At 40.0% G+C, this 136,428-nt stretch overlaps 3 protein-coding genes across 7 annotated transcripts; all 3 read left to right on the forward strand.

Moving 5' to 3' along the window:
• Positions 1 to 1,158: 1,158 nt before the first annotated feature.
• On the forward strand, positions 1,159 to 32,259 carry SRP72 (signal recognition particle 72). Its single transcript, XM_027599233.1, has 19 exons — positions 1,159 to 1,313; positions 3,239 to 3,359; positions 5,870 to 5,993; positions 7,240 to 7,383; positions 7,463 to 7,574; positions 9,626 to 9,657; positions 10,290 to 10,414; positions 10,504 to 10,561; positions 14,172 to 14,303; positions 15,528 to 15,656; positions 17,039 to 17,111; positions 18,643 to 18,707; positions 20,454 to 20,549; positions 21,381 to 21,484; positions 21,626 to 21,703; positions 22,494 to 22,631; positions 26,173 to 26,210; positions 29,448 to 29,607; positions 30,222 to 32,259. Exons 1-19 carry the CDS (start codon positions 1,205 to 1,207, stop codon positions 30,397 to 30,399), a joined length of 2,016 nt encoding a protein of 671 aa, XP_027455034.1. The 5' UTR covers positions 1,159 to 1,204; the 3' UTR covers positions 30,400 to 32,259.
• A 1,018-nt stretch (positions 32,260 to 33,277) lies between these two features.
• ARL9 (ADP ribosylation factor like GTPase 9) lies at positions 33,278 to 48,594 on the forward strand. Of its 4 annotated transcripts, none has more exons than XM_027599313.1 (4): positions 33,278 to 34,015; positions 37,581 to 37,743; positions 40,446 to 40,621; positions 48,077 to 48,594. In XM_027599313.1, exons 1-4 carry the CDS (start codon positions 33,716 to 33,718, stop codon positions 48,254 to 48,256), a joined length of 819 nt encoding a protein of 272 aa, XP_027455114.1. In that variant the 5' UTR covers positions 33,278 to 33,715; the 3' UTR covers positions 48,257 to 48,594. The 4 variants fall into 4 exon arrangements, with proteins under 4 accessions (XP_027455114.1, XP_027455116.1, XP_027455115.1 ...); XM_027599315.1 differs by lacking the exon at positions 33,278 to 34,015 and adding an exon at positions 34,076 to 34,165; XM_027599314.2 differs by lacking the exon at positions 33,278 to 34,015 and adding an exon at positions 34,468 to 34,592.
• Positions 48,595 to 55,236: 6,642 nt separating this feature from the next.
• On the forward strand, positions 55,237 to 109,022 carry THEGL (theg spermatid protein like). Of its 2 annotated transcripts, none has more exons than XM_027599587.1 (9): positions 55,237 to 56,148; positions 68,503 to 68,533; positions 80,273 to 80,338; positions 88,146 to 88,274; positions 90,872 to 91,009; positions 98,311 to 98,425; positions 104,771 to 104,902; positions 107,270 to 107,442; positions 108,658 to 109,022. In XM_027599587.1, exons 1-9 carry the CDS (start codon positions 55,629 to 55,631, stop codon positions 108,743 to 108,745), a joined length of 1,392 nt encoding a protein of 463 aa, XP_027455388.1. In that variant the 5' UTR covers positions 55,237 to 55,628; the 3' UTR covers positions 108,746 to 109,022. The 2 variants fall into 2 exon arrangements, with proteins under 2 accessions (XP_027455388.1, XP_027455387.1); XM_027599586.1 differs by having other exon boundaries at positions 55,240 to 56,148; positions 108,684 to 109,022.
• Positions 109,023 to 136,428: the final 27,406 nt, after the last annotated feature.

Here is a 136,428-nt window from a genome sequence, read left to right on the forward strand (position 1 = left end):
GCCTCATGGAAATGATAGTCCATATAAAGAGATAGCCTTCAAACGATGAGTGTTCAGAAGTACAGAGCTGTGTTAGAGAGTAATGGGGAATGTTGCCTAGTCTGCAAGGTCAAAGAAGTAATTTTTAAAATCTGGAACCAGGTACAGAAATATTGAAGGATAAAAATAATAGAATGCTGGGAGAGAGAGGGGAAATGGCAGGAATTAGTAGGATCTTGACAATATTTGGGTCTGCAGAGGCGTTCAATAAAATGCCCTGTCTTTTTTAAGAGCACTCAACAGGTACTTAGTTCTGACCTTCAAACGTATCTTGATATTTAAGCTCTTACAAAAATCCTAAACCTATGTCTTTGTATTGAGTGCCAGTAAATGCCAGGATGCACGAAATCTGTTATCCCCCGAACAATAATAATATTTTCCCTATTTTACAGTCGGATAAACTGGGACTCTGATAAATAACTTGCTCACAGTCAGACATGTAGAGTCGCAGAGCCAGAAACTGAGCCTGGGCATTCTCACCGCTTACACGTCCTTTGGCCTTACTGCCGACTGTTCGTTAACTGGAGCTCACAGTGTAGCCAAGAGGGTTTCATCAAACGTGCTTTGCACTTGGTTCTTTTTTCTTCTGTGCCTTTCCTCATATTCGCTTCTCTTCTAGAATTTTACTCAGACCCAACCTCAGGTTTTCCTAAATCATCTTTCAAGATGCTTTTCAAATACAATTCCTCTATGAAGTATTCTCCAGCAGCAAAGAGAAGCCGTCTCTCTCCCCACTCTCCTTCAAAGGGCTCCCTAAGGCTTCTAGTTGGTACTTTACCACCCTATAGACCTCTTATTCTCTTCCACAGATCGTCATTCAGCTCCGCCTCATAGGAAGAGGGTGCTGCTTCCCCAGCAGCGGTAGCCCCAGAAAAACAGGCTGCTTTGAGCCAAAACTATCTGGTGAACCCCTTCTCAACCCCCTCCCAGGGTCCCACACTTCGTTCCTTCAGACAAGTTTCAGGTAAGGTGTATCGATTCTATCTATCCACGCAAATTTCTAGCTAACATCGCTAAGATTACGATCTCCGACACAGACTCAGGGATAAGGGCGTTTCCGACTCCAAACCGCTTAGCAACCACCGGCTTCCTCCTCCGCTTGGCCACCTCCGAAATCCTCTTCCGGGACAGAGGTCGTCCCGCCCCTTCCCTTGTCGCCTCCAAGATGGCGAGTGGCGGCGGCGGGGGAGTTTCGGTGCCTGCGCTCTGGAGTGAAGTAAACCGTTATGGCCAGAACGGTGACTTCACGCGCGCTCTTAAGACCGTCAACAAGAGTAAGTGTCGGGGCGGGCGTTGGGGCGGGCCCAGGCCGCACGGAGGACGCGGCCTCCTTCCGGCGTGCGCGTCCACCTCCGAGTAGACGCGGGGATCGGAGATCGCCGCCCGCCGCACGGGGCCCCGAACGCCCGATGGGCGTGGGTTGCAGCCCTTCTACTCCACCTGATGAACCCAAGGTCCTGGGTTGCTTAGAGCCACGTGTACTTCCCTCTTTATCCACCGCGGGGTAGCGAGAGTGGAATTTAAAGAGACCGTAACTCCATGCGTCCCTTTCAAACTGTTTTCTTATCCGACTCCGTTTTTGCTCCTTAATTCGGAAATATCTCACATCACCACCTTTTCTCCTTCCCTTTAGAGGAGTGATCAATACAGTATTGCTGAGGGAGCTTTTTCTGCCGCATCGGAGGGAGGAATCTGCTAGGGACACGTAGTTTAGAAGCTGGTGCTGACAAGGTGGAAGCCGTACAGACTCCGGAGAGGGAAAAGGGCTGGATATGGATGTTAGGCCTGTCAGTCTCATAGATAAAATCTCTCTCCAGTGTCATTAGATCAGAAAATGTGTGTATGAGAGCACATTTGAAATAACATTTGAAATTACGTCGGAAGAAAAGTTTAGCCTGTTTTTTTTTTGTTTGTTTTTCGGTTTTGGGGGGCTTTTTGCCCCGTAACTGGTAAATCTTGAGTCAACTGCCTTTGGTGTGAGGTTTACTCATTATATTCATTTATCCTTTACTATGTAGCTGTAATAGGGTCTTGCTTTTTTGTTTGTTTGTTTTGTTTTGTTTTTTAATGCTCTCTGTCATGGTAAATTCTTCTTTACTGAAGATGCAGCCTGTACTTGGTAGATTCGAAAAAGTGATTACCAAGACAGGGTTTGGCAGTTTAAAGCAATAACATACAAAGTATGTCAGTAGCATACAGGATTATGTAATCTTCAATATCCTATTGTTAATGTAAAAAGAAGTGATTATGCCACAGTGCACTTTTGGTTATTTCAGACATTAAGGAAAATAGCTACTGATTAGAGTTAATTTTATTCTTAAACTTGTTTCGAATTAACTTTAGCTTTTGGCCGAACCTGCAACCATTGCTATTCAGTAGCAGTGTATTAAGTATTTGCAGGAATTATTTAATCACTTTTTTTCAGTTTGTTGAACAATACATATTTTCTTAATTGGTAAAAATTTATATGATTCTTACACAGAATTGGGTTCCTAATGTTACCCAGGGGCAAGGGGAGTGATTGTAGTCATTTTTACACTGAATAGCTGTTTAGCTTTGAAACTTTGCCACCTGAGCCTTTCCCTGTCCTCTTTTGCTTGGTCGTCTTAGGTGAAAAGGGAAATATTGAATGGTTTTTTGGAAATACTGCCAGCAAAATAAGTTGCGTTTGTATACTTTACAGCTTACAGATTTTTCTAAAGTATTCTCATTTAATCTTTTTTATAACTTTCATACTAGTTTTGCAGATCAGAAAACTGATATTTGGCAGTGAAATGATTTGCCCATGACCTAAAGACACTAACGACAAGCTTGTATTCAAACCTAAGTCATTTGCTTCCAAATTCTACATGAACTTTTTTCTTTCTTGGTGAACTAAGGAAATACGTAGGATGTAGCATGTGTCCTAAGGTGAAAAAGCTGGAGGAGATAGCTCCTTTCTTCTTTATTTCATTATTTAAAAAATTTATTTTTGCTACAAGCATCTTGGGAATCTCTCATTGGAAATCTTACTAAATTATAACTGTCCTTTTGCCACTTCTTAAGTTAAAAATGAAGATCGGTCTTTTTTTTTTTTTAAATGTTTCAACTGATTGTTGCTGCAATAAAATGTAGCTTCTTGAAGCAGGGGGTGGGAAAATTTAGTAAAAATGTGAGAAGGGAATGGATTTTAAAATTTTTCCCTAAAATCGTTCTCTAGTACTGCAGATCAACAAGGATGACGTAACTGCCCTACACTGTAAAGTGGTATGCCTTATCCAAAATGGAAGTTTCAAGGAAGCCTTGAATGTCATCAATACTCACACTAAAGTATTAGCCAAGTAAGTGATTCAGTTAGTTGTTTGTGCTGTTATTAGAAATAATGGTTACCATAGCTATAAACATTTCCATGGGTTTTTTTTTTCCTCACTATTCAGTGATTTTTTTACCTTTTTTGCTTGGCAGTAGTATTTCTGAAACTGGAAGGAGCAATAGCACCTTTTTTTTTTTTTAAGATTTTATTTATTTACTTGACAGAAAGAGAGCACAAGCAGGGGGAGCAGCAGGGCAGAGGGAGAAGCAGGCTCCCTGCTGAGCAAGGAGCCCCATATGGGCCTCTGTCCCAGGACCCTGAGATCATGACCTGAGCCGAAGGCAGACGCTTAACCAACTGAGCCACCCAGGCGCCCAGGAGTAATAGTATCTTTGTTTTTTTTCTGCCTTAGGGAGCATTTTTGTTTACCTCTGTCTTCCCTTTGAACCACTAAGAAGCAGGTAAACTGCTGAAGGATATGGGTCATAAATGTAATGAATTCTTGGAGGACATAAGGAGAACAACTCAGAAGTTTAAAGAAAAAAAAGGCAGAGAGGGAGGAACATGTAGGGTAGGGATGTATAAGTAGAGGCCTTCAGGATGGTGTGGCAGTCTTCGCTGACCTCCATGCCTACCTCCTTTGAGAATTGTTGAGGTGAGTATGATTTTAGGTCAAGATCATTCCGTGTCAGAGTTCTTTAGCAGTCTTTAGAATATCTAGCATTTGTTGTTGTTGTTAATCTTTTTCATTTATTTCATTTATCATTTCATGAAATGTGAATTTATATTCTAAATTTTTACTGTAATATGATTTTTCTTTACAGTTATGCCTAAGCCCCAAAAGAAATGTGTATTGAAATAAAGTTTTTTGCAGCATATTTACTCTTTAATGAAATACTGGCTTATAAAGTTAAAAACAGTGTACAGTGGACCCTTGAACATCTCGGGTTAGGGGCACCAACCCTCCACGTAGTCAAAAATCTGTGTATAACTTTAGACTCCTCAAAAACTGTACTCATAGCCTACTATTGACTGGAGGCCTAACAGATGACATAAATAGTTGATTAACATATTTTTACTTTATTTGTATTATACTATATTTTTAGAATAAGCTAGAGGAAGGAAAATGATATTAAAATCATAAGGAAGAGAAAATACATCTAAGATGGTATACTGTATTTATTCAAAAAAATCCACATGTAAGTGGGCTCATGCAGTTCAAACCCATGTTCAAAGGTCAACAACTATATAGTATACTTTTTGTATAAGAAAAGGAGGATATAAGAGTTTATATGTGTATTTTCCTGTATTTGCAAAAACAAACACTAGGTGAAGAAACAGTGAATAAAAGTCACTGTTTGGTGAGGTAAAGGAGAGCAGGATAGATGTGAATAGCACTGGGAATAAAACCTCTTAGCATATACCTTTTTGGTATTGGGGGGAGTTTGAGCCATATCTATACAGAAAGATTGAAAACTAATTTTAAAACTTTAGTAAAAATAAAAGAGAAGTAAAGGGGACACTACTTTCTAGTAAACATCTTTATACTAAAATTCAGTATCTTGAATTTTGGTTATTTTGTGACATAGGGAGATTTTCAAATAATTTTTTTTAGGCAGGTAAATAAAGGATATTGTCATTTGCTTGATAAACATTCTTCCTCATGGGTTATGGTTAAAACTCCAAAATGAGGGGCTCCTGAGTGGCTTAGTTGGTTAAGCATCTGCCTTCGGCTCAGGTCATGATCCCAGAGTCCTGGGATCGAGCCCCACATCGGGGAGCCTGCTTCACCCTCTCCGCCTGCCTGCCGCTCCCCCTCCTTGTGCTCTCTCCCCCTCTGTCAAATAAGTGAATAAAATCTTTAAAAATAAATAAACTCCAAAATGAGTTTCAAGTGTCACGTTAATGTGATGAGTTGTCAATGTAGATAGGTAATGTTTTTATTGTTGTGTGTTTATCAGTTGTTTGGTTACAAGTACTATGTTCTTTTAAGGTTTTAGTTACCTTTCCTTTGCTATTCATTTGTTTTTTGAACACATTTAAAGCAGCTTTATATGGCTTATTATTTGATTAGTAGATTTAAGAAACTTCTGTAATAACCCATTTAAAATACTGTTCAGGGGCACCTGGCTGGCTCAGTCGGTGGAGCACATGACTCTTGATCTCAGGGTTGTGAGTTTGAGTCCCATGTTGGGTGTGAAGATTACTGAAAAACAAAATCTTGAAAAAAATAAAATAGTGTTCAGATTGTTTTTTTATCTAAGACAATTAGTTATTTAGCTGATTCATGATTTCATTCTTAAATGTTTGTTTCAAAGAATATCCATGAAAGCAAGAGAGGCAAGGGAAATGGATGTAATATTTTCTGCCACTTGTGAACTGATTTTCAGGCATGGTACTACACTTTGTCAGTTTCCTCATCTGTTGTTAATGGAGATTAAATGACTTAATATAGATCAGGTGCTTACAGCAGTGTCTGGCATATAATGGATGCTCTGCAGTGTTAGCTAATAATTAGATTTTTTTTTTCTTTTTCAGTAACTCTCTTTCCTTTGAGAAGGCATATTGTGAGTATAGGCTGAACAGGATTGAGAATGCCTTGAAGACAATAGAAAGTGCCAATCAGCAGACAGACAAATTAAAGGAACTTTATGGACAAGTGGTAATTAATGCTTTAAAATTCATGTTGACAATCATCCTGAGTGGGCATGACTGTACCTGTAGTGAGGAGCAGGGATGAGGAACCTCAGCCCATCCTGATGCTCCACAAAACTTGCCACCAAACCAATTCATGAGGTTTGAACATATTCCCTTTTCTTGATCTTCACACAAACAGTTTGGTGAGGTAGTTGGAAAGATAAAGGCCAGTGGGATATACTTACACAGTTTTGAAATTGTATTTCTAGTTTTTAACACATTTTGTTTTAAGGTTAAAATAAAGTAAATTGTGATAAGTAAGAATTTGGATGAATTTAACTAGTTTATGAATTCCCTAAAACTCTTATTCTGAAAGGGTTTGAGACATTTAATTAAGCCTGATGTAAAAATAAAGCTATTAATGATGAGAGGACAAATGTTTTAGTAGAACTAACAAAACCCTTTTAAAGATTTTTAAAATGTCAGTAAGGGCAAATAATGTAATAAATGTATTGTCTCCAAGAGATAGTAAGAGTTTAATAATATGTACAGGTTGGAGAAAGATTTGGACAAGTTCATGGATTGTAGGTTTACAAAGAACTTTTAAGGTAAGCTGGGCAAATTTAGGGTAAATTCCAGCATTTTGAGTTTGATGAAGGGCATTAGTCTCTGTCATATAAAGTTGACTTGACTTAATTTACCCAGAGTGGCAGTTGTTATTGCCCTTTGAGAACAACTTGAATGAAATAAGCAGGGATTATGTTTTGTGTACTTGATTATTAACCCTATATTAGCTGGTTTCTGGGAAAAGGAAATAAAGATTTAATATAGTGAACTCTTAGGAAATATTAAGTCCTGTTGTTAATGTCTAATTTTGTTCCTGTTCACGGGGGCTTAACAATCATTTTGTGGGTGGGAAAATTTTTTCATTGTAAGTCAGATTTAGGTAGCAGGGTGATTTCTTTGGAAATGTTTTCTTTCAAAACCCACTTAGGCACTTCCCTAACCTCAGGAAGGAGGTAAATACAATGACTTCTATCTGAATCATGACTACAAATCTACAGTATAGTAGAGATTCATTCATTGCAAGTTTTTGAAAGTATTAGTAGCACACAGAACTAACTGAAAAATTGGAAAAATTGTTGACTGCCCGTATCATGCTGAATATGGTTTCCTACTTAGTGATTCAAAAAAGGGTTTGTATGATGTTTGAGACATAATACTATATATGTCTTCTCCTCTGATCTTTTACTTGGTGTTTGTCTCCCTAGTTATACCGGTTAGAACGCTATGATGAATGCTTAGCGGTGTATAGAGATCTTGTCCGAAACTCCCAAGATGATTATGATGAAGAGAGAAAAACAAACCTTTCAGCAGTTGTTGCAGCTCAAAGCAATTGGGAAAAAGTGGTTCCAGTGAGTATCTCTGTGTACCCACACAGCTTTGAAACAATATTCTTATCTAGTGTTTGACTGGTATTTTGCTCCATGACAGGAGAACTTGGGCCTCCAAGAAGGGACACACGAACTATGCTACAATGCTGCATGTGCTCTGATAGGACAAGGCCAGCTGAGCCAAGCAATGAAGATCCTACAAAAAGCTGAAGGTTGGAAGTTTATTGAAATTATGTGTAACTGTAATGTGCATATAACTGAAAACAGAATTTCCAAAAACTGAATTTGATTTTTGTGAGATTTATAATTGGAAATTACTGATGCAGTGGGAATTTCTCAAAATTTGTCTAGCTTTTCTCTTGGCATTTTAGCATGTCTCACCTATTTCTCTCTAATCCCTAAGCCAGAGTACATGTCCATTTTCATCCATACCAGGCCTTATTTTTGAGGAGGCTTTTTAATAAGTTACTGTGAGTATTAAATGTAAATTGAGTTAACATCAAGCATTTACAGCAGTACACGGCATATAACATAAGCATCCAATAAATATTGGTTATCATTATTAAACTAGGGTACTCAAGTTCAGTGATAATCAGTGTGCCTATGTGTGTATGTGCATGTGTGCACATACGCTACATTTATATTGGTAACACTATTCAAGCACAGTTTTGACTCCATTTAGTATGTTTTCATATATAACATTTACATGCTTTGAAGCTTTAATTAAGAAAAAAAGAGGGCACCTGGGTGGCTCAGTTGGTTAAGTGACTGCCTTCGGCTCAGATCATGATCCTGGAGTCCCGGGATCGAGTCCCACATCAGGCTCCCTGCTCAGCAGGGAGTCTGCTTCTCCCTCTGACCCTCTTCCCTCTCGTGCTCTCTATCTCTCATTCTGTCTCCCTCAAATAAATAAATAAAATCTTTAAAAAAATAAAAATAAAAAATAAATCTTTAAAAAAAAAAAAGAAAAATAGTCTTATTAGCTTATGTTTGGTTTCAACTCCAGAAAGATGTAGACTTTTCTTCTGCATACATATTTCCCTGGAAGCTATAAAAGTGATGCAGGGACTGCAGTGATGGGGAGGAAAAAAAGGTGAAGCAGGGTCAAGTTTTAATGTTGAAGGTTAAAATAAAAGCGGAAGTTGGAGCATCATGAGAAGAAAAGTATGTTTGAGAATTATAATTTCTTGATTATACCCAGTATTGACAGTGGTGTGGGAAAAGGACATTCTTATACATGGAAGTTTTGAGTGTAAAAGTAATACTGACTTTGCAGTGGGCAGTTCGGTGATGTGTGGTGGATTTAAAATTTGCATGATCCAAGGATTTCATTTTAAGGAAGTAATTAGATTAATTAATAATTAATAATTAGATAAATGAAAGGAAATAACTAGATAAATTCATATATGTATTTTTATGAGTGCTACTTGAAGGGATGGTCATAAGAAAAAAATTAGAAACATCATGAGGTTCTGTCCTATAAGAGGATTGCCTAAGTTTTACCATGACCACAAAATAGGTTACCATGCAGTCTTTAAAAATGTAGATCTAGGGGCACCTCGGTGGCTCAGTCCATTAAGGGTCCTACTCTGTTTTGGCTCAGGTCATGATCTCTTGGGTCCTGGGATCTAGCCCCACATCAGGCTCCATGCCCAGCGGGGAGTCTACTTCTCTCCTCGCTCCCTCACTCCCTCCCTCCCTCTCTAAAATAAATAAATTAATTAAAAAAAAAAAGCCTTGACTTCAAAAAAATAATGTAGATCTATATTTATTGTAATAGAAAGATGTCCACAATATATTAAATGGGGAAGGAAGGTTTCAAAATATAGTATGTAGAATATCATATATCACACTTCCATTTTAAAAGCAGCTGTGCATTTGCATTTAAAAAATAGTAATGACAATGCTAATAATGGTTGTCTCTTGGTGGTGGGGTTATTGTCTTTACTACTTTTTTGTCATTGATTTTTTGCAATCAACATTTGTTACATTATATTTTTTAAATGCCCTTAAAACTTTTTTTTAACCTAGAGATTACAAATGAAAGAAAAATGCCAGAGAGCTAGAATAGTCAGGGACTGATGGTATTTATGTAATGTTTATTATTATTTATGTTAATGCTAATAATAAATTTCCAAATTTGCTTGTTATTAAAATTATCTTGAAATCTTCTGCCCAAGAATTTAATTCTTGCTCTTCAGAATGGTGAAAGGAATGGGAGTTACCCTGCAATATTAATTTTAAAACCATTTTTTCCCCATAGATCTTTGCCGCCGTTCATTATCAGAAGATTCTGTAAGTATTCCACTGTTATTAAACCCAAATTTTATACTTCTGACTAATATAAATTTATAGGGCACTTCATTGTAGTATTTATTGACTTGTTGGAATAGGTGGTGATTTATTAAATAATCACAGTAAAAATCCTCTTGATAAATTATTTGATGGAGTCTTAGGCTGGGAAATTACAATACCAGAATTTTTATATGCCATATATATTTTATTTTAAATTTATATTAATATAAATTCATTCTCTTAGATGCAAGGCTCAGATCTTTGAATACGGGTCCTTTCATAGGAATCCCATGCATATTTCTTAAATGAACCACAAATAATCCAACAGTCATGATTTCCAATTGTCTTAAAGACAGTTAGTTATGAAGTAGTTTCATTACAGAATCCTTATAGTTGTTAGCCTTTTCACCAATCTTTTATTGTTTTCTGGTGCTCATCTATTTACACAGTAATTTGCTTTTGGAATCACTTTATCATATTCCTAAATTTTAACAAACTGATTCTAAGGGAAGTTTTCTGAAAATGATGTTGTCTTTAAGATTGTGTACCTTTTGAATGTTTGGAATACTTGGTAAATATGGAGATTGATTTGGAAAATTTACAAGGGAAAAAAAGTTTCTTTTTCTTCTTAGGATGGGACTGAGGAAGACCCACAGGCAGAACTGGCCATCATTCATGGGCAGATGGCCTATATTCTGCAGCTTCAGGGTCGTACAGAGGAGGCATTGCAACTTTACAATCAAATAATAAAACTAAAGTAAGTTTTTAAAATGAAATGCCTTTTATAGGGGGTGAAGTCTCTTTTTAAAGGTTTGTTTCTTTTTGACTGTTGCTTGTTGTTCACAGGCCAACAGATGTGGGATTGCTAGCTGTGATTGCAAACAACATCATTACTATTAACAAGGTATGGGATATCCATTGCTTTCTTATACTTATATTTTACATTGAAAACATTACCTTAGCTTCATCTTAGGTTAACTTCTTTTTTCCATGACACAGTCCAGTTGTAGCAAAATCACAATCACAGTTTAACTTTCATAATGATGATTCTGCAAGCTATATTCAGGTCATAAAACTTTTTTGCCAGTTACAGTCTCTGGACTGTCTTACCCTTTTCCCAGTTTATAATAATGTGGAGAATCTATATATTGAAAAATAAATTGTTTTGACTTTATACTAAGCATCTGCATGTTTTATGTGTCATTTTCATCTAGTGAGCCTGAGTACAAGTTTTCTATTTGTAATTCTTTTCTTTCTAGTGGTTTTTATTTTGGGGGAAGGGAGACATGCCCACCCTCAAAGCCACATGTAAAATATTACAAGTATGAATATAAACAATCCTAAAGAGTACTGTACTAGTAAAATTAACCACCATTTAGAACATTGTTTTAATAGAACTTTTCAGATTTGAAATTGAAATCAGTAGAAAATAAGAAAAGTAACATTTGATTTCTTTTGATAAACTGATTTTTCAAGTGCTATCGTATTTCATCTTCACAATCATATTTTTTTAATTAATTAATTTATTTTTTAATATTTTATTTGACAGAGGGAGACACAGCGAGAGAGGGAACACAAGCAGGGGGAGTGGGAGAGGGAGAAGCAGGCTTCCTGCGGAGCAGGGAGCCTGCTGCGGGGCTTGATCCCAGGACCCCAGGATCATGACCTAAGCCGAAGGCAGACGCTTAACGACTGAGCCACTGAGGCGCCCCCACAATTATATTTTTAGGTGGCAGTACTTGCCTCCGATTTGTAGGAATATAATCTGAGGCTGAAAGGAGTTAAGTAATTTGTATAAGGTCACAGCCTGTTAGAGGTAGAACTTGGATTCAGATTCCAGTCACTTGACTCCAGAGTCCTTCATGGTACTTCCCTCCTCCAATAGCAGAAATTCAGAGGGTCTCCAGAGCTGAGATAATAGCACTAGAGAGAGTAGTAGTTATAGGATGTTGCAGGCCTTTGGCATGGTTTAGGTTTTTAAAAATTGATTCTGGCATTTGAATCTTAGTAACATTATATACTTGCTTGTGTTTGTGAATTATTTGAAGTGCTGGTGAGGATAAATTCTTTTTATGTGATATGGCAAGGAGAATGTGTAAAATACTAGATATCTTTTTTTTTTAAGATTTTATTTATTTGACAGAGACAGTGAGAGAGAGAACACAAGCAGGGGGAGTGGGAGAGGGAGAAGCAGGCTTCCTGCGGAGCAGGGAGCCTGATGCAGGGCTCAATCCCCGGACCCTGGGATCAGGACCTGAGCCTAAGGCAGACGCTTAACAACTGAGCCACCCAGGTGCCCAACACTAGATATCTTAATCTTGTTGTCATTATATACCAAACTTTTTTTTTAAGATTTTTTTTTTTAATTTATTTATTTGAGAGAAATCAGAGGGAGGGGGAGAAGCAGACTCGACACTACTCAACGCTGAGCAGGGAGCCCGATGGGAGGCTCGATCCCAGGACCCTGAGATCATGACCTGAGCTGAAGGCAGATGTTTAACTACTGAGCCACCCAGGCACCTCTTTTTTTTTAAAGGATTTTTTTAAATGTATTTGAGAGAGAGTGAGAACAAGAGAGATCACAGAAGGAGAGGGATAGTCAACAGACTTTTTATTCAAAATAGTGCTGGATTCAATAGATAATGCAAAAGAAATATGAAACTCAGTCGTAATAATTACATCATTTAAAAGTCTCATTTTGGTATTGGAAAAAATTGTGCATGTTTAAATTTTTTACTTTTTAACTGCAGTATTGGTGAAAGAAAAGATCTCTGACCTGGCAAATTTATAGCTGACCCTTGAAAAAGAGGGTTACGGTTTGAGGGTTAAAAAACAGCATAAGCAGGTGAACATATGGAGAAATACTTATGGGAAGAAAGAGAAAACAGAAGTTAAGAGGATACATACATGCTAGTTAAAAATTTTTAAAAGTTTAGATTGAATGGTACCAAAAGGCCTTGAAAGCCAAGATTTTTTTTTTTTTAATTTTTACTTAGAGCACAAGAGGGGGTAGGGTCAGAGGGAGAAGCAGACTCCCCGCTGAGCAGGGAGCCCGATGCGGGATTCGATCCTGGGACTCTGGGATCATGACCTGAGCCGAAGGCAGTCACTTAACCAACTGAGCCACCCAGGCACCCGAAAATCAAATTTTTGAATAAGTGCCATGATAGCAAAGTTTAAGTGGCATGCAAGATGAATTGAAGTATTAAAATAGTACAGAGGAGAGCCAACTAGAAATCTGGTTTCTTAAGAATTGATTTATGTGAGGGGTGCCTAGGTGGCTCAGTTGGTTAAGTGTCTGCCATCGGCTCAGGTCATGGTCTTGGGGTCCCGGGATTGAGTCCTACATTGGGCTCCCTGCTCAGCGGGGAGTATGCTGCTCCCTCTCCCTCTGCCCTTCTCCATAGCTCGTGCTCTCTCTCTCTCTCTCAAGTAAATAAAATCTTAAAAAAAAAAAAAGGATTTATATGAAAGTTTTTTGCTGTACATTAAAATAATTTTACTTTGGTTTGAAGCTTCACACTCAGAAAAAGTATTTATTTTAGATTTATTCTTTTAATCTTCAAACTAGTAGAAGATCTGGTTTAAAAAACATTGGGTATTGGGGCGCCTGGGTGGCTCAGTTTTTAGCATCTGCCTTTGGCTCAGGTCATGATCCCAGGGTTCTGGGATCGAGCCCCGCATTGGGCTCCCTGCTCGGCGGGAAGCCTGCTTCTCCCTCTCCCACTCCCCCTGCTTGTGTTCCCTCTCTCGCTGTGTCTCTCTCTGTCAAGTAAATAGAATCTTTAAAAAAAAAAAATAGGGTATCACTTATTTGCAGTTATATTATTTACAAAGCTAGAATACTGTGCATGCAGTAGATATTCAGCTGCTCAGTTTGTCTTTCTCAAGATGCATGTAATTTAATTGTCTTCCTAGAACGGTATGTGACATTCTGTAATTCTTAACAGGACTTTTTTAAGGCAGATAACATTGTGTTTGCTGCACACAGAAGTTTGAGAATTTGAGCTTCTTTGAGCTACTGCCTAGGTGAGAAGGACCTTAAGGAAAAGAAAAACAGTAGCTATGTTACAGTAGCATTTTTTTGCTAAAAATGCTTTCAAAAGAGGTGTGAATCTATTTCTGAATTTTAATGATTTGCTTACATAATGACTGTTTCAAAGAGGAAAGAATTAACTTTCCTCATTTGTCATCTAAATTCTAAAGGGCATAGTGTGTAGATTCCAGATTTCTTTGTATCTTTGTAGTCCTCATTTGTTCTATCTGTAAGTACTTTTCTTCAAAAAGCTCAAAACAAGCAGTTAATAGTGGAAGGATAAATCAAAAGAAAACCAAGAACCCAGGACAAATTTATATGCATCTTAGAGGTTTAAACAACCTAACCAGGCAGATGTATTATCTTCCAAGCTCTCTTGTGTATAAAATAACTAAATGGAAGAGGAATAAAGCCTTGAAATGTTAAAAGAGTAAAGTCTGAGATTGCTGTTAATGGCAAATGAACTTTTCTTTTTCAGGACCAAAATGTCTTTGACTCCAAGAAGAAGGTGAAATTAACCAATGCAGAAGGAGTAGAGTTTAAGCTTTCTAAGAAACAGCTGCAAGCTATAGAATTTAACAAAGCTTTACTTGCTATGTACACAAACCAGGTAGGTAACAAATCTCTCATTGCTCTGGCTAAACCTTTTGGAGTATGGCATATGAGGCATAATGGGTGTAACAGTTCAATCTCTATATTTTTTGTCTTATACCAATGTATTTTTCAGAATGTCATATATCAGATTTTGTTAAGTAATTTGCTCAATTCTTTGTAAAGGTCTACAGCTGTCTTTTAAGAGGACGAGAACACTATTCACATTTGTAAATGAGATACTGTTCTCATTATCTTATTTCTAATCTCTCTGAATTAAAGTAGAAATCATCGAAGATGTCAACTGGGATTATAGGTTTAAGATCTGTCTTTCATTTTATTTTGTGCATAATTATAAATGCTAAGGAGGTCAATTCTAATTCTAATATGCATTAATTCTAAAGATTTCATACTCTTCCATAGCAGAGGTTTTCAGTGGGAGAGTAGGAGTTAGTAACATTTTTATTATTTAGAACTGAGCTAAGTTATTCTTGAATACTTTAGCAAGAAATACCTATACATTTTGTTGCTTTTAAGCAAAGGGTGATACTTGTATTTTCATTTTTTAAACAAAACTCTGGAATTTAAGCATCCAAATTAATATTTAGAACTAGTCCTTTCACGGGGCACCTGGGTGGCTCAGTGGGTTACACGTCCAACTCTTTTTTTTTTTTTAAGATTTTTATTTATTTTTTTATTTGACAGAGAGACAGCGAGAGAAGGAACACAAGCAGGGGGAGTGGGAGAGGGGTGAAGCAGGCTTCCCGCGGAGCAGGGAGCCTGATGCAGGGCTCGATCCCAGGACCCTGGGATCATGACCTGAGCTGAAGGCAGATGCTTAACAACTGAGCCACCCAGGCGCCTCTACACATCCAACTCTTGATTTCGGCTCAGGTCATAATCTCAGGGCTGTGAGATTGAGCCCATGTTGGGTATCGGGCTCTAAGCTAGGCATGGAGCCTGCTTAAGATTCTCTCTCTCCTTCTGCCCCCCCCACTGAAAGAACTAGTCCTTCCCTAAATGCTTTTGTAACTCATAGCTTAAATTCAGTAAATGGAAATCTTACAGGAGAAAATTGAAAATAGATACTGTAAACCAGTTCTTTTACCCTAGATAGTTCTTCACTATTGTCTTTCAGCTGAGTTCCTTCCCCTTCCACCCCTTCCTTTTCTTTTTGGTTATTCACTTAATGTTTAATTGCATTAACCAGCTTATTTTTGTGGGGGGAAATACTGTTTTTTAGGCAGAACAGTGCCGCAAAATATCTGCCAGTTTACAGTCCCAAAGTCCTGAGCATCTCCTGCCTATATTAATCCAAGCTGCCCAGCTCTGCCGTGAAAAGCAGCACACAAAAGCAATAGAACTGCTTCAGGTAAAGAAATTATTTGAGTTTTTAATGAGGTGTCATGTAGTTGCATCCTTGTTTCATTTTTATTAGAATAGCCTACACACTTGTAAATAAAGTGGGAAAACTAATAGGTAACATACCAGTAGACAAAATCCAGAGTGTCACTTTAGTTAATTCTTGAGCTACAGCTTTGTTTTATGTACATTTGTATTATGGGGCATCAGTGTGGCTCAGTCGGTTGAGTGTTGGACTCTGGATCTCAGCTCAGGTCTTGATAGCAGGGTGATGAGTTCAGGCCCCGTGTTGGGCTCCACGCTGGGCTGGGAGCCTACTTTATTTATTTATTTTTTTTAAGATTTTATTTATTTGACAGAGAGAGAGAGCCACAGAGGGAACACAAGCAGGGGGGAGTGGGAGAAGGAGAAGCAGGCCCCCCACGGAGCAGGGAGCCAGATGCAGGCTCCATCCCAGGACCTTGGGATCATGACCTGAGCCGAAGGCAGACGCTTAAGGACAGAGCCACCCAGGCACCCACTGGGAGCCTACTTTAAAAAAAAAAAAAAAAAAAAAAAGTTTGCATTAGTAAATGTTTACCATAAACCTGAAGAATGGTTTTCATTTGGAGATCAATTTAGGATGAGTTAAAGGTTTGTTTTAGGCTTATAATGCCAGAATATGCTTAACCTCTTTTTCCAATAATGTATTTTCCAATGAGTCCCAGTCCAAAACCTCAGACAATTACAAAGATACTAACTTGGTTTTTATCATCCTAAATCAGCTGTTAGATTACATGTTTTAAATTCCTGAGGGTACAATACCCTGAAAAGTTGAACAGGGTAAAGTTAGGACCATCCTGAAGGGCAAAATTGCCTAGCAGGGATCCTCAGTAAGGAGACAGCATCTATTTGAGTATCTTATTTAAACAAACAGAACTATGTAGTAATCTTAATTATTATTTCTCTGTTAGTGATTTCCTGGAACTTGATATCATTACACTTTCAGAGCATAACTTTATTTTATTTTTATTTTTATTTCTTTTTAAGATTTTATTTATTTGACAGAGAGAGACAGCCAGAGAGGGAACCCAAGCAGGGGGGAGTGGGAGGGGAGAAGCAGACTCCCTGCTGAGCAGCGAGTCCGATGCGGGCTCCATCCCAGGACCCTGGGATCATGACCTAAGCTGAAGGCAGATACTTAACCAACTGAGCCACCCAGATGCCCCTCAGAGCATAATTTTAAACAAAATGGGAAACAAAATTTTTCCAGAATTAAAATTTTGACCTGAAACCAGAACTTTAATATTTTAAAACTGGATTTTAAATTCTGTGTAGAAGTGATAATTGAACTGTGTGCAGTTAGTTGTGTGAATTGTGATTTTTTTTTTTCTCCAACTGAAAACATTTTAGGAGTTTTCAGATCAGCATCCAGAAAATGCAGCTGAAATTAAGCTGACCATGGCACAGCTGAAGATTTCCCAAGGTATTAATAATTATTTCATCATGATTAAAATATCATTTTAATGGAAACGTGGTTGAAATGTTTCTGAAGTAGTTGTGAACTATGTGGTTTTAAAAATTTTGCAAAAATTTTTTTTGCATAATGATGAAGCATAATTATTACTGTTTCAAACAGCCTTTTATCAGGTTATTCTTAAATTTTTAGAATAATTCTCAATCTATGCCTTGAAAGTGGGTAGAAGCAAAGGATTCCTATGTTTCAAAAGACCGTACTTAAATTTTCTGGGTATGTCATATGTAGAAATGCTTATATCTGTCACTTGCTAGTATTTGCATGAAAGAAGGGTTACTTTGCATTTAGCTTTCTTAAGTTAGCCATTTATCCTTTGTTTATAGTTTATGACCCACATCTTAGCGGGAAAAGAGGCAGGGAAATTTAATGAAAACTGACATTTTTGAATCTTACAGAAAACTGCTAGTGGTTTTTGGCCATGATTTGAACTAGCCTTGAGTGATTGTCTAGAGCTTTTGGTAACCATTATTTACATGTAGCTATTTTAACTTTAAAATGAAATTTGTTAAAATCAGTTCCTCCCTTGTGCTAGCCACATAGAAACTTCATAACCACATGAGGCTAGTTGAACAGCATAGATAAAGACATTTCCATCATGGGAAGTTGTATTTCTGGTGTAGACCATGCATTCTCAACATGGGGGTGGGGATCGTTTGTTTGGTGGGTGGCCAAAAAAAATTACAGATATGATGGCCAAAATGAAAATTTCATGGGTAATGATCAGGATACTTGACAATTAGAGAAAAAAAAAAAAGTCTTATGAGATTTCTTAGTGTTCAGTAATAAAAACAAGGTTGAGAAACATTATTGGTCTTGGGGTACCTGGTTGGCTTAGTTGGTAGAGCATGCGACTCTTGAGCCTCGGAGCTCCACATTGGGGGTAAAGATTACCTTAAAAAAAAAAAGCAACACTGTTGGTCTCCCATAATATTACCCATTCTCACATTTCCTTATCTTCCTCTCTTATTTCTTTTTCCTTTTCCCATCTTATTTTCTTTCCTTATCCAGTTTTCAGTTTATTTTTGGGAGGAGTATTTATCCTATTAAAATTACTAAGAAAGAGCTGTCATTGGTTTCTATTTTGCTTTTAAAGACTTTGGAAGGTTACATTATTGATGTTTACAATGAGTAGAAAATCGTATTTTGACACTAGGAAATTTTCCATTGCACTCATATCTGCAGTAACATGTTTTAAAGTCTTTAAGGGTAGGGGTGTCCTTTAAGTTACATTCTGAAAATGGAGAAAGAGAACTCAACAGACTGGGTGGGAGTTGGGAGACTTCTTTTCTGGTAGAATCTCTGCCATTAACTTTCTTTGTGGGTGTAAGCAAGGTATATTGTTTCTTGGGACCATTATCCCAAAGATCACAAAGCTTAAGTATTTGGAGATACTACAAAATAGGACTTAAATTTCTTGTTGTTGTTTTTTAATAATATGCTTTCTTCAGTGTGATGATGATAATGTTTTTAATCTCTCAAGGTAATATATCCAAAGCATGTCTGATATTGAGAAGCATAGAAGAGTTAAAGCATAAACCAGGCATGGTGAGTTTATAACTAAAATATTATAAGACTAAAAAAGTAGCAGAATTATAGTCTGTTGGTATGTTTGATGTTTCTTTGTATTTAATTTCTGTTTATTCATAATGTAGGAGTAGTAGTTAAAATAAGTTACTGGTCTGCATTTAATGTCATTTTGTGTTCTGCTGTGCATTGGTTTATTATTTAGGCAAATATGCCACGCACTATTTAAGCCTTACATTATCACTAAAAGCCAACCTTAAATAACCTAAAACCTGTATAGGGAATTTCTTAGTCTAATTTATTTTATCATGTCTTCAATGTGATATTTTGAGTTAAAAAAATTTAGTGATAGTGGCCAATAAATTTAGTTTTTACTTCTGTGATGATTTAGATCACCAATACAGCTGTGAAAGCATCTATTTCAAAGTAGAGACTAATGCTGTCGCTGGTGTGTACATTCACTGAACAAGGGCTTTTATTCGCGTCTGTATCCTCTAACACAGCTTGTTTACAGTTGGCACTCAATAAATATATATTGGTAATGTATTATGGTAATGCTTTCTCCTTTGAAGATTCATATTTTCATTTCTAAAATTTCATATCTGGCCTTCTATTACCTTTCAAGAAATTTGTCCACTTCATCATTGTTGAACTTACTGGCATAAAAGTTGTTCAGGTATTTCCTATTTATCCCTTTAATATCTGTAGACCCTCTCTCATTCCTGATACTGGTTATTCAGGTCTTCTTTTTTGTTTTCTGATCAATTTAGCCAGAGGAGCATCAGTTTTATTGATTTTCTTAAAGATCCAGTTTCTTGGGGTGCCTGGGTGGCTTAGTCGTTAGGCGTCTGCCTTCAGCTCAGGTCATGATCCCAGGGTCCTGGAATCGAGCCCTGCTTCGGGCTCCCTGCTTGGCGGGAAGCCTGCTTCTCCCTTTCCCACTCCCCCTGCTTGTGTTCCTGTTCTTGCTCTGTTTCTCTCTGTCAAATAAATAAATAAAATCTTTAAAAAAAAAAAAAAAAGATGCAGTTTCTTGTTTCTGTTTCCTTTCTGTCCTCATTTCATGTTGCTCCTCCTATTCTCACTCTACTCTAGCCACATGGGTCTCCTTGCTATCCCTCAAACACACTAGGCAAGCTTTTCACTGGCCTTTTGTAGCTCAGGCCAGACAGAACTTATCATGGGAGTTTAGCCACGCTGGTGTGTACCTCACTGATTACACATTAGGTGTCCCAGCAGTGTTTTATTATATAAACTAATTTTTAAGCACTTATTCTCAACTATTATGCTTGCTATGCACTAGTAACAAACTGTGAACTGGCACTGGTTTAAGAGGAAAGTGATATTTTATAGATAACTACCTTTGTATTTGGGAAACACTGTTGTGTATGGTATTTCTAGTTATTATGGTCTAGAAAGATAATTTTTTGTTTTAAAGATTTTATTTATTTGACAGAGACACAGTGAGAGGGGGAACACAAGCAGGGGCAGAGGGAGAGGGAGAAGCAGGCTTCCTGCTGAGCAGGGAGCCCGATGTGGGACTCGATCCCAGGACCCTGGGATCATGACCTCTGAGGCAAAGGCAGACGCTTAACGACTGAGCCACCCAGGCGCCCCAGAAAGATAATAATTTTTATGATGAATTTGGTACTGGCAGAGAGCCTAACAACTTTTATTTGCTGTTTTCTAATTTTTTCATTTTCAAAAAGCTTATTCTGGGAGAGAAGGGGGAATTTTATTCATTAATTTATACTTTTGGCTGGGTAGGTATCTGCATTAGTGACTATGTACAGCCATGAAGAGGATATTGATAGTGCCATTGAGGTCTTCACGCAAGCCATCCAGTGGTATCAAAACCATCAGGTACGTAAATGGAGTAAATTGTTACGAGGACAAGTTTTTATCTAAAAATAAAAAGCTGCAGTAGTGAACTCAAGTTATGAGAATTGAAGTATTCCAAGTCACTATTTAAAGAATGGAATACTGTTAGACTGTCAAATTAATTTTTTTAAGTATACCAGATCCAAATAAAGCTATTGGAAATAAGAATTATTTCAGAATGAAAAAAAAACAAAACTCAGTTATGGTTTTGAAGGCCTTTTTGGTTTGTTGTGTGTATTTATGTATAATCTCAAAAAATAATACGTGAGTGCATATGGGAGTGCTCATCTTTAGTGGCTAGAGAGCTCATGGTAGTAAGTGGTGAAATAATAAATATGTGCAATAATTGTATCTCATGTTTTCCTGGAAGAGGAACGTCTTCATTTTTTCCAGTGTAAGTCTCTGCATAGGCAGTATCCAACTGACAAATATACATGCACACGGGTGGCATATATACCGTCGGTACTAAAGGCAGTAGAGGGATAGTGGTGTTCTGGGAAATACTGTGTTAGTGTTTGAGAACTGTGGTAACATATCTTTAAGATTTGATTATGGGGAAATATTTCTAGTTGTAGACAATCTTAAAAAATACAGGTTGTGATCCAGATTCATAAATTGGTCATCACTTGTATAATTTGTCTGTCTCCCTCCCTGTATGTTTGTGTGGTTTTTGTTGTTGTTTCGTGTATTCAATAAAACTTTGAGGAATTTAATAGATAGGTCTATCTTAAAGGTCTAATGAATATAGTAACTTCACAAACTTGGTAGATATCTAGCTTAAGTTTTTTCTTCCTTTTTTTATTGAACCTGTAGCCCAAATCTTCTGCTCATTTATCCTTGATAAGAGAAGCTGCAAACTTCAAACTCAAATATGGGCGGAAGAAAGAGGCAATTAGTGACCTAGAACAGCTATGGAAGTAAGTTCTGAAAGCTGGATATGTAAAAATGCAAATTTTATTGCTGTTATTTGATACAAGAAGGTTATTTTGCTTTTTTATTCCATTTTCATAAACTGTACACTAACTGTTCACTAACTTTCTTTTTTTTTTTTTTTTTAGACAAAATCCAAAAGATATTCACACCCTGGCGCAGCTTATTTCTGCTTACTCACTTGTAGATCCTGAGAAGGCAAAAGCGTATCCTTTTGACCTTTTGATTATTGTTCCAGACAGCTCCCAAATAGCGTGCTAGATCCCTTCCAATACCTATTTTGACCATGGCTTTTTCTGTTGTAAATTTCAACAAACAGAACACTCTTCTAACTAGTAAAAGCAAAAATGAGAATTTATTGGTCAACATGACTGAAAAATATAGTAATAGATCCAACTTGGGGTACAGTTTGATCCAGAAGCAAAAATGAAGTCAAGATGCAGCTTATCTCTCTTCAGATTCAAGTCCAGCAGCAAAGGAAAAAGAAAATGTATTTTATTTGGGTAGTTGTGAAATACTCTGAAGTGTCATTCTCATTGAAATGTCTTAGATCACATGCCTAACAGTTACTGAAGATAAGAGATTCAGTGCCCTGATTGGCTAAATTTGGATCATGTGCTACCGTAGTCGGGGTATGCTCCCAAACCCAAGGTGGAGTCGTGAATGCTGAGCAGCCACAAGTCAAAACCTTTGTAGTGAGCAAATCTATGTTTGATAGTTGTTTTGGAATAGAGATTTTATTAAGCCCCATCTTGAAGTACAGCACTGAGTTAAGGAATGCTTAAGGAATTGCTCTTGGAACTCTGAGATCATGACATGAACTGAAGGCAGATGCTTAACTGACTGAGCCACCAGGCACCCCTAATTTGTTATTTTGTAGAAGATTTAAGAACATTTTTTTTACTTCTGAGAAAGGACATCAAAACAAAGACTTTTTCTTTTGGCAGACATATATATGTGAATATATTGTGTTCCTGAACTCCTGTTCAATCCCAGCCTTAGTAAACACCTGCCCTCGTCAGACAGTATGTCTCTAAAAGTAGATGTCGAGGCTCTTGAAAATTCTCCTGGTGCTACTTACATTCGGAAAAAGGGTGGAAAAGTCGCTGGAGATAGTCAGCCAAAGGAGCAAGGGTAATGTTTTCATTGTAACATTCTCTAATGTGGACTTTAAATTACATAAGGAATGAAAAATACATTCTCTGAAAATTCCTTGTGAATAAAGTTTAAGTCCCCCTTGTTTCTTTTTCCCTTCTCTTTTGCTATGCCCAGTTCTCAGTCCTTGTCCCCTTTACCACCTCCCACCATCACACCCCCAAATTAACCTTTGGTATTGAGTGTATATCCTTCAGAATCTTCTTTGTGTTTACACACAGAAGTGATTTAGAAATATTTTCCTTGGATTTATTTATCTTTTTGGTTTTGTTTTTGTTTTTGTTTTTTTTTACAGAAGGGGATTATATTGTACTTGCCTGTTTTCCAGCTTGCTTTCATTTATTAAGTTGGGGAGTTTTCTCCATATTCTTTTTTTTTTTTTTAAGATTTTATTTATTTCTTAGAGAGATTACAAGTTGGGGTGAGGGGTGGAGGGAGAAGTAGACTCCCTGCTGAGTGGGGAGCCCAATGCGGGGCTCAGTCCTAGGACCCTGAGATCATGACCTGAGATCTGAGCCTAAGTCAGATGCTTAATCAGCTGAGCCACCCAGGCTCCCCTTCTCCATATTCTTAGTATAGACATATTATTCTTTTTATGCATAGTATTCCATTAGCTGGTTGTCCCCTACTTTATTTACCTGTAAATTTTTGATGTATATTTAGTACATAATTCTATACTGAGTTCAAATGAGGTTTATTTTGCTGATTTGGAGGAAAGATTAGCTAGCTTCATTAACTTACAGGAAGTCAAATTCTTACTCTTCTCCCAGGTGGCCATCTCAGAAACACAGTGGAGGCCTACAGTGAAATGTTTAAGATTCCATGAATAGAGACTTGGGATGAACAGAGAATGGAAGAGATATATCCCTTCCCCAAATTTGTGGCTTTCGTGGTTTTTCACTGTTTTCTCTCTTTTTTTTTAAGATTTTATTTATTTGAGAGAGAGCTAGAGAGAGGAGAAATGGTGGGGAGGGGCTGTTAAGGAGAGGGAGAAGCAGACTCCCCGCTGAGCAGGGAGCCCAATGTGGGGCTCTAACTCAGGACGCTGAGATCATGACCTGAGCCAAGGCAGGTTGCTTAATGACTGAGCCACTCAGGTGCCCGTTTTCTCCCTTTCTGAGTGCCTTTTGAAATGTAAATTTTTTCCTAACTTACCAAAAAATACATCAGTGACAGCATATGAGTAACGTCATTATGAACTCTGGTAAAAAAGCATTATCATCCTCATAATAGTTTTTTTTAAGATTTTTAAAGAAAAAAAACCTCCCTTCCTTTCCTTTCCTTCCCTTCCCTTCCCTTTCCTTTTTCCTTTCCTTTCCTTTCCTTTTTCCTTTCCTTTCCTTTCCTTTTTCCTTTCCTTTTTCCTTTCCTTTCCTCTTTCCTTTTTCCTTTCCTTTCCTTTCCTTTCCTTTCCTTTCCTTCTTTCCTTCCTTTCCTTTCCTTTCCTTTCCTTTCCTTTCCTTTCCTTTCCTTTTTCCTTCCCTTCCCTTTCCTTTCCTTTCCTTTCCTTTTTCCTTCCCTTCCCTTCCCTTCCCTTCTCTTCCCTTCCCTTCCCTTCCCTTCCCTTCCCTTCCCTTCTCCCTTCCCTTCCCTTCCCTTCCCTTCCCCCTCCCCTCCCCCTCCCCTCCCCCTCCCCTCCCCTCCCCTCCCCTCCCCCACTCTGTCTCTCCACGCCCCCACCCACACTCAGTGTGGAGCCCAGTACAGGGCTTGAACTCAAGATCCTGAGATCATGATCTGAGCCGAGATCAAGAGGTGGATGCCTAACTGACTGAGCCATCCAGGCGTCCCCTATTTAATTATTTTCGGTACTTTTTTCCTCTTTCAAAGCAGAGTTTAGTAATTAGTAAGAATATAGTTCTTTTCTAGTCCTTTAATCCTCTCCTTTTCCTTAGACAATTATTAAGATATTGGCTTTTAGGCTTTTAAATTTCACATTATTTTCATTAGGCATTATTAAAGCCTTTTATACTAACTTTAGGATACAAAGGTTTAGTTTTTAGTTTTTTGGTTTTTTTTTTTAAGATTTTATTTTTAAGGACTCTCTACACCCCACATGGGGCTTGAACTCACAACCCTGAGATCAAGAGTCACATGCTCTACTGACTGAGCCAGCCAAGCACCTCAAAGGTTTAGTTTCTTTTGAAGATAAACTATGTTGTTGACAAAAAATAAGTCATGGTCCTTGCCCTTAAAAGAACCTAAGTCTCGCAGAAGGAAATATTGCAGTAATTGCAATAAAGGTTGCATGTTCTGGGATTGTGCAGGGCATAGAGGAGTACACCAGGGGATATAGTCCTTCCTGGGGACAGTCGGGGGTTAGGAAATCACCTCATGGAAGAGGTGATTGTGTTGACTTTTGAGGAAGATGAATTAGGCCAAGTGTGAGCAAAGGCAAATAAGGGACGCCTGGGTGGCTCAGTCAGTTAAGCGTCTGCCTTCGGCTCAGGTCATGATCCCAAAGTCCTGGGATCGAGTCCCACATCGGGCTCCCTGCTCTGCGGGGAGCTTGCTTCTCCCTCTGCCTCTGCCTCTCTCTCTCTCTGTCTCTCATGAATAAATAAAAATCTTTAAAAAAAATAAGAAATGGCAGAGAACCTTTGGGAAATTGCAGGTATGGCTGGAGAGTGATTTGTAGAGAGACAATTTAGAAGACGGTTGCATAGTCTGGGTGAGAGATGAAGCTCTTTAAAGTACGACACTGTATGTTGCATTCCTTATTCTTCAGGATGCCCTGAAAGAATTTTCACAATTGAATGACGTGGTAGAATGAATTTTTGGCAGAGATTGTTGCTGTGTCATCATTTTAATTCACTGTTTCATAGTTCCCATAGAGGCATAATCATGTATGATTATGTACAGAGATATTTTTGATGTCTTCCTCTTATAGCCATCAGAGTACTTATTTTTGAAGTGTTTTATTTCTCATGCTCCTTTCAGCACCTCTTCCCTTTTTTTTAGTGTACTTAATAAATATTTTACTTAAAAAATTCAGTAAACTCGCCAGGTTCAAGATTTGGAAAATAAAAACATAGAAAGTAAAAGCTTCTTCCATCCCTGTGTGCTCTCCTCTCTCCAAGGTCACTACCAATGTTACTTGTCTTACATATCCTCCCAGGGATAGTCTTGGCATGTATGATACCTATGCATGTTCTTGCCTAAGTGTCGAGTTATCTGTTCTCTAGTTTTGCCAAACATGTAACTTAACATAGTATTGTAGATTTTCATGCTTGTGCAGATTTCTTCTCTTTTTACATAGACTTAATGTATGGGAATGTAATCTGAAAACTAAACTAAAAAGCTAATCCTCTTTTTTAAACGACTTTCCAAAAACTACAGTATGTGAAGCTTGATTAAACTTAACCAGTATTAATATCCCAGCTAGTTTATTAACTTTGGTAAGACAGTGCCAAATCTTAAATGCCTAATGATAAAGTGCCCAGCTCACTCTTTTGCACATGTTTAAAGCTGTATAAATATTTTATCATGACTATGGTAATCGTTTTTCTTCTCTTTGTAGACAGGGAGATTTGAAAAAGAAGAAAAAGAAAAAGAAGGGTAAGGATTTTTTTTCTTTTTTTATCTTTAGATTTTACAAGATAAAAGTTTGAGTTTAGCCCAATATAAAAATCTTCAGACAAAAATACCGTTCTCTGTGCTGTCGTTGAACATTGACTTTTGTCTTGACTATAAATTATTTTTTTTTACTTTAAAGACTATAGCTCTAGAGAGATTGAGTGCCTGAATTCAGATTGTTGCTCTAGTTAACATTGCTCTTTTGCTGTGACTGTGAACAGATTACTTAGTGTACCTGCCTGAGTTTTTCATTTATAAAATGGAATGTGATAGTTATATACCTCATAAGATTAAATGAGATACCACATGTAAAGATCTCAGAATGATGCCTGGCACATAGTAAGCCCTTTATTCATTAGGCTGCTTTCAGCTACAAACTGAACTCCATCAAACTGGCTGTTTATGAAAATGGCTGTGTATAGGAAAGGTTGACTGATCTAGAAGTTGTATCTCTTTGTTCATCTGTATACAAAACTGAATCCCATTAGAGTCATGTTTGTTAGCAACGGTCTGGGCTTGTCTTTCTTTTTTTTTTTAAGATTTATTTTAGAGAGTGCATGTAGGGGTTGGGCGGGGCAGGGGCAGAGGGAGAGGGAGAGAGAGTCCCAAGCAGACTCCATGCTGAGCACGGAGTGCAACACGAGGCTCAATCTTACGACCCCAAGATCATGACCTGAGCCGAAACCAAAAGTTGGATGCTCAACTGACTGCGCCACCCAGGCACCTCTGGGGCTTGTCATTTATATCCAGCAGTTCAAAGAGGGCCTTTCTGCAGTTATCATGTCTCTCCCATTAATCTCATGGGCCAACATAGGTGATTGTCCAAGCCTGAACCATTAACCAGGAGAATGATGTGCATTGATTGGCTTAGGCTGTGTTCTTAATTCCTGGCAAAAGTGGGTAAAATTACCATGTTTGGCTTCATCTAGTCAGAGGTTATCCCTGGAGCCACCTACCTGTTCCTGAGTCTGGGAAATCTGTGGTATAAATCAGATTCATTCATCTGTCTTTCCTTCTTTCCTTCTTTCTTTCGTTTATTAGGCTCCATGCCCAACATGGGTCTCGAACTCACAAACCTGAGGTTGAGTCGCATGCTAAGTATTTGTTTTATATATCAGTAATACTGCAAGGGAACAGCTGATAAGTACAGGTAGCATTAACCTGCAATATCACTTTTCTATTTTTTGTGGTTTCCAGATGAGTATTTTTTTAAAACTTAAAAGCAATATATGCTCATACTAAGAACAAACAAAACTTCTGTCATTATACAATGGCAATAAAGCATGGAAAATTCCCTACCCGAAATTCATACTTCTAGAGATAATTACAATATAACTTTTTTGTATATAGGAACATACATTATTACACATTTACATGCTCAGTCAATAAAAGTTTTTACAAAATTGATATGAACAGTGTCTTCAGGATAATTTGTTTTAATCTTCTACTTTAAACTGTATCATGCAGACATTTCTCCAAATTATTAAATATGGATGTACTTTTTAACCGATAGCTATAGCTTCTCTTTTTTTTTTTTTTTTTTAAGATTTATTTATTTATTTGTCGGGGCGGGGCAGGGAGGAGAGAGGGAGAGCATGCGCACAAGCAGGGGGAGCGGTAGGCAGTGGGAGAAGCAGACTCCCCGCTGAGCCAGGAGCCTGATGTGGGACTCAGTCCCAGAACCCTGGGATCATGACCTGAGCCACCCAAGTGTCCCAATAGGTATAGTTGCTTATAGTGTGGGCATACTGTAATTTATTTAATCATTCTCTTACTGATAGACACTTAAGTTAGTTTATTATTTTAAAGAATACCATAGAGAATATCCTTTTTTTTTTTTAAGATTTATTTATTTATTTTAGAGAGAGAGTGCAAGCGGGGGTGGGGGGTAGTGAGAAAAGGAGACTTCCCACTTTTCATGGAGCCCAGTGTGGAATTCAGTCCCACAATCCTGAGATCATGACCTGAGCTGACATCAAGAATCAGACACTCAACTGATTGAGCCACCCAGGCGCCCCATGTTCTTATATATAAGTTTGTGTCTTCTTTTTTTTTTTTAAGATTTTATTTATTTGACAGAGCATAAGCAGAGGGAGAGAGAGGGAGAAGCAGGCTCCCCGCTAAGCAGGGAACCTGATGCGGGACTCGATCCCAGGACCCTGGGATCATGACCTGGGCTGATCTGGCCGCTTAACTGACTGAGCCACCCAGGCATCCCTATAACTTTGTGTCTTATGGGTGTCTGCAGGATAAATTTCTAGAAGTATTAATTTTGACTAGTTCTGCCAAATTAAATTGCTCTCTACAAAGGCTATACCATTGTACAGTTCTGCCATAGTGTTTGGTTGTTTCTCACTATCTCATCAATACTGGGTATTGTTACTGCTTTTAATATTTGTTAGTTTGATAGAATTTTGCTACCTTTTTCATTTATAATTAGTGAGGTGGAACATTTTTTCACATGATTAAGGACTTCTGTTTCTCCTGGCTTACCCTAATCACAGCAGTACCCATTTTTGTTTGCATGATTTATCTATTGATTTTTTTTTTTTTTAAGATTTTATTTATTTATTTGACACACAGAGAGATAGCGAGAGAGAGAGAGAGGGAGAGAGCACAAGTAGGGGGAGCGACAGGCAGAGGGAGAAGCAGGCTTCCTGCATGAGCAGGGAGCCCGATGTGGGGCTCGATCCCAGGACCCTGGGATCATGACCTGAGCCGAAGGCAGCGGTTTAACCAACTGAGCCACCCAGGCGCCCTTATCTATTGATTATTAAGACCTCTTTCTATATTAAGAATATCAGTCCACTCTGTTATATAGTATGCAAATATTTTTTTGTTATTTCTCTTAAAAATGTATCTCTTACCAAATGAAATTAAACATTTTTTATATAGGGGCACCTGGCTGGCTTAGTCAGAACTCCTGATCTTAGGGTTGTTTGAGCCTCATGTTAGGTACAGAGATTACTTAAAAATAAATAAAACTTAAAAAAAAATTTTTTTTAATACATATGTGAAATCTTTTCCTTTATAGCTTCTGAAATTTGTATCATGCTTAATAAGGTCTTTTCCCTGGCTAGATTATACAAATAAAACTTTCTCAGATGAACTTATTTCAGTTTTAATGTTATTTATTCCCAGGCCTTGGACACATTCTTTAAGCAAACTATCTTGAAACCATTATAGACATATCTCATTTCTTTAACACTTATTACACAGGAAAACTGCCTAAGAATTATGACCCAAAGGTGACCCCAGATCCAGAAAGATGGCTACCAATGCGAGAACGTTCTTACTACCGGGGGAGAAAGAAGGGTAAAAAGAAGGATCAGATTGGAAAAGGGACCCAGGGAGCAACTGCAGGAGCTTCATCTGAACTGTAAGTCGTTGCTGCTCAGTTGAAGTCACTCAGAGCATAGGTTGATTCTTTCTCACATGGACTCAGGATCATTAGTAAGAATTTTTAAAATATATTTCAAGTATAAGGAATACAGTCAGATATCTTTATTAAGTGTTTTGCCAATATGCTTATTGTAAAGGAAAGAAAATTTGGTTTGATTATATTGTAAATATTAGGATTATAGAATTGTATCGTAAATATTAGGATTCCAGTATCTTCAAAAGGAACCTAAATACACTGAGTCATTCAGCTGAGTATAAAGAACAATAGATACTATAAATAAGATGATTAGGAAGAAGTATTAAAAATGTTACTGAAGTTATTCTTACATTGTAGGATTATGAGTCATTTAAATTTTTTTTTCCTACACTTTCTAAAAATTGGCGTGAACCATATATTACTTTTTCTTTGTAAAGCAGTAAATGTTGTATTTAGAAGAAAAATGGATAGGAAGTTGGGGAGCCCACTTTAAAAGAAACAATATGTGTGGGAGATTGTTAGGAGTAGAAAGTGAAATCCACGTACATGTGTTTTTATAGTTTTTTCCTTTGTTGAATATATGAATGACCAGCACTCTCCTGATCTGATTTCAGGGATGCCAGTAAAACTGTGAGCAGCCCACCAACCTCCCCAAGACCCGGCAGCGCAGCAACAGCATCTGCATCTACAAGTAATATCATACCCCCAAGACACCAGAAACCTGCAGGGGCTCCAGCAACAAAAAAGAAACAGCAGCAGAAAAAGAAGAAAGGAGGAAAAGGTGGCTGGTGATTAGAACATTCTTGTTTGCAGGGTATTTTTAGTCTCACTGACACTAAGAACATAATAAAGGTAACACAGCAAGAAGCACAGAGCTACTCCCTTTCCCATCCCCACATTTTCATGAAATGATTTTCTTGTGTGTTGTCACACAGGAAAATATCTTCCTCAACCTCTGCCTAGTCAGATTTGGCCTGCTTGTACCACCTAGCTTTGCACAGATGATAAGGACTCAAAATAATGGGGCATTTTCCCACCTTGATCTCTGTTGCATTCTTTCTCTTTGTGTGCTGTGATCTGGTGTTTTTTCAAAGTTTCACAAACAAGGCATGTTACCCAAAGTTTCCTAGGATTTAAACAGAACCTACTTCTCTTTAAACTCGAGTCCGAAGATAACTTGTTCCTAGCAAATCCCACTTTAAATTATGTCTTAGGAGGCCTTAGGAGACTGAAAGTGGAATCTTCTGAGCGTTCCAAATATCTGCTTAGAAATATCATGTGATAAAAGGGACCTTATTAATACACTGGTGTTCTTCACTTCGTTACATGAATGACCACAGGAAAACTAAAGTAAATGTCATGATCAATTTTAACTATAAATTCTCTGTCGTGTGATCCTGGAGTATGGGATACTATATATATGTAGTAACGAAATGTGTGTGTATGTACATATACACACACATATATATGTAAATTAGGACTCCTTTGCACCCTGTATTGTTTTCAGATTATGATGACATTATGCTGATTTAGCACTATTAACTCAAGGAAAATGTATCAATGTTGTAAGAAGTTGACTCTTAGACCCAGTGTTCTGAAGTCAGATGGGTTTGGAGTGTCTCAGTCAGAAAGATTTAATGGCCCTGTCAAGAACGTGAACATTGACTTCTGAGGTAGAGAGGAAATCCTTCAGAGTTCAGTAGTGGGCAGTATTAGAACTTAACTGTTTGGCCCAGTTAATAGATACTAAAATGACTCACCTTTGTCATTTGGGGTACAACTATTCATTACCCTTCTCAAAGTAATGAAGTATTGTACAGTCTGGTATCAGTGTTGCTCTGGTCTTCCTTGCTTGCAAGCCACTTTCCCATTGAACAGCTGTGAGACAGGCACACTGGGATGCCACCTTTGTTAGTATTCATTTTGTGCTGCCCAAGATAGCATTGAATTTAGACTTTGAGTATTTCCTTGTGATCATATTACTTTGTCCTTTTTAATAAAGTGCTGCTGTGTTTGACTCTGAACATATCTATTGAAACTTCTTCAAAGGTATTTTTTAAAAGGCTTTCCTCCTTTACAAGAGTAAGAAATGTGGTGCTGCCTAATCAGAATCTGCAGTAACACCTAAACAAGAGACGATCCTCTTATATATGAATGACTTATTATGACATAATACTTTTTGAGCTTAGAGAATAATCTTTTGATAAGAGTATTGTACTTATTCCTTCTGAATATATACCCCATTACAGAAATAATTGTTCGTAAATTTGTTATTTAGGATTCCATTAAATTTCTGTGGTGAAGGATAATCATATTTAGGTTAACTGAGAATTTTGGTGAAAGTTATCCATCGTTGAAAATTTTGACCCAAGGCACCAAGAGTGAAAGTTACATTTCTCTATTTAGTCATTGTAATTACTAGCCATTGTTATTACCAGTCATTACTAAGCAACTGAAACCTCAATTTAAATAAGTTATAATTGTCAATTGAAGTATAAGCATCTACATTAATTTTCTAGTAATTATTTCTTCTTTTGGACAGGTCTTTAATCAAGGACATATACTTTGTGTGTACATTTATAAAAGCCAATATGGATACATCCATTCACTGTGGTACATTTTAAAATAAAATATTCTAGCAGTGAGTATGGATTAAGGTGTTTTGGGTTTTGGCATTTTATTGAGGACTTCCTGGTTGGTATACCTAAGAATTTTTTAGGCTAAATATCTAAAATTGTTTCTTGCCCCTCCCACAAAGCTTCGGACCTAATCTGATGGAACCCGAGAGAATCCATTTGTAACTTCACTGACAGTTCATCATGTTCATATGTGTTTATAAACAAATTGAGTAAACATTTTAACCACAGCATTTTCAAGGCTGCTTGTAAACTGCTAACCTTAAACATTTACATCACTCAAGCCTATTATTCACTGTTCCTTACAAGCCTATCTGAACAGTAGATCTGATGAAAGAGAGTCAGTTTATTGCATTAAGGTAATTTCATTAGATTGTGAAATATATTCTTGAGAGCAGTTTAACAAAATAATAAAAAGAACCATCCCTATACTTTTCAACCAGTTTAAGAAATGTTAACACCACCTTTGAAAAGCCCCTGGGTTACCTAATTTGCTACATACGGGATCATTGTTCGTGACTATTTTGTTTAGTTGTAGTTGTTTAATACCTATCATTACTAGTATCTATGTTCCTGGTGGACTACTAATTTAATCACCAGGTAATTTTGTTTAAATGACATGTAGCGGGAATTTAAAATAAGGGAACTGTTCATGTTTCTTTTTTAATTTTTTTTAAAGATTTTATTTATTTGAGAGAGAGAGAATGAGAGAAAGAGAGCATGAGAGGAGGGAGGGTCAGAGGGAGAGGCGGACTCCCTGCTAAGCAGGGAGCCCAATGTTTCTCTTAAGCATCCTGAATAGCGGCCTCTAGACACTCCTAGTGGAGTTCACACGGGACGGAGGGCGGGAAGATACCCGACTTCACTTTTCAGGCTTGTGATTACTGGCTGGGAGAGGCGGGGAAACCTCTGGGACGCTCTGGACGCTGGCTTCCGAAGTGTGCTTCCGATGGGAGACTCGAGGGCCGGGCGGCACTAGGATGATGTGGGAGTGGTGACACGCTAGGAACTGGGCTGGCATGGAAGGCCTTTCGGAGACACTGCGCCAGCACAAGGGAATCGGGGCCATAGTGCGACCTCCGGAGGAGGGGTCGCCTGGGGCGTTTTCCTACCCGGAAGATCAGTCCCGCGGGTCTCTCCCAACTCCCGCGGCTGGGCCTCCCCACCTCCCTGGGTCAACGCTTCCCCTAGCTCCCTCCGCTATCTCCCCTCCCCCGCCCCGGGCTCGGCGAGTCCGTTGCGCCGCAGACCCCCGCTAGCGGGGGTTAGATGCCCCGCGGCACCCAGCGCGCCGGGGGACTGGCCTCGGCCGCGCAGTTGACCGCGGGTGTTGTTTGCGCCGCGTGGACCTACGTCTCCACCCTTCGCCGTCACGGGGGCCACACCTGCCGGGACCCAAGGCGCCGGGACCCAAGGCCCAGGCTCCAGCTAGCGGGCGCGCGGAAAGAGTGAAGGAAATTGGGGCGGTGGGGATGGAGAAGGGAAAGGTGATGGAGAAGGGGAAGGTGAAGAGGGGGAAGGAGCCAGAGAAAGAGAAAATTCGGGAAAAAGGAAAGGAGGAGAAAGAGAAAGGAAAGGAGAAAGAGAAAAAGAAGGAGGTGGAGAAGGAGAAAATTAAGGGAAAAGAAAAGGGAAAGGAGGAGAAAAGTAACTGTAAAGAGGAGGAAAAGAGGAAAGAGCGGGAGACCGAGAAAGAGAAGGAACAACTTAAGGGAAAAGAAGAGAAAGAGAAGGACAACAGCGCCTTGACGAAGCCCCCGCTGGAGCCGCGGGTAAGGGACGCGTGCCCCGACCCGCTCTCCAAGGCCGCTGGGGGCGGTCAGGCCCGAGCGCCGCCGGCTCTGTTACGTCCGAGGCCCCGACCTGCGCGGGAGGGAATCAGCCCTCCTTTGAGGGCATTTAATCTGTGGATTTGTAAGGAGGTGTGCCAAGCTTCGCAAGACCCGTCGCTAGCCCCTTCTCCCTGTCACCTGGCTTACCCTCACTCCTAACCCGGCCCTGCGTCCACCCTCGGGCGGGGCAGCGGTGATGAAGAAGAGGTCCTGGTTGGTGTGCACGGGGCGGAAGCGGCCCTTCTCGGGCCCAGTCTTTGTGCAGCGCTCAGCGCTGGCGCACACCCCGCCTACAGTGCCGAAACCAGCCCCGAGCCCTCGCCGCCCTCGGGCTCTCCGACTCCTTTCCGTAGTGCAGGGTTCCTGAATTCGTGCAGATGTGTGTGAGGGCTGAACCTTCTCCGTGGTTACTGCTTCCATTGTTTTCCGGCTACCAGCGCCCAGAGGGACGGTCACAAAGTTTTAACTGAGAGGTCTCAGAAACCAGGCACTGCAGTTACAAAAAGGAATACCTATGGTACTATTTATGTGAGGTACCTAGAGTGGTCAGAATCGTAGAGTAGAATTGGTGGTTGCCTGAGGCTGAGGGGAGAGAGAATGGTAGTGACTGCAGTTTCAGTTTTACAAGATGAAGAGTTAGGGAGATGGATGGTGGTGATGGCTGCACAGCATCATGAATGTATTTAATACCACTGAGTTGTATGCTTAATAATGGGTAAGATGGTAAATTTTATATTATGTGTATTTTACCACAGTGAAAAAATTGAGGGGGTGGAGGATAAAAAGAAAGAAAAAACAGGCATTGTTTGGATTAGCTTAATAAGCTTCTTGCTCCTGGAGTTCCTGAGCTCACAGGTGCTTTCTGGTTCTAAACAATTTGAATTTTTTTTTTTTTAAGATTTTATTTATTTGACAGAGAGACAGCGAGAGAGGGAACACAAACAGGGGGAGGGGGAGAGGGAGAAACAGGCTCTCCGCAGAGCGGGAAGCCCAGTGCGGGGCTCTGGGATCATGACCCTTGGGATCATGACCTGAGCCAAAGGTAGAGGCTTAACGACTGAGCCACCCAGGCACCCCTAAACAATTTGAATTAACTGCGATTTGATCTCTGGTAAAGCACAGATTATTATAGATCCATATATTGTTAAAAGAATGACTATTGACAGGGAACTGTGGTGTTCAAAATCACAAATTGTGTCAGAACTTTTGGCTTAACGGTAATCCTAGCTTTCCTTAAGAGATGATAAACATGAGAAAGCATGTATTTTAGCATGTGTTTTGCTAAAAAATAAAATGTAAGCATCAGTGACTGCAGAGTTCCTAGACAGGGTAGAGTAAGGACAGGCATGTGGTTGGAAAGAGAGTAGGGAATTGTTTTTACTCACAATATTTCATAGGATCTCAGATATCATTATTTTAGCACCACTGAGAAAGAAAAAAAAAGTGCCGCCGATCAAAATATGACATACCCAGACACTTGGGTGGCTCAGTCGGTTAAGCATCCCACTCTTGATTTCGGCTCAGGTCATGATCTCAGAGTCCTGAGATCAAGTCCCACCTGGAGCTCTGCACTCAGCCAGAAGTCTTCTTGAGATTCTCTCTCCCTCCCTCTGCCCCTTCCCCTAACCCCACAGCCCGCGCTCTCTTTCTCAAAAAAAAAACAAAACAAAACATGAATTGTAAAACTCTCATTTTGGAGAGGTTAAAATGGGGGAAGGAGTGCATCTTGGAATTGATAAAATATGTTGGGGTAGCCTTAAGTGGGGCCAATGGTAGAGACAGTAAGGGGGACACAATCCACACCCTACAGCCATTTCTTGGGCTCAACTTTGCTTTAAAGCATGCAATTTAAATCATTCTACGAAGTATTCTCTATCAATGAAGTCCTTCTTCCTCACCACCACAGTCCCAGAATGACACTATAATGTTTAGATGCAGATGGGAGGGAATGGGGATGAAGATAGAAAATAACTATGGAGGGGCGCCTGGGTGGCTCAGTCGTTAAGCATCTGCCTTTGGCTCAGGTCATGATCCTAGGGTCCTGGGATCAAGCCCCACATTGGACTCCCTGCTCAGCGAGAAGCCTGCTTGTCCCTCTCCCACTCCCCCCTGCTTGTGTTCCCTCTCTCACTGCATCTCTCTCTGTCAAATAAGTAAATAAAATCTTAAAAAAAAAAAAAGAAAAAGAAAATAACTATGGAAATACCATTTGCTTTGAGCCATCAAGAACTCCAAAAACAGACATGTACTTTTTCTAATTCTGTTATTCAAAAGACAGTTTTCATAAATCATGCTCTCTATACAACCCTATTAGAGCAGATCTTCAAACATCTTACTTTAACATAGATCTTATTTTCAGAAAAAGTGGGATAGTGAAAAAAATTAACTTTCTATTAGAAACCCAGTCTAAATCTAATGTCAATATTTAGTGTTCAAGTACAAATGTAAAAGATTATTATTTCCAAACCAATGTCATTGAAGATAATTACTGGTGTTTTTGTGCATGAGAAACTTCTTCAGTAGGCAGTTTGGGAAATAGAATTGAATTCCCATGGGTAATCTGTCTGTATTGTTGGTCATTTATTACTGTTCACTTTAAATTTTGCACCCTAAAAGCCACTTTTCTGAGCCCTTTGAACGTTTCATACCAGCCTGCCCTTCTTGTCTCTCAATCACTTGTCATAAAAATTTCTAAGTCTGGTATGTTGGCGGAATGCTTCTTTCTAAAGTTTATGTCAAGTTCAACAGGTTTTAACATCAGGTTCTAAAAAAGATGTTCATTTGTGATAGGAACCTGTTTAACAATTTCTATAACCTTAGCCTTTTCATTTAATCATGATACTTATATTAAAAAGTACTCACTTGCCCTAAAGTTTTTTAATCTAGTTAGTGATCCAATTAGGAAAAGAAAACAGATCAATAATATGAGACTTTAGGTGCTTACATGCTGGATGGCATAGTCAGTACATGAACCATAGAGGTCCCAAGATCCCAAACAACAAACTGAATTCTGGAGCAATTCCCAGTGGACATGAACTCAAGAAGCAAAGTGAAGTCTGAAAATTGATCCTGTGATCTATGGCACCTCCTATAAATCCTGATATATATATATATAAATATATGAAGTCTATATTTAATAGATTAATCACCATCATTCTAGTTGGGGGATGGAGGGATGTGGTATGATTAATACCACATAACTAATGGTTGGTTATAAAATACAAACTGTTTGGTACAGTTTGTTCTAGATCTATTAAATTTTTTTTAAGTAAGCTCTATGCCCAACATGGGGCTTGAACTCATGACCCCAAGACCAAGAGTCCCATGCTCTACCAACTGAGCCAGCCAGGTGCTCCTAGACATATTAAATGTTCTGTGAAGTTTTGTTCTGGTTTACAATTTCACAATTATTATTGGGTCCTATCACAGGCAGGCACACTGCCAGGAGCCAGGAAAACAAGGCCCTGGTCGCATAGGTTTATTGATTTGTCTTTTGTTTTCACAGGAGAAAAATAAGCAGATCCTTGTGTTGGGCCTGGATGGAGCAGGAAAAACCAGTGTTCTGCACTCTCTAGCTTTAAACAGAGTCCAGCACAGCGTGGCACCCACCCAAGGTTTCAATGCAGTGTGCATCAACACTGAAGATAGCCAGATGGAGTTTCTGGAGAGTAAGCCCTCTTTCTCATTAGTAACAGGATAGGCTTATCTTGTTATACCTTAAGCCAGCCATACTGTTAGCAACATTGCACCCTTATGAAAAGTGACACTGGGTCAGGTTTTCCTATGCTTTTAGAATGCATATATAGTTTAATAGTGCACTGTGGAGGAAATCACTTTCTATTCTTATTTCCTCCTTTTTTCAGGGCTGGCATACAAGGGAGCTGCAAGGAAGACTATAGCACCCCCTCCTATAATAGCCTCTCTTTTCCCTTACTACCCCCAATAAACATTCAATCTAAGTAAATACAACATAATTCCTTCTCTGCAAATGCAACTATAAACAAGCCCCAAACCTCTTTTTGTAACCAGAGGGCAGCCCAGAAGTCTCTACGCTAAAGTAGTAATGGAGTCACCCCCTCTCTAAATATTGCTATTCCCCAAAGTTGCATTAGATTCTGTTCTTTACATTCTCTCCTTGGATGATTTCCTCCATCCTGTTGGCCTTAAATACTGTCTCTATGCTAATGACTCCCAAATTTATCTATCCAGCCCAAGCATATCCAAATGTCATCTGACATCTTCACCTGGATATCTAATTTGGACTCTCAAACCTAGAATGGTCAAAACAAAGTGCTTCATTTATCTCCATAACTGTTGCTTTCCCTATAATCTACTGCTCAGTAAATGGTTCCTCACCTATCATGTTACTCAAGCCAGAAAATTAGGAGTCACTCTTAATGTCTCCTTTTGCACCCCAACTCCAGTCCACAAATAAAACACTATGAATTTTTCTACCTCTAAACAAAGCTTGAATTCATCAGCTATATCATTTCCTACTGCACCTATTTCAGTTGGAACCTACACCGTCTCTCCCTTAGATTACTGTAATCACCTTTTTATTTTTGCTTTCATCCAGTTACAAAAAGAAAATATGGGCAGAGAAATTGGTCAACGTGTAGGCAAATCTTTCAGCTAACAACAAAATCAGGAATAGAGGTTTTAATTTGTTCAGAAGCTCTAAAAGAAATAATGATTTTAACCAAATAGATAGCTAAGAAAATAGTCTCAAAATATAGAAAGTGAAAAGAAAGGAAGGAAGGAACAAAGGAATGAAAAGAAAGGGAGAATCCAACTAGAGAAAAAAATAGACATATCTACCATTGGAGTGAGGGATTTCAACATATTGTCAATTATTAATAGAATCAAAGAGGAAAAAAATCAGCAAAGATACAGAGAATTTGAACACAGTCAACAAGTTTCATCCAATGGACAATATAAGATTGTTCAATTAGACAATTTTATCTACATCCCAAAGCTAAAATATGTGTTCTTCTCAAGGACTCATGGAACATTTACCAAAATTGACCACCTGGTGGACTATACAGCAAGTGTTAACAAATTTTTGAGAGAAGGGGCATCATACAAACCATGTTCTTTGAATACATTGCAATTAAGTTAGAAGTTAATAACAAAAAGATAAAAATCCCTATATAGGTGAAATGTCATGATGTCACAAAAAAGTTGAGGAACAACCCAAATGTTCATTCATGCTTAAACTAAATATGTTAAAACCATATGAATTACTTAGAAGATTACACAACATTCTTTTAAAAAGTGAATAACACAAAATACTTTAGGGAATTAGTCTAGCTCTGTAAAAGGAAAACAAAGGACAGACAAATCGAGACACTTTCCCAGTAGTATTTTAAATGTTTTTGTTAAATTCCTAAAACAAAGGTCTTCAAACTTTTTCTGTAAAGGGCTAGGTAGTAAATAATTTAGGCTTTGGAGGCCTCATGGTCTCTATGTAGCTACTAAACTCGGTTGTAGTTTGGAAGCAGCCATAGACAATATGTGAACAAGTCCACGTCTATGTTCTTATAAACAGTTATTGGAGACACTGAAATCCAAATGTGATATAATGTTCCTGTGTCATGAAATGTTATTCTTTCTCTTTTTTTCCCCCCAACATTTAAAAATGTAAAATCCATTCTTTGTTCCTGGGCTGTACAAAAATAGGCAGTGGGCCAGATTTAGACTGTGGGCCATAGTTGCCAGCCTCGTTCTAGGAGAAAAATAAAAACTAAATTCATTGTGTATATATTATTATCATTACCAGTAAGTTTCTTCTGGGGAGAATCAGCAGAATGAAATAATCCAAAGGCATTTTTTTTCTGAGGCAAGTATTCTTAAATGCCCACCGGATCCTATTAAATCTTAGTGCAACGTTAAGAGGAGAAATTAGTTCTGGGGTTTTGACAAAGGAAAAAGATGGTGCAAGTGAGGCTGGCCAGTGAATTCAGTCTATTTAAAACTTATTTTGGAGAAAGGTGTGTTTTAACCTCTCACCCTGAATTATTTTAGTAACATATTCCCATTTTCTGAGCTTAAGTGATAAGCAGTGGCCCCCATGGCCGCTATGAGTTACAGATCAGGGGGTATCCACTGTATCCACTGTAGTGGATCTAGTGTCTTTATGCTGAGTCTTTGTGTCCCAGAATGATTGAACCACTTATGGAGGGTAAATATTCCCACCAGCCATTCTCCTAGGAACATGTCTCTGGCCATTCTCAGAATTGGGTACACTCTAACACAGTGGCATTTTATCAGAACACCTGCCCAATGTTTGGAAATTATCTAAAAGTGCCTTTCCTCAGTGGATGCTTCTGCAATGTTTTTTGGTGTCTTCTTTCTCTACTCTTCTCTGTAGTTGGTGGCAGTGAACCTTTCCGTTCCTACTGGGAAATGTACCTGTCCAGAGGATTGCTGCTAATCTTTGTGGTGGATTCAGCCGATCACAACAGATTACCTGAAGCCAAGAAACACCTTCATCAATTAATCGGAACAAACCCAATCCTTCCTCTGGTTGTGTTTGCAAACAAACAGGTAAGAATTTGGGCAAATACAAATTTTACTCAATAATTTTATTATTACTAAAAGAAATAGAATTGTCTACTTTTAATAGCTAGATATTTAAAAATATGCTGTATGTTCAGTTTAGTTTATACTTATAAGATCTCCTAGATTATAAACTCCTTGAGAATAAAGACCATCATTCATCTTTGTGTCCCTTAAACTGAACAAGCACAGTAGAAATTCAACAAATATGCATTGAATTTAATTCAATAAACATTTACTCATGGTTGAATTGATTTCAACAAAATATTTGAGTGTCTACCATACATAAAGAAATAGTTTGCTTTAGATCACTTAGCCTGACCTGAATTTATTTCACATACATAAAAAATATTAAACAACCATGGAGAAATTGGAACCCTGTACAGTGTCATTGGGAATGTAAAATGGTGCAGCCACTTTAGAAAACAGCATGGCAGTTCCTTAAAAAATTAAAAATGGAGGGCGCCTGGGTGGCTCAGTTGGTTAAGCGACTGCCTTCGGCTCAGGTCATGATCCTGGAGTCCCAGGATCGAGTCCCACATCGGGCTCCCTGCTCAGCAGGGAGTCTGCTTCTCCCTCTGACCCTCTTCCCTCTCGTGCTTTCTATCTCTCATTCTCTCTCTCTCTCTCAAATAAATAAATAAAATCTTTAAAAAAAAAAAAATTAAAAATGGAACTCACATATGATCCAACAATTCCACGTCTGGGTATATACTCAAAAGAATTGAAAGCAGGAACTCAAACAGATACTCATACATCCATGTTCACAGCAGAATTGTTCACAATAGTCAAAAGGTAGAAGTAACCCAAGTGTCCCTCCGTGGATGAATGGATAAACAAAACGTGATATATACATACAATGGAGTATCATTCAGCCTTACAAAAGGAAATTCTGACACATGTTGTGATATGGATAAACCTTAAGGACATTATGCTAAGAGAAATAAGCCAGCAATGAAACAACTAATATTGTATAATTCCACGTTCATGAGGTACCTAGAATTGTCAAATTCATAGAGACAGAAAGTAGATTTGAGGTTACTGGAGAATGGAAGGAGAGGAGAAGGGTCACTGTTCAATGCGCACAGAGTTTATATTGGTGATGGTTGCCTTGGGTTGGGGGAAGGAGAAATGGGAGTTATTGCTTTGTGGGTACAGAGTTTCAGTTTTGCAAGATGAAAAGACTTCTGGAGGTGGATGGTTGCACAACAGTGTGAATGTACTGAACTGTACACTCATACATGATTAAGATGGTAAATTTTGTTATGTGTATTTTACCACAATAAAAAAAGTTAAAAAAATTAAACATCTATAGTATTGTAATACTAAAGCCCCTCCTTCAATTGCTAAAATTGCCAATCATTAGGGAACTTGATTCTTCCACTACTTCTAAGGGTGAATGCTTATGGCAGTAAACTAAGTAGTTAACAAATGATGACCTAAAGGAGGAGCCTATGTTACAGTTCAGCATGGAAGCTAGTCCTGCAGATTATATTGAAAAGAAAGGCTGGAGCTTTTGTTTTGTTTTGTTTTGAACTTCAGCATCTTAAATACCACAAACTACAAAGACCATGGTACATGTAAGTGAGCTATATGGTATTCCATTGCATGAATATACCATAATTTTACCGTTTTCCTGCTGGGTGTTTGGGTTATTTCCAGTTGTTTATTGTTCTAAACAGTGCCGCAGTGAATCTTCATGTATGTGTCTCCTTGTAGATGTGTATCAACATTTCTCTAGTGCATACACCTAAGAGAGGAATTGCTAGGTTTCTGGATTTGTACGTATTCAGTTTTACTAGATCAGGGGTGCATATATCCCTTTGAATTAGTGTTTTCTTATTCTTTGGGAAAATACCAGTAGTGTGATTACTAGATTATAGGGTAGTTCTTTTTTTTTTTTTTATTTTTTTTAAGTAAACTCTACACCCAGTGTGGGGCGCGAACTCATGACTTTGATCAAGGGTCACATGCTCTACTGACTGAGCCAGCCAGACGTCCCAGGGTAGTTCTGTTTTTAATCTTTGGAGGAACTGTTTTCCACAATGGCTGCACCAGTTTACATTCCCACCAACAGTGCACGAGGGTTCCTTTTTTTCCACATCCTCACCAACACTTGTTATTTCTTGTGGGTTTGATTTTAGCCGTTCTGAAATGTGTGAGGTGATAACTCATTGTGGTTTTGATTTGCATTTCCCTGATGATGAGTGATTTGAGCATCTTTTCATGTGTCTGTTGGCCATTTGTATGTCTTCTTTAGAAAATGTCTGTTCATGTCTTCTGTCCGTTTTTTAATTGGATTATTTGTTTTTTGTGTGTGTGTTTTGAGTTGTATAAGTTCTTTATATATTTTGGATCCTAATTCTTTATTGGATATGTCATTTGTGAATATCTTCTCCCATTCAGTAGCTTGTCTTTTAATTTTGTTGGTTGTTTTTTGTTTGGTTTTTGTTGTGGAGAAGCTTTTTATTTTCATATACTTCCAATAGTTTATTTTTGCTTTTGTTTCCCTTGCCTCAGCAGACATATCTAGAAAGATGTTGCTATGACCAGTTTTAGAGAAATTACTGCCTGTGTCTCTTCTAGAATTTTTATGGTTTCAGATCTCACATTTAAGTCCTTAATCCATTTTTAGTTTGTTTTCATTATTGTGTAAGAAAATGGTCCAGTTTCATTCTTTTGCATGTTGCTGTCCTGTTTTCCCAACACCACTTGTTTTTCCCATTACATATTCTTGCTTCCTTTGTCCTAGCTTAATTGACCATATAATTGTGAGTTTATTTCTGGGCTTTGTACTCTGTTCTGTTGATCTGTGTGTCTGTTTTTGTGCCAGTACCATACTGTTTTGATTACTACAGCTTTGTAATATAACTTGAAGTCTAGAATTGTGCTACCTCCAGTTTTGTTTTTCTTTTTCAAGATTGCTTTGGCTTTTTGGGGTCTTTTTTGGTTTTATACAAATTTTTGGATTGTTTGTTCTAGTTCTGTGAAAAATGCTGTTGGTATTTTGATAGCTATTGCATTAAATCTGTATATTGCTATGGGTTGTATAGACATTTTAACGATCTTTGTTCTTTCAATCCATGAGCATGGGATGTCTTTCCATTTCCTTGTGTTGTCTTCAATTTCTTTCAACAAAGTTTCATAGTTTTCAGAATACACGTCTTTTGCCTCCTTGGTTAGGTTTATTCCTAGGCATTTTATTATTTTTGGTGCCATTATAAATGAGATTTTTTCTTAATTTCTCTTTCTGCTGCTTCATTATTAGCATATAGAAATGCAACAGATTTCTGTACATTGATTTTGTATCTTGCAAATTTACTGAATTCATTTATCAGTTCTAGTAGTTTTTTGGTGGAGTCTTTAGGGTTTTCTATAATAGTGCCATGTCATATGCAAATAGTGAAAGTTTGACTTCTTCCTTACTAACCCAAATTACTTGCTAAATTTCTTGGCTGATTGCTGTGGCTAGGACTTCTAGTACTATGTTGAATAATAGTGGTGAGAGTGGACATCCTTGTCTTGTTCCTTACCTTAGGGGAGAACTCTCAGTTTTTCCTCATTAAGTATGATGTTAGCTCAGGGTTTTTCATATAAGGTCTTTATTATGTTGAGGTATGTTCTCTCTAAACCTACTTTGTGGACGGTTTTTTATCATGAGTGGATTAATTACACTGTCAAATGCTTTTTCTGCAACTATTGAAATGATCATATGGTTTTTATCCTTTCTTTTATTGATGTGATGTATCATGTTGCTTGATTTGCAAATATTGAACCACTCTAGCATCCCAGGAATAAATCCCACTTAATCGTGGTGAATATATTTTTTAATGTATTGTTGGATTCTGTTTGCTAATATTTTGTCGAGGATTTTTGCATCTATGTTCATCAGAGATATTGGCTTGTAGTTCTCTTTTTTGTGGTGTCTTTCTCTGGTTTTGGTATCAGTGTAATGCTGGCCTCATAGAATGAATTTGGAAATTTTCCTGTTTTCTGAAATATTTTGAGAAGAATAGGTATTAACTCTTCCTTAAATGTTTGGTAGAATTCACCTGTGAAGCCATATGGTCCTGGACTTTTTTTTGTTGGGAGTTTTTTGATTACTGATTTGATTTCATTGCTGGTATTGGTCTGTTCAAATTTTTATTTCTTCCTGATTCAGTTTTGGGAGTTATATGTTTCTAGGAATTTATCCATTTCTTGTAGGTTGTCCAATTTGTTGGCATATAATTTTTCATGACATTCTTTTACAATCATTAGTATTTGTGTGGTGTCAGCTGTTATTTCTCCTCTTGTTTTTTATTTTGTTTGAGTTCTCTCTCTCCCTCTCTCTTTATGAGTCTGGCTAAAGGTTTATCAATTTTGTTAATCTTTTCACAGAACCAGCTTCTGGTTTCATTGATCTGTTCTATTGGTTTTTGTTTTGTTTTGGTTTGGTTTTGTTTGTTTGTTTTTTTTTTTTTTTAGTGTCCATGTCATTTATTTCTGTTCCAGTCTTTATTATTTCCTTCCTTCTGCTAGTTTGCAGTTTTGTTCTTTTTAAAGCTCCTTTATGTGTACAGGTAGTTTGTTTATCCGAGATTTTTCTTGCTTCTTGAGGTGGGCCTGTGTTGCTATAAACTTCCCTCTTAGAACTGCCTTTGCTGTGTCCCAAACATTTTTGACCGTTGTGTTTTCATTTTCATTTTTCTCCATGTAATTTTTTATTTCTTGGTTGACCCACTCATTTTTAGTAGCATGTTATTTAGCCTCCATCTATTTGTGCTCTTTCCAGATTTTTTTTTTCTTGTGGTTGATATCTAGTTTCATAGCATTGTGATCACAAAAGATGCATGGTGGGCAAGTGAGAGTGAGAGAGAGAGAGCGCGCACGAGCATGAGTGGGGGGAGGGGCAGAGGGAGAAACAAACTCCCTGCTAGCAGGAACCCGAGGTGGGGCTCCATTCTAGGACTCCGGGATCATGACCTGAGCCAAAGGCTAATGCCCCTTCTTCTTCTTCTTCTTTTTTTAAAGTAGACTCTACATCCAATGTGGGGCTCCACCTCATGAACCTGTGATCAAGAGTTCCATGCTCTAATGACTGAGCCAGCCAGGCACCCCTATCCCTAATGTGCTTTTATCACTACAAGGAAGCCCTCTTTTTATTGAACATTCTCCTTGTATTTTCTTCCTCTCCAATTCTATCAGTGAATTTATTACCTTGAGACATTGTACACAGGTTACTGGATCCATTAACACTGTTCAAAAGTTACTCCAGGCTCTATGGGGTACCTGGGTGGCTCAGTCGTTAAGAGTCTGCCTTTGGCTCTGGGTGGCTCAGTCGTTAAGGGTCTGCCTTCGGCTCAGGTCATAATCCCAGGGTCCTGGGATCGAGCCCCTCATCGGGCTCCCTGCTCGGCGGGAAGCCTGCTTCTCCCTCTCCCACTCTCCCTGCTGTGCCTCTCTCTGTCAAATAAATAAATAAATAAAATCTTAAAAAAAAATTGTTACTCCAGGCTCTAAGAATAAATGAATTCTGATCTCAGACAGGCAATATATTGGGATGACCAACATCTAGAAATGTAACCAACTGCAGCCAGATACCACCAGAAACATTTTTCTAGATATGTCTCCTGAGGCAAGGGAAATAAAAGCAAAAATAAACTTTTGGGACTACATAAAAATAAAAAGCTTCTGCACATCAAAGGAATCCATCAACAAAACAAAAAGGCAAGGAACGCCTCCGTGGTTCAGTTGGCTTAAGATCCTCAGGGTCTGTGGAATGGAGCCCCGAAATGACTTCCTGCTCAGTGGGGAGCCTACTTCTCCCTCTTCTCTGCTGCTCCCCCTGATCATGCTCTCTCTTGCTATTTCTCTCTCTCCCAAATAAATAAATAAAATCTTTTTTAAAAAAGGCAAATAGTGATTGGGAAAAATATTTGCAAATGATATATCTGATAAGGATTTAATATCCAAAATGTGTAGAGAACTTACACAAGTCAACATTCAAAAAACAAATAATCCAATTTAAAAATAGGTAGAAGATACGATGAACAGACATTTCTCCAAAGAAGACATACAGATGTCCAACAGACACATGAGAAAGACGCTCAACACCATTAATCATCAACAAAATGCAAATCGAAACCACAATGAGATATCACTTTACACCTGTCAGAATGGCTAGAATCAAAAAGAAAAGAAATAAGTGTTGGTAAGGATGTGAAAAAAGGACCCTTGTGCATTCATTGCTGACAGAAAGTAAATTGGTATAGGCACTGTGGAAAATAGTATGGTGGGTCCTCATAAAATTAAAAACAGAAATACCATGTGATCCAATAATTCCATTACTAAGTATTTACCCAAAATACAAAAAAAACTAAAAACAAAAACACCAATTTGAAAAGGTATATGCATCCCTGTGTTTATTGCAGCATTATTTACAGTAGCCAAGATAAGGAAGCAACCCGAGTGTCCATCAACAGGTAAATGGATAAAGAAGATGTAGTATATCTACATATTTTGGAATATTACTCACCATAAAAAAGAATGAGATCTTGCCATTTGTGAGAACAGGGGTGGACCTGAGGGTATTATGCTAAGTGAAATGAGACAAATACCATATGATTTCACTTACATGTGGAATCTAGACAACAAAAGAACAAACAAATAAAAAGGAGAAATAGACCCATAAATATAGAGAACAAACTGATGGTTACCAGAGGGGAAAGTGGTGGAGGGATGGGCAAAAAGGAGTGAAAGGGAATGGGAGATACAGGCTTCCAGTTATGGAATGAATAGGTCACAGGGATGAAAGGTACAGTGTATATAGTGGTATATGCTGAATATAATCAATGGTATCAAATAGCATTGTATGGTGAGAGATGGTAGCTACACTTATGGTGAGCATAGAATAACATATAGAGTTGTCAAATTACTGTGTTGTACACCGAAAACTAATGTAATATTGTACGTCAACTATACTTCAATAAAAAAAATTGATCCTATTGAATATGATTTTGGATAAATAAAAAAGAAATGGAAAAACAAAAATAGAAGCAGATTGACCAAAGTGTTTGTAAAACTGATTAAGGTATAGAATGGCTTAATTTCATTCTGAAAATTCTTTCTTGATGATAGCTCGTAACTGCTGGTATAATTCTGCTGCCCTTTATTTTTCTCTCATTTTTTTTTGTAAGTAATCTCTATACCCAATATGGGGCTCAAACTCACAACCCCAAGATCAGGAGTTGTACCAACTAAGCCAGCCAGATGCCCCATTGCTGATGTAATTCTGATTAAAAAAGACAAACACTGGGGTCATAATAAGGGGGTCACAATATCCTTCACATTAAAACAGAGGTGGAATCATTGAGAGCAATAAATGAGAATAATAAATGTATCTATCCAAAAGGATTGCAAAATAACCAGCTTTTTCCTATCCTTTTTCTATTCTGGGTGAAGGATCTTGAAGCAGCCTATCGTATTACAGATATCCATGAAGCTTTGGCATTGTCTGAGGTGGGAAATGACAGGAAGATGTTCTTGTTTGGAACCCAAGTGACTGAGAACGGCTCAGAAATACCCTCCGTCATGCAAGATGCCAAAGACTTGATTGCACACCTGGCTGCAGATATGCAGTGACCACGCCCAGGCCCGCTGTGCAGCTGTCAATCTAAATCTCACTAGGGAGTGTTGAGTGACAGGTTTGAAGCCAAAGGTTTCCACTGTCAAATAAAAAATAAGCCATTTCCTATTTTCTTAATGCATGACATATATAGAAAGATAATGTTAATTGATTAAGAGCCTCTCTTTGCTTAGATTTTAAACTTTAAAAATATTGGTAAAATAATATATTCAGGGGGGATTTGGATTTTCATCAACAAAATTAAAGTGAACATTAGTAAGCATTCAAACCATTTGCAGTTTTTGATGACAGGAGATTTATATTAAAATATTTTAATAAACTACCTCTTTTCAAGTAAAAATCTAGGTGTCTTTCCTTAAGTAGATTCACTTAACACTCTAAGGAAAGAAATATCAGGATAAGGCAATGAGAAAAGTAAGCACTATAAGACATACATAGAAATATAAATTAACAGCATTTAGAAAGATTTAGAAAAGCCTTCTCTTTTAGGAGCCTGATATACTAGAATAGGAACACTGAGGATTTGATTTTTAAGTACTTGACATTTTGCTTTTATACATAGATAAGCTTTCTTCACCAGAAATATTTTATGATAACTCTGTTTACCTACAAACATGATAAAAATCCAACTTTTAACCTTAGTGTCTTGTTAAAAAACAAACAAAAGGACTTCAGTTTCTAGTCAGTATGTAAGAGGCTCAGAAGCTGTCACTCCATTCTAACAAGTGAAAAGCTAAACAGACTGCAAAATCAACCACTCTTCTAGGACCCATAAGAGCGGTGAGGACACAAGGCAAACTGCTGCCCCCAAGATTGAAGACACCAATAAAAGAATACAAAGAATGATAATTTACTGGCGAAGAGCTTCATGGGTGGAAACCAACTGTGGGAACCAGTGCCAGGGTAGGAAAACCAGAACTGTAATTGATGAATTGCTGGAGGTCCAGATGGATGACTATGACTAAAAACTCCAGGGGATCCAGACATAGTGGGGTCCCTATAATTTTGTGAGACTTATCTTCAGGAGCTTGAGATTCCCACAGCAAATACCAGAGAAAAACCCCCTGGTGCTTCCAGAAGAGGGAGAAAGGAACGATTTTGAAACATACCAAAGCATTCTGTCTTTATTAACAAAGCCTGCCTTTAGGGGAAACTAGTTAACCAGAACCTAACTTGCTGGGGTATTATCAAACCCTAACCTGGGGAAGAGAAATACCCAACTCCAGCCCATTCTGGCCATTTTGTCCCACATCAGCAAAGAAGAAAACAAAGGCACACTTGTGACGTTCACAATCCAGAGGCAAAGGCTCAGTAAAAGACTAAGACCAATCATAGGCCTATAGAACAGTTCTCTCTCCCACATCTTACCAGCACATTACTAAAGCTCTGTTTATAGCAGTTTCTTAATTAGTACATCATGCTTGGCTATCAAGGAAAAATTGTAAGACATGCCATAAGCCACTGGGAGGCTCAGTTGGTTGATTGACTCTTGATCTCAACTCGGGTCTTGATCTCGGGGTTGTGAGTTCAAGCCCTGCATTGGGCTCTGTGCTGGGGGTAGAGCCTACTTAATAAAAAACAAAACAAAACAACCATACAGAAGAGACATCAGAACCATATGCAGCATTGGAACCAGTATGGCAGAGATGTTAGGATTGTGAGAACAGGAATTTAAAACAACTTGACGATTAATATGATTAACGCTGATAAGAGTTCTAATGGATAAAGTAGACAGCATACAAAATCAGATGGGCAATGTAAGCAGACATGAAATTTTAAGAAAGAACCAACAAGAAATCCAAAAGATTAAGAAAAACTTTGTAACAGAAATGAAGAATGCCTTTGATGAGCTTATTAGTAGACCAGACACAGATGAGGGAAAAAAGTCTCTTGAGTTTGAGGATATCTCAATAGAAGCCTCCAAAACCTGAAAAGCAAGAACAGACTGGGAAACAAGCAACAACAACAACAACAAAAACCCCAGAACAGAATATCCAGGGACTGTAGGACCACTACAAAAGATATAAAATGCATGTAATGGGATTACCAGAAGGGGAAAAAAGAAAAAAAGAAATAGAAGAAATAATTGAAACAATAATGACTGTGCAGAATGCCCCAAATTAATGTTAGACTTCAAACCACAGATCCCAGAGGGTCAGCATAAATGCCCCAAAAAACTACACATAGACATATCATTTTTAAGCTGCAGAAAATTAAAGATAAAAAAAAAATCATGAAAGAAGTCAGAGGAAAAAGCACCTTACCTATAGAGGAACAAAGATAAGAATTACATTCGACTTCTCCTCAGAAACCATGCAAGTAAGAAGAGAGTGAGTGAAACATTTAAAAGGTTGAAAGGGAAAACCCACTAACCTAGAATTCTGTACTCTGAGAAATTATCCTTCAAAAGTAAAGGAGAAAGACTTTTTTTATTTTTTAAAGATTTTATTTACTTATTTGACAGAGAGAGACACAGTGAGAGAGGGAACACAAGCAGGGGGAGTGGGAGAGGGAGAAGCAGGCTTCCCACGGAGCAGGGAGCCCGATGTGGGGCTGGATCCCAGGACCCCAGGATCATGACTTGAGCCGAAGGCAGACACTCAATGACTGAGCCACCCAGGCGCCCCAAGGAAAAAGACTTTCTCAAATGAACAAAAATTGAGGGAATTTGTTGCCAATAGACCTGCCTTGCAAGAAATGTTAAAAGAAGGGCGCCTGGGTGGCTCAGTTGGTTAAGCAACTGCCTTCGGCTCAGATCATGATCCTGGAGTCCTGGGATCGAGTCCCACATCAGGCTCCCTGCTCAGCGGGGAGTCTGCTTCTTCCTCTGACCCTCTTCCCTCTCGTGCTCTCTCTCTCTCTCAAATAAATAAATAAAATCTTTTTAAAAAAAAGAAATGTTAAAAGAAGTTCTTCAGAGAGAAGGAAAATTATACAGGTCAGAAATTCAGATCTTCTTAAAGGAAGAGTACTGGAAAAGAAATAAGTGAAGGTAAAATTCAAACTTTTATTTTTTTATTCCCTTTTTTTAAAGATTTATTTATTTATTTATTTATTTATTTATTTATTTATTTATTTATTTATTTATTTATTTATTTGAGAGAGAGAGTGAGCATGGAGAGGAGCTGAGGGAGAAGCAGACTCCCCGCTGAGCAGGGAGCCTGGATCCTGGATCCCAGGACCTCTGGATCACAATCGGAGTGGAAGGCAGATGCTAAACTGACTGAGCCACCCAGGCACCCCATGAAAACAAGATTTGTTCTGCAAATCCTTCCTTTTAAAATTTGGGATTTGTGGCAAAAAAAAAAAATTTAGTGAAGATGATTAGCCCCTTTGAATGTTAGCACATAAACTCCACTGTCAAGTATTGGGTTGAAATGGAACATACTTGAACTTAGGCATACAAGTGCAAAATGTTAGTTGCCCTCTGAGAGATGAGATGTTAGAGTGGATACTTTAAGGTCACTGGCTTTCTCACCTTCAGACCTGCAGAATAATGTTGAACAGTATCATATCACAACAGCCACTTGGGTTTCTAATGTTAGTCAGACCTTCCTTTATCTGTCCTATGGAAGTTGGATCACACAATGATTCAGGATGGTCAGAAACCCTGGATTTCAGCCTCTGCCCTAAGGATTGCCAAGTACTGGCCTTTGGACAGATCCCTTAACCATATTGTGTCTTACTTGGTCTTCACTCTGGAAAAGGATTAAATCAAATACAGACTACTTCCAGCCCTAAACTCTGATTCTATCACTTCCTTATGTTTTCTAAGGTAGTTGAGGGTATATATAAGTTCTGGATACCTATTTCAAAGATGATGCCAAAAGCTTTTGGGATAGGGAATGATAACGCTGTTCAGTCTTGTTTTTCTCACATTCTGATTTTAGCTTCTGCATTTTGGTAGTAAGTGTTATGGCTAGAGTTTATCCCTCAGTGAAGAACTATTGAGTGCCAACATTGTGGTGGCTGCTTGATGCTGAGGATGATTAAAGCAGGGACTTGAGATGCTCTCAGGCTAGCAAGGGAGGTACATGACACAGGGGTTTCTAATGAAACGGCACTCAGCCAAGACAGGTTGTCAGAGTCTGCCTGGCTGCCACTCTTCCCAGCAGGCCTCATAGGTGGCGCTCATTATCTTAGAATAATGACCATTGCCAACCTTCCAGGCTCAGAAATTTTAAGTGTAGTTAGCACACTAAGAATGGATCTGTCTTTTCATTTATTGATTCAGTCAACATTTATTGAGCACCAACTGTATGCCAGAATTCTTGCATTTAAAATGATGGAAATCCAACTTAAATTGGTGTGTGCCAAAAAGGGCACTGGGGGGGGGGGCTCATTATACTGGGAAATCTAAGGCATGGGCAGATTCAAGAGTTTGAAGATAACAAGGCTGTCTCTCCATCTCTTGGTCCTGCTAACCTCTGTTTGGCTTCATTCTCAAACTCCCTCTGCAAGGAATTGCTCTCAACACCAAGCCCACAACATTCATATAGCTCATGATCATGGAGTCAAATGGATCCTCTCTTTTAAAGCAGCCATCCAGCAAATCTCATGGAGGGGCAAGATTGGTTCTGCTGAGCTCACATATTGATCTCTGAACCAATCCCTGTGGCCAAATTGTCCAGATCTGGTGGTGGGGGTGGGGGGAGCAGGATTAACCCCCTCCAACCATTTGGAATGAGTTCCCCACAGAAAGAATGGGTTCTAGTTTTAGAAGAAGAAGGAAGGGATTCTAGGCAGGAAAACAACAGAAAGAATGATAGCTATTCATAGCCATCCACTGTGCTTAGCACTGGGCATTTACCAGCCACCAGGATAGAGAATGTCCCTGTCATTAAGGAGCTTATATTCTGGGTGTGGAGGCACACACAAAAATAAAAAAGCAGATGAAATAATTATAAATTGTGTTGAAGCAAGAATCTGAGATAGAAGGTAATGGCAGGAACATTTTTAAAATTACTGTGGGTTGGAAAGACTTGAGTGGGTGATATTTAAGCCAAGCCCTGAAGGATAGAAAAGAGCCAGTAGGGAGGAGTGGGCTCCAGGCAGTGGGGACAGGTATAGAAAGATGCTGAAATGGGAAAGAGTTTGACATGTTAGAGAAGATTGAGGAGGCTGGAATGTAGACAACAAGGGTGGGGCAGCCCACAGTAGATTGGAGAGAGAGAGAGGCAAGGACCAAGATCCTGGGGCATCTTATGGTGCAAAGCTTGAGATTTATTCTAAATAGTTTGGTGTGTCATGATTGTCATTACACCAGTTTGAGGGCACTTCAGAATCCAGAGAGATGAATGTGCCCTGGACTGGCATTGGTGAAAGGAGATGGAAAGAAAAGTGTGAGGGGCGCCTGGGTGGCTCAGTCGGTTTAACGGCTGCCTTCGCCTCAGATCATGATCCCAGGGTCCTGGGATCGAGCCCCACATCAGGCTCCTAGCTCAGTGGAGAGCCTGTTTCTTCCTCTCCCTCTGCCTGCCTCTCTGCCTACTTGTGCTCTCTCTCTCTCTGTCAAATAAATAAGTAAAATCTTTAAAAAAAAAAAAAGGGAAGAAAAGCGTGGATTAAAAACACATTTGAAGGATGAACTGGAGTTGCTGATGTACTGGAGGGGGAGTGAGAGAAAGAGAGAATCCAGATTGATTCCTAAATTTCTCCTGGGAAAGATGTATGTCAGTTTCATGAGATTGGTGTATAAAATCAGAATGCCAATATGTAACTGTGATGTGGACCAGAATTAATTCTGTGTGATCCTAATCTCTCCCAGTAAGCAAAATCCCGGGGAAGCTGGGTCATGTCAGAAAGTTGCCTGGTGAGCATGGATCTATTGATGTATAAGTGGCATCAGGTCACAGATCCATCTCAAGAGGGCCTGAAGAACCAGCTGTATGTAACATTTGCAGTCTTTTGGCTTTGGACTCTCCTCTTTGCAATTTTTGAATAAACATAACCAGTAGGATATGAAATTTGAAGCATTTCATTTAGTGGTGGACTAGTACTGATTTAGGGGTGCCTTTTTAAGGTGAATCTACAGAACTCTTGCCTCATTGTTCACATGTTGAGTTAAAACTCTCCGATAGCTTTATTTCTCATTTCCCCAAGTATTTGGGATATAATTCTTGAATTTCCATACAGTACTGCACATGTCTATCTCATGTCTGAGGGAGCAGATTTCCTGATTCATATATGCCACTCTCTTCTCATTCTTCTAGATGACATCCATAATCCAAAATCTTTCTCTTTTAACTTTTTGCATCTGTGAGACAAAGTATATCCAAGGAATACCCATAGTGTGCAAAAAGTGTACTTGGGTTTATCATATACTTGGACAGATGACTAGTTCTTGAACACCTCTAGTGTCTTCTCCCAAACAAAAACAAAAACCCCACATCAGGGAAACCCTACCACTTCTTTTCTCCTCTACCACACCATCATGGCCATGAAAATTAGCTGAAAGCCCTCCTCCGGATTGGGAGAGGTCCAGATCACTTACCTTTTTAAAATCTCTTAGTAAGAGAAAGGGTTGCCAAAAACAGTGTTATAAAAATTCTGGTATATTGTATTTAAATACAAATGTATTTAAATACAAGATGTCACATTTAACAAATTAATGTTATCAACACACATATCGTGAGATAATTACAGGGTTTATAAAAAAACAATCACTTATATAGTGCACTTCAGTTGATAAGTGCCCTGTAACGAAACAGGTTGTAGATGAATCTATTATTCTTGTAATCCCGTCAATGTTTCTTTGTGACTGTGTGTAGAACTTCATGTGAAGAAAACTTTAAAAATCTAAATTTGAGATTTTTCCTGAATATTAACTTTGGACCAAATGACATGTTGGTGTCGCCCCTCTCCCACAACCACATTATGACTGTTGTGCATTTACTAGAAACTGATGGAAGTCAATCTTAGTGATCGAGGGCCTTAGAATAGTACCCCTCCCAGCATGATTAGGGAACAAAGGCCTATGGAGAGCCGGCGCCACAGAACCTCTGAACCTAACAGGGTCCTGGCTCTGCTGTCCGAGTGGTGCCATAATTAGACTGGAAGCTGCTATGTTGTCCCCAAGGCCTGGGCCACGGAAAGCACTCCAGAGTCCTCGCCCTTAACACAAGGAACAGCTGGTCAGGAACCCGCCTGTTTCTCTCCGCGGGCGTGCGTCGGGAGCGAGGTGCGTCCCCTTGGCAACCGGAGAAAGCGCAAGGAGGGCCCCAGAGCCGGGCTGCTTGGGCCGGGGCGGGCCGGGGCGGGGCTTGGCCGCCCCCCAGCCCAAGCCGCTCGGGTCCGGCAGATGACACAGCGCGCCTGCGTCCCGCCCCGAGGATCGGCGCCGCGCGCGGCTGGAGCTTCTGGGCACCAATGGAGAACGAAGAATTTTCAGGCTCATCTGCGTTTACGGATGGGTATGGCGCGACAGAAATATCCGCTCTCTCCGAAGCCTTTCAGAAGCCCTTAGTACTCAGGCTTCTCGACATGCACAAGCTTGAGGGGCTTGAGGAGCCCGAGGAACCCCAGGAGCCGGCAGAAGCCAACAAGCAGAGCCAGCGAGACCAATGGAACGAGTTTGATGAGCCCCAGGAGACATCTGAACCCCACACGCCCTATGAGCCCCACGAACCCTATGAGCCCTACAAGCCTTATGAGCCCCACAAGCCCTATGAGCTCCACGAACCGCATGAGCCCCACAAAGCCTACGAGCCCCACCCACCCCGCAAGCCCCGTAAGCTCCGCGAGCCCCGTAAACCCCGGGAGTCCCATGCTCCCCGAGAGCCCCACAAGCCCAACGAAGCCGAGTTGCTTCCCAGAGCTGCCGCCGTCGTGGTCTCCCCTTCTCTGATGACCAGGTTCCCGCTAAGGATTCCGCCTTCTTCCCTGAGCGGTAGGTGTTGGGCCCTTCCCAAGGCACTGAACCACCCAGCCCTATCTGGAACTGGGGGGTCCGAATGTGAATATTTGCATGCAAGAGCTCACTTTGTTTTAATTTTTGTGTCATTTACCTGCTGCTTTGCAGTCATCTATCTTTGGACCGTATGTGACTCTGATGAGTAAATGAGAGAAATTGAATCTCTTCACTCTCTCCTCTCTTCACCTGATGACCTCCTAGCTGTCCTTGATTATTCATTGTAACATCCTTTTGAAGCTCTTCTTAATTTTTCTCTACAGTCATTTACTCTGGGTTACCACTTTGAACGTTACCTCTATTATAGCACTTAAGATGCTATCTCTTTCTCTGCATTAAAGGGAGGGATCCTTTGTCAGTGTTTGGCGCATGGTGGCACTCAATAAATGCTAGCTATTACATTATTAAAGTTGTAGGAATAAAATACTCATTGAGCAGGAATTCAAAGTGTATTTACTAAATGTTTACAGTCCTCACCAAGCCCATTACAGGGCTAATGGGTCTTGGGTATAAACATTCTTTGCTCTAACCACACTAGTTCACTTAATGACTTTTCACTGATGATCCCCCCCAAAAGCAATTCTTTGTCCACATTGGGCTTCTAGTCCCTCAGCTGACCACTTTTAATCTCATGTTCTCCTTGGCTCCTCTTTATGAGCTTCCATTCTATGGTTTGTCAGTGGCTCACTTACATATTCCACCACCCTGTTGACTCTGGCTGTCCACCATACTTCTCCAAGCAAAACCTCAACCCTGGTTAAACCTAACCATCCATCTTCTGCGTACACCTGAGCAGCTGACTCTTGCTGAACAAAATCACACAATCATATGGTTTATTTCAATTTTAGGACCACACATCTTACTGGTTACTTGATACTTCCTAGTAAACCCACTTTATTCATCTAGTAAATTCTCCTAATCTCTGAGAAGATAACTGTCTTCTTTACTCTCCTCCAGATGTTACACTTTTGACCCCCAAACAGCTGAAGACTTTGTCTCACATTTTATTGAGCAAATAGAAATAGTCATGAGCTCTCTTCTTTTCTTTTTTAAAAATGTATGTATGTATTTATTTATTTGACAGAGAGAGAGAGCAAGCACAAGCAGGGGGAGCAGCAGAGGGAGAGGGAGAAGCAGGCTCCCCACTGAGCAGGGAGCCCGATGCGGGGCTGGATCCCAGGACCCTGGGATCATGACCTGAGCTGAAGACAGACCTTACCAACTGAGCCACCCAGGCACCCCGAGCTCTCATATTTTCTTACCACTAATCTATTGCCTTACCCAAATCTACACCTATGTATTCTTTTTACATATTTCAAAGAAGAATTGTGCCTTTTTCTGTGAAAAGCAAAATCCTCCACTTGTGCTTTGGGTTCTGCTCTTGTCTCCTGAAGAATTTTGTTCTTGCCATATCCCCCCTCTCTCCTACAGAATTAATTTCTCCATCTCTAATGAATCAGTCCCATGAATGCACACATATACTCTATAAGTATATACTCAAGAACCTTTCATCTTGAAAAAACCCTTGACCCCATGTCTTCAACATGGAATCTACCAAATTACCAGCATCTGTACATATATCCTCTGCCTTTTCTCCTGTTAATAATGGAGAACTGTCTTTTTTCCTATTAAAGGCCATTCTCTCAACCTGTATGTTGGATACCATCCTATCCAACTTTAAACTCTTTGCTCCTAAAATTAGCCCCTCTCTCTCCTGCATCATTTTATTTTCTCTACTGGGTCATTCAGCACGTGAATATGAAGCAATAACTCCCATCTTAAAAACAAAACAAAACAAAAAACCCTCTCTTAATCCCATGTACCACTCCTATTTCTCTGCTCCTCCTTAGAGAAAAATTCCTCAAAACAGTTGTTATTTATCTCCATATCCTCACTTCTCATTCTCTTAAGAACCCCCTTTAACATTCATCTTCTCTACTTGGCTGAAGTGCTCTTGTTGAGGTCATAATGACCTCTGCCTTGCCAAAATCAATGGTTAATTCTTCATTCTCATCTTACTCATTTAACACATTCACTTCCTCTTTCTTGGAAGCCCTTCTTTACTTGCCTTCATTGTCCTCCTGTCTCATCAATTGTTCCTGACTCAGTTTTCTTTTGAGTCAGGAACTTCTCTTCCCAGCCTCTAGGTTGAGGTGAGTGATGGCTTTTCTCAGATTCTTTAGAACTTTCCTTGTTCCCTAGGCAATGTCATCACTTCCATGGCTTTAATTGTTTGCTGGTAACTTCTCAAATTTTTCCCTTGAGTTCCAGAGTTTTATAACCAGTTGTCTATTTAATACCCCTACTTGAGTATCTAGTAGGCATGTAAAATTAAATGTGTCCATAACTGAACTCTTACTTCCACACCGAAACTTGCTCTTCCTTCACTGTTCCTCATTTCAGCAAACGGTACCACCACTCATTCATCTAGGTGCTAGGATCAAAAAACCTTGTAGTCATTCTTGACACCTGTTTTCCCCTTACACTCAGCCTCCAAACCATCAGCAAACCTCAATTTTGAGATATATCATGACTGAGCACTTACTAACATCTAGAGCTTCATCATCTTTTTAAGCCACTCTCATCTCTTGCTTGATCCACTACAATGGCCTTCTGCTTGCTCTTGCTTCCACTCTTGCCCCATTCCAACCCCCTCTCCAGTTTATTGTTCATACAGTGGTCATGGGTCTTAGAACATAAATTATATGCAACTCTCCTACTCTCACCTCTCCAGAGGGCTTCTCATCTCATATAGTTTGTAATCTAAAGTCCTTAGCAGGCCTGCAAGGCCCCACATGATCCTCATCCAGATGTCTCACCATCTCCCCACCATCTCTGCTCTCCGACCACATGGGCCTCCTTGCTCCCACCTCACAGTCATTTCATTTGACTTTTCCTCTGCCCGGACACCCTTCCCTCAAGTATTTGTCACCTTTTAAAGATATACCAGATCACTGTCAAAACGAACACTCTCTATCCTGCTCATTTTCTTTAAAGTACTTGTCTTATTGACTGTACAATATAATGTGTCTATTTGTTTACTGTTTATATTAAGCTCACAGAGGACAAAACCTTTCTTTTCCACTGTTTCATCCTCAGTGCCTCAAGCAGTGCCTGGAACAAGTTAGGACTTAGCAGTTATTGTTGAATGAAAGATTTCTTCATTCAGCCTCTGTTACCAAGTCCACTTGGTTCCTTCTCTATCCTTAGGGTTGTTAAGAAAATTGAGTTAATACCTGTAAAGCATTTAGAGCAGATTGTGGTACTGGTAAGTGCTTAGTAGATGTTAGCCATTAGTAGTGGTGGTAGTATTTTTATCTTATTTGGCCTCTGGGCAGCATTTAATACAATTGACCGCTCCCTTCTTGAAATATATACCTCTTAGTCTTGGCCTCTGTGACACCACAGTCCCCCAGTTCACCTATGTGACTGCTTGCTTCTTGGGCTCATTTGCTGAGCCCTCCCTATTTTCCTGACCTCTAAAGAGCTCCATCCTGACCCCTTTTCTTTTTTTCTTTTTTTTTCTTTCACTTTCCCTCCCGGGCTGTCTTACGTACACTTACAGCTTTAAATAGCATGCCTATACTGCTGCCTCCTAAATTTATATATTCCAGCTCTACTCTCTTTCCTGTGTCCCACACTTATGTATTCAAACTGCCTACTGGACATCTCCATTTGGATATATCATAGGCATCGCAAAAATAACGTACTTTGAAATAGAAGTCTTTTTTTTTTTTAAGATTTTATTTATTTATTTGAGAGAGTGAGAATAAGAGACAAAGAGAGAGCACATGAGACGGGGGAGGGTCAGAGGGAGAAGCAGACTCCCTGCTGAGCAGGGAGCCTGATGTGGGACTCGATCCCGGGACTCCAGGATCATGACCTGAGCCGAAGGCAGTCGCTTAACCAACTGAGCCACCCAGGCGCCCTGAAATAGAAGTCTTGATTTCTCTCCCAATCTTCTTCCTCCCTCACTCCTCCAACTGAATGCTTCCAGAAAATGGCAAATAGATTGCAGGGGAAACAAGGGTAGAATCAGGGAGACTACCCGAGAGGCTCATCTAGAAATCCAGGTGAGAAATGGCCATAATTGGGATGAGGGTGTACCAATGGAAGTGAATGAATTCAAGAAATAGAAAAACTAACAACTTGCATTGGATGCATTTGATTTGAAGGTGAGGGAAGAGAAGTCAGGGAGAAATAGTAGTTTTTTTTTTTTTTGGCTTGATCAAACTCAATGCTATTTTGTAAAGTAAGGATGCCACCCTTACTATATAATCCTGCTTGTGGCTTCCCATTGCTCTTAGGATAAACCAAACCTTTGCAGGGGTCTCTAGAGTTCTGTGAGCCCTCTGACCTCACTCCCTTCTACTCCTTCCTGCTTACTCTACCCCAGTCATACTGACTTCTTTTCTGTTCTCTAAAAGGCCAATCCCATACTTGCCCCTGCTTCAGAATCTGTATTTGTGGTTTCCTCTCCCTAGATGCTTATTATTTTTACAGGATTGTCTCATGATTAATTCCTATTCAGGTCCCAGTCCACATTTTTCTTTTCTTTTTTCTTTTTAATTAATTAATTTATCTTCCAAGTTTTTATTTAAACTCCAGTTAGTCATGGGGAGCCTGGCTGGCTCAGTTGGTGGAGCGTGTGACTCTTGATCTCTGGGTTGTGAGTTTGAGCCCCATATTGGGTATAACGATTACTTTAAATTTTTTTTTAATCTTTAAAAAAAAAAATTCTGGTTAGTTAACATACAGTGTAATATCAGTTTCAGGTGTAGAATTTAGTGATTCGACACTTCCCTACATCACCTGGTGCTCATCACAACAAATGCTGTCCTTAATCCCCATCACCTATTTAACCCATCTCCCCCCACCACCTCCCCTCTGGTAACCAGCAGTTTGTTCTCTATAGTTAAGAGTAGTTTTATGGTTTTCCTCTCTCTCCCCACCCCATGTTCATCGGTTTTGTTTGTCAAATTCTGCATATGAGTGAAATCATATGTTATTGATCTTTCTCTGCCAGTCCATGTTTTTAAAAGGTTGGAAAGCCTGACTCTTAGAGGGCCTTCCCTGTCCATGATGCCTAAAGTAACCCCATCAGAAGTAGCTTGATGATGAGATTCTCTCTCAAAAGTTCTCAGACTCTGCTTTAGAAAATACTACTTTAAAATTTCCTATCTTATGGGGTGCCTGGGTGGCTCAGTCGTTAAGTGTCTGCCTTCGGCTCAGGTCATGATCCCAGAGTCCTGGGATCAAGCCCCGCATCAGGCTCCCTGCTCGGCGGGAAGCCTGCTTCTCCCTCTCCCACTCCCCCTGCTTGTGTTCCCTCTCTCACTGTGGATCTCTCTGTCAAATAAATAAATAAAATCTTAAAAAAAAAATTTCCTATCTTATCTATTTGTTTTCTAGATTTTAGATTTTCCTTGTTAAAAATCCTATCTTTACATTAATTCCCTTAGTAAAGCTTAACAAGCGTCCAGCATATTTATACAATATTTACATAAAATAGTGTAAATATTAGGAAATATTTAGTCAGCATGTCACCATGCTTCTGTTCACTCAATAAGATCCCTTCATCCACCAAACATTTGTTGAGCATCTACCAAGGCACTCTTTGTGTCCTGTGGGGCTGTAAAGATGACTGACACATGGCAGTTGGGTTGGGTGCATATTTTTAAAATTTATATTATAGAATAGGGCCCATAATCACCTTATTAATGTATCATCATCTAATCATCAATGTCCCTGTTAAAATTTATTGAGCACTTACTATGTTCAGGGTGTAGACACTGAGCCATAGATGAGTAAGACAGGGATTCCATCCTTGAAGGACTGTCAGTGTGGTTGGGGAGGCTGAACACATTCATAACAATAACACATCCACATAACATACAAAATAAAGTGGATCGGAGTATCCCACAGCACAATCACTTCATTTCCCTGAGTTGAATGGCAATACTAACTAACCTCTATTTTTAATGGAGAAGAAAGACTCAGAAAATAGGACCAAAGTATTCATTTAAGGTACTTACCTAAAATAGGCTGAAATAGAGATTAACTATTTAATCTCAAGTATACAGAACTAAGAGTACTTCATTTGGATTTTATGTATGTATATATTTATGTAGGCTCCATGCCTAGCATGGAACCCAATGTGGGGCTTGAACTCCTGACCCTTAGATCAAGATCTGAGCTGAGATCAAGAGTTGGATGCACTCAACTGACTAAGCCACCCAGGCGCCCCTTAATTTGGATTTATAAGGGATTAGGGAAGTGATTTGTTATTTTTATTTTTTTTTAAAGATTTTATTTATTTGACACAGAGAGAGTACTAGTAGGGGAGCGGCAGGCAGAGGGAGAGGGAGAAGCGGGCTTCCCGCTGAGCAGGGAGCCTGATGCGGGGCTCGATCCCAGGACCCTGGGATCATGACCCGGGCCGAAGGCAGCCGCTTAACCAACTGAGCCACCCACGTGTCCCTCCTCGATCCCAGGCACCCCAGTTTCTTCATTTTTTTTTAAAAGATTTTATTTATTTGACAGAAAGAGCACAAGCAGAGGGAGAGAGAAGGAGAAGCAGGCTCTCTGCTGAGAAAGGAGCCTGATGTGGGACTCGATCCCAGGACCCTGGGATCATGACCCGGGCCGAAGGCAGCCGCTTAACCAACTGAGCCACCCACGTGTCCCTCCTCATTTTTTTTTAAAAAGCAGATGCCTCATGTTTCATGACATAGTTGTGCCACTACGAGTTTAACACCTCATTTGTTCCAGGATGTTGCTATTATTACAAGCAATGCTGTAATAGATAGACCTGTACATGATGTCGTTTAGTACACATCATACAGGTATACCTGTAGAATAAATTTCCAGAAGTGGGATACTGGAGGGTTAACACATCTGGAACTTTGATTTAACAAAATGGCCTTCCATGGGAGTTGATACATTTTGTACGCCCAATGAAAGTGGCAATGGAAGTGTCTGTTCTCTATAGTCTCACCATTGTAATGTGTGGTTGAACTTCTGGCTTTTTGAAAATCTCACTGATGCGGGTGCCTGGGTGGCTCAGTCGGTTAAGCAGCTGTCTTCGGCTCAAGTCATGATCCCGGGGCCCTGGGATCTAGTCCCGCATCGGGCTCCCTGGCTCAGCAGTGAACCTGCTTCTCTCTCTCCCTCTGCCCTGCTTGTGCTCTTTTCCTCTCACTTTCTCTCTCTCAAATAAATAAATAAAATCTTAAAGAAAAGGAAAATCAAAATGATGAAAAACTAGTGTGTCCGTTAAGTTTTAATTTGCATTTATCTTACTATCCGAATGACATTAAGCATTTTTTTTGATATATATTTTTTCATGTCCTTTGCCTATTTTCTTTTGCTAGGTATTTTTCTTAATTATAAGGAGATTAGCCCTTTGGGATATATATGACCTGTTTATTTCTGTTTGTTGGTGGTCTCCTTGTCTTTGCCTGTTTTTATTTCATTTTGTTTTGCCACAAAAATATTTTTATAGTAAAATTTGCCAATCATTTCTTTTATGGCTTCTGTTTGGAATCATAATTAGGCCTTCTTCCACTTCTAGGTTATGAAGGAATTACCCATGTGTTTTCTTCTATAATCTTTTTTTTTAAAACATTCAAATTTTTGATCCATTCAGAATTTATCGTGGTGTTTGGTGTGAGTTATAAAGCCAGCTTTCTTAGCAGCTACCCAGGTTGCCAGTGCTGTCTTCACATAGATGAAATCGGGTAAAAATGAACATGAAAAATAGATTTGAAATTTGAGAAAAAGGGTCACAAAAATATAGTTATGAGAGGAGGCACAGCTTAATAGCTTGAGGGTGTAAGTTTTGAGCTCTAGTTTGCACGGAAGTCCCTGGTTTCTGTTGTTGTTGTCATTGAACCAGGTGGAAGGACTTGCCCTTTTTCTGCCTCTGCCTTCTCAACCTCAAGCAAAAACCCTTTCCCGCGCTCTCCTGTCTCTTGCCTGATGACCCTGAGCTAAGGCACTGGGAAGCACAGTGCTAGGGAGCTGTGCCTAGGAGAAGAGCAAGAAGAATGAACAGTAGTGACGGATCACATAGCTTAGTACATCATATCAGAGAACGTCCCACTGTTTGTTTACATTGTCATACCCAATATAGAAGTGGACTGCTTTACGACCAATCTCTAAAACAATAGTGCACATAAAAGAAGCACAAATTTTACTTCAAAAGGCCTTGAAAACTAAAGTAGACCTTACTGAAGTATCTTACAGGCCACTATACCATCGAACATAGAGTGAAACCTGCTAAAAATTTTCTTGAGGCATCACTCTTCCCACGTCCCAATCCTAATGACAGCTAATCTCCAAAAATACCTCTCCTATTTCTCTCCAGTTCTAGCGTTCCTCTCTCTTACCCTCTCTTCCTGTGCCCCCTAGATCCATTCTGAGAGGTGCTCCCTGCCTTTTCTTTGTAGGTCAGTGGTATCCCATTCAGTACAACCCAGGACTAGAGGCTGAACATCTCAAACGTGGGCTCCTTAGGAGGCAGGGTAGAGGGCAAAGTGGAGAACAGTTATACTTAGACATTTCGTCCTTATATGTTACAAAATGCTTTACTTGAGTTTGCAATGGGACTCACAGTGAGCAAATGCCTCATCGCGGCCATCCGGGAAGAACAGGTTTAATCAGGCTCTCTCCCAGCAGATGGCAGCCTTCTCCATCAAATGGCCTGGATCATTGCATTTTCTAGCTGTAGGGGGCAACGTGAGTGATGTGGTCTGTGTGCTACAGAATAAAATACAGACATTTAAAGGGCCTACTACAGCCATAATGTTCTGATTATCTCTTAGAGGGAGCCGGTGTTCATCATTTCGCTCAAAATCCTTTAGGGACTTCCTTCTGGTAGCCCCCCCCCCCTTTTTTTTTAAAGATTTTATTTATTTATTTGAGAGAGAGAATGAGAGATAGAGAGCACGAGAGGGAAGAGGGTCAGAGGGAGAAGCAGACTCCCTGCTGAGCGGGGAGCCCGATGTGGGACTCGATCCCGAGACTCCAGGATCATGACCTGAGCCGAAGGCAGTCGCTTAACCAACTGAGCCACCCAGGCGTCCCCTTCTGGTAGCCCTTAAATAAAAGCCAGACTCCTGCAGGGCTCACTGGGATCTGGCCCAACCACAAATCCTGCTGTCTTCTCTTGCTCCCTTCCCTCCAGCCACCCTGACCAACCATCTTCCTGTGCCTTTTGCTTGATTTCACCTCAGGACCTTTACACTTGCTGTCTCCTCTGTTTGAAATGCTTTTCCTCTCTCTCCTGGTTAGAGCCAGGATTTGGTTTTAGCCTGTCTGATTCCAGAGCCAGGAATCTTACCCATTAAATAATATTGTGGTAAAGCCCAAACTTATCTGCTTCAAAAAATACCAGTACCTGTGTTCCACCTCCAAAACTGTGGATTTAATTGGTCTAGGGTGTGACCTGGGCCCCACAATTTTTAAAAGATCCCCAAGTGATCTTTAATGTGCAGACAAGTTTGGAAACCATTGTGATAGTGCTTTGCTTGGGACATTAGCTAATAATAGGCGCCTGAGAGCTGTTCTATCCCACCAATTGGTAAGATAACATCAAAAGTATTTCTAAAATAAAGAGTGCAAGGGGTGCCTGGGTGGCTCAGTCCGTTAAGCATCCAACTCTTGATTTTGGCTCAGGTCATGATCTCAAGGTCATGAGATTGAGCCCTTCATCAGATTCCCGCTCTGAGCATGGGCCTCTGAAGATTCTCTCTCCCCCTCTCCCTCTGCTCCTCTCTCTCTCTCCCTCTCTTAAGAAAAAAAAAAAAAGAGGGAGAAAGAGAGTGCAACCTCTACCTGTGGGAGAAACTACCATGAAAGGGCAATAGGAAAAGTGTTATTCATTCATATTATCAGTATTTGTAGAAGGGTTTTTAGGATTGATTCAGTGTTATACTGACTTTCTGACCTGTGTATATAAAGCTGGGAACCAAGCTTGGTGATACACAAAAAATCCACAGAACAAGTGTTGCATCTGTGATGGGTGACAGCATGACTGGGCACAAGGGGCGTATTTGTAGACTACTCTCCCCTTTTCCTTAGGTCTGAGTCAGTTTGGCCTTAAAAAGTAGAGTAATAGATGGGGCACCTGGGTGGCTCAGTTGGTTGGGCATCTGACTTTTGATTTCAGTCCAGGTCATGATCGTAGGGTCTTGAGATCCGGCTCCGCGTCAGGTTCCACCCTCAGCGGGGAGTCTGCTCCTCTCTCTCTCTCCCCCTCTCCCTTGACCCTCCCCCGCCTATGCTCTCTCTCTCTCTCTCAAATATTTTTTTAAAAAAGTAGAGTAATAGAAAATATCCCAATTCAAAAATTCCATTTACTATTTTTTTTAAGTTTGTAACCTATCTCCTACTATGCTGTAAACTCCTTGAGAGGTGAACTTACCTTACTTATTTTTGTTCTCTCAACACTGGCACCATGCTGCACATAGTAGAAACCCAATCAGATCTGGGTTGCTGTGTTTCCTGCAGTGCTCCCACACTGATACACTAAAATTGTAACTAATAATTCTGATCACCATTCACCTACTATATGCAGAGTACTTCACATATATGTCACTAATCTTTATACAGGCATACCTATTACCCTCCTATCTGAGAAGGGAAACTGAGTCTCAGAGAAGTTAAGCAGTTTGCCCAAGGTTGTACGGCTGAGTAACAGAACTGGGGTTTGAGCTATATCTGTCTGATGCCAGACCACCCCCACTTTCCTTTACCCAAAATACTTCAGAGGGTGGGCAGCGGTACTTCAGAACTCTCAGATATGATTAAAAACTCCCAAGAAAAAACCATCTGGAACAGACTGTCCTTATGAGGCCTATTATACTAGGCCTTTGCATAACGTAGCCTATATGATCTCCTACATTTTCCCACATTTAGCAAAAAACTAAACATGATTTTTTTTTTTTTTTAAAGTGGGCTCCATGCCGGGCCCCGGTGCAGGGCCTGAACTCACGATCTTGAGATCAAGACCAGCCAAGAACAAGAGTCAGACACCTAACCGACTGAGCTACCCAGGCACCCCAAAACATGATTTCTTTTAAAGATTTTATTTATTTATTTGACAGAGAGAGTATGAGCAGGGGAAGGGGCAGAGGGAGAGGGAGAAGGAGACTTCCCGCTGAGTGGGGGGCCCAGTGCAGGTCTGGATCCCAGGACCCCAAGATCATGACCTGAGCCGAAGTCGGACACTCAACCAACTGAGCCACCCAGGTGCCCCTGAACCATGATTTTTAATTTGCTTAACCATTTCTTCTGTTTTGGACGTTTCAGGTGTATCCAATTTTCCACTGATACCACAATGAACATTTTTGTGCATACATTTTTGCTATGCTTGGAATAATTTCTTTAGGGTACATTTCTTTTTTTTAAGATTTTTTTTATTTATTTGAGAGAGAGAGTGAGCACAAGCTGGGGGAGAGGCAGAGGGAGAGAGAGAAACAGACTCCCCACTGAGCAGGGAGCCTGATTCAGGGCTCGATCCCAGGACCTTGGGATCATGACCTAAGCCAAAGGCAGACGCTTAACTGACTGAGCCACCCAGGCGCCCCTTTAGGGTACATTTCTACAAGTAGAATTAGATTAAGGAATTTGACTTATACTGCCAAATTATTTTTCACAAAGTATACTAGTTTAGGTTTCCACAGCGGTACAAAAGAGTGTTCATTTCATCTTAACCATCTAGTCTCATTATCCTCTGCAAAATTTCTTTTTTGCTAATTTTGTAGTTTACCAAAAATCTCATTCTTTACGTTGTTTTGATTACAAGCAAGCATGAATTTTTTCTTTTATTTACATGTCTTTATATGTGTGTCTTCATATATGAATTCAGTTTCTGTCCTTTGTCCATTCAACTTTTGACACATACCTTGGTGTTTTTCTTATTCATCTATACTTTTATAATCTTCGGGTATTAAGACTATTAACCCTTTCTCATATTTGTTGCCAAATATTTTCATTTCCTCTTCAAGTTTTAATTTTTGACACATAGAAGTTTTAAGTTTTAAATATTTTAATCTATATTATTCCTGTATATCTCTTGTCACCTTTAGCTTAGATTAAAATCTAGTGAGTAAGTAGATATTCTCTTATTTTTGCTCTAATTCAATTAAATATTTAACTCCTTGCTTTACCTGTGATTTATTTTGGTACATGGTGTGACATACTTAATTTAGCAATTCCTCTAGGTAGTTATTTTTCACAGTCTCTTTTTCTATTGATTTGTGATGTTATCTTTATAGTTCCTTTGATTCTTATTGAATCTAATGTTTGCTTTTACTTTTATTTTTGTAGATCCTGGTCCCTGTGGCATTGCAAGAAAATGGTAAGACTGTAGGTATAGTACTCTTCTACCAGACTAACTAGCTGATGTGAAAGACTCAATCTGGGGCTTCTGAAGGAAAAACCGATCATGGGGGTTCCTGTGCTTTTTCTTAGCCATAAGTCCATTTTCTAATGACAGTTCCTGTGTAAAAAGGAAATGAGAGATAAAGTGATTAAGAAGTGAGATAGGGGAAGAAGATTGAGATGTAGGAGAACTCTCCTTAGATTCACTTACTGTTTTACTTGTTTGCTAAATACTAGGTGTATGTTACATGCTAGGTCTGAACCTTTAAGGGACTTGGGATGCTGCATTGACAATCTCATGTCACAGATTTTGTGAAGCTCCAGGTCAGTATATCCCGATCTCCCCTCGTCTCTATTTCAAGTACAGTAGCTAATGAAATTTCAAGAAAGTGCTCTCTATGGAAAAAAGAAAATGTGTACATAGAGTACACAAAACAGATGCCCCCTGAAAATTGATGCTTACTCTTTCTTTGGCTAAGATGGAGTTAGAAGAGGTAACAGAGGAGAGTCATTTAAGAGAAATACCAAAGATGAGTATCAATGGCTTATATAGATGAGAAGTAAATAATAATAATTTTATTTGTATCCATTCTTTGAATAAATGGATTAAATCATTCATTTTTTGTTATTATTTAACATTTACATTTATTATTATTATTTAGAGTTTTTGGATTTTTTTTTTAAATTTTCCCTATCCTTGAGATAGGGAGAGATCTCTCTCTCTCTCTCTTTTTTAAGATTTATTTATTTGAGAGAGAGAGAGTGGGGGGGCACGGGGGGGAGGGGTAGTGGGAGAGGGAGAAGCAGACTCCCTGCTGAGCTTGGAGCCCCATGAGGGGTTTGATCCCATGAACTGAGCCAAACCCAAGAATCCGATGCTCAACTGACTGAGCCACCCAGGCATCCTTAGAGTTTTTTGGATTTCTTATTTGCTATGCTTTCTAGTTTGTTTGTTTTTTCCTCTCAATTCTTTCAGGCAGTAAATAGTACCACCTTATCTTTATGTAATGCTTTGCAGTTAAAAAAATTTCTTTTTTCTCACAAGAATCCTGAGAAGTTGATAGGGCAGATATAATCAACTAGATTTTACTGAGAGAAAATGAAATTCAGAGAAATTATGTCACTTTCCCAAGGTTGTGTGGTGGCTGAGTTAGAAGAGCTGGTAGAACTAACATTTACTGAGTATTACCAAGTACCCACTTAAAATACCACATTACTTCAAATAAATGTATGCTGGGTGAGCAGACTCTCCTGTGGCTAAATAGACAGTGAAATAGTTTATACCTGATAAGTTTTATACTTAAAAAAGAGACTGGGAAGAGAATGTGTTTTAAAAAAATATTTTTTGGGGGCACCTGGGTGGCTCAGTCGTTAAGCGTCTGCCTTCGGCTCAGGTCATGATCCCGGGGTCCTGGGATCGAGCCCCGCGTCAGGCTCCCTGCTCCGCGGGAAGCCTGCTTCTCCCTCGCCCACTCCCCCTGCTTGTGTTCCCTCTCTGGCTGTGTCTCTCTCTGTCAAATAAATAAAATCTCTTAAAAAATTAAAAATTAAAAAATATTTTTCTCTTATTGTTATACCGCTTCTTGCTCTTGTTTGAGTGGTTGATTTGGCTTGATTCTATGAGGAAACTCTGCTATCTTTATTACTTATCCCTGTCCCTGTTGTCTAAAAAAATTCAAAGGAATATGCTGTGCCTGATTGTTATGAAAGGAAATATGTTCTGAATATAAACAACATAGTTAAATGTAAAAGAGCATTTTGACTGAAGGAGAGACTTGTTTGTACTACCACAAAAGTTCAGACCTGAAATCATTTCCATAATTATTGCTGTATAAAGGCATATTTATTGTTCTGCACCCAAGGTAAGGATTTCAAAAACTTTCTGAGCTATTGGCAAACTATAGGAGACTAATAATCAATGAAGACATGGGACAGCAGTGTAATCCTCATTAAAAAAAAAAAATCTACTTTCAAGAGTGAAAATCCTTCAACCACATTCTTTTGTTTCTGCCCAGGACCCTGACTACACATTGTGAGGTAATGCAAGGTGTGGAAGAAGGGGGAAGCCTGTGTTAAGATGAAGAGACAGGTGGAGATGTAGTTGTGGTGACATAATACACAAGAAATGAATGAAGAGGATAGGTGTTAGAACTCCACACAGAATTAGCAAATGTTAATGAGATTATTTCCAGCTGAAGTAACAACTCAACGTGTCTACAGGAATAAACTAGGAAACTGTCATTGGTCTATAAAATGATACATTAAAAAAATTATTGGGGCGGAGCAAGATGGCAGAGGAGTAGGAGACCTGGATTTCTTCTGGTCTCAGGAATTCAGCTGAATAGGGATCAAACCATTCTGAACACCTACGAACTCAACAGGAGATCGAAGAATAGAGTAGCAACAACTGTCTGAACAGAGAAGCGACCACTTACTGGAAGGTAGGACGTGCGGAGAAGTGAATCCGAGGCAATATTCGGGAGGATAGCAGGGGAGGGGGCCTCCGTCGGCCGCTTCTGGCAAGTGATAGAGCCACGGAGCACAAAATCGGGACTTTTAGAAGTCGGCTCCGCTGAGGGACGTCGCTCCAGTGGCTAAGCGGGGGATGGAACCCTCGCAAGACAGTGTGGTCTCAGGACCCTCGGGGTCAAGAAAGACCGGGGGTGCCTGAGTGCAGCAGAGCTCCCAGGTATCAGAGTGGGGAAGCCGGCTGCAGAGACGAGCCGAGGCGTGGGCTCTCAGCTCGGGGTGGCCATAAACTGTGATCCGCAGCCCAGTCAGGCCACCACTCCTCCAGCAGGGACCCAACAAGCGGCAGAGCTGGGGAGACTCCCCTTCCTCCCCCGGGAGGAGCGGCGCGGGAGTGCACCGCAGGGATCTGCTGGGTTTGGAAACTCCACACGGGGTCGGGTGCCAGAGATAGAAACACTCGGTCACAGGCCGGGTGAGCACGGAGTGCGGCTGGAGACCAGGGAGATGGGAGTGACTGCTTTTCTCTGGGGGCACACTGAGGAGCGGGGCCCTGAGTTCTCGGCTCCTCCGGGCAGAGATTGGGAGGCCACCATTTTCACCCTGGTCCTCCAAAGCTGTACCGAGAGATTGCAGGGAACAAAAGCTCCCGAGAGCAAACCCGAGCAGATTGCTTAGCCCGGACCAACAAGGGCGGGGCAATTCCGCCTCTGGCAAAGACGTTTGGGAACCACGACAATAGGCCCCTCTCCCAGAAGATCAGCACGAACAGCCAGCAAGCCAAGACCAAGTTTACCGATCAAGGAGAACGGGAGAACTCCAGCGCTAGGGGAATACTGCACATAGAATTCATGGCTTTTTTTACCATGATTCATTAGTTTTTCAAAGTTAATTTTTTTAACTGTTTTTTTTTTAATTTTTCTTTTTCCCTTTTTCAAGCAACATCTTATCAATCCCTTTTTTAAAAAAAATTTATTTTTTAGTTTTGTTTTTTAGAGTCATATTTTATCCCTTCATAGTAGTTACCCTTATTTTTGGCATATATATATAAGTTCTCTCTTTAAATTTTTGAGATTCAGTTTCTTCTAACAGATCAAAATATACCCTAAATCACTGGTGTATGGCTTTCTTCTAGTCTCCTGCCTGATCACATTCTCTCCCTTTTTTTTTTAAATCTTCTTTCTTTTTTCAAACAACTTCTTATCAATTCCTTTTATAAAATCTTTTATAATTTTCATCTTTACAGTCATCTTCCATCCCTTCATTGTATCAACCCTTATTTTGTACATATATAAGTCTTTCTTTCTTTAAAATTTTAGGAGGCACTTTCTTCTAACACCAAAATATGCCCAAAATCCAGTGTGTGGCACTGATCTATGCACTAGCCTGATCATATTTGATCATATTCTGTTTTGTTTTTTGTTCTGTTTTTGTTTGTTTTTATCTTTTTCTTTTTTTTTCTCCTCTTTCTTTTTTCTTTCTTTCCCTTTCTTTTCCCCTGGTTTCAGGTCTTTTCTGATTTGTATAGAGTATATTTGCTGGGGACGTTGTTAACCTGTTAGCATTTTGTTCTCTCATTCATCTATTCTCCTCTGGACAAAATGACAAGATGAAAAAAATCACCTCAGCAAAAAGAACAAGAGGTAGTACCGTCTGCCAGGGACCTACTCAATACGGATATTAGTACGATGTCGGACCTAGAGTTCAGAATCATGACTTTAAAGATACTAGCTGGGCTTGAAAAAAGCGTGGAAGTTATTAGAGAAACCATTTCTGGAGAAATAAAAGAACTAAAATCTAACCACGTCGAAATCAAAGAGACTATTAATGAGGTGCAATAAAAAATGGGGCACTAACTGCTAGGATAAATGAGGCAGAAGAGAGAATCAGCGATATAGAAGACCAAATGATGGAAAATAAAGAGGCTGAGAAAAAGAGAGAGAAACAACTAATGGATCACGAGGGCAGAATTCGAGAGATAAGCGATACGATAAGACGAAACAACATTAGAATAATTGGGATCCCAGAAGAAGAAGAAAGAGAGAGAGGGGCAGAAGGTATATTGGAGCAAATTATAGCAGAGAACTTCCCTAATGTGGGGAAGGAAACAGGCATCAAAATCCAGGAGGCACAGAGAACCCGTCTCAAAATCAATAAAAATAGGTCAACACCCTGACATCTAATAGTAAAACTTACGACTCTCAGAGACAAAGAGAAAATCCTGAAAGCAGCTTGGGAGAAGAGATATGTAACCTACAATGGTAGAAACATTAGATTGGCAGCAGACCTATCCAGAGAGACCTGGCAGGCCAGAAAGGACTGGCATGATATCTTCAGAGCACTAAACGAGAAAAATATGCAGCCAAGAATACTATCTCCAGCTAGGCTGTCATTGAAAATAGAAGGAGAGATAAAAAGCTTCTAGGACAAACAAAAACTAAAGGAATTTGCAAACACGAAACCAGCCCGACAAGAAATATTGAAAGGGGTCCTCTAAGCAAAGAGAGAGCCTAAAAGCAGCATAGATCAGAAAGGAACACAGACAATATACAGTAACAGTCACCTTACAGGCAATACAATGGCACTAAATTCATATCTTTCAATAGTTACTCTGAATGTAAATGGGCTAAATGCCCCAATCAAAAGACACAGGCTATCAGATTGGATTAAAAAACAAGACCCATCAATATGCTGTCTGCAAGAGACTCATTTTAGACCCAAAGACACCCCCACATTGAAAGTGAGGGGGTGGAAAACCATTTACCATGCTAATGGACACCAAAAGAAAGCTGGGGTGGCAATCCTTATATCAGACAAATTAGATTTTAAAACAAAGACGGTAATAAGAGATGAAAAAGGACCTTATATCCTACTTAAAGGGTCTATCCAACAAGAAGATCTAACAATTGTAAATATCTATGCCCCTAACATGGGAGCAGCCAATTTTATAAGGAAATTAATAACAAAAGCAAAGAAACACATTGACAACAATAAATAATAGTGGGGGACTTTAACACCCCCCTGACTGAAATGGACAGATCATCAAAGCAAAAGATCAACAAGGAAATAAAGACTTTAAATGACACACTGGACCAAATGGACTTCACAGACATATTCAGAATATTCCATCCCAAAGCAACGGAATACAGATTCTTCTCTAGTGCCCATGGAACATTCTCCAGAATTGATCACATCCTAGGTCACAAATCAGGTCTCAACCGGTACCAAAAGATTGGGATTTCATATTTTCAGACCACAGTGCTTTGAAACTAGAACTCAATCACGAGAGGAAAGTCGGAAAGAACTCAAATACATGGAGGCTAAAGAGCATCCTACTAAAGAATGAATGGGTCAACCAGGAAATTAAAGAATTTAAAAAATTCATGGAAACCAATGAAGATGAAAACACAACTGTTCAAAATCTTTGGGATGCAGCAAAGGCAGTCCTAAGAGGAAAGTATATAGCAACACAAGCCTTTCTCAAGAAACAAGAAAGGTCTCAAATACACAACCTAACCCTACACCTAAAGGAGCTAGAGAAAAAACAGCAAATAAAGCTTAAACCCAGCAGGAGAGAGAAATAATAAAGATCAGAGCAGAAATTAATGAAATAGAAACCAAAAGAACAGTAGAACAGATCAACGAAACTAGGAGCTGGTTCTTTGAAAGAATTAACAAGATTGATAAACCCCTGGCCAGACTTATCAAAAAGAAAAGAGAAATGACCCAAATCAACAAAATCATGAATGAAAGAGGAGAGATCACAACCAACACCAAGGAAATACAAACAATTATAAGAACATATTATGAGCAACTCTATGCCAGCAAATCAGATAACCTGGAAGAAATGGATGCATTCCTAGAAATGTATCAACTACCGAAATTGAACCAGGAAGAAATAGAAAACCTGAACAGACCTATAACCACTAAGGAAATTGAAGCAGTCATCAAAAATCTCCCAAGAAACAAAAGCCCGGGGCCAGATGGCTTCCCAGGGGAATTCTACCAAACATTTAAAGAAGAATTAATACCTATTCTCCTGAAACTGTTCCAAAAAATAGAAATGGAAGGAAAACTTTCAAACTCATTTTATGAGGCCACCATTACCTTGATCCCCAAACCAGACAAAGACCCCATCAAAAAGGAGAATTACAGACCAATATCCTTGATGAACATGGATGCAAAAATTCTCACCAAAATACTAGCCAATAGGATCCAACAGTACATTAAAAGGATTATTCACCATGACCAAGTGGGATTTATCCCTGGGCTGCAAGGCTGGTTCAACATCCACAAATCAATCAATGTGATACAATACATTAACAAAAGAAAGAACAAGAATCATATGATCCTCTCAATAGATGCAGAAAAAGCATTTGACAAAGTACAGCATCCTTTCTTGATCAAAACTCTTCAGAGTATAGGGATAGACGGTACATACCTCAATATCATAAAAGCCATCTATGAAAAACCTACAGCGAATATCATTCTCAATGGGGAAAAGCTGAGAGCTTTTCCCCTAAGGTCAGGAACATGGCAGGGATGTCCACTCTCACCACTGCTATTCAACATAGTATTAGAAGTCCTAGCCACAGCAATCAGACAACAAAAAGAAATCAAAGGCATCCAAATCGGCAAAGAGGAAGTCAAACTCTCACTCTTTGCAGATGATATGATACTGTATGTGGAAAATCCAAAAGACTCCACCCCAAAACTGCTAGAACTCATACAGGAATTCAGTAAAGTAGCAGGATAGAAAATCAGTGCACAGAAATCAGTGACATTCCTATACACCAACAACAAGACAGAAGAGAGACAAATCAAGGAGTCGATCCCATTTACAATTGCACCCAAAACCATAAGATACCCAGGAATAAATTTAACCAAAGAGGCAAAGGATCTGTACTCAGAAAACTGTAAAATACTCATGAAAGAAATTGAAGAAGACACAAAGAAATGGAAAAACGTTCCATGCTCATGGATTGGAAGAACAAACATTGTGAAGATGTCAATGCTACCTAGAGCAATCTACACATTCAATGCAATCCCCATCAAAATACCATCCACTTTTTTCAAAGAAATGGAACAAATAATCCTAAAATTTGTATGGAACCAGAAGAGACCCCGAATAGCCAGAGGAATAATGAAAAAGAAAAGCAAAGCTGGTGGCATCACAATGCCGGACTTCCAGCTCTATTACAAAGCTGTCATCATCAAGACAGTATGGTACTGGCACAAAAACAGACACATAGATCAATGGAACAGAATAGAGAGCCCAGAAATGGACCCTCAACTCTATGGTCAACTAATCTTCGACAAAGCAGGAAAGAATGTCCAATGGCAAAAAGACAGTCTCTTCAACAAATGGTGTTGGGAAAATTGGACAGCCACATGCAGAAGAATGAAACTGGACCATTTCCTTACACCACACACAAAAATAGACTCCAAATGGTTGAAAGACCTAAACGTGAGACAGGAGTCCATCAAAATCCTAAAGGAGAACACAGGCAGCAACCTCTTCGACCTCAGCCGCAGCAACTTCTTCCTAGAAACATCGCCAAAGGCAAGGGAAGTAAGGGCAAAAATGAACTATTGGGATTTCATCAAGATAAAAAGCTTTTGCACAGCAAAAGAAACAGTCCACAAAACCAAAAGACAACTGACAGAATGGGAGAAAATATTTGCAAATGACATATCAGATAAAGGGCTAGTATCCAAAATCTATAAAGAACTTATCAAACTCAACACCTAAAGAACAAATAATCCAATCAGGAAATGGGCAGAAGACATGAACAGACATTTTTCCAAAGAAGACATCCAAATGGCCAACAGACACATGAAAAAGTGCTCAACATCGCTCGGCATCAGGGCAATCCAAATCAAAATCTCCATGAGATACCACCTCACACCAGTCAGAATGGCTAAAATGAACAAGTCAGGAAACGACAGATGTTGGTGGGGATGTGGAGAAAGGGGAACCCTCCTACACTGTTGGTGGGAATGCAAGCGGGTGCAGCCACTCTGGAAAACAGTATGGAGGTTCCTCAAACAGTTGAAAATAGAGCTACCATACGATCCAGCAATTGCACTACTGGGTATTTACCACAAAAATACAAATGTAGGGATCTGGAGGGGTACGTGCACCCCAATGTTTATAGCAGCAATGTCCACAATAGCCAAACAGTGGAAAGAGTCAAGATGTCCATTGACAGATGAATGGACAAAGAAGAAGTGGTATATATACACAATGGAATATAATGCAGCCATCAAAAGGAATGAGATCTTGCAACAGCAGGAGACAGAGGTGTGTGCAGAGGGCAGATAACCTGGCCGCAGCTTTTCCCTGTGCTTCACCATACACTCCAGACAGCTGTGCACCTGCTTCTCTGGGACAGAGTGGTGCTGGGTGCAGGTGTGGCACTGTGAGGCTCTTCTCTCGGGGAGGGGAGCAGGTCCATGCCTTGCTGGGTCCTTTAAGATTTGGAGTTTTGAATCCCAGCCACAGGCCAGAGATAAAACACAGAACTGTGGTGCTGGGCATGCCAGCAGCCCAGGCACAGACAGGTTGAGGGTAGGGATCTGACGGAAACCTGGGACACAGGAGGGGAGATTATTTACTTTTCTGTGAGGGCCTCCTGAACAGCCATGGCTTGAGTTCCCCTTACCTAGGGATGAGAGGACAGGGAGATGCCATCTTCCATAACACACAAAAGACAGAAACTTAGACAAAATGACAAGACAGAGGAATTCTCCCTCCAAAAAGACAAGAAGAAATCACAGCCAGGGATTTGCTCAAAACAGATATAAGAAATATACCTGAACAAGAATTTAGGAAGACAGCATAAGCATCCTAGCTGGGCTTGCAAGAAGCATAAAAGACACCAGAGAAACCCTGGCTGCAGAGATAAAAGACCTAAAAACTAGTAAGGCTGAAATAAAAAATGCTATAACTAAGTTGCAAAACCGACGAGATGTAATCCCAACACGGATGGAAAAAGCAGAGGATCCAATATGTGATATAGAAGATAAAATTATGGAAAATAATGAAGCTGAAAAGAAGGAAAGAAAACTCTCAGATCACGAATATAGACTTAGGGAATTCCGCGGTTCTACAAAGCGCAATAATACCCATATCCTAGAAGTCCCAGAAGAAGAAGAGTGGGAAAAAGGGGCAGAAGGTTTATTTGGACATATGTATTTGAACATAACTTCCCCAATCTGGGGAAGGAAACAGGCACTCAAGTCCAAGAGACACAGAGAACTCCCTCAAAATCAACAAAACAGGTCACCACCAAGATGTATAGTGAAACTTGCAAAATATAAAAAGAATGAAATGTTGCCATTTGCAATGATGTGGATGGAGCTGGAGATTATTGTGCTAAGCAAAATAAGTCAGAGAAAGACAAATACCATATGATTTCACTCATACGGGGAATTAAACAAAACAAATGCACATGGAAAAAAGAGGCAAACCTTAAAGCGGACTCTTTAACTATAGAGAACAAACTAAGGGTTGCTGGAGGGGAAGTGGGTGGAGGATGGGTTAAATGGATGATGGGTATTAAGGAGGGCACTGGTTGTGATGAGCACTGGGTGTTGTATGTAGGTGATAAGTCACTGAATTCTACACCTGAAACTGATATTACACTGTATGTTAACTAACTAGAATTTAAATAAAACTGGAAACTGGAAAAAAGATTCTATTGTTCAGGTGAGTTTTAGGGAGAATGCTTTTCCTTTTTGTATATAAAAGCACTTACCTCGAGTAATTTTACTGACCTCTTGCCTTATTATTCCTTTATTAGACTCTCCAGGGGGGTGGGAATGACTTCTGTTTGATGGAGTTGGGAGAGAGAACTGGCCCCTCCTGGGTCCTATTTCTTTGGGACCTTCCTGTCTATGGTGAATGATCTTTGTCATAGGCTTTTTGTCACATAGCAAACAGCCCCTGCAGGCGGAGGCTTGCAGTTTGGGGGGACAAGTTCAATTCAGGGATATCAGGAATCCACACTACTCTCTTTGACACCATTTCATCAATAATAGAGAAAGTATTTTATACTATTTATCTGACTCCTGTACCTATTTTTCAGTTAGTTCCTAATTGTGGGCAAAAAAGCGTTGTTATTTATTGGGCCCTTCAAACTCCAAGCAAGTAGATAAATAACTACAATATGAGCTACAGTAACATAGGTGGTGTATTAATCTGCAGAAGATAAGCAATGCTGCTGTAACAAATAAGATCCAAAACTCTCAATGACTTAATGCAATAGAAGTTTATTTCTCCCTCATGTCACAGTCCAGTGTGAGATGGCTGGCCTCTTCTGTCTTTTAGCCATGCCTTCCAGAGTCGCTACAACAGGGGAGGAGGGAAATGGAGGAGGCACACTAGCTCTTAAGCTCTTAGCTTGCCCTGGAATTAATACTCAACACTTCTACTGAACTTAGACATAACTGTTCACATGGCTCTAAACAAGGGAGGGGTGCCTGGGTGGCTCAGTCAGTTAAGCTTCTGACTCTTGATTTCAGCTCAGGTCATGATCCCAAGGTCATGAGACCGAGCCCCATGTAGGGCTCCACACTGGGTGTGGAGCCTGCTTAGATTCTCTCTCTCCCTCTCCCTCTGCTTCTCCCCCCTCCCTCTCTAAATAAGTAAATAAATAAAATTAAAAATTAAACAACTGAAGGGAGGATTGGCAATGTGGAGGAACACATGGATACTTGGTGAGCACAAACTGTGTCTGCTTTAGGTAGGTTCAGAACAATCAGGGAAGGTTCAAAGGAGCAGAGTAGGGAAGAAAGGGGGTTGAGTAGTACTCAAAGCATATTTTGCCTATTTCATAGCTTTCTCAAAGCCAAATACTCTGTCTGAAATTTATCTATGCATTTCTTCAGAGTCCAGTGCCATCAGGCCATTTACAAATTAACTTAATACGAGAATTGAGAATTTTTCCCATGAAGTGTGCATTTTATCTGGGGTCTTCTGGAGATAATAAGCTCTTGGTTTTATTGCATGTTTATTGTCTTTGTTTCACTATGTTCTATATTATTCATGACTTTAGGAGTCAGAATTTTGGGTCCACAATATTTTTGAATACTGTGAGCTTTCAGTACTCTTCAAATCACATCAAGTAGGACTTTGGGTTTTTCCCCCCCAAGATGGGATTTGTTTGAGTAGGAGTTATCTAATATAACCATATTTAAATATGGCTAAGCATTCTCTCTGAATTAATCAGTTGGTATTTGTTAGTTTTTTTTCTAGGAAGAGAATCCAAGATCTTTCTAGGCCTAAAAAGCAATGGGGAACCCCAGATAGGTAAGGCAACATTACAGTCTTGTTTGTGAGGATTGTGTTATCTTACATTAAATAGGTAAGTATGATTCTTACTTGCCCACTGACCTTGCATCCCAGGTTTATCCACTCTGTGGTCAACTGAATCCACTGAACCAATATTGTCCCCTCAGTTAAGTCAACACATGAAAGGCTAACCCCAAGTCAGTAGTTCTCAAATTAATCTGTACATGGAATCACCTGGGGACCTATTAAAACACTGATACCTGGGCTCCATCCCCAGAAATCCTGATTTACTTGGTCTAGAGTCCAGCCTAGCCTTTGGGAGTGTTAGAAGCCCACAGATGATTCTAATAAGCAGATGGGTTTGAAAACCACTTTGAAACTCTTGTGTCCATCCTTTGGGTTCAACTTTGCTCCTTCTAATGTACTGTCTGTAAGCCTCTGCCTAGAGCAAACCTGTTCTCCGGATCTCCAGCCAATAAGGACCCACTGACCTCCCATCCTTCACCACATTTTTTCTTCTTTGGCTCCTGAGTAAAGCCTTAATTTTTTCCCTTTTTTCTGATATCCTATTGCTTTAAAAAAATAATACACTTTATTTTTAAAGCAGTTTTAGGTTTACAGAAAAATTGGCCAGAAGTACAGAGAGAGTTTCTGTATTACTACCACTCCTCTTGTTTCTCCCATTATTAACATCTTGTGTTTGTGTGGTACATTTATTACAATTGATGAAGAAGTATTGACCCATTATTCACTAAAGTCTGTAGTTTACATTAGGGTTCACTTTTTGTGTTGTACACTTCTGTACATTTTGACAGATGCATGTCATGTATTCACCATTACAATATTTTTTTTAAAGATTTTATTTATTTATTACAGAGAGAGAGCATGGGGGCGGGGTGCTCAGAGGGAGAAGCAGACTCCCTGATGAGCAGAGAGCCCAATGCGGGACTCGATCCCAGGACCCTGGGATCATGACCTGAGCCGAAGGTGGATGCTTCACCAACTGAACCACCCAGGCGCCCTCACCATTACAGTATTATGTAAAATAGTTTCCTTGCCCTAAAAATTACCCATGCTCTACCTATTCATCTTTTTCCCTCTGTGCTCCCTTCTCCAAAACCCTGGCAACCACCGATCTTTTTACTATATCTATAGTTTTGCCTTTTCGAGAATGTCATATAGTTAAAATGATACAGTATATAACCTTTTTATATTGGTTTCTTTCACTTAGTAATATACATTTAAGGTTCCTCCATGTCTTTTCATTGCTTGGTAGTTCATTTCTTTTTAGCACTGAGGAATATTCCATTGTCTCGTTGTAGCATAGTTTGCTTATCCAGTCATCTGTTGAAAGATACATTGTTTGCTTCCAATTTTTGGCAATTATGAATAAAGATGCTATAAACATTGATGTGCAGGTTTTCATGTAGATAAAAGTTTTCAATTCATTTGGGTAAACACCTAGGAATGCAATTTCTGGATTGTATGGTAAGAATATGTTTAGCTTTGTAAGAAATTGCTAAACATCTTCTAAAGTGTCTAGCAATCCCACCATCAATGGATAAAATAGTTGCTGTTGTTCTACATCCCCACCAGCATTTGGTGTTTTGTATTTTAGCCATTCTAAAGGTGTATAGTGGTGTCTCTCTCATTGTTTTAATTTGTAATTCTCTAATGACCTGATGCTGAGCATATTTCATATGCTGATTTACCATCTGCATATTTTCTTTGGTGAAGTGTGTGTTCAACACTTTTGTTCACTTTTTAATTGGGTGTTTGTTTTCTTATTGTTGAAATGCAAGTGTTCTTTGTATATTTTGAATACCAATCTTTTATCAGATGCTATAGACTGAATGTTTATGTTCCCCTAAAATTTATAAATTGAAAACCTAATCCCCAGTGTGATGGTATTAGGAGGTAAGGTCTTTGGGAGGTATTAAATCATGAGGATGGAGCACCCGTGAATGGGATTAATGTCCTTATGAAAGAGACCTCAGAGAACTCCCTTGCTCCTTCAGCAATGTGGGAACACAGAAGAAGATGCCTGACTATGAACCAGAGAGCAGGTCCTCACCAGGCACTGAATCTGCTGATGCTTTGATCTTGGACTTCCAAACTCCTAGAATTGTGAGAAATAGATTTCTGTTGTTTATAAGCTCCCCCATCTATGGTATTGGTATTGTAACCTGAATTCCAGGTTACAGTGTTGTAAGATTGTCAAACATCAGATATATGTCTTGCAAGTATTTTCTCCTAGTTGGTGGCTTATCTTTTCATTCTCTTAGCAGTGTCTTTTGCAGAGCAAAAGTTTTTAATCTGAATGAGGTTCAACTTATCAATTTTTCTCTTTCATGGATCATGCTTTGGTCATATTTAAAAATGAATTGCTAAATCTAAGGTCACCTAGATTTTCTCTTACATTACTTTCTAGAAGTTTTATAGTTTTGTGTTTTACATTTAGGTCTATGATACATTTTAAGTTAATTTTTGTGAAAGGTGTCTCTAGATTTACTTTTTTGCATGTGGGTGTCCAGTTTTCTAACACCATTTTTTGAAAAGACTATCCTTTCTCTGTTGGGTAACTTTCAATCCTTTGTCAAAGATCAGCTGATTATATTTGTGTGGATCCATTTCTAGGATCTATATTTTCCCGTTGATCTATTTGTCTATTCTTTCACTAATACTACTGTCTGATTACTGTAGTGTTACAGTAAGTCTTGAAGTCAGCTAGTGGCAGTCCTCTGATTTTGTTCTTCTTTTTCAATTTTGTGTTGTCTATTCTGGATTTTTTGCCTCTCCACACAAATTTTAGAATCAGTTTGTGAATGAATATCCATAAAGTAACTTGTTGGGATTTTGATTGAGATTGCACTGGATCTGTAGATCAAGTTGGAAAGAACTGACGTCGTAACAATTATTGGCTCTTTGTATCTATGAACATGGACTGTCTCTCCATTTATTTAGTTCCACCTTGATTTCTTTCACCAGAGTTTTGTAGTTTTTTTAATAGAGATCTTATACTTATGTGGTTAGATTTACACCTATGTATTTACATTTTTTTGGTGCTAATGTAAATAGTGTTCTGTTTTTAATTTCAAATTCCCATTATTCATTGCTGGTGTATAAGAAATCAGTAGAATTTGAATATTAACGTTATATCCTGCAACTTTGCTATAACCTAAAAATTTAATTTTTAAAAGGCTTGTTTTTAAACATAAAGAATATAATATGCTTTAAATTCTCTCTTTTTCATGGATGGGTACATACACATATACATTGATGAGAGGTATGCATTGATAAGAGATGTGTTAATGAATATTGCTAGAACTGTCAGTAATCTTAGAACACTCCTCTCCAACCTACTCCTATTTGAAACCATTAGAAAGTTTGAAGGAGTGATTTGATTAGGCAATTGAGCTCAAAAAAGTTAAGTAACCCAGCCTGCATGTACCAAAACTGGGATTTGAATCTATGTTCATTGCACACAAAGCCCATTTACCTACATTATATCACAATGGCTGTTTTAGAAAGGCATGGTCCCTTTGAAAGCATGGAGCATTACAGTCAGGAAGATTGATTTGGGGCTATTACGATAATGCAGGAGAGAAATAATGAAGGTTTGTCCTAAGAGAGTGGCTTTAAGGGTTACAAGAATGGTTAGAGTCAAGAGAGAGATGGATAGGACTTGGTGACAAATGAAGAACCTGAAGGAGAGGAGGAATCAAATATGATTTCTAGGTTTCTGTTTTTAGAAATAAAGTGGAAAACATTATTGTAACTGCAAAAGGAAATATAAGAGGGGGACAGGTTTGGGAGGAAGGTACATTTTGTCATGTGGGATGCTTTTGAGACATCCAGTAAGCATTTGGAAATAAATATTTAACACTCAGAGAATGCTTGAGAATTCTTGGAGATACTATTTTGGAAACATCAGTATTTAGTGATACTTTTTTTTTTTTTTAAGATTTGTTGTTCATTTATTTTAAAGAGAAAAAGAGCCTGGGAGGGAGGGGCTGAGGGAGAGGGAGAGAGAGAGTCCCAAGCAGATTCCCCACCGAGTGTGGAGCCCAGCACAGGGCTCTATCCCATGACCATGAGATCATGACCTAAGCCAAAGTCAAGAATCAGACACTTAACCCACTGAGCCACCCAGGCACACTTTTGATTTTTTAAAAATTTTTAAGAAATAGGAAGAGGGAACCTTGGGGCACATGCCATTGTTTAAGTTGCAAAAGAGATACTTCCTAAGGAAATTGAGAAGGAGTAGGCAAGAGAGAATTAGAAGAAGACAGATGTTAGCCGAACCTATTGTGGTAATCATTTCACAAAATATGTAAATCAAACCATCATGCTGTGTGCCTTAATCTTATACAGTAATGTATGCCAATTATTTCTCAATAAAACTGGAAAAGAGGTGGGGGAAGGAAGGAGGGAGAGGGGGGAGAGAAAGAGAGAGAGTGTGAGAGGGAGAGAGAACCAGGAAAGAGAGGGCCTCAAAAACCAAGGAAGAAAATTATTAAAAGAAAAATGGTGGGGTGCCTGGGTGGTGTAGTTGGTTGAGTGTCTGACTCTCGGTTTTGGCTCAGGTCATGATCTGGTGGTTGTGGGATTGAGCCCTGGGTAGGGCTCTGTACTTAGTGTGGAGTCTGCTTCAGATTCATTCTCCCTCTCCCATACCTCTGCCCCTCCCTGCTCACACACGTGTGCGTGCTGTCCCTAAAATGAATAAATAAAATCTTAAAAAAAGAAAAGAAAAATGGAACTATGAGGATACAGTCAAATAACCTGTGGTTGGCCAGACTGACAAGGAAAGATTAAAGACTGTCTCATAAATCTTCAAGTACATAGAGCAGTTTATAGAGATGAAAGCTAAATAAATACTTGTTATAATAGGAGAGGGTGTAAGAATTTCAGAACAGTAACACTCTGGAGATAGACTAATGAAAGCTGTTTTGTGTTTTCTGACTCTGGAAATATGTAAGACTAGAGATTTAGCTGTTCAGAAAAGGATGACTGAACACAGAACTCTCAAGAACCCTTCGAGGTCCCTTATTCTAGAATTCAAGGGGTGTGATTGTGTCAGATATTGTTATATCTCATGGATCCATCGAACAGGTACAATATGGATAAGAACCCTATGCTCTGAGGTCGGGTCCTCATTATGGACTGTAAAAGATTAAACATTTATTTCCCTGATATTGTTAGCTAGATAACTGCTAAACATAGGTGATTTTTAAATGCTGTCAGAGTAGAGTGAAGAGTCATCTGCATAATATGTTACTTTGACATGTCAGTTAGTCTCCCCACTTTCTGATGAACATTACATCCACATTTTTCTCAACTGTGTAGTCTCTGCTCTTTTTCATCCCACTTATCCTTTCCTTCTAGCTTATTTTGGGCTGGCTCTCCTGCCTTTTACATAATTCTCAATACTTTTCCTTCATACTATGTGTTTTCTAGTTTTTATGGCCAAAATTTTCTTTTTTAAAAAAAATATTTATCTGAGAGAGAGAGAGAGCATGAAAGAGAAAGAGATCATGAGCAGGGGGAGGGGTAGAGGGAGAAGCAGACTCCCCACTGATCAAGGAGCCTGATGTGGAACTCCATCCCAGGACCCTGGGATCATGACCTGAACCGAAGGCAGATGCTTAACCGACTGAGCCACCCAGGCGCCCTATGGACAAAATTTTCAAGCAGATAATGATCTCATAAAGGTTCAGTCCCTAGAAATCATCATCAGGACCATATATTATGTACTGATATAACTGCCGTGTCTGAAGTACCTTTTGCTTTGAATTTGAAGCAATGAATGCAAAACAAATATACACAGTTGAACATTGAACAACACAGGGTTGAACTGTACAGGTCCACTTATACCCAGATTTTTTTTTCAATAAATACAGTACAGTACTTAAAAGTATTTTCTCTTCCTTATGATTTTGTTTATAACATTTTTTTGCTCTAGGTTATTTTATTATAAGAATACAGCATAGAATACATAAACAAAATATGTGTTCATTGGCTGTTTATGTTTCAGTAAGGCTTCTCGTCAACAGTAGGTTATTAGTAGTTAAGTTTGGGGGGGGTCAGAAGTTATATGCAAATTTTCAACTGTATGGGGTCAGTGCCCCTAACCCCTCGTTGGTTCAATGGTCAACTGTATATATGTCACCTCTGCTTCCTAATCCCTGATTCCCTTAGCCTGTCTCCATCAGAGCTTTGATATTTATCCCTAAGATGCTCTTCACTTTTTATATTACCACTGATATTTTCCTGGCCAAGTACCATTGTCTTTTGTTTTGTTTTAGTTTCCATTCTTGATGTCTAAGTTATATTTGATGGTTTCTGATATATTCGATGCATCTTGTCTTGAAATCTTCCTCTCCCATTCCATGATGCTTTTACCTCTATCCACCAGTCTTCTCTTTTGGAAAGAGTTACTCTCTTCCCCAATGTCACTCCCACTCTGGCCCTCGTCACCTGAGGCCCTGACTTCTGCTGTAGCCTCTTCTCCCTGTGGTCATTCTCTCCTCTCTACCCTGTTTTACATCACCCTCAGGTGAGTCCCCAGTTTTCACCATTCTTTCATTCATCAGACTGTGATGGAACACCTGTCATGTACAGCACTAAACTATCCTAGGGGGAAATCTCCAAAAGGTTAAGTCTTGCTCCTTCCCTTTGGATGAACTTATAGGCTGGAGTGGCAGGTCCTCTTTGTCAAAATTGTGGAGGACCTTGTAAGCCACAGTAAGGAGTTGGGAGTCCATTGTAAAGCCCAGGGGGTGGCTTGATCAGATTGGGGATTAGAAAGATCACTCTGGCAGTGATGGGGATGATGGGATCTGGACAAGGAAAGTAGCAACAGGGATAAGGAGAAATGGACAGATTTAAGCCATATTTAGGAAACGGAATCAGCAGAATGTAGGGGATGGGAATATTAATTCATTCATTAATATTTCTAATGGTGACACTGGTGATGCTTGCAAAGTAGAGAAATAAACATTGTATACAAAAATATAGATAAGGTTAAAAGAAAACCTGGGCCTTTTAAATAGTTAAGCTCAATTAAGTGGCAATTTCAATTAAATGCAAAGTTAGGTTACCAAGGTACCTTCTTTTGACTCCTTCTGCCTTCCCTACCCATTGTAGCAATGTTACTTATTTACCAACGTGCCTCTGACCAAACATGCCTTGACTTGATTATTCCCATTTCTCACGGTTACCCCAACATGGAATGTGCCTCGTTGCTGGCAGTCTGTGCCTTTCACTTTCTTCCATGAAGCCTTTTCAGGTGAATCCCTTACTGATTCTCCTTTTCTCTTCGCCCTCTGCTCAGGAATCATGCCTATTGTACAGACTAAGGTACACTGATGTCAGAAAACACTTAGCCCACTGCCTGGCCCACAGTATTTCACAAATGGGAGCTACTAATATTACCCTGATATTGTTTTATTTTCTGACCCCCTGGTACAGGGCCTCACGCACAGTAGGAACTCCGTGTTGGGTAGATGGCATGCCCGTTTTATGTTGATCTGATTATAGATTACAGTGTTAATTATACAATGGCAGAAACAGAACTCTTTCAGAAAATAGGTTCATGTTTGGTCACCGTGTTTTAGGACAGTAGGTGAAACAATCTTCTTTTATTTTTATTTTAACTGCATAAGTAGTTGATCTGTTTCTGATGACTGGAAATTGTTAAATTCTGTAATAGAAGATAGTTCTGGAAGTGAAGTAAAATCAGTGTGGAACCCATCAAGAGCCATTTCTAAGATGTCCATTAGTAGTGAATTCCTTACCATTTGATTTTTCTGCTTTTTAACAGAAAACTGTTTTGGGGGAATCAAGATCCTATTTGCCCTATTGCCCAGATTGCTTTGAAAGCTCAGCTGACCAAAAGACTGGAGGACCTTGCCCATCCCAAAGAAGTCTCCCACCGATATGTACCTAACAGGTTAGTGTTTGTGTGTTACCAGGTTACTTTATCAGGAGCCCCTAGGGTAAATGAACACAGAACCCAGCCCTTTTATCTGAAAGCCATAAATTGTCCAATCTGTAGTAAAAAAATTGTTGAGGATTAAAGATTCTATATATTTCCTAATCTGATGCTGCAGTAAAACTTTTCCAGCGCAAGACTAATATTTAGCTATTGCTAACTTGTATTATATCTTATAATGTTTTGGCTTACTAGGATTTTGAGGGTTTTTTTTTAAGATTTTATTTATTTATTAGAGAGAGAGAGAGCAAGTAGGGGGGAGGGGTAGAGGGAGAGGGAAAGAGAGAATCTCAGGTAGACTCATGCTGAGCGCAGGGCCCCACGTGGGGCTCGATCCCATGACTGGAGCCAAAATCAAGAGTTGGCCCCTCAAGCCCCAGTCACTCAGGTGCCCCTTGAGTGGCAGTATCATGCTGGGATATGTACCATCTATAACATTGTTGTGCATGAACTATTTATGCATGCAACTTCTCATGGATTTTATATGCCAACACGGGCTTAATTACCATGAGTTAATTATTACATGTAGCAGTAAGAATATCATTAAGACTTTTGATACCCATTGCCAATTTGCTTTTAGTGCATGTTTGTTGAATGACTAGACTTTCTGCTGGTTGGTTCTTTGAGGAAAGACTGTGGAGGGGGGAGGGGATGAGCACAAGTAGTGAGGGAGATTAAAGTAACAGGAAAAAGGTGAAGATACCATTATTTATCTGAAGTTTGGTTTCCAACATAATTGAGGTAGACATTTCTCTAACTCTTTTCAATATACGACTTTAGTCAAAAGTCAGCAAACTTTTTCAGGACGTGGGTAGAGAGTAAAGTTGACTACAAAGTCTCCGTTGCAACTACCCAACTCCACTATTGTAGCAGGAAGCAGCCACAGACGTTATGAAAACTGAGCATGCCTGTGTTCCAATAAAAAAACTTTTTGCATCTGTGCTTATGAGGTGTATTAGTCTGGATTTTTCTTATAGTGTCTTTGTGGTAATGTCTTTGTTTCTTGTAATGTCTTTTACTTGTTTTTGGTAATTCTGTCCTCACAGAATCAATTGGAAAATATATAGAATTGGCATTTCTTGTTTATGTATTTTATAGAATCCCCAATGAAGTCATCTGGGTCTGGAGTTTTTTGGTGGGAAGATTTTTTAAAAATTTTTTATTTAAATTCAATTTTATGTATATATTTATACTGTATTGCTAGTTTCAGAGGTAGAACTTAGTGATTCATCAGTTACATATAACACCCAGTGCTCATTACCTCATGTGCCCTCCTTAATGCCCATCACCCAGTTATTCCATCTCCCCTCCAGCAACCCTCAGTTTGTTTCCTAGAGTTAAGAGTTTCTTACAGTTTGCCTCCCTCTCTGTTTTCCTCTTATTGTATTTTTCCTTCCCTTCCCCTATGTTCTTTGTTTAGTTTCTTAAATTCCACATATGGGTGAAATGATATGGTATTTGCCTTTCTGTGACTGACTTATTTCACTTAGCATAATACCCTCGAGTTCAGGTTTTTAACTATAAATTCAATTTATTTAATAGATATAGGGCTGTTATGAATTTGTCAAAATAACGCTTGTTAAGGGGAGCATGGGGTCACAGTTCAACAATAGACCATAACAGAAATTGAAATAGAGAAGTTTATTACTCACAGATCCTAGAAGTACCTGGCATGCCTTGAGGAGTCACACGTGGAGGTTAAAGCATGGTGCAGAGAGAGGCAGGATCTGGGGCACATGCCTTATTCGGGTCTGCAGGTGAAGTGCCTTGGGGTTCCTAGACCAAGGCCAGATTGGTCAATTCAAATAAAAGAGCAGGGTTTTGGTAAGCTTCTTGGGGACTTATATCTAAAGGATGCATAAAGAAAGGAAGGCATTGGGAGTCAGGAGACTGTTGGTCACAAGGCTATTGGCAAAGTCATATCAGGAATGTACATTTACTTATGACTTGGTGGACTGGTATCTAGGGCATGTGCTTATGAGATGGGGGCTAAGGTCAGTTTAAGGTCCCTGGAGGCTGCTTGGTCAAACAAAATGGGTGCTGCGACAGCAAGGCCATGGAATTGCTTTGTAAACTCTTGACAAGGGCTCTTCAGATTATATCTTTCTGAATGAGCATTGGTAGTATGTGTTTCAATGAATTTATGTATTTCACCTAAGTTTTAAAATTTGTTGGCATAAACTTGTTAATATAGTCTTTTATTTTCCTTTTATTATCTGTGCAATCTCTAGTGATTGTCTCTGAGAGACTAAGAAGGTATTTGGTTTTAAAAGAAGCAAATTTTCTCTTTTCGTTAGTTATTTTTTGGTCTATTTAAAAGAACACAATTTATTACAGAAAATAATCATCTGTTTTGGAATGGGATATTAAAAGCCAGCTGGAACTTGATGGCTGCAACCATTTCTGATTTCTCTCCATGTGGAGAATAGCTCACAGTAAAGGAGTAAACTATCATACCTGCTCCTAGGCCTAGAGTTGGGGGTCAGCATTGGAAATTACTGTTATTGGAATTCATGCTCATTTCACTCAGTTCTTTTCTCTTCTGTAACTTCCAGGGCTCAGTATTACTATAGCTGCGGTAGAGAGTCTGTAATCTGGGAGATCCCTTCTCCTGCACTGTTTAGCCAACCCTCCAAAAGGATCCAGAAGCTGGCACTGCCCAACAGATTCAAGAAAGAATATCTAATAAAGAGGTAGAGTACCTTGATAATCTCCATAAATCCTAATTTCATTAAACCTCACAATATTTTTATTTTAGTGTATGTAGTTTCATAAACTAAAAGTCCACTTGTGTTTCAAAGGATCAGGGTAAAAACTCAAATGTATGCAGCAATTGTAGGTAATCAGAGGGTCATCACCAGTAATTACATTAGTGGGGTTTTTTATTTGTTTTTTGAGAGAGAGAGAGAGACAGCATGCATGAGCAGGTTGGGGCAGGGCAGAGGGAGAGAGAATGTCAAGCAGGCTCCATGCCCAGCGTGGAGCCTGACTTGGGGCTCAGTCTCACGACCCTGAGATCATGACCTGAGCTGAAATCAAGAGTCAGACACTTAACCAAATGAGCCACCCAGGCTCCCCACCAGTAATTACATTTGACTCAAATTGTGGTGAAACTAAAATTCACTCTGAATTTACCATTGTCGGCCGATTCAAAGGAAATATGCGAATGAAACATTACAAAATTTTGCAATTTGTAGAACTTGATGTTTCTCTTATGTTTCTATGACTTTTCAAATGTTTTTCCTTTTGCTTTGAATGCTGAATTTCTCCTTGTTTTTAAAAGAACAGCTGAGGTGATACTTCCACATGGGAGCCAAGATTGTGATGGGGTTGTTGGAAAAATGTTAAGTTGCATTAATGGAATATGTATTGTGTACAATCACAGGGAGGTGATAGTACCACAGTATGGTACTTTAGTCAAGACACCTTAAGTGTATGTGTCCACTTGTGGATGTTATACCCTAAGAAACTGATAATAAATTTGAGACTATTCAGAAGGAGCTGAATGAAATGTTGAGGCCTCTGGAAACTATGTTATGTGAAAAATAGTTAAGAGAAATGACATGCTTAGCCTAGAGAAAAGACCAAGGAAGCAATGATAGCTGTGCTCAGGTATTGAAAGGGTCAGTGTCTGAACGAGGAAAAGGAGGAAAAGTAAAATTACTTTGTGTTGATCCTAGAACTAAGTCTAGAACAAGAAATTTACAGAGCAGCAGGCATCAGCTAGGTGTAGGAAAATCTTGCTGACTAGCTCTCCAGTACTGGAAATGTTTATCTGGAAAAGTCAACTGCTGCCTCCACCCCAACCCCTGAAAATGCTTGTTCAAGCACAGGCTGGAATGGTGAGTTTACATGGATTTTAGAAAAGATTCCTGCATTCAGAGAGAAATTGAACTGGACCGCTTGGGTCTTTTTCCATCACAGACTCCACACAAAATTTCTTTGTTTGCTTATTTATCAGTTCATTCAACAAAATCTGCTAATTTAGTTAAAATGTACATAAAATCTGAGTTATATAACTATATTCATTTATTTTATATTTTTATATCTCTGTATTTATAATCCAGAGGAATGCTTTGTTAATATGTCACCACTTTTTAAAATTAATTTTTTAAATTTAAATTCAATTAATTCACATATAATGTGTTATTAGTTTCAGAGGTAGAGGTTAGTGATTCATCGTCTTATATAACACCCAGTGCTCATTCGATCACGTGCCCTCCTTAATGCCTATCACCCAGTTACCCTGTCCCCCTACCCACCTCCCCTCCAGCAACCCTCAGTTTGTTTCCTATAGTTAAGAGCCTCTTATGGTTTGTCTCCCTCTCTGATTTCATCTTGTTTTATTTTTCCCTCCTTTCCCCTATGATCCTTTGTTTTGTTTCTTAAATTCCACATATGAGTGAGATCATATGATAATTGTCTTTCTCTGATTGACTTATTTCGCTTAGCATAATACCCTCTAGTTCCATCCATGCCATTGCAAATGACAAGATTTCAGCTTTTTGATGGCTGAGTAATATTCCACTGCATATATAAACCACATCTTCTTTATCCATTCATCTGCCGATGGACGACATCTGGGCTCTTTCAATAGTTTGGTCATTGTGGACATTGCTGCTGTAAACATTGTGGTGCAGGTGCCCCTTTGGATCACAGTTTGTATCTTTGGGATAAATACCCAGTAGTAATATGTCACCACTTTTTGGGAGACCTGGGGTTGATGTTTCATATAGGTGAAACCCCCTTGAATGTTAAAACTTTCTGTATTTTTAAGTTGTTTCCCCGCTTTCCTAAGCAGACTTCTCAGCTACTAAACATACATGTAACCTTTGTTCATTGGCTTGAATCTTTATTATGAACATCAACTCTTATACTTCAATACTGAAAACCTCCCAGGAGCTGTTTAAGTATGAAGCACAGTTTTTCTTTAGGCTAAGTATTCTGACTTCTATGCTTTTAGATTATTAAATATGTGCTTATAGTTTTCCTGTCTTTTTTTTTTTTTTTTTTTTTTGGTCAGGGGAATGGTCTCTAGGCTCTTTTTTTAAAAATTTAATTTAATTTCAATTCCAGTGTAGTTACCATACAGTGTTATATAAGTTTCAGGTATACAATATAGTGATTCAACAGTTCAATACATTACTCATTGTTCATCAAGATAAGTATACTCTTAATCTCCATCACCTGTTTCACCCATACCCCACCCACCTCCCCTCTGATAACCATCAGTTTGTTCTCTGTAGTTAAACTTCTGTTTCTTGATTTGCCTCTCTCTTGTTTTTTTTTTTACTTTATCATTTGTTTTGTTTCTCAAATTCTGCATATGGGAGAAGTCATATTGTATTTGTCTTTGTCTTTCTCTGACTGGTTTATTTTGCTTAGCATTATACTCTCTAGGTCTATCCATGTTGTTGCAAGTGGCAAGATTTCCTTCTTTTTTATGACTGAATAATATTCCATTGTGTACATATACCACATCTTCTTTATCCATTCCTATACTGATGGACACTTGACTGCTTCCATAATTTTAACTAGCCTCTTTTTTCCCAATTCTGTGCATTAGGAACAGATGACTAAGCTTGTTAGAATTGTGTGAGGGGGGATAAAGCAAGTGTTTAATGAAGACACACAGGGCTCTCCAATAAATGTATTATATGAACTCAGACTTTGTGTCATATATTTTAGCTGATTCACTAGAGGAGCTCAACAGCAGACTTGAATAATCAGAAGAAAGAATCAGCAAACTTAAGAATAGGTTAATTGATGCTATCTGAGGAACAGAAAGAAAAAAGAATGAAATAAAAGTAACAAAGGCTCATGAACAAGTTGAATTTATCCCAGGAATACAAGAGTATGTTGGAATCAATAGATTACAATCAATATAATACATCAAATTAATAGAATAAGAAAGCCAAAACCATGTGATCACTTCAGTAGACTCAGAAAAATCATTTGACAAAATTCAACACATTTTCACAATAAAAATTCTTAAAAAACTAGGTTCAGAAGGGAATTTCCTCAGCCTGATAAAGGGCATCTACAAAAAACCCACTGCTAACATAATAATTAGTGGTGAAAGACTGAATGGTTTCTCCCTAGGATCAGGAATAAGACAAGGATGTCAGCTCTCCCAACTTTTGTTCAGCATCATACTGGAGATTCTAGTTAGGGTAATTAAGCAAGGAAAAGAAGTAAAAGGCATTCGGGTTGGAAAGGAAAAAGTAAAACTATCTCTATTAGGAAGGCACAGAATCCAAGAGCAATATACAAAAAAACAGTTGTGTATCCATTAGCAATGAGCAATCTGAAAATGAAGGTAGGAAAACAATTCTATTTGCAGTAGTAGCAAAAAGAACATTATAATACATGTAATGCCATATTACTCAGCCCTAAAAAGGAAGAAAATTCTGACACATGCTCCAACATGGATGGACCATGAGGACATTAAGCTAAATGAAATAAGCCAGTCACAAAAAGACAAATACTGTATAATTGCATTTATATGTAGTACCAACTGTAGTCAAATTCGTAAAGAAAAAAGTAGTATGATGGTTGGCTGGGGCTAGAGGGTGGGGGAAATTAATTGTTTAATTGCTGTAGAATTTCACAAGATCAAGAGTTCTGCAGATGGATTACACAACAATGCGAATGCACTTAATACTACTGTACTATACACTTAAGAATGGGTAAGATGGGGGTGCCTTGGTGGCTGAGTTGGTTAAGCACCCAACTCTTGATTTCAGCTCAGGTCATGATCTCATGGGTTGTAAGATCAAGTCCCGTATTGGACTCCATGCTCAGTGGGGAGTCTCTTTGAAGATTCTCTCCCTCCGCCCCCTCTTACTTGTGCTCTCTCTCTTTCTCTCAAATAAATAAATAAATCTTAAAAAAAGAATGGTTAAGATGGTAAATTTTATGTTATATGTATTTTACTAAAATTAAAAATAATAAAAGAACAAAATACTTAACAAAAGAAGTTCAAGGCATGTACACTGAAGACTACAAACATTGTTAAAAGAAATCGAAGACTTAAATAAATGGAAAGACATTTCCTGTTCATGGTTTGGAAATCTTAATTTTGTTATGATGGTAATTCTCTCCAGATTGATATACATATTCAGTGCAATCCCTATTGATATTCCAGCTGCCATTTTTGATAGAAATTGACAAGGCAATTCTAAAATTCATGTAGAAAAGCAAGGGACCTAGCATAGCGAGAAACAATCTTGAGTAAAACATATTGAAAACTTATTTATTTATTTTTAAAGATTTTTTCTTTATTTATTAGAGAGAGAGAGAGAGAGAGCATGAGTGGGGGGGGCAGAGGGAGAGAGAGAAGCAGAGTCCCTGCTGAGCAGGGAGCCCAATGTGGGGCACTGTCCCAGGACCCTGGGATCATGACCTAAGGCGAAGGCAGACACTCGACTGACTGAGCCACCCAGGTGCCCCTGAAAACTTATTTAAAAGCTACAGTAGTCAAGACAGCATGTTACTGACATAACAGTAGACATATAAATCTATGGAATAGAACTGAGAGTCCAGAAGTTGATCCTTATATTTATGGTCAATTTATTTTTGACAAGAATGCCAAGACTATTTATTTATTTATTTATTTATTTATTTTTTAAAAAGATTTTATTTATTTGACAGAGACAGTGAGAGAGGGAACACAAGCAGGGGGAGTGGGAGAGGGAGAACCAGGCTTCCCGCTGATAAGGGAGCCTGATGCGGGGCTCGATCCCAGGAGCCTGGGATCATTACCTGAGCCGAAGGCAGATGCTTAATGACTGAGCCACCCAGGAGCCCCACCAAGACAATTTAATTGGGGAAGAATAGTCTTTTAAACAAATAGTGCTGGGATAACTGGACATCCAAATGAAATTGAACCCCTATTTCACACCATACAGAAAAATTAACTTAAAATGGATCACAAGCTGGCTCAGTCAGAAGAACATGTGACTCTTCATCTCGGGGTTGTGAGTTTGAGTCCTACATTGAGTGTGGAGATTACTGAAAAATAAAAAAGTCTTCAGGGTGCCTGGATAGCTCAGTCAGTTCAGTGTCAGACTCTTGATCTCAGCTCAGGTCTTGATCTAAGGTGGATGTGGAGCCTACTTGAAAAAAAATAATAATAATAAAATAAAAAATTTAAAAATCTTTAAAAAAAAGAAAATGGATCACAGACCTATAAATATAAGAAATAAAATTATAAAAACGCTTAGAAAAAAGCAAACATCAATCTCTGTGACTTAGGCAATGGTTTCTTAGATATGACAATAAAAACACATGGCAAAAAATAAATTGGATTTCATCAAAAGTAAAAACTTTTGTGCATCAAAGGACACTTTCAAGAAAGTAAAAAGACAACCCACAAATTGGGAGAAAATATTTGAAAATCATATATCTGATAAGGGAATAGTATTCAGAATATATATATATATAATTTTTAGAACTATACAAAAAAGTCAACACAATTTAGAAAATGGGCAAATTATTTGAATAGACATTTCTCCAAAGAAGACATACAGATGAACAGGAAACACATATGAAGATGCCAAATATCATTAGTCGTCTTCGAAATACACATTAAAATGACAAGATACTACTTCAAACCTTCTAGAATGGCAATAATAATAATAATAATAATAATAGAAAATAATATGTATTGGTGAGGATGTGGAGAAATTGAAACCCTCATAATTGCTGGTTAGAATGCAAAATGGTGCAGCTTAATTGGAAAACCACTTTCTAGCTCCTCCAAATGTTAAGAATAGAGTTATATGATCAGTATTCTATTTCTAGGCATGTACCCAAGAGAATTAAAAATTTATGCTCACACAAAAACTTGTACATGAATATTCATAGCAGCATTTCATCATTGCCAGAAAGTGGAAACCACTCTAATATTTATCATGGATGAATGGTTAAACAAAATGTGGTAAATCATTTAATGGAATATTATTCAGCCATAAAAAAGAATGATGTACTGCTACATGAATCTTGAAAATATGCTAAGTGAAGGAAGCCCGATACAAAAGGCTACATATGTATGATTCCATTTATTTGAAATTTCTAAAATAGGCAAAGCCATAGAAACAAAATAGATAGTGGTTCTGGGGGCACAGGGTTGGGGAATGAAGTAATGGAGAGGGACTGTTAATCAGTATGGGGTTTTTCTTTGGGGTGATGAAAACATTCTGAATTTAGATAGTGACAGTAGTTACATAACTTTGTGAATATGCTAGAAACCCCTGAATTGTACACTTTAAAAAGGTAAACTCTATGTTATGTTAATTGTGTATCAGTTTTAAAAACTAACAGACTACCCTTAGTGGGTAATCATATATTTATTTGTGAAAAACTTTTTTCATATTAGGTTTGTAGGTTTGTGGTTGGTAGGTTTTTGTACCAGGAAAGGAATATGTGGGGAACAGCCTATGAAAATTGGCCAAGTTGCTGGGAGTTATGAGCAGCACCATCTCAAACTGCACTACAGAGGAGACTGGCTATCACAGAGGGGTCCTTGGTAGTGACTGGAATTTTTTATCTCAGGGATTTAATATGATGTTTTGGTAGAAAGTGGAGTTTAAATTGCAAGCCTCAGCCCATCAGTGGATCATGAAATTGATTCGAGTTTTTTTTTAATGAAATCAAATGAAATTTTAAAAATCAAAATACCTTGCTCAGGGCAAGCATTCTTTCATAATAATTTTGTTTCAGATACATGCGTGTATGCATGTGCATGCACACACACACACACACACAGATTTACATATACTGTATCACAATATAACTTCTTACTGTGGATCATAGTAAAAAAAACTTTAGGAAATACCAATCTGGTAGAAAAAAACACTAATGATTATGGGAAAAGAAGTTTCTGAGATAGGGAAAATTATACATAATTGATCAGAGGTTGAGTACAGCAATGAAAAAATGCAATTATTTTTCCTCCAATGATTATAATATTTCATGTTCCATTTGCATATAGGCCTTACAGTGATTACTTAACAAGAGATTCTCTTCAAATCTCTTATCCTTCTGCCCGGATATTACGACTCTCAATACCCAAAGCCACAAATCCAAACTACGTTCCTCCAAAAAGGGTAAGTCCATCTGAAAGAAACGGTTCCTGATTGATTTTAACAACACGTTTATAACTGTAACATGCTCTCCTCTTATTTCCAGGTATATTTTACTTTTCTCCCTGTTTATCTTCCCCCCTCATCAAATGAACTTTTCTGACTACCTCCGCTATGCCTACTCTGTCACCTAGGATTTGATCAGAGAAGCAGAACAACAATGCAGAATTAGACCTTAAGCAATTACAGAAGCTGATAGAGAAGTCCATGGAAGGCTGTTTTGGCAGTTGGAGCTTGGGTCTGGTTATAAATCCCGAAGCAATGACAGATAGTAGGGATAGGTCAGCAGTTACCTGGAAGGTATCTACCTCAGGGGAAACTATTACAGGTTCTTCAGGCAAGGGGACTCTAACCCCTTCAGGCAGGGGAAGTATGGCTGATTTTATTGGTAAGGAAGGCTCATCAGTATTTAGGGGCTTAAAGTGTCCCCAGCTTTGTTGGAATCTGCCCATATACCCTATCCCAATTTTCAAGGTCCTATTCCTTCCCAGTCGTTGCTCTAACTTTAACATAGGAGACCATACAAATTTGGTAATTCAATTTGCACTGTAATTAACCCACTCACAGAATTCGATTGTGAGTTTGGTTTTCAGAATTTTCAGCCCTATGACCATAGAATATAAAGCTTTCTTTTAGGGAAGTTACAGAAACTTTCTGGTCCCTTAACCCAGACATTAAGGTGGGAACTTAGAGGCCCGAGCCAGTCATTTCTTAACTTACTTTCTCTGTGCACTTAGCGACAACCAGCTAGGGACGCCTGGGTGGCTCAGTTGGCTAAGCATCTGCCTTCAGCTCAGGTCATGATCCCGGGGTCCTGGGATTGAGTCCCACATCAGGCTCCCTGCTCGGTGGAGAGCCTGCTTCTCCCTCTGCCTGCCGCTCCCCCTGCTTGTGCTCTTTCTTTCTCTGACAAATAAATAAATAAATAAAATCTTAAATAAAAAGAAACAACCAACTAATCCCATTATACTTGTTTATTTCACTAAAATAATTTCTGGCAGCAGCTGCTTGGTCACCCAAAGTTTTGCTTTTTGTTTTGCCACTGCGTGCTATGGACTACCAGTATTTTTTTTTTTTAACTACTGGCAAAAGGATCATTAATACCTTTAAATCCAATCAGCTCAGAAAACAAATTCCAGATAATCTAGAATCAACACAGAGAACCAGTTCTTAAAGTTGTGATTTGGTTATCTGTTGCTTCCTACCAAAGCACCCCCAAACTTATCGGTGTAAAACAACAAGCATTTTATTACGCTCAAGGATTTTGTGAGTTAGAAATCTCTCAGCTGGGATATCTCTAATGGCTTGGTTGTCTGAAATGGTAGGGGGCTGAAAGTTCCTACACACCTACCTTAGTCAGCTAGGGCTGCTATAACAAAATACCAAAGACTGGGTGGCTTGAAAGACATTTATTTCTCACAGTTCTGGGGACCAAGAAATCCAAGATCAAGGTGCCACCAGATTCTCTTCTTGATGAAGATCCTATTCCTGGTTTGCAGCCAACCACCATCTTCCTGTGTGCTCACATGACTTCTTTGTGTGTGCACAGAGAAAGAGCTCTTATCTCTCTTCTTATAAGGACACCAATCCCACAATGAGGGTTCTACCCTCGTGACCTCACCTAAACCTAATTACCTCCCAAAGGCCTCACCTCCTACTATTATCACATTGAGGATTAGGACTTCAACGTATGAATTTGAGGGGGACGTAAAGAGTCTGTCCATAACAACATCTATATGGTGCCCAGGCCGATGTGACTTAAAGGCTAGACTCAGTTGGGAATATTCACAGGAGCACTTTCATGGGGCCTCTCCATGTGGCTGAGACTTTTCTCAGCATAGCAGCTGTATTCTGAGAAGGAATATTCTAAAATGGAGTGTTTCAAGGGTGAGCATTCCAAAACACCGGTGGCAGCTGCATGTTTTTTTATGATTTGGCCTTGGAAGTCACATAATGTCACTGCAGTCATACTCTGTTGATTGATACAGTTCCAAGTCGCCAGATTCAAGGGGGCAGGGACACAAACCCCACCTGTCAATGAGAGAAGTGGCAAAGAATTTATAGCCACTCAAGAAAAAAACCTTGGTATCCTTGAGCATGATTTTGTATACAGAAAAGACTGTTCAGAGGTATGCTCTTGATTTAAATAATTAATAGTCCAAAAGAAGAAGATAGCAGGAGGGGAAGAATGAAGGGGTGGGGATCGGAGGGGGAGAGGAACCATGAGAGACTATGGACTCTGAAAAACAAACTGAGGGTTTTAGAGGGGAGAGGGGTGGGGGGATGGGTTAGCCTGGTGATGGGTATTCAAGAGGGCATGTTCTGCATGGAGCACTGGGTGTTATATGCAAACAATGAATCATGGATCACTACATCAAAAACTAATGATGTAATGTATGGTGATTAACATAATAAAAATAAATAAATAAAACTTTAAATTAAAAATCTGTTTCTTAGGCTTTTACATTTAGCTTGCAAGTTTTATTACTCTGTTTATAATTCTAGCAGTTTTTAACAATGACTTTGAAGAGTTCTGAATAATGTTTGATTCAGTTTCTAAATGTAATCAAATACCTTCAAATAATTTAAATTATATTTATTAATATTTTAATTTGATTTCTTTTTTAAGCATTTTCCTCCAACCATCTACATTAACAAACAAAATTTCAAATATTAAATAACTATTTAAAAATTGAATACATCAAATTTATAAATATGGTGAACTTAAAGTTTCAATGTTATCAGAATGACATAAACTTAAGATTTCAACTTAATGTTATAATTCTAAGTCAAATACTCAATTATACGTTTCAAGTTGCAGTTATAGGGTGATCACTCTAATAGGCCAAATTCTCTTAAACATGGACATGCTTTTATTTTGTTTTGTTATGTTTTGTTTTTAGTAAGCTCTACACCCAATGTGGGGCTCAGACTCATGACCCCAAGATCAAGAGTCACATGCTCCACTGACTGAGCCAGCCAGGTGCCCTCATGCACATGCTTTTAATTTTAATAATATACACATACTTTTTATTTTAATAATTTCTAAGTTACTGAAAAAAATGCAAGAATTAACATTTTGTTCCATTTGTTTTTTCATTCTCTCTCCTTCATGTAGGGTGTGTGTATGTGTGTGTGTGTGTGTGTATTTAATTTTTTTCCTGAATCATTTTTGAGAGGTACAGACATCATACACCCATTTTCCTAAATACTTCAGTGTGTATTTCTTAAGAACAAGATCATCTTATGTAACCACAGAATTATTATCAAAATCAGGAAGTTTAATTGATAAATACTCTACTCCATGGTCCATGTCCAAATTTCATCAATTGTTGCACTACTTATTCTTTTTTTTTAAGATTTATTTATTTATTTGAGGCAGAGAGAGAGAGCAGGGGGAAGGGGCAGAGGGAGAGGGAGAGAGAGAATCTCAAGCAGACTTCCCACAGAATGCAGAGCTTGACACAGAGCTCCATCTCACAACCCCAAGATCATGACCTGAGCTAAAATCAAGAGTCAGACGCTTGACAAACTGAGCCACCCAGGTGCTGCATTGCACATACTTATTCTTAACACAAAGAATGATTAATTCTATGATTTTGATTCTCTTAACTTTTTTACAGTTAATGCTGAATCTTCCCAGAGTTTTAAAATACACATTCCCACAAAGGAAGCCAAGTTACTGTCACAGGTACCTTAGGTTACTTGTCACCAGAGACCTTGGATGGATGAACTGTAGAAGGTCTTTTTTTTTTTTAATTTTATTTATTTATTTGAGAGACAGAGTTCGAGAGAGAGAGCATGAGCAAGAGGGAGGGAGAAGCAGGCTCCCTGCTCAGGGAGCCTGATGTGGGGCTTGATCCCAGGACCCCAGGATCATGACCTGAGCAGAAGGCAGACGCTTAACTGACTGAGCTACCCAGGCGCCCCTGTAGAAGGTCTTTTACCTCTGTGAATGTCATACTGAGTCTTTTTTTATGGTAACTTTGTCAGAGACTACAAAACATAAAAAGGGTTGGTTTCATAACTCAGTTCATATCCATCATTCTCTCTACTTATAGATGTCCGAAGCTCCTATTCAGATTAATCAACCTGTGTAGATTTTTAAAATCGTTGACTCAGGAGATTTTGACTTTGAAGACTCTTATTTTATATTTAGCAGATACCTTTGAGTATTGACCACCTGTACTCTGCATATCTCACATGGCTTTGTCTAACTAATTTATAAGGTCATTTTACCAACATGTGCCTCCTCCATCATTTTCAATCTGATTATTTTCTGAGAACAAAAATTTGAGAAGTAAAGTTACCAGATTAAGTGTATGAACATTTTTGAGGTGATTCATATATTATCTCAAAATGTGTTCCAACAAAAGTGATTTTGATTTACATATTCACTTGCATTATTTGGGCTGACTTTTATACTGCACTCTTGCCAACATTAGATATTATTTATTTTAATTTTAAAAAATGCTATCTCGTTAATAAAAACACTTTCATTTTTCTGATTACTAATAAATTTAATAGTTCCCAACATTTATTTACCTGTGTAGTTTTCTTTTGTAAACTTGTCTATTCATGGCTTTATTTTTCTACTGGTCTGTATATTTTTTATTGATTCATAACAGTTCTTTACATATTAGAGGTATTCTTTGTCATATGTCTATGTATTTTTCCCAGCTTGTGTTTTGAAATTCTGGAGTTATAATTTATATAAAATGCATAGGTCTTAAATGTATAGTTTAATGAGCTTTTAACAAATGTATATATCCATTCAATAACCACTTCAATCAATATACAAAACATTATCCCCCAAATTTTCCTCCTGTTTCTAGTCAATTCACTCTACCCCTGCCCTAGAGTCAACCACTTCCAGATTCCTATCACTATAGATTAGTTGTATTTCTTATTCTTTGTAGGTTTATATCAGATTTATATTATTTCTTCCTCTTAAATATTTAATAGAATTTACTATTGAAGCAATCTGGGCTTAGTGTCTGTACAATTCCATGAAGTACTAATTAATCATTTCCAATAAATAAAGCTTTGTCTCCTATCAGACTCTGGGAAAATCAAAGAAATATATGACAACCGCTGTTTTCAATTAAGGCTTATAATCAAAAAAGGAAATAAATCATTCATTTACTCAATCCATTGAACAAGTATTTCTTAATCAATTATATAATACAGGAAAAACAAGAATAATAAAACCATTCCTTTCCTTAAAGTAAATTTCAATTTAGAAGAAACCATAGACCTATAGGTAAATAATTAAGATTGATACTCATAAAAGAGAATGAATAAAGTATTGAGAGATATCAGAGGAAGAGTGGGAAAAATCCAAGAAAGATTCTCTTATCATGGAATTGTGGAGACAGATAGGGATCTTAGGTTTGAATCCCAGCTGTGCAACCTATTCACTATAAAAACTTAAGTAAATTTCTGAACTTCACATAGTACCTTAGTTTCTCCATGATGAAATGCAAATAAAAATGATACCCTAGGTGAGGAATAAATGAATTAGTACATGTAAAACACTGTCAGTATCATCATTGTCTTAAACAACACAAAAAGGGATTTGCAACATACCTTCTATATTATTTTTCTGCCCACAGTTAAAACCTTATTTTATTTCCAATTATCGATTATATTCCCTCTCAAAGTCTTGTGGTAAGTTTTGAGTTTGAATACTAGTAATTGAAATAGAAGACCATGTAAATTGAACACATTTCCACAATTCAGATAGTGAGAAATGACTAGGGGGACTAACAGCATTGTCTGTGGAGAATGTGATTCTGCCTTTCTTCCTCTTGGCTTTGGTTTCTTTTTCTTACCTGTTCCAATTAGAAGAGAACCACTTGAATGCATTTTAAGTATGGGGATTTCTGATAACGAGAGTCCCAGTTTCCAAAGGGCAAAAGCAGTTAAGAACAAAGCAGAACTCCCCCCCCCCCCCTTAGAGAGTGTTCTCATGTAGTAGGCCTGACCCTTCCCTCTTGGCTGAGTTTTTCATTCCACAAATCAGCATTACCATTTATCTCTTAGTCAATATGTAATGTTGCCAATTCCTCCCCATCTTTTGTTTAACAGTAAGTTCCTGAAAAGCTGGGTTGGATTTCATAAACCTAGTTTGAGAAAGATGGAAATTGATCGTTTCAGCTATGATCATGGGTTACTGCAAGACTCTCATCCTTTCTGCTGGATTTGCTGAGAAGTCTGGTCCAGAGGTCAGACAGTTCTTTGTAACCGTGATGGAGATGGTATTTATTATTTGGCACTTACAGACCCTATTTTGTTTTTCTCCCCTAGATTGAAACCAAGATTTCAGTTCCTGCCCTGACTGCTGTTGCAACTCCAAGAACTGTAGACCTTGCCCATCCAAGGATCAAGATAGAGGGTCTGTGCTTTGAAAGGGAACGAAGTGAGCTGCCCATCCATCCTGTAAGCCACCACTGCCTTGGCATCCTTCATCTTACTTTTTGGTTGTTCCTAGGGTGCTATTTTGCTACTATAGGGCGTAGGCCAAAGTCATTGGGAAAGATAATCTTGAAAGAGTGGTCTATGGCAGGAAGGAAGACCTAGCTGCAAGATATGTAGAGAGACTGGGGATAGAGGGCAAAGAGCATGGGCTTTGGAATCAGTAAGAGCTGGGTTCAAATTCCAGCCTCACCACTAGCTCTGTGATGTTGTGACAGTGTTCCTGAGCCTTATTTATTCATTCAAGTATTTGAATGCCTACTGTGTGCCAGCCACCATTCCCAGTGAACAAGATGGAAAGAGACAAAAAATAAGGGTCGAAGGCAATGAAGAAAATAAAATAGGAAATGATTGACTATGGGCGAAGGTGGGGAATAAGCTACCTTTGTATATGGTAGTCAGGGAAAGGCTCTCTAAGGATGGGATATCTGGTGTGAAACCTGAGTGACAAGAAGGAGTAAGCTAGGTGAAGGTCTGAGGAAAGAATATTCTAGTAAAGGGAAGAGAATGTGCCAGAGTATTAAAGTGGGGATGACCTTGAAGTTGGGTGGAACAAGGTGAGCAAAGAGATTATAAAGTTAACAGTTCTCACTGGGAGGTCTGTTGTGATTTGAAACAATAGAGAAGGCATTGGTACTCAGCATAGAGCCTCGCACATTCAGTGGCTTCCCTCCCTCTTCCTCCTTGACACTCCCATCTATTCATTGTAGTGGCAACTTGGTGCCCAATACCCACTGAGTTTTCAGTAAATATCTAATGACCATGTTGCCAAGGAGGTTGGATAAATTTTACCCTCTAAGAACTAAGGATATGATATGGAATTCAGTTAGGAAAGAAAACTAACCTGGGATTCAAAACCCCTCAGGAAATCGTCTTGAGTTTGCTAAAGTGACTTGCCTTGTGACCCTTGGACAAATCACTTTATTTTCAGTTTTTTGGTATATAAAATGGGGGTTACAGTTATTTTTCTTTAGTTGCCAGGTTTGTTTGGGAGTTTATGAAAAAAATCTTTTTTTAAAAGTGATGCCACTGCAGATAATCATACTCTTAGAACCCCAAACAAGTCCGTACCAGTGCAAAATAGTACCTTCAGGGCTACGGAGGGGTGTTTGTTATCCATCATGATTCTTTCAAGTGAGCATTTAAGAGAGAGAGAATAGGAGCTATATGTCATCCTTCCAATTTTACCAATAAAGCAACATAATAGAAAGGCAACCTGGCAGGTGTGATTTTCAAAGTAAGACCAGCAGGAGTTGGTCAATCAGTCAATCAACATATATTCTGCACCAGTTATGCATTTACTCTAGTTTTTGGCAAACATGTATTTCTTTCAAGAAGTTTATATTCTAGTGGGGAGAAGCAGACAATAAACATACGAACAAAGAGATAAGTGAGCAAAGTGAGGTGTTGGTAGATGCTTTAAAGAAGATTGAATAAGTGTACTGTAGAGGAGGGTTATCAGAAAGGTTGATGTATCTCGGATGGTGAAGGAAGATGTCCTTGAGAATGTGATATTTGAGTCTAGAGACTTGAATGATGAAGAGGCAGCCATGACAAAGTTGAGGAAAGAGGCTTTCAAGCAGAAGAACTAGCTGCAAAAATCCTAAGGTGGAAAGAGCTGGATCAGAGGGGACTTGTGTGGCAAGGATCATCGTGATCAAGGTGGGGAGGGGAGGCAGATGAGGTCAGAGCAATGGGATAGCAATCAGATCACGTAGGGCCTTCTAGGCCACAGTAAGGAGTCTAAATATTATTCATTGCAAAATGAGAAACCGCTGGAAGGTTTTAAACCCTGAGAGTGACATAATCTGACTTGGGCTTCAGAAAGTACATACCTCGGGTGCCTGGGTGGCTCAGTTGGTTAAGCGACTGCCTTCGGCTCAGGTCATGATCCTGGAGTCCCAGGATCGAGTCCCACATCGGGCTCCCTGCTCGGGGGAGCCTGCTTCTCCCTCTGACCCTCCCCCCTCTTATGTGCTCTCTCTCTCTCTCATTCTCACTCTCTCAAATAAATAAATAAAATCTTTAAAAAAAAAAAAAGTACATACCTCATAGGGTTATTATGATGATTAAGTGGGAATAATGTAGGTGCCCCACTTAGAACACTGGCTCATGGCATGCACTCATTAAATGCTCATTCTCTTCCTCAGTAATTGATATGTGAAGGCTAGATCGTACAGAGCAAAAATGGAAGCAGGGAGACTAGTGAGGAGTCTGCTGCAGTAATCCAGGAGAGAATTCTGGATGGTGATTCAGTTAGGGCCATCACTGTAAAGAGAGGGAGATGTGAAAATTGGGATATATTTTTGTATCTTTTTGCTTCCATTATAGATATCCCGTGCTGCCTTGCTATACAAACCTAGCCCTCGAATAATAGCTCTAGCTAAGGCCAGGCCTCTTCATCAAGATTATCTTCCTGACCGTGATGCCCACTGGCCGGTATCTTATGCTGCTATCCATTGCAAAATATCTCCCAGAATTCAAGAACTAGCTAACCCAACAAGGTATGTCAATTTATCACTAAGATGGGACAGGAAAGCTGGAGGTGCTAGGGAGAGGGAAAATTAACCTAATAAGACCAATGAAAATAATCATAGAAATACAAGAAATTTTCAAAAACATCTCACTTCTTACATTAATTGTGACAAATCTATGGTTTTACCATAAATATAAGGCAGCAGTTAAAGGATTAGTGGACTAGTATTGAAACTTAGATATAGGAAACAACTCTGTAAGGATGGATATGGGATTATTTATCTAACGTATTGTTAAGTGAAACAAGTACATAACAGAGCACACAATGCTAAGAATACTCTAAGAAAATAGGTATGTGCCATATTTTTGCTTGCAGGAGCCTATAATCTCAGAAGAGTATGCAAGAAGCTAGTAACAATGCTTACTTTTCGGGGGCCTGAGGGAACTGGGATGGGAGGAAGATTTATTTTTTATTAAATAGGGCTTTTGTGTTTTTCCATGTTTTTGTATCATGTACATGTATGACCTACTTGAAATAAATATACATTCAACAAAGAAGAAATGGACTCTAATTCCTGTTTACTTTTTAGAAGATTTCTTAACTTGCCTGAACCTCAGTTCATATTGTTTCCTTCATGAGATAATGCCTGATTCCCCTTTTAAGCATCGTCAGGAAAACCTAGGAGAAGATGAAAAAGTCGCAGAAGTCTTCAGCTCAGGGAACAGGGAATATGTTCATTCTTAAATAATATTTTTAAATTTTTATAATGTGTTTTGCCTTTAAAAGAAATAAAGTTCAACAGCAATGAAACGAAGCTCATTCTCTGTTCACTGACAAAGGAAAGGGAAAAATAAGATCAAGTACTCAGCGTCTACCCCAGTGGCAAAGTTATTATTTGGTAGTAAGGTGCTAAGGGTGGGAACTTCAAAAATTTGATTTAAGTCCACCAGAGGACTGCTGGGCTTGTTTTAACATTGCCCAATTATTGAAAACTTTCCAGAATTAACTTTCTGTGGAAAGAGCCAAGGCTTTGGAATCTGATAGATACATGAATCTGGATTTGACCACAGGTCACTTTTATAACTTCCCTGAGCCTTCATGTCCTTCTCTGTACAATGGGGGTCATGACACCTGTTTCATGGGGCACTTATGAAAAATCAAAACAGAATAATATCATAGAGCCTAACACACATAGTGGATGGTTGAGAAATGTTAGTTCCATTTTCTGTTCATTTTTTTTCAGGTCGCATTCTTTTTCCCCCATTTCAGGTCTCCTGTACACATTATATATTATGATCCAGATGTCTTTAAAGTCAAGCCAGCTGCTTTGAAAACACAGTGTTCTCCAAGGATCCACGAGTTGGCAGAACCTCTTGTGCATTAAATACAGAAAGCCGCGTCAGTCAGACTCTAGTTATGTGTCTAGAAAACATAATAGGTGACTTAGTTCCCTACTCTGGTCCCATCACCTTGTATTCCTGTATCCCCCCGAAAACCATAGAGACCCCCAGGGAACACCACTGTGACCATCGAATGGCAATTCCTGCTATTACCTGTAGTCATGTCTTTAGCAGATTTGGAGACTGGAGCACGCAATAAAAGAGAAACTGAGAGCCTGCCTTAGCCTTACTTTATCTCCTCACAAGCATCTTGGCCATCTCATTGCTCTGACTGACCTGAAGAAACACTTCCTTATGTTTGCTGGGTTTGTTTTTCTTTTCCTGGAGAGATCCATGTTCCCCAGACTCTGCTCAGTCCCTGCTCTAATAAGTCCTGGAAATTGAAATAATTCTTTGTGTTGCTTTTCCAACCTCCCTTCCTTAATGGAGAAGTAACACTGAAATGGCGAAGCCTTTGGGATAACTTGAAATGCATTTCATAATCTGTAGGTGAAATTTAGGGAACAGGTTACCTTAAATAATCACCCCTGCCCCAATCTCTGTTCCTTCTCTCAGGCTGCGTCATTTATCAGGAATGACAGAAAAAGCAAGGTATTTGGTAAGCATCATAATTCTGTCAAATTACATCTGCCCAGAGTTTTTTTTTTAATTTAATTGTTTTATTCTCTCCATGGATCAGTATCTTACAAATGAAACTAAGTTTCATGACATATCTAGATTTACGTGAAAATGAATTTATCTGAAAACCAATTTTACAGGTGGATGAGTTCTTTGTGTTAAGGAAATAGTGTTATGGAGAAGCAATATGATACAGTTTTTAACTTGCATTTTGGAATCAGGCAGACCTGGCTTAGTCTCCCGCATGGATCGTTTATGCCAGGTATGTGATTTTGAACAAATTTCCTACCCCCCCGTGCCTGTTTCTTTATGTGTAAAATGGGTTCTGCTGCATTATTATAAAGATTAAATAAGAAAATTATGGGGGCGCCTGAGTGGCTCAGTCAGTTAAGTGTCCAACTTGTGATTTCGGCTCAGGTCATGATCTCAGGGTTGTGAGATCAAGCCCCTCATCCAGCTCTGTGCTCAGTGGGGAGTCTGCTGCTTTCCCTCCCTCTGCCCCTCCCCCTACTTGCACTCCCTCTCTCTAAAATAAATAAATCTTTTTAAAAAAATTATGTAAAAAAAGTATGAATTGGGAAAAAATTGTTTACAAATTTAGTTCCTTTGGTCTTCTAAGAGGGGAGTGGCATAGTTCATATCAATGGGAAAATAAATATCTTTATGGCTTGATTGATATATTGAATGAATGTTTGTTGAGTGTCTTTGCTTTGCCAGGCACTGTGACAGGCATTGGAGATAATCACACTAACCCCAACAGATGTGGGCTCTGCTTTCATGGACTTTTTAGCCAATTGGGAGAGATGGATGTACAAATATTCACGAATGTAAAATTACAGCAGTGGCAAAGTGCCATGGCAGAGAGGTTATAATGCTATGAAATAACAGAATAGAGAACTCTGACTCCCTTGGGAGGGCAAAGGAAGACTTCTTTAATGAAGGGACAATTGGGCTGGAATCTAAACATTGAGTAAGGTTAACTAACCAAGTAGGGGATGGGAAGTCAGTCCAGGTAGTGAGAACATGTGTTTAGTGGACATTTGTTGATTTGTGGGCCATCCTACATCTGTTTCTCCTCCTTCTGGTAAGAACTCCCAATTTTCTTTTGGAGAATTACTTTGTCTTCATTGTTTAAAGCTTTACTGGTACTTTTTTAAAAAAAAGTATTTACTTTGAGAGAGAGAGAGAGCACACAAGCAGGGGATAAGGGGCAGAGGGAGAAGGAGGAGCAGACACCCCACTGAGCAGGGAGCCCAAAGCAGGGCTCAGTTCCAGGACCCTGAGATCATGACCTGAGCCAAATGCAGACACTCAACTGACGGAGCCAGTCCGGTGCCCCTGGGCTTTGGATCTTACATAGAGTGGTGCAAGGGGTGGGGGGTATGGTCAGAGCTGATATTTCCCAGTAGTGGTGCCCTGATGAGACTTCATTTTGCTCCTACCCCCCTGTGTCCCTGGAGCTACCCTGACCCTTCACCTATTCCTTTGACTCAGGAGCTGCCCACAGCCTTCTAGTAAATCCCCTGTGGCAGGTGGGCAGATATATTGGGGACTGAAAGAAAGCCAGTTTCACTCCAACAGAGGTAAAACGGGGTTACATGATGCAAGAGGAGCAGAAGGATGAAGCCAGAACATGCAGGGCCCTGGAGGCCATGTTGAAGACTTTAATTTTTATCCTAAAACCTGTGAGAGTTGTTGAAGTAAGCACAGGGATAATGTAATCAGGGTTGCTTTTTGAAAAAAACCTCCTTGGACAAAAAAATTGGGGAGGAGACAGTAGAAGTAGGTAGACCAGGTTAGGAGGCTATTTAGTAGATGGATGAAAGATGAAAATAGTTTGGTGGTACCGTAGTAGAGATGGAAAGAAGTGACAAACTTGAGAGAGATTTGAGGAAGTGAATTTTTATAGGATTTGATGGGTTGGATATGGTGTGGGAGAGAGGGAAGCATTTAAGATAATTCCTGGATTTCTAAACTTTGAAATAAGATAGAAGTGTCTTAATATACAAATGGACAATGGCCTGGTCATAAATGACAATAGAACTCTGACTTACAACCTTTGCAGCGACCACCAGATCAGGAATCTAAACTATAACCTCTGTAGCAATTAGCCCAGAAGGGTCAGGATCTGGTCAATGGTCCTTACTGGTGCCTATTTTTGGCCCCACTTCCAAGTCAGGGCCAACCAGAGAGAGCCAAATATACTCCCTAAGCCAGTCACACAGGATGCCCTATTTCTAGTTAGCTCATCTCCAACTTCCCCATGCCAGCAGCCTTTAATCAGAGCATACCCAAAGACTCCTCCGGTCCCCTCTAAAGCTTTAACACTCCTCTGTCTTTGAATCTCTGCCAAATGCAAGTGATGATGGCTGACTCACAATAGCAAGTTCTAAATAAATAGCTTGGTGTGTCTTCATTTGGGTAATCTTTATTTCCACAATTTATCCGTTCACTGGGAGAGGAGCAGAGGAGGAAAGTAGAAAAGCATGTGTTTAGTTCTGGAACTTAGATTAGAGGATGCCTTTGAGACGCTTTGGGCTCAAAGTAGATGCCAGGTGCAGGGCTATCTTATGACTTGCATGTCCCCTAGGCATTTTGCCTTTCTTGGTTCTTCCTTAAAATAATATGAAAAATTATATTTTATGACTGCGTTGGTATGAAGATGGACATATTAATATTATATATTAAAAATATTTTTTACTGAAAGTTTCTTTTTTCCTTCTCATTTAAAACTACATTTTTGTGAGCTCCTAAAAATACTATGAGCTATAGGCATTGGGCCTACTGTGCCTATCTGAGGAGGTCGTGGCCTATGGCCTCCCTTGGCAGCAGAGACATACCACAGGCAGTAAGGAGAGGGAGCCTGAAGATACATGTTCTTTCATAACTTGTGTTGGTTTTTCTTTTCCATCTGGGAGGGGCTGCCAGATGGGAAACTTCCCCACCCATAGCAGCATGCATCTGCCTGCCGGCTCTCTGTTGCCAAGGTGTGGTCAGCTAGAACTTCCAGGACGTTGAGCATCCTGGGCCGGATTGCAAGACAGGGCAGGCATAAGACTGGGGACAGAGAAAGGTGGCTGTGTGCAGTAAGGGAGCAGAAAGAAGCAGTTTGTTTTCAGTGTGAAGCGGTGGGCAAAGTCACCCCAGGCTAGGGTCACAATGGTGGTGGTCAGGCAGCCACTCTGGAAAGTGGCTGTGGCTCAAGCAGGTGGACATCAAAGGAAAACAGTAACAGACCCCAGGTAACACACCTCTTTTTGTTTAACAATTTACGCAGGTGGGCGTGCCTCAGGATTTAGAGAGTTGGAAAGCACCACATTCCTGCCTTCAGCAAGCTTAAAGCATAGCCTAGCTCGGGAAGCCATTTTGAGTTCCGAGATCATCACCACATGGTTGACGATTGGTGGAGAAAGAATAAGTGACTTTATTGTATGATTTCAAATATACAGGGAGGAAATGGAGACTTGTGGCTGGATGTGTACTTTCTGGAAGAAGAATGCAGGATTTCAACCCTGGACCCACCACTCACTAGCTCGTCTTCAGATAATTAACCAAACTTTCTGGGCCTCAATTTCCTCACTTGTAAAATGGCGGTAAGAATAGTACTGTCACATGTTTTCCCTCAAAGCACCACCAAAGAGCTTGTGAATGAGGCAAAGTTGAGTTTATAGCTTACTAAGATAAGGGAGATCTGTACCTTCATAGAATGTTAGCCACATCTGGTAAGGAAAGGGCAGTGGCGAGGTATTTATGAGTTTGGGATCAGTTAGGATTGGGCACGGATTGATAGAGATAGCAAGGCAATAGTTTCTGAAGGAGTCTTTGAGAATTAATGAGACCAGTGAAATACTTTCAGGTCAATAACAAAAGTTATTTGCAACTTTATCTTTTTAGGCAAGCATTTCCTAAAGCTATATCATTGAAGACAGTAGCATAGTGAAATTCATGTTAAGGTAGAAAGTAAACCGTGTTGGGGTACAGGCACATCTCAGAGATATTGCAGCTTTGGCTCCAGGCTACCATAATAAAGTGAGTATTACAATAAAGTGAGACAGATTTTTTAGTTTCCCAGTGCACATAAAAGTTATGTTTATACTATACTGTATCTATTAACTACGCAATACCATTAATGTCTAAAAAACACTGTACATATCTTTTAAAAAGATTTTATTTATTTATTTGAGATAGTGACCACAAGCGGGGATTGAGGGGGAGAGGTAGAGGGAGAAGCAGGCTCCCCGCTAAGCAGGGAGCCCGACGCAGGCTTCCATCCCAGGACTCCGGGATCATGACCTGAGCTGAAGGCAGAGGCTTAACTGACTGAGCCACACAGGTGTTCCTACACTGTACATATCTTAATTTAAAAATACTTGGGGAGTGCCTGGGTGGCTCAGTTGTTTAAGTGTCCAACTCTTGATCTCAGCTCAAGTCTTGATCTCAGGGTCATGAGTTCAAGTCCCACGTGGGGTTCCACGCTGGGTGTGGAGCCTGCCCTAAAAAGAAAAGTATTGCTAAAAAAAATATTAGCATCATCTCAGCTTTCAGTGAGTTATAATCTTTTTGTTGGTGAAGGGTTTTGCCTTGGTGGAACACTGCCGTGGTTGCTGAAGGTTGGGGCGGCTGTGGCAATTGCTTAAAATAAGAAAACGATGAAGTTGCCACATCAATTGTCTTCCTTTTACAAACAGTTTTTTTCTGTAGCTATACAGTGATGCTCTTTGATAGCATTTGACTCACAGTAGAACTTCTCTCAACATTGGAGTCAATCCTCTCAAACCCTGTTTCTTATTTATAAGTTTATGTAATATCCTAAATCCTTTGCTATCATTTCAACAATCTTCACAGCATCTTCACCGGGAGTAGATTCCATCTCAAGAAACCACTTTCTTTGCTCATCCATAAGAAGTAACTCCTCATCCCTTCAGTTTTGTCATGAGATTGCAGCAATTCAGTCCCATCTTCAGGCTCCACTTCTCATTCTCGTTCTCTTCTTATTTCCACTATACCTGCACTTACTTCCTCTACTGAAGTGTGGAACCCCTCAAAGTCCTCCATGAGGGTCAAAATCCACTTCTTCCAGACTCCTATTCATGTTGATATTTGGATCTCTTCCCATGAATCACAAATGTTCTTAATGGCATCTAGAATGGTGAATCCTTTCCAGAAGGTTTTCAATTTACTTTGCTCAGATCCATCAGAGGAATCACTATCTGAGGCAGCTATAGTCTTATGAAATGTATTTCTTCAGTAATAAGACTTGAAAAAAGACCCACAATGATCCCTTTATCCATGGACTGCAGAACGGATGCTGTGTTAGCAGGCATGAAAGCAACATTAATCTCATTGTCCCTCTCCATCAGAGCTCTTGGATGACCAGGTGCATTGTCAATGAGCAGTGATATTTTTGAAGGAATCTGTTTTTCTGATCATTAGGCTTCAACAGGGGACTTAAAATATTCAGTAAACCATGTTGGAAACAGATGTGCTGTCATCCAGGCTTTGCTGTTCCATTATAGAGCACAGGCAGAGTCGATTTAGCATAATTCTTAAAGGCCCTACAACTTTTGAAATGGTAAATGAGCACTGGCTTCAATTTAAAGTCACCAGTTGCATTAGCCCCCAACAAAGGCCTGTTCTTTGAAGCTTTGAAGCCAGGCGTTGACTTCTCTTTGACTATGAAAGTCCTAGAGGCATCTTCTTCCAATATAAGGTTGTTTCATCTACATTAACAATCTGTTGTTCATTCTAGCCACCTTCATTCACTCTCTTAGCTGGATCTTCTTGGGAACTTGCTGCACCTTCTAATCAGTACTTGCTGCGTCACCTTCTACTTTTATGTTATAAAAACAGCTTCTTTCTTTAAACCTCATGAATCAACCTCTGCTAGCTTCAAACTTTTCTTCTGCAACTTCTTCACCTCTCTCAGCCTTCATGAAATTGAAGAGAGTCTCAGGGCCTTGCTCTGGATTAGGTTTTGATTTAAGGGAATGTTGTGGCTGGTTTGATCATCTGTCCAGACCACTCACACTTTCTCCATATCAGCAGTAAGGCTGTTTTGCTTTCTTAGCAGTTGTATGTTCACTAGAGTAACACTTTAAATTTCCTTCAAGAACTCTTCCTTTGCATTCACAACTTGACTGGTATAAGAGGCCCAGCTTTCAGCCTATTGGCTTTCAACATGCCTTCCTCACTAAGCTTAATCATTCCTAACTTTTGATTTAAAGTGAGAGATGAGTGACTTGAATGCTTCGAGGCCATTGTAGGGTTATTAATAGACCTAATTTCAAGGAATAAGGAGGGCTGAGGAGAGGGAGAGAAACTGGGGAATGGCTGATAGGTGGAACAGTCAGAACACACCAACATTTATTGGTTACGTTCACCATCCTATATGGGCACAGTTCGTGGTGCCCAAAAAATTCCAATAGTGACATCAAAGATCACTCATCACAGATCATCCATAGCAATATAATAATGAAAAAGTTTGAAATATTGTGAATCTTACCAAAATGTGACACAGAGACACAAAGTGAGCAAGTGTTCTTGGAAAAATGGCACCAATAGACTTGCTCAGAGCTGCCACAAACCTTCAACTGGTGAAAAACACAATATCTGCAAAGCTCAGTAAAGTGAAGCTCAATAAAAGGAAGTATGCCTTTTGGGAACTCTCTACTTCCCCCTCAATTTTTTTGAAAACCTAAAACTGCCCCCAAAATTAAAATATTAAAGAGAAAAAACTAAACTGGTAAAAGAGGAGATTGCTGCATGCTAAGTACATTCGTGGGGAAATCTTGAATCATCCAACACAAATCAGGCTAAAACATGCTTTTGGTTCTTCATTTACTCTGCATAAAGGTGCACTGTTTATTTTGCAAGGGCATAAAAGAACAAAATGAGAGCAATAGTATGTCTCACACCCATTGCCAAAATAAGCTCTCATTAGGTTAACAATCATGAACATTAAATCAATCTCCTCAGAGGAATAAATCTCAGCCTTATAGGAAAGGTTCAAAATCTCCCTCAGTTTATTCAGTAACTAAAGGCTGTATCTTAGTGATTCTTACTAAAGGATTCACCACATCAACAAACATACATGAAGGTGTTTAACAAAGTGCTTTATTGTTAGTATCTCGCTGATCAGCAATCCCTCATTTAACTTCATCGTCAGAACACACAGCTTTTGCTCAGGCAGAGAACCAGCTCCTTAACGCCTTCCCTGTGGTGGAAGTTTGGTGATCCAGGGCAATTCAAACTCATCCTCCACAACCAGACCCCAATCTCCTCCAGCCCTGGGACCACTCACCTTCTCTGCCTTCAATCATGGACATAAACTCAGGTCTGTGTAAAACATGCTTTTCTTCTCTGTAACTCAGCTTGCTTTCTAACCTTGAGCCTTGTGCCACTGAGCTGGTGGAAAAAATAGCCTCACACCTTTCTGGGGTTCCAGGAGCCTCCCCAGTGCCAAGATGTTGAGTAGTGGGGCTTGAGGGTGGGGTGGGGTGGGGAAGGTCCTCTGGGCTTGGTCCACATAGTCACTGCCAAGACATGTCATCCCTTTTCCGTATGTTCTCTGCAGGTCCTCCAGCTTTCTGCTGCTTTTCTGCTGTGACGGGGATGTGGGAGTCTCTGGCAGGGCTGCCTTTGATCCTGCCTGCCTGGACACAGCCGTTTTCTCTGGGATTTTCTTTCCTCAGTAGTGACTATTTTGCAAAGCCAGACACAGGTGCTTTCTGCTCCTGGAATCCATGACCTCTCATTTTTGCCACTTTACTCCCACCTATGAACAAACATTTCCAGTCTGGGAATGACACAGATTCTCTTTCTTTCATCTCCCCTACAGTGCCTCACCCCAAGGATTCCCTAAGGGCTTAAGCTTTTGGAACAAGGAGTGAAATTACTTTCAAACGGTGTATCTTCTCTCCCTTGCTACATCCCTCCCCCAAGGCAATGAGACTGGAGCCTACTGGGATGGAAAGGAGCCCTACAGAGAGGAAAAGGAAGAAATCCACATTTCAAAAAAAAAAACAAACAAACAAAAACCTACATTAAAATATTTTTTGGTTAGGAATTTGTTGTGTTGAGCAACATTTTCACATGGCAAATTCCATCAAAATATTATTTGGCCATATATTTTAGTTGTATGTAGGTCTTAGTTCCCCTAGTATGTTTTAAGCGACCTGATGGTATGAATTGTTTTCTTGTGCCCTCCACAGTACCTATGGAGAGAGAAGGTGTGTCCTCTGACAAGCTCTGGTTTTCCCTCCCTAAGCCTTGGCCAGTTTTGAGGAAAGCTCTGGAGCTCTCCTGTGGGGCTGTGATTGTCACATCGCCGATGCTGAATCACAAGACTTCCCTTCTCAGTCACTGACAACTGTTACATTTTTGGTCACCTTTGGAGATACTGGATATATCTGAACATAGTTCATCAAAACGGATGGAACTTTAAAACCGTTTTTCATCAGGTGGGAAGGTTTTGGTCTAAATCATTAAATAGGGTGGGAATATAAATCATCACATTACTATTAGGGTGTGGGGGGTGGGGAGGGAAGAGGCAGAAACCTTAATACAGTGACTCTCCTACCCCCAAATGCTGCAGTGTTGATTCAAAATTTTCACATCTGATACTCCTTTAAGCTGAGGCGCCAAAGGCCTATCTTAAAATGTAAACATGTTATTTGATGATGGTCTTAGATTACCTTGGTAGTTACTCAGCAGAGCCCAAACCCTGAAGGAATGAGAGACAGGTTAAGTAAGTTGTGATGGAAAAGGGTGAAAATTTGAAAAGGAAAAGGCCACGGTCTCCCATGGGTGACTGGAATTAGAAATGAAGTATGAAAGGGGCTCAGAAACCAGGACAAAAATTCATAATCTTGTCCAGGATACAGAGGCCCTATTTCTGGGGCAAGGGGATTGTATGAGCCTCTTGACTTTCTTTTATGTGAGTTATCCCTGAAAAAGCTGATGAGAGCTTTTTCATTCTCCACTCCACTCAGTAGGGGTGTTTAGCTCCCCAGGCTGGGTGGGCTGGAGTCCCAGGGCCCCAGGCAGGGGGCTCACCATGGGCAGCCCCACGCAGAGAAGGGAGAACAAGCCCTTTGCTCCAGCTGTCCAGCCTGCCACCAGTTCTCACTTGCTTCCACCAGCTGGGCTGAAGTTGTTCCCCATGGCACCCTGCCACCCAAAACCTTGTCAAGGCCGTTAACGCTTTCATTCCAAACTTTTCTATTCCTCTAATGTTTCCTCTCTAGAGACAGGTCCATATTGCCACAGCTGGATCACAAAAAGCGATTTCAGGGCCCAGCCTTCTGCTGCGTGCTGAAAATGGAGAACCGGGTACTTGGAGCAATCACCTTCCCCTCTCCAATTCCCATTTAAGTAGCTCTGGGGTGATCCCTGATCCCAAAATGAGCTGAAAAGCGGCTAGGAAGGCCCTGCTGGGACATCTCACAATGGGCTGAGATTATACACTTCTGGCCATTTGCACCTCCTAAAAGCAAGGAAAGCAAAGACCCTTATTGAAACCCTGTCTGAGCTTCTGCCTGATCCTGAAGCTGAGTTCAATTCTGAAGCTGCGTTCGGACTCGGGGCAGGGGAGGGCAATTTGTACTACGTGAGGCCAGAGTACACGGCCCTTGGGACTCAGCTGCAGTGCCCATGCTGGATGCTGAGCGATCTGTGAGAGCCGGTCCAGGGGCATTCACTCCTGCACCCCAGTTTCCAACCCCGGGTCTGCCACCCCAGAGCCCCTCAGTAGATATATACCGTCCTGCAATGAAACTGCCTTTAGTCCATGTTTATGGAATGTGGTTCTATTTCACCAAATTTTTTAACATTCCCCCAAATTCTCTGGCTCTAAAAAAGATAAATTAATTTTATTAATTGACTCAGGAGATTCAAATCCTTTTCTCTGCTTTTCTTATTGCTCTGCACTCCCCCCGCCACCCCCAGCAGTAAGGAGTGTATCGTGCAAAGGAGTAGAAAGTGAAGGGAAAGGCCTCTTCTTATTCCCAGACCCAGATACTCATGTGCTTTTAAGGAATAAGTATTTTGCACCAGGACTGGACAACATAGTGGATTCCTAATGAGAGGAGATGAAAGGAATGACAGTTGGCCAGGACAGGAATGCCAAAGGTTCTCTCTTCCCTCCAGCCAGCAGCTCAGCGACTTGGAGCAAAATAACCTTCTGTCTGGGATTTGTGTTAGACATGACCCTGCCGTGGCTTTCCCCCCAGAACAGTGTAAGGCAAGTTCCTTTATTATTATCCTTGTTTAGACTCAGCTAAATCCACACACAGGACCCCTTAGGTTGCTGCTACGGTTTTGGAACTTTCTGGGGCTTTGAAGATGGTCTATGACCTATTTATGAATTACAGAATCTCAAATTCTTGGTAAAATTTTCACTTGTGAACTCCCACAGCTCCCAATTTTTGGTGCAAATGGAACAAGTTAGTTGAAATAGAAGTGAATTATATAAACCTGTAGGACATTCCAAATGGTTACTGTTAGACGGTATATGTGTAGTTGCCCTATTTTCTTTTTTAAAGATTTTATTTATTCATTTGAGAGAGAGAGTGCATTCCAGGGGAGCAGCAGAGGGAGATGGACAAGCTGACTCCACGCTGAGCGCGGAGCCTGATGCGGGGGGCGGGGGGGTGGCGCTCGATCCCACAACCCTGAGTTCATGACCTGAGCCGAAATCAAGAGTTGGTTGCTCAACCAACTGAGCCACCCACTTGCCACTGTAGCCCTATTGTCTGAACCCCAAACATGACACATTCAGACCATGAGAAAGATTTGAAATCAAGACTGCCCTGGGAGCAAGAGATATAGTCACTTTATGAATGTTGCATATTATTTAAATAACTAAGTCATTTCTCTAACCTTGTCTTGCTTAGACAGGTCGTATAATTACTTGTATTCTGTGACCTCACACCAGTTTGAAGGTAGTGAAAACAGCTGTGGGTGAGGGGAAACAGGGAAGAGAGAAAATGGTTCAGATGTTCTGAATGAGTGTTTCAGAGATACAGGTGCTAGTGAGCTGAAACTAGTTACGTATAGTTTATTATATTATTTCTATTATGCATATCATATATTATATTAAATATACAATATATATTTATTTGGCTAGAAATCCCTTTAGTAAATAAAACCACGTGTGCAGTGATGGCTCAGTGACTACTGGTTGGCTAACCAGCTGAATTCCATTCACTTTACCTTTACAGGCAAGAGTGCTTAGCTGCTAGGCCTTTAGTTTAGCTTGGTAATTTCCCTCACTTTACCTTTGCAAAAAGTCGTTGTATGAGTATCTATTGCTGTGTAACAAACTACCCCAAACCTCAGTGGCTTAACGTATTTATCAGCTCAGTTTCTGTGAGTCTGGAATCTGGGTGCAGCTGAGGTGGGTGATTTAGCTCCTCGCTGGCTGTTGGCCAGAGGCTTCCCTCAGTTTTTTGGTGTGTGGGCCTCTTCAGAAGGCAGCCCACAACACAGCAGCAGCCTCCCTCAGAGTGAATAAGAGGGTAAGCAAAAGAGAGGAAGACAGAAGTCATAGTCTTTTTGTCACCTAATCTTGGGAGTGACATCCCATCACTTTTGCCATAGGGTCCTGCCCACAGTCAAGGGAAGGGGATTCCACAACAGAATGAATATCAGGTGATAGGGATCATTGGCGCCATCTTAGATGCTGCCTACCACAGCTAAAGAGAAAAAAAGTGACCATTTTATTTGTAATCAAAGTAGTATGACCTAAATATGACACAAAACACACAAGCAATCAAAGAAAAGGTAGGTGAATTGGACTTCATCAAAATTGAAGACTTTTATGCATCAAGCAAGTGAAAAGACAACCCGTAGAATGGGAGAAAAAAATTGCAAACCATATATGTGATAGGGTATCATATCCAGAATATATAGAATTCTTACAACTCAACAATAGAACGACAAATAATCCCACATAAAAATATGCAAAAGAGGGGGGCCTGGGTGGCTCAGTTGGTTAAGTAGCCACCTTTGGCTCAGGTCATGATCTCAGGGTCCTGGGATTGAGTCCTGAATTGGGCTCCCTGCTCAGTGGGGAGTCTGCTTTTCCCTCTCTGCCTCTCCCCCCTACTCTTGTGCACGCTCTCTCTCTCTCTCTTGCTCTCAAATAAATAAAATCTTTATGTTAAAAATATGCAAAAGATTTAAAAAGACATTTCTCAAAAGAAGGTATACACATTGGCCAGTGAGTACATGAAAAGATGCTTGACATCATTAATCATTAGGAAAATGCAAATCAAAACCACAGTGAATACCACTGCATTCACATTATGTTTATAAAAAAATGGAAAATAACAAGTTTTAGCAAGGATATGGAAAAACTGGAATTCTCATATGCTGCTGGTGTAAAACAGTGTAGCCACTATGGTGGTTCCTCAAAAAAGTTAAATATAGCATTCCTACATAACCCAGCAATGCCACCCCCAGGTATATCCCCAAGAAAAATGAAACTACATATTGCAAAAAAAAAAAAAAAAGAAACTTGTATGCAAATGTTCATAGCCACATTATTTGTAAAAGCCAAAAAGTAGAAAACATGAATATGCCCATCAACTGATGAATGGAAAGACAAAATGTGTTCTTTCCATACAATGGAATATTATTCAGCCATAAAAAGGCATGAAGTAGTGGTATGGCCTACAACATGGATGAACCCTGGAAACATTATGATGCGTGAAAAAAGCCTGGTACAAAAGGCCACACAGCATATAATTCCATTTAGATGAAATGTCTAGGATAGGTAAATCCAGAAAGACAGAAAATAGATTACTTGCCAGGGGGAAACACTGAAGGAAAGGGAGAAGAGGCACTGACCTCTCATCAGTACCAAGGCTCCTTTGGGGGTGATGGAAATGTTCTGGAATTATACAGTGGTGCTGGTTGCACAACTCTGAATATATTAAAAACCACTGAACTGTACACCTTAAAGCAGTGAATTTTATATGCAAGTTCTATCTCAATAAAAAATCTTTTTCTAGATTACTACGACCCACAGCAACAAATATTATTGTATGTTTGGTAGCCCGCTAGGTACCCTGCTGGGTCTAGGGTCTCGAACCTAGATCATTGGTTTTTAACCTCAGCTGCACATTAAAATCTTGTGGGAGATCTAAAACATCCCGATGCTCGGGGGATACCCAGACCCACTCAGTGAGAATCTCTGCAGTGGGATCCAGACCGCAGGGGTTTTCAAAACTCCACACAGGATTCCAGTGTGTAGCCAAGGTTGAGAAGCAGCAGCCTGGAGAGTCATGACTCCTTAGCAGGTCGGGTTCACTCCAGAATGACCGCTCTCCTGCTCTGTCTCCTTTCCAGTAACAGTAATCAGCAAAGAAAGCTGCCTGGCCCTCAAGGACAGATTCCTCTTCCAAGTCAAGATGGCTCCTTAATCTCTCTTCTAGTTCACCGCCATTTTCCTTTCTGTGGGCGACTCGGAATGTTCAGTACTTAAAAGAGGGCATATTTTGTGCTTTACAGTTTTTTTCTCACTTTGGGTTAGGTTGCTGGGATTCAAATGTGGGCAGAGCATCACTTGTTCCAGTTTGGAACAAAAGTTGGATTCTGTCCAAATGGGCTGGCACTTCTGCCCTGAAAAATCTGGATGCTATCGTGTGTGAAGTTCTGAACAAAAAATGAAGATGCAAGGAGCTGGAAAACGTGAAGACTTTTACACTGGGCCCCTGCTCGCTCTTTTGTATTTTTTTACCTGACTGTAACACTCGGGTTTATTTAACCATCTTTAATCTTGGCCTTCCAGAGTCCCAGCCTTTGGTGTTCTAAATCCTCTGCTGCCTAGCAAATCACCAAGTTGCTATGGCGCCACATCCACTGTGTTTGGCAAAACTATCTGGGCTTGTGTCCCAAATCACAGTGGTCCTAATTAAATCCACCGACCAAAGTGTTAACATTTTTTTTCATTCATCCCCAGAAACTGGAGGCAATTTGTGAAAAAGAAATTGGTGAAGAAATAAAAATTAGAAAATTTAAAAGAACTATTAAAAAAGGATCATCAGCAGCTACCTTTTAGGCTCTAAAAGCCAAGCCTGTGCAATTCTAGTTGGTAACCCACTCTTGTGGTGGGTGATGGCGGTAAACACACAAGATCGGCCTTGGCGCCACTTACAGCAATAGCAATGAGAGGAAACTCTAGAAGGGAGACTAAGCAGAGACGGACAACTTCAGGAAACTTCTGGTAAGAACACAAAAAATTGCAGAGGCCTGTGGAATGCAGGAAGACTAGACAAGAAAGGGTAGGGAAGTGGGAAATACAGACATGTGGATCTGCTTATTGAGAGCCACGGAAACCAGCTATCTTTCTAGAATTAAAGTAGAACGCACACGTCTTAATCTAGCTGAGTCATTTTTTTTACATATATATAAATCTGTGAAACCACTGGCCAAATCAATAAGTAGAATGTTTCCCTCTTCCCAGAAAATCCTCTTATAACCCTTCCCGCTCAATTGCCCCCTCCTCTAACTCAGAAGTAACCCTGTTCTGGGGCACCTGGGTGGCTCTGTCGTTAAGCGTCTGCCTTCGGCTCAGGTTGTGATATCGGGCTCCCTGCTCAGCGGGGAGCCTGCTTCTCCCTCTGCTGCTCCCCCTGCTGTGTGCTCTCTCTGTGTCAAAGAAGTAGCCCTGTTCTTATTTATATCACTATAGATTAGTTTTGCCTGTTCTTAAACTTCATATGAATGGGATTAGACAGCATGTATTGGTTTGTGTATGGATTCTTTTGCATAGGATAATGTTTGGGGGGTCTATGCATATTGTTATATGTATCTATAGTTTGTTCTTTTGATATTGCTGTATAGTATTTCATAATATTAAATACGCCATAATGCTTATCCATTGTCCTGCCAGAAGGTTTTTTTCTGAAGTGGTCGTATCATTTTTCACTCACCAACAGTGAGAATTCCAATGGTCAGGTTTTTTTTTTTTTTTAAGATTTTATTTGCTTGCTTATTAGAGAGAGAGAGGGAATGAGAGAGAAAGGACAAGCTGGGTGCGGGGGGAGAGGGAGAGGGAGAAGCAGACACCCCGCTGAGCAGGGAACCCAATGTGGGGCCCGATCCCAGGACCCCAGGATCATGACCCGAGCTGAAGGCAGACACCCAGCCCAACCGACAGAGCCACCCAGGCGCCCCTCCAATGGTCAGTTTTGAGATGAAAGAACAGTCAGCAAACTACCTTAACCTGAGCCAACCTCCTGGCAGCATGAAATTTGCAAGGATTTGTAAGATAGGGAACCAGTAATGCTTTGCAGCTGAGGGATGAAAGAAAAATAATAAAAACAGAGGCCAGAGAGGGCACTGTACCCGTCTCACCCCATTCAGTGCCAGCAGGAAGGAAACCCTGAAGTTATTTTGGGGTCTGTTTCCTAGCATGGACATTAGCTAAAGGGATTTGATGGAATGGGAGATGCTAAAATTTTTTCCAATTAACATAGTGAAAAACAATAATACAAAAAAAAAAAAGCAGGGTGGGTAGTAGCAATGTTTCTCATACTTCACTGAGCAGGAGAGCTGGTTAAAAACACAGAATTTACACTTTTAAAGAGACACTCCAGGTAATATCATTGGTGTTTCAAAAACCACTAGGTGGGATGCCTGGGTGGCTCAGTCAGTTAAGTGGTTAAGCATCGAGTCCCACATTGGGCTCCTTGCTCAGCGGGGAGCCTGCTTCTCCCTCTGCCTGGCGCTTCCCTTGCTTGGGCTCTCTGACAAATAAATAAATAAAATCTTAAAAAAAAAAACCTACTAAGAAACACTGTTTAGAGGTTCAGCAATGCTTGCACATAATATGTGCTGGGGATAACAGCAAGAATATTCCCACCTAACTTGACTTTATATTACAGCATCTTGTTGACACTGTCTTTTAATCTTTAAACGTTTTGGGTGTCCCTTTAAACACATAAAAATCAAGGAAAAGTTTCCACCATTCCCTTTTTCCCTGGGGCTGAGGATGGGTGGGTTCTTCTTCCCTGTAATGCAACAGGCAGCTTTTTCTCTCTCTTTCTTGTTGCCAAGGAGGACAATCACCTCAGGTAACCCCATCCCCCTTTTAAAGGGATTTACTGTTAGTTTCAATGTTGAGCTATGAGGAGCTACAAAAAATTACCAAGATAGCATTACAAAGTTAAAACAATTTTGGCACATAGTAGCTACTTGATTACATTTATTTCATTTAAAAATATACTGAGGGCCAATTAGGTGACAGGCACTACTCTAGGACAAGGAATACCCGTATAAAGTGCCTATAAAATCCATGCAAAACGTGGGAGACAAACACCCCTTCAGCCGAGCTAGCTGAAACCCTGGTAAAGCTTTCTTCCTCCTTCCACCTCAGGTTGACCTTCTGCTCCCAAGGCCACCAGAGGCCCTTCGGGCCAAGGCCCCTCTTCAGCCACCTGACTCTCTGCCCCTGACCCCTCTCCATGGACCCCAGCCCACTTCACCCATCTCTGAAGCCAAACAAACAAACAAACAAACAAAAACAAGATGGAAGAGACCTATTTTCAAGAGATTTTCATTCTAATGGGGAATTGTATTAGGGGGTGGAGGTGGGGGGCAGGGGGGTTAACGTATAACAAAAGTGCACGTGTGCGCACACACACTCAAACACCTGATTCTCAGTAGCTTAGCACAGTAAAAAACCATACCGTTCAGCATCTCATCTCAGTCCAATTCAGGTTGGTAAGAGGAGAGGTACTCTGCTCCAGGCAGCCATTCCAGGTCCTGGGCTCCTTCCACAATCCCCTGTGCCCACAGAGCCCTCTCAGTTCAGCCAGCAGGTGGGAAGGAGAGAGCCAGGAGATCGCATGGCTAGTTTTTATGACCAAGCCTGCAAGTGGCACGCACCACTTTACCTACATCACATCAACCTGACTGAGGCAATGGTCACACCCAGCTGCAAGGGAGGTTGGGAAATGTAGCTGGGTGGAAAAGGAAAGAAAAGGAAACCGAGTTTGGTGAACCCATAACAGCTGCTACTGAAGGGGTGAAGAAGAAATAGGAAGTATAATGCAGTGTGGTGAGTGCTGTACCATGGGGAGGTAGACAGTGCTTTGATAATAATAATAACCCAGCCGGGGTTTGGGCAAAGAGAACATCCTGAAGGGAATGATGCCTAAGCTGGGGCAAAAAAATAGAAGATGAATTTCTTTTTAGAATATGGTAACTTGTCTGCTAATGAGATACCTCTTTGCATGAATGATTTGTTTAAATCCCAAAACATTTTCCCCCAAAATATTAGAAAATAATAAGCCCTTTCCTGGGTTGCTCTCATTCTTGCTTTAAGACGAAATAGCCTAATGTGGCATTTGCTATTGGCTGACTGCCCAAGAGCCACTCATTCCATCTTCCTTGATAAGAAAATGCCTATTTTCCTGATCCATCAAGAGACAATGTGTGCTAGGAACATGGATTCCAGGAGATGGACTGTAATTAGTCTAAGGTAACCATGGTAATCCAATTCACCTTTCATTCATTCAACAAATGTTTAATGAGCTCTTGCTATGTGTTATTCTGTTCTAAGTGCTGACTATTTTCACCAATTACAAGCATGGGGTGGATGGAGCTTGGGACCCAATTCTAGATAATGAGGGGAAGAGGGAAGACTCCTGGGTGCTCTGGGAAAAGGCTTTCCTCCCTGATAAAGTAAAATGAGAGTGGTCTAAAGAGAAAACCAAGATTTTTCCTTCTTGCATTTGGAAGATATTATGTGGGATGTGATGCTTGGAACTGGAGCGGTATCTTGAGACCAGGAGGAGATGGAGAAGAGATCCCAGAGAGGATAACCTAGAGATCTGGCCTAGTTAGGCGGCTGAATTAGGCAAACCTGGAATCACCTACCTTTTTTATATGAGACAATAGAAAGCCTGATAAGCTACTTTTCACTGGATATTTGGTCACTTACAGCCAGAAGCATTTAAACAGATACGTGTGGTTTTGTCTGCCTTGTTTGTTTTGGGTTAGAATGGGGAAATATTTTAATAAATGAATGAAGAATTTGATATTTTTCATTTTCTTCTCCGCTGTGTTATTTGATCATAGAGATGTTTCTATCCCAGATGTCTTTCTGGATAAAAATCATCTTATTTGATAGGGGTGCCTGGGTGGTTCAGTCGCTTAAGCGTCTGACCCTTGATCTCGGCTCAGGTCTTGATCTCGGCTCAGGTCTTGATCTCGGCTCAGGTCTTGATCTCAGGATTGAGAATCGAGCCCCAATTCGGGCTCCGTGCTGCGTATGGAGCCTGCTTAGGATTCTCTTTCTCCCTTTCCCTTTGCTTACCCCTCCACCTTGTACTCTCTCTTTCTAAAAAAAAAAAAAAAAGAAAGAAAGAAAAGAAAAATCACCTTCCATGATTTAATTGGCCTCTTCTTCGGCCACTGCAGATACCCCATCAGAAGCAGATGTGTTTGGAAGCAAACCACATTTTATTCTAGGTCCCCTACTTTGTGCCCTTTGGGGAGCAACTCCCAAGTGAGAGGGTTTTTTGTTTCTGTTTTGTGTGTGTGTGTTTGGTTTGTTTTTTTAATGTAGAAGAGGCAGCTCCTCGTTTGATGATGATGAATTTGATAGGCAGATTTCTTCCTCCCTTCCTCTTTGCCTCTTTATTCTCTTTCTAAAGATTTTATTCATTTATTTGTCAGAGAGAGAGAGTGCACGCGCGCACAAACGGGGAGCAGCAGGCAGAGGGAGAGAGAGAAGCAGGCTTCCCGCCAAGCAGGGAGCCCGATGTGAGGCTCCATCCAGGACCCCGGGATCATGACCTGAGCCAAACGCTTAACCAACTGAGCCACCCAGGTGTCCCTCTTTCTTTTTTTCCTTTCTTTCTTTCCTTCCTTCCCTCCTTCCTTTTTCCTCTCCCTCTTTCTCTTCCTCCCTCCCTCCCTCCCTCCCTCCCCTTCTCTCTCTCTCTCTTTCTTCTCTCACCATGGAATGAGTTGGGCTGCAAACAGTATTCTTTGTGGCCTGTGGGATTTTTGGAGTCTCCCTGAATCTTGTTCAAATAGAAACCTGGCAAATTCCATCCTAACTCAGAGCTTCCTGGTTGAACTGAGTGGAACTCCAGCTAAAGAATTAAGTTGGTAAGCCAGTGATATTTGAAATGAATAATGGAGATATTTGGGGATCAGCATTAATTTTGGAATAAGTATGTCAGATAGCTTTTTGCTAGAATGACTTGGGATATAGTCACAAATATTTAAGATGTCACTTGGCTTCTCACCATGTTGTGATGCCAATAATGGGGATAGCTTTCCCATGCACCATGAGATTTGGGTGCTAATGCCTGTTTGCTTTGATTATTACGCTGTCGATCCAAAAGATCATCATCATCGTTTTGAGACTTTCATGTCTGCCCATTCTTTTATGTCATTGGTTGTTTTAACTAATAGCTATAATTTGAGGGAGAAGTATTGTATTGGTAGGGTACTGACAGGAAATAGATGGCAGAGGTCATTGCAGATGATTAATGAAAGGGCTCTACACAGACATGAGAGTATTATGGGAAACCAATGAGGGATGGTGAAACATTAAGGCTAATACCAAATACTACTTCTAGGCTTGGAATGGGCCAAGGGAAGGGGGATGTTATTGGAAACTGGAGAGATTGATAGCTTTGGGGAGGTCCTCCTGGCAGAAGCTATGGCCTTGTCTGGAAGAATATTGTCACTGTCGAATCATGACTCTGGATAGACATAGACAGGGCAAAAAAACACTGACATTACTCTACTCTTACTCTCTGATCTTCCTGCTAGTGAGTATCACTGGGTAAACTCAACCAGCAGTCAGAGGGAAGGGAGCTTGGTTGAGGCTGTAAATGTCACCCTCCTTGGCCACAGAACAGGGTAGAAAAGGATGGAGAGTGGATCTGGAAAAGCAAATAGGATTATCCATTTGTGTGCCTTCACTTTCCTTGTCGATAACTTTAAAACCAGTTAATAGATAGGCAGGTCCTAGATCCATTCTTTAATAGCTACATGCTTTTATTGTTTAGGAAACAGACTAGGCTCTATAATGAGATCCCCAAATGCTGTGACTTCACCAAAATAAAAGTTTATTTCTCTATTAGGCTCCTTCCTGGATAGGAGTCCAGGGCTGATGTGATGACTTGATGGTGTTCTGTGCTTTGGTAGATATTAGTTCTGTTGAAAAAAATATCTCCAGTCTTCTTTCTCTGGAAATAAGGGAGGATTGTACGTCTCTACCCTGTTGGGGTTAGACAGGGTCATGCAATTTGCTTTGGTCAGTGAAATGTCAGAAGCATTTAGTTGCCCACATTTTCCTTCACTGATATTTGCGTGGAAGCACTATGAATATGAAGGATAGCCATCCTGAAAAACTTCTCAGAGCTGCAGCAGATCTGTGGGAGAAATAAAGCATTGCTTTTAAGCCACTGATTGGAGGTTGGTTGTTAATGCAGCTAAACCTGGTATTTCTGAATAATACAGAGACCCAGGCCCTTTCCGTTTTGTTGCCCTCCAAACCCTAAGGTATTACTGTCATCTACATGATCTACATGATCTGAGACAGCTCGTTCACATAGTCATATTCTAGTTCAGAGGAAGTGGGAAGAGAAACAAGAGGGCGCATTATTCTTTTTAGAGGCATGACCCACAAGTAGCACACATCACTTCCTTAGCCACACCTAGTGCTTCAGTTATCTGTTGCTCCAAGACCAATTGTCCCAAAGCTCAGCCGATTAGAACAACAAACAGCTTAGCTGGGTAGGTTATATCTCAAGGGCTGCTGTTAGCTGAAGGCTTGACGGGGGCTGGTGGATGCACTTCCGAGCTCACATGGTTGCTGGCAGACCTCTGTCCCAACTAGCTGCCATCAGCGGGCCTTGGTTGCTTGCCGTGTGGTCGTCTCCATAGGGCTGCTCCACATGGCAGCTGGCTTCCCCCAGAGGGAAGACAACCCCAAAGAGAGACAGACACCGAGAAGCTGCAGTGTCTTTTAACCTAATCTCAGAAGTGACACATCATCATTTCTGTTTCTTTACTAGTCACACAGACCAACCCTGGTACAATGTGGGAAGGGACTATGCAAAGATATGAATACCAGGAGGCAGAGATCATTAGAGGCATCCTGGAGGCTGGCTAAAAAACCTAACTAGAAGAGAGGTGAGAAAAGCTAGTCTTTAGCTGGGCAGCCATCTCCTCAGATAAAACTATAGGAAAAGGGGAGAAGGGCCAAGGAGACACAGAATTCTCTGCTCTGGCATCTAGCCACACACATATACTTGGGCACTCTCCTTCTCATACATGAATATACATTCTATATCCTAAAAAGATTCTAGGCTTCTGAATTGTAGTTCACAGCTGTGTCCGAAGATTCTCATCCTTAGGGTCACTATCCCCAGAAACTTGCCTTCTTCCCTCCCAGACAATGCCAAATTCCCACATAAAAAGCTTTTTAAGAAAGGAGTGGGGAGGGCGCCTGGGTGGCTCAGTTGGTTAAGCGACTGCCTTCAGCTCAGGTCATGATCCTGGAGTCCCAGGATCGAGTCCCGCATCGGGCTCCCTGCTCAGCAGGGAGTCTGCTTCTCCCTCTGACCCTCTTCCCTCTCCTGCTCTATATCTCTCATTCTCTCTCTCTCTGAAATAAATAAATAAAATTAAAAAAAAAAAAAAGAAAGGAGTAGGGAGAGGGAGCTTCCAACTGGAAGAAAGAATAAGAAAATCCTTCTCAGGGCACCTGGGTGGTTCAGTCGGTTAAAGTAACAGACTCTTGATTTCAGCTCAGGTCATGATCTCAGGGTCGTGAGATAGAGCCCCATGTTGGACTCCCCACTCAGCGGGGAGTCTGCTTGGGATTCTCTCTCTCCCTCTCCCTGCTCATGTTCTTTCTCTCTCTGTGTCTATTAAAAAAAAGAAGAAAAATAAATCCTTCTACATTGCTAATCTGGAACTCCAAGGATGAGTCATATGAACTATGAGTCAGTTTACCATTGTTTGTAAGTAGTTGGATGAGTTACATAAGTTTAGATTCAAATCTAATGTTTCTTATGTTTTTCTAAGTTAAGGTGGAAAACTCTTATAAGAAACCACATCGAAATCTATATTTACAGGAGCATTTCCCCAGTGTGACAGCACTTAAATACTTTAAAGTGTACAAATGACGGTGAAGGAGAAGGGAGAAAATCTCCAGAAGCCTCCACTTCTTCATGCCTGTAATTGTTTATGCAGAGCACAGCAACATAACACTGGGCTTCATCAAAGCCCCAAATCTTATTCTGCTTTCCTGCCAACAGAAGCAGTGGCTCATGCCCCAGATCTTTGCCTGACTTATGTCCACTTCGCTACCTCTCAGTACTTCCATCATGGGAAAAGAATGTGAAGGTTCAAATTATTTTTTTATTTCCATTGTTATGGCTAGATACTTTGGCATTGAATTTGGGCAGGGATACATTTGAAAGAGTTGGCATCAGGTTTTAAAATGACCTTTTAGTGGACAGTGGACTCTGTGGAGCAGAATTCTACGTGGAGGTGGCACGGGTTAAGAGAGAGTAGCAAAATGTCACCCACGACATTCTGTCAGTTCAAAGAAGTATGTCCTTGATGTCCATAAATTATCTACTTGTCATCTTGTCCTTTAATGTGTAAAACTAATTTTTTTCTCGAGTCTCCATCAATTGAGGAAAATCTGGTACTCTGCCCAACTATTTCCAAGGTTTGTTGGCCTGTAAATTCCTGGTTGTTTTTTTTTTTTTTGGCTTGGATTCCCTGCTTCTCCTGGATTCTTAATTACTCTAGTAGCCGAAACTCCTCCTTCCATGCATTCCTCTCTTCCTTTCTTTACTTTGACAGTAGTCAGGGCTCCTTTTGCTGCAAATGACAGATATACAGCAAGAAGAGAATTCCTTAGTTCACAGAGCCAGGAAGGCTGGGCTAGCCCAGGGGAAGAGTGGGAACCGGAGCCTAGGACCTGACCTCTCTTTTCTCTTCTCTTTGAAACTCCCATCTCTGCCTGGCTTCATTCTCTTCCACGACAGAGAGCCCTTCTCTATGTGTTTGGGTAGATGGCTGCCTGCACCCCCAGGCCTCTATCCTCCTAACTCTCCATGCAAGCGCACAATAGAGAATTACCCTTCCAGTTCCAACTGGGAAAACGCTGGTGAAAGACTTTGGCCCACATGAGGTCAAGAGCCCATACCCTGTTTCAGTCCCAGTGTGTGCAGTGTGGCATTGTGATCAGCCAGCCTGGGTCCTGGTCTCATTCCGAGCAGGGTGGAGAATGTGTGGTGTTGTAACTGTTCTACCAGGATCACACGAAGTGGGAGGAGCTCCCCAAACGTAAAGGGGTGCTCTCACCCCTTTACAAGAAGAGAGCAGACAGAAACAAACATTTCTTCAGTCCGCTATGTGCCACAAACATGGCTCCAACAGTTCCTTCCCCATCCCCTGAAGGATCACCAAGGCAAGGCCATTGTGGACTAAAGCTTTCCTGAAGGTTGAAGATTTCATCAATTGTGCCTACATAAGGAAGCCTCCATAAAAGCCCCAAAGTACACGATTCACAGAGCTCCTGGGAGGTGCTGGGAAGTGCAGTGTGCCCAGAATGGGCATGGAAGCTCGGCACCCCTACCCTCATATCTTCCATGAGCTATATCCTTTATAATAGACTGGTCATACTGTGAGTAAACTGTTTTCCTGAATTCTGTGAACTGTTCTAGCCAATTAATCACACCCAAGGAGGGGGTCCTGGGAACTTTTGATATAAAACATCAAAAACGTGCATCCCCTCAATATATTATGCTGGTTACCTCTGGGTAGTGGGATCATGGGTAATTGGTATGAATTTTGTTGGTTCTATTGTTTCCCTTTTTTGCTTATCTCTAGTTCTACAATTAACAAATGAAACTGGTTCAAGGCAAGCAAGGAAAAACAGACAGAGCCTGCTGCCCTCATCCTCTTTACCAAGAAATACGAACCCCCTTCCCAAAGCCTCCCACCTCCCAACCCCCGCCCAGGTCTTCATCCTAAGCCTCTGTGGTGGAACCATGTCACCAGACCACCACAGTTTCCAGTGAGGATGGAAAAGGGAGTATTTCCGGTTTTTAGCCTCTACAGCCTTGCTAGAGACAGGTGGCAACAGACAAAGGGGCTGGGCATAGTGATCAATCCAAGCAGCAACATCTGTACCATCTGCAACAGCAGAACTGGGACACAAGGGAGGAGAGAGTGATTGGGCAGTTGTTGTCGGTCTGGCTGGAGGTTACTATTCTGGTGTGTGACCCTGGGTGTCCAGAAGAGACTCCTGATCACAAAACGGAGGGCTCTGGGTTCTCATTAAGACTTCTCTCAGGCGTCACAATGATCCTTGTCCCATTCTCATTAGTACTTTGAGCAGTAGTAATTATTATTCCTATTTACAAAGAACTTTTTTCGAGGTGGAGTATTGCCATCCTGGTTAATATTACAGTTGAAAAAGTCAACTCAGGAAGGTTAGTATTGTGAACAAATCCACACTGAAAAGGCCACCGACTCCTTCCTTGCCATTGCTGAGCCTTCGAGATTCGCCTCCACCCCGGCCCCTGCCCCCAGGGTCAAGGAGGGCCCTGCAGCTGGCCGTGTAACCGCGGCTAAGTCCCCTGTATCAGGAGCGCTGAAGACCCGCCCCATCTGCGAAGGCCTAGCACGGGGACGCCCGAGCTGCCAAAGTCCGAGGCAAGCGCCGCGCCCATCCATCTTTGTGTGCTGGCATCCGACTGTGATGAGCCTGTGTGTGTCAGGTTGGTGGAGGCCCTTTGCACCTAATTAAGGCTGATGACAACACCACACTAGGAGAATGGCTAGGCTTCTGTAAACTGTTAGGGAAAACCGGAAAATGGGGGGTTGTGGTTGGGTTGTAGTTAAGGACGACAGCAAAGACTCCCAAGCCAAGGACTTCATTAAGGAGTACTTCAAATGCAAGAAATGAATAAATACAAAACTTGGCACTTGTTTAAACAAACCAGTTAATTAATTAAAAGGACACAGAATCTCATTTTCTCCCAGCGTGTGCCATTCAAGGACTCTTGACTCTTGGGTCTGATGAGCTCAGGAAGTGATCCTTCTGTCACAAACGGTGCTTCTTGGTCCCAAGGCAGACTCTCTGCCCAACTGGTTAACTCTTCTTATCCTGGATGGATTGTTCCTGAAACATGTCTCTGGTGTGCCAGCAAGACATCTGACGTGGGTCTTAGACCTGGTTTACCGTCTCTCTCAGGGCCTGATATGGGTAAATCACTGTGCTCTGCCATCTGCCTTGCCCACAGTTATTTTCTCCCTGTTAGCCGGTGTCTATGGAAGTGCTTTGAAAGGTAAAGAACGTTCTCTCTATGCAGGTATTTATTATGTGCACACATTCCTTCCTCGTCTCACCTTTTTCCTTCTTTCTTTCCAGAAAGTGAGGTCAGCATCCAGCCTGGGTGCTGAGAGATGCTCAGGGCACCACTAATTAGGTTGCAGGGGAGCATGCCAGATGAGGTTTTTCTTTCAGACCCTGGGTCACTGTGTGTTGTTTACAGAAGAAATGTTTTAAGGTATAGGGAGAGGAAGCTTGCCAATGATGTTTAATGGCCTCTTGTAAACATTTGTATTCTGAAACTGTTAGTGTTTCTTATTCTGGACTCTTTATTTTAAAGATCTAAAAAAACTTGTGCCTGCATTGTAGGTCAGAGTTCAGAACTGTAGACCAGTGATGGGGTGCCTGGATGGCTCAGTCAGTTAAGCGTCGGACTCTTGATCTCAACTCACATCTTGATCTCAGGGTCCTGAGTTCAAGCCCCACATTGGGCTCCGTGCTGGGTTCCATGTTGGGCTCCATGTTGGGCTCCATGCTGGGTGTGGAGACCACTTAAAAAAAAAAAAGTGTAGACAGTGTCATTCCAGGCTGGGTTGACAGACACTGCTAGTGGCCTTTCTAATACCCATCCTCCCCCCCTTTTTTTTTAAATTTTACTTATTTATTTGAGAGAGAGTGCCAGAGAGAGAGCATGAGTGGGGCATGGAGGGTGGGGGAGGGACAGAGGGAGAGGGAGAAGCAGACTCCCCACTGAGTGGGGAGCCCAACATGGGGCTCGATCCCAGGACCCCCGGATCATGACCTGAGCCAAAGGCAGACACTTAAACAACTGAGCCATCCAGGTGCTCCTCTCCCCTTCTTTCTTACCAACAGAACCCTGATTTTGCTCAGGACAGCAATATGCCCAATTAAAAATGTTCATTTTCCTAGGCTCCCTTGCAGTTAGGAATAGTCATGGGACTCAGTTCTGGCCAATGAGATGTAGGTGACAGTTGCCAGGTGAGGGACTCCAGGAAACTTTTTTTAAAGGTCAGAGACTTTGCTGGCATTTTCCCCTACCCCCCCCTTTTTTTTTTGCTTGAAATGTAGACTCAATGGCCAATCATCCACCTTGTATCCATGAACACAAAAGCTACAAGTTAAAGATAGCAAAGTAGGAGACAGAATGACCATAGGTCCTTGACAACATTCGAGAGACACTTACCTGCTGATGTCTCAAGTAAAAACAGTCAATTAGTCAATTAAAGAAACAAAAAGCCTATTTGGTTAATCCATTATGATCAAGTTATTGTCCCATGCAGCGAAACACAATTTTTAAGGAAAGATTTATTTATTTATTGGGGGGGGCACGAGGGGTAGAGGGAGAATCATCCAGCAGACTTCCCCTCTGAGTGCAGAGCCTGACTTGGGCTCCAACTCTGACCTGTGAGACCATGACCTGAGCCAAAACCCAGAGTCAGATGCTTAACTGACCGAGCCACCCAGCCACCCCAAACGCAGTTTGGCTCTTAACTAATAAGACCATTAAGACATTTAATGTGCTATAATAGGGGGCGCCTGGGTAGCTCAGTCGGTTAAGCATCTGCCTTCGGCTCAGGTCATGATCCCAGGGTCCTGGGATCGAGCCCCGCATCGGGCTCCCTGCTCAGCGGGAAGCCTGCTTCTC

This window comes from Zalophus californianus, chromosome 2 (assembly GCF_009762305.2).
Source record: "Zalophus californianus isolate mZalCal1 chromosome 2, mZalCal1.pri.v2, whole genome shotgun sequence".
NCBI classification, from domain to species: Eukaryota; Metazoa; Chordata; class Mammalia; order Carnivora; family Otariidae; genus Zalophus; species Zalophus californianus.

Excerpts from the sequence above, each read along its gene's own strand:
- SRP72 (XM_027599233.1), top strand. The coding sequence starts at position 1,205 with ATGGCGAGTGGCGGCGGCGGGGGAGTTTCGGTGCCTGCGCTCTGGAGT. Across the intron at positions 17,112-18,642 it reads ACAGCTGAAGATTTCCCAAG|GTAATATATCCAAAGCATGT; the intron begins GTATTAATAATT and ends TAATCTCTCAAG. Across the intron at positions 21,485-21,625 it reads GACCTAGAACAGCTATGGAA|ACAAAATCCAAAAGATATTC; the intron begins GTAAGTTCTGAA and ends TTTTTTTTTTAG.
- ARL9 (XM_027599313.1), top strand. The coding sequence starts at position 33,716 with ATGGAGAAGGGAAAGGTGATGGAGAAGGGGAAGGTGAAGAGGGGGAAG. Across the intron at positions 34,016-37,580 it reads AGCCCCCGCTGGAGCCGCGG|GAGAAAAATAAGCAGATCCT; the intron begins GTAAGGGACGCG and ends TTGTTTTCACAG. Across the intron at positions 40,622-48,076 it reads TTGTGTTTGCAAACAAACAG|GATCTTGAAGCAGCCTATCG; the intron begins GTAAGAATTTGG and ends TTCTGGGTGAAG.
- THEGL (XM_027599586.1), top strand. The coding sequence starts at position 55,629 with ATGGAGAACGAAGAATTTTCAGGCTCATCTGCGTTTACGGATGGGTAT. Across the intron at positions 56,149-68,502 it reads TCCGCCTTCTTCCCTGAGCG|ATCCTGGTCCCTGTGGCATT; the intron begins GTAGGTGTTGGG and ends TTATTTTTGTAG. Across the intron at positions 68,534-80,272 it reads TGTGGCATTGCAAGAAAATG|TTTTTTTTCTAGGAAGAGAA; the intron begins GTAAGACTGTAG and ends GGTATTTGTTAG.